Source organism: Populus trichocarpa, chromosome 9 (genome assembly GCF_000002775.5).
Source record: "Populus trichocarpa isolate Nisqually-1 chromosome 9, P.trichocarpa_v4.1, whole genome shotgun sequence".
Taxonomy (NCBI): Eukaryota; Viridiplantae; Streptophyta; class Magnoliopsida; order Malpighiales; family Salicaceae; genus Populus; species Populus trichocarpa.
This window is the reverse complement of record NC_037293.2, coordinates 5,270,224-5,400,776: the sequence shown is the minus strand read 5'-3', so window position 1 is coordinate 5,400,776 and position 130,553 is coordinate 5,270,224. Positions and strand designations below refer to the sequence as shown.

At 33.0% G+C, this 130,553-nt stretch overlaps 12 protein-coding genes and 2 pseudogenes across 22 annotated transcripts; 10 read left to right on the top strand and 4 right to left on the bottom strand.

The window, feature by feature from the left end:
* Positions 1–5,568: 5,568 nt before the first annotated feature.
* On the bottom strand, positions 5,569–8,084 carry LOC18102023 (sugar transport protein 14-like; annotated as a pseudogene).
* Positions 8,085–13,455: 5,371 nt separating this feature from the next.
* On the top strand, positions 13,456–14,484 carry LOC7482345 (heavy metal-associated isoprenylated plant protein 47). Its single transcript, XM_002313331.4, has 3 exons — positions 13,456–13,634; positions 13,738–13,816; positions 13,942–14,484. The coding sequence occupies exons 1-3, from the start codon at positions 13,629–13,631 to the stop codon at positions 14,199–14,201; spliced, it is 345 nt and encodes a 114-aa protein (XP_002313367.2). The 5' UTR covers positions 13,456–13,628; the 3' UTR covers positions 14,202–14,484.
* Positions 14,485–23,476: 8,992 nt separating this feature from the next.
* On the top strand, positions 23,477–28,045 carry LOC7467396 (phytochromobilin:ferredoxin oxidoreductase, chloroplastic). The gene is made up of 8 exons (XM_002313332.4): positions 23,477–23,822; positions 24,789–24,905; positions 25,401–25,495; positions 26,073–26,166; positions 26,275–26,406; positions 26,588–26,692; positions 27,477–27,527; positions 27,612–28,045. Exons 1-8 carry the CDS (start codon positions 23,544–23,546, stop codon positions 27,804–27,806), a joined length of 1,068 nt encoding a protein of 355 aa, XP_002313368.3. The 5' UTR covers positions 23,477–23,543; the 3' UTR covers positions 27,807–28,045.
* Positions 28,046–30,689: 2,644 nt separating this feature from the next.
* On the bottom strand, positions 30,690–33,717 carry LOC7454832 (signal recognition particle 54 kDa protein 2-like; annotated as a pseudogene).
* Positions 33,718–41,422: 7,705 nt separating this feature from the next.
* LOC7467397 (protein CHROMATIN REMODELING 5) lies at positions 41,423–58,138 on the top strand. 5 transcript variants are annotated; one of them, XM_024608964.2, is made up of 31 exons: positions 41,423–41,738; positions 42,598–43,423; positions 43,571–43,641; positions 43,983–44,420; positions 45,449–45,673; positions 45,826–45,909; positions 46,737–46,796; positions 46,922–47,025; positions 47,262–47,313; positions 47,432–47,495; positions 47,910–48,003; positions 48,097–48,184; positions 48,372–48,506; positions 49,684–49,875; positions 49,979–50,046; positions 50,648–50,741; positions 50,844–50,968; positions 51,060–51,123; positions 51,320–51,532; positions 52,096–52,338; positions 52,477–52,587; positions 52,776–52,862; positions 53,061–53,243; positions 53,740–53,820; positions 53,962–54,207; positions 55,117–55,272; positions 55,392–55,569; positions 55,659–55,840; positions 56,554–56,907; positions 56,991–57,084; positions 57,188–58,138. In XM_024608964.2, exons 2-31 carry the CDS (start codon positions 42,715–42,717, stop codon positions 57,658–57,660), a joined length of 5,268 nt encoding a protein of 1,755 aa, XP_024464732.1. In that variant the 5' UTR covers positions 41,423–41,738; positions 42,598–42,714; the 3' UTR covers positions 57,661–58,138. The 5 variants fall into 5 exon arrangements, with proteins under 5 accessions (XP_024464732.1, XP_024464733.1, XP_024464731.1 ...); XM_024608965.2 differs by having other exon boundaries at positions 41,423–41,836; positions 43,574–43,641; XM_024608963.2 differs by having other exon boundaries at positions 41,423–41,836.
* Positions 58,139–59,872: 1,734 nt separating this feature from the next.
* Positions 59,873–64,797, top strand: LOC7467398 (serine--glyoxylate aminotransferase). Its single transcript, XM_052455730.1, has 6 exons — positions 59,873–60,229; positions 61,595–61,807; positions 62,035–62,319; positions 63,154–63,520; positions 63,632–63,842; positions 64,473–64,797. The coding sequence occupies exons 2-6, from the start codon at positions 61,603–61,605 to the stop codon at positions 64,608–64,610; spliced, it is 1,206 nt and encodes a 401-aa protein (XP_052311690.1). The 5' UTR covers positions 59,873–60,229; positions 61,595–61,602; the 3' UTR covers positions 64,611–64,797.
* Positions 64,798–65,790: 993 nt separating this feature from the next.
* Positions 65,791–66,876, top strand: LOC7467399 (F-box protein At4g18380). Its single transcript, XM_002313336.3, has one exon. The coding sequence runs from the start codon at positions 65,791–65,793 to the stop codon at positions 66,874–66,876; it is 1,086 nt and encodes a 361-aa protein (XP_002313372.1).
* A 2,083-nt stretch (positions 66,877–68,959) lies between these two features.
* On the top strand, positions 68,960–75,252 carry LOC18102022 (exosome complex component RRP45B). Of its 5 annotated transcripts, none has more exons than XM_052455653.1 (11): positions 68,960–69,079; positions 69,296–69,455; positions 69,794–70,003; positions 70,376–70,471; positions 70,652–70,766; positions 71,960–72,040; positions 72,153–72,341; positions 72,530–72,822; positions 73,390–73,448; positions 74,122–74,371; positions 74,653–75,252. In XM_052455653.1, exons 2-10 carry the CDS (start codon positions 69,319–69,321, stop codon positions 74,334–74,336), a joined length of 1,395 nt encoding a protein of 464 aa, XP_052311613.1. In that variant the 5' UTR covers positions 68,960–69,079; positions 69,296–69,318; the 3' UTR covers positions 74,337–74,371; positions 74,653–75,252. The 5 variants fall into 5 exon arrangements, 4 of the variants coding, with proteins under 4 accessions (XP_052311613.1, XP_052311616.1, XP_052311615.1 ...); XR_008060061.1 differs by adding an exon at positions 74,455–74,556 and having other exon boundaries at positions 68,976–69,455; XM_052455655.1 differs by lacking the exon at positions 74,653–75,252 and having other exon boundaries at positions 68,975–69,455; positions 72,530–72,856; positions 74,122–74,173.
* A 2,095-nt stretch (positions 75,253–77,347) lies between these two features.
* LOC7481469 (probable magnesium transporter NIPA3) lies at positions 77,348–82,431 on the top strand. Of its 2 annotated transcripts, XM_002313337.4 has the most exons (9): positions 77,351–77,658; positions 77,746–77,802; positions 78,220–78,310; positions 78,421–78,581; positions 78,662–78,789; positions 79,287–79,424; positions 80,812–80,904; positions 81,281–81,401; positions 81,527–82,431. In XM_002313337.4, the coding sequence occupies exons 1-9, from the start codon at positions 77,529–77,531 to the stop codon at positions 81,655–81,657; spliced, it is 1,050 nt and encodes a 349-aa protein (XP_002313373.2). In that variant the 5' UTR covers positions 77,351–77,528; the 3' UTR covers positions 81,658–82,431. The 2 variants fall into 2 exon arrangements, 1 of the variants encoding a protein (XP_002313373.2); XR_002983606.2 differs by lacking the exons at positions 81,281–81,401; positions 81,527–82,431 and adding an exon at positions 80,465–80,601 and having other exon boundaries at positions 77,348–77,658.
* Positions 82,432–86,224: 3,793 nt separating this feature from the next.
* LOC7481471 (mitochondrial fission 1 protein A) lies at positions 86,225–88,320 on the top strand. The gene is made up of 5 exons (XM_002313339.4): positions 86,225–86,417; positions 87,208–87,346; positions 87,438–87,559; positions 87,851–87,914; positions 88,012–88,320. The coding sequence occupies exons 1-5, from the start codon at positions 86,325–86,327 to the stop codon at positions 88,095–88,097; spliced, it is 504 nt and encodes a 167-aa protein (XP_002313375.1). The 5' UTR covers positions 86,225–86,324; the 3' UTR covers positions 88,098–88,320.
* Positions 88,321–100,708: 12,388 nt separating this feature from the next.
* LOC7481472 (internal alternative NAD(P)H-ubiquinone oxidoreductase A2, mitochondrial) lies at positions 100,709–104,432 on the top strand. The gene is made up of 9 exons (XM_002313340.4): positions 100,709–101,306; positions 101,528–101,741; positions 101,851–102,011; positions 102,206–102,271; positions 102,520–102,683; positions 103,050–103,164; positions 103,593–103,772; positions 103,861–104,031; positions 104,111–104,432. The coding sequence occupies exons 1-8, from the start codon at positions 100,893–100,895 to the stop codon at positions 104,011–104,013; spliced, it is 1,467 nt and encodes a 488-aa protein (XP_002313376.2). The 5' UTR covers positions 100,709–100,892; the 3' UTR covers positions 104,014–104,031; positions 104,111–104,432.
* Positions 104,433–105,286: 854 nt separating this feature from the next.
* Positions 105,287–107,141, bottom strand: LOC7481473 (selT-like protein). The gene is made up of 4 exons (XM_002314059.4): positions 106,886–107,141; positions 106,723–106,793; positions 106,067–106,385; positions 105,287–105,615 (listed from the first exon to the last, which is right to left on the bottom strand). The coding sequence occupies exons 1-4, from the start codon at positions 107,066–107,068 to the stop codon at positions 105,511–105,513; spliced, it is 678 nt and encodes a 225-aa protein (XP_002314095.1). The 5' UTR covers positions 107,069–107,141; the 3' UTR covers positions 105,287–105,510.
* A 7,993-nt stretch (positions 107,142–115,134) lies between these two features.
* Positions 115,135–116,941, top strand: LOC7482346 (uncharacterized). The gene is made up of 2 exons (XM_002313341.4): positions 115,135–116,344; positions 116,487–116,941. Exons 1-2 carry the CDS (start codon positions 115,372–115,374, stop codon positions 116,843–116,845), a joined length of 1,332 nt encoding a protein of 443 aa, XP_002313377.3. The 5' UTR covers positions 115,135–115,371; the 3' UTR covers positions 116,846–116,941.
* A 3,876-nt stretch (positions 116,942–120,817) lies between these two features.
* Positions 120,818–124,161, bottom strand: LOC7481474 (zinc finger CCCH domain-containing protein 66). 2 transcript variants are annotated; one of them, XM_002314060.4, is made up of 2 exons: positions 123,890–124,161; positions 120,818–123,396 (listed from the first exon to the last, which is right to left on the bottom strand). In XM_002314060.4, exon 2 carries the CDS (start codon positions 123,351–123,353, stop codon positions 121,239–121,241), a length of 2,115 nt encoding a protein of 704 aa, XP_002314096.4. In that variant the 5' UTR covers positions 123,354–123,396; positions 123,890–124,161; the 3' UTR covers positions 120,818–121,238. The 2 variants fall into 2 exon arrangements, with proteins under 2 accessions (XP_002314096.4, XP_024464139.2); XM_024608371.2 differs by having other exon boundaries at positions 120,818–123,345.
* Positions 124,162–130,553: the final 6,392 nt, after the last annotated feature.

Below are 130,553 nucleotides of genomic sequence, written 5' to 3'. Positions count from 1 at the left end.
AAACCATTCACCGTGCAGTGTGGTTCAGTCATGGGGGCGACTTCCTCTTTTTTCCGCTGGTTTTGCTTTTCTTAATGGTGCGGCTTTCCATTGCTCTCATCGCGCCTTGGGTTGTTGGCGCTTCCTTTTGAGCCTTGGAGGGCTGGGTTTTTTTGGGTGTTGTGTGTTCAGCTTCTTGTGCACTGGCTGTGATGGGAAGTGGCAGCGGCTTGAGGTTGCAGGGCAGGCTTTGTGGTGGTGTTTCGTTTGGATATATGGTTGATTTTTGTATGGAACTCACATAAAATACATATATTTTTTATTGTCATAAAATATAATTTATACTTTAAATACATAACTTAAAAAAAAATCACCACACCATCCAACTAAATACTGACAATGGTACATATATTTTTTATTGTCATAAAATATAATTTATACTTTAAATACATAAACTAAAAAAAAAATACTGACAATGGTTGTGGGTGGGGTTATTTTATTTCGGTCGTGTCTGCTACCTCAGAGAAAACGACCCGGGATCATGATTATGCATTACATGCAATGCCCACTTGGCTGGGCCCTTCGCTCTTTAACATTGGAAGAGCTGCTGATTATTGGGTTTGATTGGACGTCTGCTTGATCTAGACTGCTGACTGGGGAATTCCAGTTCCAGGTCTCTTTTTTTGTGCTCACAAGCTGTTTGGTCGTTGACAAGTTTGTGATTTTCAGCACTCTTCAGGTTTGGTTAGTTTTTTTGCTAATTTTATTTGGCCTTTACTTGCCCTTTTATCATTTCAGGTTCTGTTTCATTGTTTTTTTTGTTATATCATGCTAGTGTTGTCCAAGGGCTTCCCATGCTTTCACATCCTCTCTTTTTTTTTGGCTTGGGTCGCGTAGGTAGGTTCATCTGCTTCTCCTTTTTACTCTCTTTCATGCCTCCCTCTTAGGTCTGGCTCATTGGTTTTTCTGTTCATTCTATTTCTCTGTCGTTGTTCCTGCTGGTGCTTCCTTTTGCCCATTTTTTGTTGCTTTCTTTTCGTTATCTTTTGTTTCCTTGTTCTTTTATGCTGGTTTCTTTGAGACCATCTTGCTGGTTTAACTTAAATGGATTTGATGGGATATATATATGCAGGTTTGTGTGGTCTTCATGCTGTGTCAGTACTGACGAACTGCTCTCCTTCTGGTTTGCTGTTCCTGTTTGTCTGATCTTTTGGTGCTCTGATCTCCTTATACGTTCGTCTTCTCCTCGTTGCCTGTTTGTCGGTTCTTATGAGTTCTTGGAACATCCTTTATCCGTGGGATTATGGGTGTTTATTGATTGCTGCATGCTTTGAGGACAGTGCGTCCTTATCAGGATTTCTACAGTGTGCTATTATTGAAGTTTGGTTTCTGTTGTGGATTGGTTCCCTTAGTTATCGTATGGTTATGCATTGATCGCACTTTCTTTTTGCATTTCTCCTGCACATCTTAGTTTTTTTGACGAGGCTATAAAACTTCTACCTTTCTCTCATGCATGAAACAGAAGCAAATAGAGGTCAAATCAAATACTTAAAAGGTCGCAGTTAGTTTCATCATTGGTTCGTCATTGATGATCGAGGTGCACGTTAGCCCATTAATATATGTGTGATATAGCGTTTAGGATTCTTTTGTGCGCTTGATCACATGAATCATGTTAAAAAATATTTTTAAAAAAATTTTATTTTTTAATATTATTAAAAAATTAAATTTCATAATTTATTTTAATTTATTTTATATAAAATTATTTTAATTTTATTATACATATTAAAAATTTAATAATAACAAAAATTCATCTAGATTAATTTAATAGTTTATCATTTCAACATTATTTTTTAAAAAAATATTGTTTCATAATATCTATTGTACAAATAAAGCATAAATCTGCCCGCATACATGCATACATACATATAAAACTTTCCTTAAAATAAGATGTTGGCACCTTTTGTTCGATCCCCAGCTTTAGCACCAATATTTTCTTCTTTTTTTTTCAAGTGGTAATTAATATGGCATTACCACGTCCAGCTGGTTCAACTCGATTGATATGTTTTTTTAGCAGTTTAATTTGATTCATTCTGGTTTTATTTTGGGGTCAATTGCATGCATAGACAATACAAACCCTTGAAGCTGCAGGTTCAAATAACAGTGTATTAATCCCATGATGAGTCCTAGGAAAACATTGAAAACACAGGAATGGACTGAATTATCGTTTTCTCTGCGCAGCTTTCATAAGTCTTGTGGCTATATTAAAAATAAAAACTAATTAAGGTAGTGAATTCAATGTTTATCCAAGGACCGTTTATTTGATTAAAGTAGTTTTTTTTAGAAAGTGAATTTTGAAAAAGTGAATTATTTTTCGATGTTTGGTAGTGTAATGAAAATAAGTTGGAAAATACTTTCCATTATTTGGTTATGTTATGGAAAATGAGCTGGAAAATAACTTATTAATGTTTTATTTTTAAAAAAATTTATTAAAATAATGAGGAACAAATTTTACAAATTAAAAGTTGAATAAGAATAAAATTAAAAAAATATATAATTTCATAAATTATCTCAAATAAAATAAATAATAATCAAAATAATAGAGATCAAATTTTTAAAAAAAAAATTGAAAGATGAAGAAATTAAAATAATAATAATTAACATTTCATAAATTATTTCAAATAAAATAAGTAACAATCAAAAAAACGAGAATCAAATTTGATAGATAAAAAAATTCAATTATAAAATAATAAGGGAAAAGCAAATAACAATTATAAAAATGAAGACCAAAATTAATATAAAAATTAAATTCTAAAGGATAAAATTGAAAAACAAATATTCAAAATAAAATATATATACCAATCAAAAGTTTGAGGATCAAATTTGATATAATCAGCAAATAATATGACATTTCTAAATTTTTCACAACTTTCAAAAAGAGTTTTTCGTCCAAAATAAAAGGAAAATTTTTTGTTGACCGGAAAATATTTTTCGTTGACTAACTTTTCTAAAGACAAACAAATATAAAAAAACCGTAAAAAGAGGGGGGAAATGACTCAGTAAGCCTGAGTGCATCTACAAAACCTGTAATCTATTCACGAGATTAGATAATAAATTAGAAAGTAAATTATATATATATATATATATATATATATATATATATATATATATATATATATATATATATATAAGTGGACTCTGCTATTGTAGTTGGTAGGTGCAGCGAGCCTAACTGATATGATCGATTTGTTCCAGGTTCCGGATTCTAGGAGGAGAACCGAGACACCTCACTCCACAGAAACCAGTCAATGTACCTTTGTAAACACTCTTTCTTTTTTCTTTTTCTTTTCTCAGGCAGAAAGTTGTCAAGTGATGCAATCCTAGAAAATGGGTATACATTGCAACGAACCAAACAGATTTAGCTATTTTCACATTTTGCAAATTGAAATCAGATGGAGCTTGAAAAGACAATGTGAGCCATGAGAAAGGGCGTACCTCGCAACCACTTCTCTCCGTGAAAAATGCAGGAAACTCATTGGTCTTATAAGCGGCAACACAAATGCCCTGAGTTTCCTGTTTATTTAAAACTGATATGAACAGCTGAAGTTGAATTGCTTCTGATGATAAATGGGGTAAAAAAAGATGATATCTACCAAATATTATAAGGTTCTGGGAATATCTAATACGGATTTTACTCCAGCAGATATCACTGCTACTGGAGTCCTGCCAAATTTGTAAGGTCGGAAGATATATCCATTGCTGCCAGGAAAACATGAGAAAAATTATATCAATTCTAGCAATCAAATACGGAAAGGTTCATGGGATTTATTCCTCGTTTCAGACCAGAAAAAAGTTCATTCATATGATCTGGAATGGGTTAGTGGTGGATGTGTGTTCCTGACATCATATGATCACAAGTGATGAACAAGTCAAAAGCTTTGGGTATTCCCACTAAATGATTCTGCTATCAATGCTTGGCTGACCACATCACTGGGCAGAAACATACGAAGTCAGGCAGAAACAGTAGGAGCAACATCCCCCCTGGTAGCCACCTAAAAGAAAAGCAAAAACAAGCATGTGAAGTCAGGTGCAACACTTCACGAGCAATCAAATATTACAGTGCTTGTTTAAGGATTACACATGTCAAACATATCAGGAGTGACAGAGTACATGCAAACAGGATTACCAAGTCATGAGACCTGCCTTTGAGGCGCTATTGAAATAATTTGCAGAATCACTATTGAACTATCACCCACTGGCCATTGAGGCACATGCTTTACATTCTGGTGAATAAGATACTATCAGGAAAGGAGACTGTGGTGTCTAGTGTTATAGCTAAACGATCGGCAGAATGGGCAATGGATGTCTTCTTAGTGTTCATTTGAGATGTGAAGAGTGCAGCTTGGAATTTAGTACATCTTTTTCCAACAATGATTTTGTCATAAAACTACATTCCTTGGTTTAAACAAACATGATACAGCAATGCTTTTATACGAGCTTAAGGATAATGCTGCTATTGGCTTATAATACGCATCAACACTATCTTGTTGGCTTATTTCTCTGGTGTTTTTTCTTGACCATTGCCCTCTGATATCCATTCTTTTTTCATCACACCAAAATGGATTTTTGGAAAAAGTCTGGCGCTTTAGTTTTCTCAAGCTGATCATGAAATAGATAGCATCAGAACTATTTCCTAATTAATCTTTTGGACCCAATTCTGTCAATCTTTCCATAACACGTTGAAAGTGGCTAATTCTTATGTTCTGTATGCCCTTGTTTGCATAATTGCATCCAACCTTTCTGATATTTCCTTCTCTTTCACATGTCTCTTCTTTTTATTGAATTGCTATTTGGATTCACAGGAGATAAGCTTGTTGGAGAGGTTAGCAGAATTGTAGCAGCCGAAGATTGCATTCAGGCATTGGACATTGAGTTTACCAAGGGTCAAATTTATGAAATCAACTCAGTTGAGATATGTTTGTATTGAAAATTGAATAACACTTTATCCTTACTATAAAACTACTAGTGCGCCAATAAATATGAGTTTACCAAGGGTAAAGGAAAGACTTGTTGAGAAATTGATGTCTTACTCCCCTGATTTCTATGGAACTATAGAAAATTAGCTTGGCAAAAATTTCAGTCCAAATTATTTTCCCATTTGGATGCCCAAAGAACTTGGCATAGCATTTTTTTATTTCTTTTTAACCATCAAAGACAGGCATCTGCACAAATCTTGTGAGCATAAAAGATTGCATCAACCTTGTTACATATGTTGATGAAAAGCTGGTGAATACTTTTTTACAACTGGGGAAATGTATAGTGTTTTTACAACGGTTATGGTCTTAGAAATAGGAATCCCTTATGGACACAACAGAACTTTTAGAGATCTCTTCTTCCTTTCTCAAATTCGTTTCTCTTTCATTCTTGTATTTTTCTATCTAATTTAAGGTGTGTTGTAACATCCCCACAGATTCCGGTTTATATGTGAATTTGATCATACGAAAATTTCATTCTTAAAATAACTTAATTCAAGAAAAGAAAATGAGTGGAAAACCTTTCCCAGAAATGCTTGGCTGAAAAATATTATTAGGACTTAATGCATATTTATCCATAGAAATGCCTAACCAGAGACGAGATTATCTACAGAATTGTAGTCTAGAGGAAAAAAATTAAACAATAAACTTGAAAAGGAGATGTTTTCCCCGATTTTGGAGATGTATTCTAAGTTGCTTGTCCCTTCTTTCCATCCAATTCATCATCATTGGTGCCATCTCCTACTATTTTCTTCCAGTACCAATGGTTTTGAAAGAGAAGGTATACCTCCTCTATTGGGACTTGCTTTGTTTCTGGCAGGAGAAAGAAGATGAAGCTGCCCATGAAGGCAACCATGGCACCAAATAACAAGAAAAACCCATAACGAAGATGGCAGAGAGACACGAGAAAGCATTGTGCTATCAATGCTGTGAAGATCATGTTGACACAGCCCACAATACTTTGTCCAGCTGACCTTGTCTCCAATGGAAAGAGCTCGCTTGGAACTAACCACCCTAGAGGACCCCAAGACCTTCCATAAGCAAAGCAACACAAGCAAATGATAACGACTAGGAACACGCTGAGTGCTTTCGAGAGAGCTTCTCCTTGTCCGAACTTCAGGGCAAGAGTTACTGCCAAAGCCACCTGCAGATTAAACAATTGAGTTAGTATTCAAGCCCTAGCGATATGCTAAAGATTTAAACGAGCCTGGCTTACCATGTAGCTGAACATTTCAAAACTAGCTTCAATAAAAAAAAGTTCTTCTGCCAAATTTGTCGACAAATGCGATTGACGTGAGCGCGCCAACAAAAAGTGCCCCACTAGTAATGATAGATGAATAAAGAGACGTTCCTGCCGCAAAACCCAAGCTTTGGAAGAAGACAGGAGCATAATAGAATTCATTCCAGTGAGCTGTTGAAACATTGGGATTTCCAGGGCCCCAATTATCAATTGGGGGCGATTCTTCCGTCTTAAGAGATTCCTGAAAGGGTTCTTTATGGCTTTTGCTTCGTTACTTGCATCAATAAGATCAGCAAACTCAGCATCAACATTCGTTGTACCTCTAACTTCCTCCAATATTTTTCTTCCTTCTTCTAACTTTCCTTGTTCTACAAGGCTGTTGGGCGTCTCAGGAAGGAGAATAGCACCTACACTCATTAAAACTGCAGGGATTACAGCTGAACCAAGAGATAACCTCCAACCCCATGGATGGATTTTTTCAGTTCCGTAATTTACAAGATTTGCTACTAGGATCCTCCAGCAGGTTGTTAGTTGAAACAACTTGTTATATTGTCAAAGAACCATCTCAACCCAATAGCTTAAACTGTTAGGTGAGGTCCCAGGATATGATTTATATTATTTTCTAACACACCCCCTCAAGTAAAAGTCCTTTGAGCTTGAAACTTGCACAGACTCACTTTATCTTGTTCTTAATTTTTATCAAATAAATGGGGATGGTGAGATTCGAACTCGTGACCGCTTGGTCATAAAGGCTCTGATACCATGTCAAAGAACCATCTCAAACCAATAGCTTAAGCTATTAGGTGAGGTCCCAGGATATAATTTATATTATTTTCTAATATATATCGCCCACGGGTTTTTGCAGGAGACATTTCTGACAGATTCAAGGGAACTGTCTGTACAATTAGGAAAAAAATGCTGTAAACAAATTAAGAGGTGTGCCTCAAAATACTTTTGGCTTAGGGATCATTGAGCATACCTGGTTGCTGAATCCAATGCCTACACCTAGAAGTAACCGTCCTATGATCAGCATTGCAATATTCATTGCACATGCATTGATAACAGCTCCAGAGAAGAAGCTTATTGATCCACATAGTATGCTTGCACTCCGGCCTTTACTTCCGGTCATGAAGGATGCTAAAAATGTGAAAACAAGGGCCCCAAAGTACAATGAAGACGTGAGTAGTGTAAGTATCTGGTTGTCATATTTGCAGTAATCCGTCTCGTGGAGATGACGCTGCTTCCTTTCATACACCTGGGAAGAATTTTTTTAAGAAATCATCCATGGAAGTCACTCCACCTGGAACCACCAATTTTCATGTTAAGTTTCATGATAATATATCATCTAGAAACAAGTGTAAAGTGAGTTTTTCTTGAAGATGAACCGATGTGCAATGCAAACATTCGATGTCAGCATATTAATTGCTTAAATTAACATGGATATGTATGCTTAAAACATATATATATATATATATATATATATATATATATATATATATATATGGATCACTTGACATAAGAAGCCAAAGATAAATACTCACCAGATACACCAAGATCATACCCAAAAAGGGATGAAATAAATAGTAGTTTTATACTCGTAGAGATGAGCCCCCTTTAGGGCTGCTCCATCTGCAAAAGCCCCCCCTGCTATCTCTGTCTCTCTATTGCTCTGTCTCCCCCTCTCTTCAAGTGTTTGCTATCAGCACATACAGTATATTGCATGAACCGGCAGGATTGTATGTATATATATATATTAGAAATTAAATCAAGGATGTCTGTTGTAAGTTAACCGAATGTCATACACTGAGGTGTTGTATAGTCAATATTCTACCCATATTCGAACTCAAATATAATTAATAAGATTTCTTTTGTTTAATTAAAAAAAAAGTTTTCTTTTGATTTTTACGTGTATAAAACAAGGACAAAAACTTCCATGAACTGTTGAGAGTTGACAACTTTTTTTATTTATTTATTTTTCATTGATATAAACACCTAATGATGTAATTAATTAAATATATCAATGAGGAGATTTTTTATACGACTTTGGAACAGATATGATAAAATTATTCCTAGATTATAGCAAAACATTAAAGATGAGATGGGTGAGAGTGAGTTGGAATAAGATCTGGTCACCAAAATACGAACTTTAAACCATTTGACCGAATCTTCCCGACTTGATGAACAGATTTTCCTCTTTAGATAAGGGATTCCGAATTGAAGAACAAATAGCTGTAAAAGGGCTCAAATAACAGCTAGTTAAACCTTGATCTCATACGAATGGCAGCAAGGAATAATTAAGCCCTCAGAAAGCAGGACGTCAAGCCAGGGCATAAAGGCTCGCCGTTCCTTGCCTCGGGTGAATTAACACTGTAGTGCTGAAAGAGAAGGGATTTCTGAAATCAGACAAATAAACAAGAAACTGCAGTATTATTAATAGTCATTCAAGAATCTAATAAGGAGTTGAGACGCCAAAATCCGGTGGATTCCTGAGAAGAAAACAAATAGCTAGTGGCTTCCTAATTAGATTTCCAAAAAGCGTAAACAGAAGAAATTGCATAACAGTTGGTTTATGTTTTGTTAGGATAATCATCTTGACCACCAGTACTCTTCATGCTCATGCAACTGATTCGATTACGTTGGAATTAATTTTGAAATCTAGAATAACGTAAATGTGAGCTTTTTTTTAATGTTTTCTATGATTTGAAATTATTCTAGTTTTGCCTCCTAGCAAATTATCCTGCAGATAATGTCATTTTTTTATTACAAATGATAGAATTTATTTAATAGTTGGGTACGGTTTCTACCTTAGAAAAGGATGATACTAATTATGTAATAATATTTATTTTATTATGTATACGTTATTTATTTATTGGGTGTTAGCCCGCATGCAGCTAGCGAGGTATTCGAACTAGTGTGTGTATTAATTTTCAACTTTTTTAGTATATATATTTTTAGAATTTATTTCTTTTAAATATCATTATATTTTTTTATTAAAAAAGATATTTATCTAAACGTTGAGAGTCCTTACATCTACTAAAAAAGATCTTTTACAAATATCAGCTATCAATCACTTTGATCTACCAGGTAGAATCTATCAATCACCTTAGTTAATGAAAAATGAATCAGATTGTTAAAACCGAAAAATTAATTGATTATTCAATACATAAGCTTTGCTTCTACGCTACTTTGATTTTTTGAGAGATCATTATTATGCGTTCATGATTTAATGCATTAATGAAAAAAAATTGTAATTTAAGTTCAAATTATGGACTTCCTCCCTCAAATTAGACACTATAAAAAGAGATATATTTTGATATACCCGATTATATATGTGTATCCTAATGGATCCATTACCTTTAAATAATTACCCCGTGCCTTCCTTATAGGTAGCTATAATAGCTCGAGCAGGATGGGAACAACATGGACCAAGTTTGACTAGATGGATACTCTACCCAAGAGAAGGGAATCTTTTCTCACAAATATATCCAATCACATTTGGAAGGAAAATTATTATTATTAACCATAAATAAAAAATGCACGGGGAATACTTTGTGCAAAATGCATTGTGGATCCTCTCACTTAGTACCGTGGATAGACTATTCACACAATCTTTCTTTTTCTTTTTTTTTTTAGTTTGACCTTTATTGAACCAAATTACAGGCCATTTTATTGGGGAAGAGTGATATCAAAAGATACAGAACCAAATTGAGAAACACGGAGGGAATGTGTAGCTTTAATAAAGTTTGGGCAAAATATTTATTATAGTCCTCATACTTTCTAAATTATAAATATTGGATCCCTTTAGTTTTCAAAATTTAAGGGCAAAATCAATTTTGATCTCAAACTTTATTTTTGTTATTTTTTCATTCCTGGTTTGAGAAAGGTAAGAGAAAGACGCTAGAATTCAACACTAGAGAGAGAAAGTTTCCATTGCACTGAATTTGGCCGCAAAAACGTTTGATATTAGTGTTAAATTTTTTTATTTGATGAGGGGAGTTCACAGTAGGTGTTTTTTACCTTGAAATTGCCTAAAAACATATTTGAGCTTGGTAAGATTTTTTGTTTTTGGTTGATTTCGAGTTTCGGGATGGTTTTTTGGTTTTTTTAAAGGCATGAATGGGTTTATCAAGTTGCCTAAGATGTTTTCTAGGTGTCTTTGGTAGACAATGAGTTGAAAAATCAGTTTTTAAGTCGAAGAAACTTATGCCCTGATTTTGTAGCCATGGTGGTGGCTGAAAACTAGGTAATATCAGACTACATGTCGTCTGACTTATTTTCTTTTAAAAAAAATTGAAGGACGACATGTTCTCCACATCATCAAGAATAAAAAAAAATAAGGGCCAAGAAAACGAGCCTCCTCTTCCAGGCGCGGGCCCTTATTGGATGGGCCAAGCGTGTTGTCCTGGTTTGTCAGACCCTGCAGTGCCTGACCTTTTCTGTTTTTTTTTTAAATTAATTAATGTCGTTTTATATGTATTTTTAAAAAAATAATTTTAAAATTTATATTTAAATTAATACTCCTCTCTTTTAATTTTTTTTATCTAGCCTCTTTTAAACAATGATTATTTTTTAATTATTTTATATGCATTTAATTTTTTAAGAGATTGTTCTAATTCATTTATTTTCTTATGTTTTGTATAAATGAAATTTATTTCAAAAAATTAAAAATATTTATTTTCAGATAATATTTTTAAGATGTGTAACCTTGCATAATATTTTTTTTGCTTTTTATTTTATTTAATCAATTGCATATGTCTCCATTTTTATTATCATTTAGTTAAATAAAAAATTATTTTTTTGTGAATAAAGTTGTTAAACTCAACCATGTCAAAGATTCAAGTTGCGAAGTTGAATATCTTGGTCTATGTCCGCCTCTTAATTTTTTTAATTTTCATCTTTATTTATTGTTAAAGACTTTTTATTAATTTATTAACACACATAATTCTTAATTTATTTTATTAGACGTATACATATTACTTTTTATTTTCACTTTTAATTTTTTATACAAAAAACACATTGGAAAAGCTTCCATATTCATTATTTTATATAAAAAAAAATTCAAATCACGGAGGAACATGGGTCAAATAGTTAGTAGTATAAACTAAAAGAGAAAGTGTTTTTATATGCTATGCATTGCCTCATAAATTTTTATTCATTTCAATAGTTTTTTTTCCTTGACTTTGTTTTTTCTTTTCTTTTCCAAATCTATATTTATTTTCCTAATTTTATACTTCAACATTTAGTTTATTGGAGATTGGATTTCATAATCTATTATGGTTTGCTCTTTTAATGGTTAACTTGATCTCATAACCTATATCATGAGTTTGTCGGGTTAACTTGATTGATTCGAGTTTTTTTTACTTAAAACCTTCAACATTGAGTTGATTGAGAATCAGACTTCATGAATTGTTTTTTATGAAGTTATTTCGGTATCATGATTCATGTTGCGGGTTTGACAAGTTAACTTTAATTTTTTATTTTATTTTTTTTAATTTAATCATTCGACATGAAGTTGATTATGAATTATGCTTCATGATTTATTTGATTTATCTTTTATAAGGTTATCCTGATTTTATGACTTGGGTCGTTTTATTGTATCCTGTTTTTAGATTGAATTTATTTATTTATTTTAACCTTTAACAATGAGTTTATTAAAAACTGGGTTTTATAATTTGTTTTTGATTTGCTTTCAATGAGGTTGTCACTATCTCATGTTCTTGGTCATAAGTTTAGTAGGTTAACCCGAGTTGACTCAAGTTTTTTTTTTTCCATGAGGTTATCCTGATCTCATGACCCGGGTAATAGATTTGACAGGTTAAACTCAAATCATTATTTTTCTACTTTTTTTTTTTTTCAATTTCATTCTTTAACATTGAGTTTTCAGGCAATTGAGTTTCTTAATTTGTTTTGATTTGTTTTATACAGAGTTATCATGGTCTCACAATACAGGTTACGGATTTAGCAGATGAACCTGGGTTTACCCAGATCAATTTAATATGTTTTCGTTTTAATAATTTTTTTAAAAAAATATCTAGAATATTTATGAATTATATAGTATTTTTATCAATTATTCAAGCGAGTTATTTTTAAACTTATTAAATTAATGAACCTTCACGCAGTTTTACTAGAAAAACGTCAACAATAACTAGATAATTTTTTTATATACTAAAAATAATAATTCATTTGACCCGTAATGCATGCATGACGATGATATATAATACAAAGACTAATAAGTCGTCTTTACAAGAAGAGGGGTTCGATGTACTAAATTGGCTAATTTGCCCCTTACCCGCTCCTGTTTCTTTTCAGAAAAAGTCACACGTACACAGCTTTTTATCAAATACAGTCAGTTACTCCTATATTCTTTTTATTCTTTTATCACACACAACAGGAAAGAGAGAGGTTGATGATGATAGCCACCTAATCTCGATGTAACTCTGCTCTGCTATTGCTGCACTGTGCCCTCCATTTTTCCAACTTTGCTGTTGATTTTTCAGCGTTCTCGTTTTCCCTGGCCCCTTTTAGGAGTAATTAAGTGTTATTAAAGACTAAAAATCGATTTGGTTTGCAGACTCTTTCCTCGGGATTGCTTGCAAGATGAACTGTGGATCCGTTTCTTCCTTTTCTTTATTCAACTAAAATAATTCGGCCGAGAGAAACGCGAACTATGACATGCCACAACTTGGTTTTGAAAATATTTACTGCCGAGATTAATTATAAGCAGGATTGTGTGTTTTACAAATTAAAAAAAAAAACCATCAACTTGTTTTTGCTCTCTAATTGCAAACACAAGCCTTGTATGGAGATTAGAAGGATTGCTTATTTTTGCGTTTAAAAATATTTTTTAAAAAAAGTTTAATTAATTTTCTTTATTTTAAATTAGATTTTTTAGTAATTTTAAAATAAAAATAATATTATTATTTTAATTTATTTTTAAATAAAAACACTTCAGCGGTCTTTCCTAATATCCCACACAAATCTAGCCAACTTGTCTTGTTTCTTTTCTTTTTTTTTTTATTTGGTGATTAAAATTAATTAGGTCTTGATCTGAGCTAGGTCATTGATAAGCAGGACCCCAAATTAACGAAATGCCGTGTGTTTACTTTGTCAACTGAAAGAATAGCGAATCGGAATCAGAGCTTCCTTGAGAACTTGCACAGAAATCTCCTCAAGCATACTCTCTAGCCCATGCACTCCTATATAAATAGCAAGAACTGCCTCCCAGATTTCCATCTTCAAACAACTTGAGCATTAATTTACTCCCTCCTCTGTTTCTTCAAAACCTCCCCAAAAGACCAAAACCATCACTTTTGGTGTCTCCTGGACTGTAAACAGCTCCTCATTCCCTACGTATCACCATCTTTCCAACAACCAAGACCATGAAGGTATGAATTTGCGATCAGAACCCAAGTATATTACTAGCTTGTTCGTAAATATATTATGTATATTACTTTCTTGTTAATGATTAATTATGCTAAATTATTGCAGCAAAAGATAGTGATCAAGGTGACGGGGAAGGGACCGAAGTCCCGCTCCAAAGCCTTGCAGATTGCAGTTGGGCTTTCAGGTGAACAAAACCTTCCATGCACACAAGTTTTAGAATCGGAATACCTAATAGAAACCATGCATTTGTGGGAAAATTCAGATGATCAATTTGTTGACGGGTTTATATATCCTTTTGTGATTCTGTAGGTGTTGAATCTGCTGGTTTAGGTGGGGAAGATAAGAGCCAGATAGAGGTGGTAGGCGATGGAGTTGATGCAGTACAACTTACAAATTTGCTGAGAAAGAAAGTAGGCTACGCAGAGTTAGCAAGTGTAGAAGCTGTGGGAGAAAAGAAAGAAGAGCCAGAAGTGCAGCCGGTTGATTGGCCCGTGTACGTTGGAGGCATGCCTCAGACCTATATCTATCCGATTCACCCCCATCAGGACCCTTCTTGCTCCATCATGTAATTACCAAACAGGCAAGCCAGAAGCAGGGAGAGAGAGATTGAAGCCGAGTCAGTTTATTTATCTTGTAGAACATGTCGGGCCGCTGCCGTTCCATGTCTGAAAGGGGGGAGATAGTAGGGAAATTGAGATTACATATGTACGTACCATGTGTAAACAAGCTTCTTTGCTTGTCTCAACTTCTCATTTTACAGGAGTGACAAATCTTGATATTGGGTGAACAAAAAACATGGTGATATTCAGTCGTTAATTATTCAACAATATCAACTTATGAATTTTAATCCAATTGTTGAACCATTTATTGCTTTCTGGGCACCACGGCGCATCTTCTCCTTTTCTTTTTGTATCAAAGGCACATCCTGTCCAGTGAAAAATTAACAAAAAAAAACTCTAAACAGTATGGAAAAATACTACGTGGATCGATACTGTACATAAGGGGTGTTTTAGAGTGTTTAAATAAATTGTTTTTTTAAAAAAAATATATTAAGATAATATTTTTTATTTTTTTAAAATTATTTTTAATATTAATATATCAAAACAATTAAAAAAAAATAATTTCAGATTTTAAAAAAAATCATAATTTGAAAAATCACGATTTATTCCGCAAAGACAAAAACTGCTCCCATAGGGCCATAACTCAGTTAACCGTGGAATTGCACAATACATCTAGTTGCCTCATCTTTCCAAGGTTGTGGGATGATTCTAGCCCTTAAATTTTGAATTTTTTTTATTAAAGTTTTTTTTATTTTATATTTCTAGATTATTTTGATTGATTAATATTAAAAATAATTTTTAAAAAATAAAAAAAATATTTTTTTAATATTTTTTTAAATAAAAAATACTTTAAATTATTATCGCTGTTATAATTACCAACCATTCACCGTGCAGTGTGGTTCAGTCATGGTGGCGACTTTATCTTTTTCTCGGCTGGGTTTGCTTTTCTTAACGGTGCGGCTTTCCATTGCTCTCATCGCGCCTTGGGTTGTTGGCGCTTCCTTTCGAGCCTTGGAGGGCTGGGTTTTTTGGGTGTTGTGTGTTCAGCTTCAACTTAACTAATCAAATTCTAAATTTGTTTTTTAAAAATCATGGATTTAAATTTTATAAGTTTTAATGTCATTAAAAATTTATATAATTATTAATTTTAAAATCAATAAAATTAATTAAAATCCATGTAACTTGACCAACAACAACGTTAACCTTAAAAAAACACAACTTAAAATGGCTGTGGGTGGGGTTATTTTATTTCGGTCGTGTCTGTTACCTTAGAGAAAACGACCCGGGATCATGATTATGCATTAAATGCAATGCCCACTTGGCCGCTCTTTAACATTGGAAGAGCTGCTGATTATTGGGTTTGATTGGACGTCTGCATGATCTAGACTGTTGACTGGGGAATTCCAGTTCCAGGCCTCTCATTTTTTTGCGCTCACAAGCTGTGTGGTTGTTGACAAGTTTGTGATTTTCAGTACTCTTCTGGTTTGGTTAGTTTTATTGTTCATTTTAGATGGACTTTACTTGCCCTTTTAAGTTTTTATCATTTCAGGTTCTGTTTCATTGTTTTTTTGTTATATCACGCTACTGTTGTCCTAGGGCTTCCCATGCTTTCACATCCTCTCTCTGTTTTTTTTTTTTGGCTTGGGTCGCGTAGGTAGGTTCATCTGCTTCTCCTTTTTACTCTCTTTCATGCCTCCGTCTTAGGTCTGGCTCATTGGTTTTTCTGTTCATTCTATTTCTCTGTCATTGTTCCTGATGGTGCTTCTTTTTGCCCATTTTTGTTGCTTTCTTTTCGTTATCTTTTGTTTCCTTGTTCTTTTATGCTGGGTTCTTTGAGACCATCTTGCTGGTTTAACTTAAATGGATTTGATGGGATATATATATATATATATATATATGCAGGTTTGTGTGGTCTTCATGCTGTGTCAGTACTGACGAACTGCTCTCCTTCTGGTTTGCTGTTCCTGTTTGTCTGATCTTTTGGTGCTCTGATCTCCTTATACGTTCGTCTTCTCCTCGTTGCCTGTTTGTCGGTTCTTATGAGTTCTTGGAACATCCTTTATCCGTGGGATTATGGGTGTTTATTGATTGCTGCATGCTTTGAGGACAGTGCATCCTTATCAGGATTTCTACAGTGTGCTATTTTTAGTTATAACCAGACCAGGTCAAGTTATGAATAATTTGATATTTTAATAAGTATAAAAATATTTAACGCGTGTGTTTGTCGGGTGATTCTGTACACTTCTAATGGCGCGTGCAGAGTTGTACAGTGTCAGAAATTGACAACCCATAACGGCATTAGAATTCCTAGAGCATCCTTTCAAATGAAATGGTGCGGCTAAGACCGTCTTTTCCTTTCTTTTCTTCTCAAAAAAGAAGCCGCTTGATAAAAAATAATCTACGATGCCTTCCTATTTTTTTAAGTTTCTAATTTAGTTCTCTTGTTTTTTATTATTGCATGTTTCTCATCCTGATTTCTTTTGAAAACTTTAAATTTATTTTTTATTTTAATTTTCATTTAAATGTTTTTTATTTTGTTTTTATTTCAGATTTAATCCCCTTTTATTTTTATTTCGTTTTGATACATTTGTAAGATTTATTTGAACTTTACAATTAAATCAAAGAATGTTATTTTCCCTTTGGCTATTGGAACTTTGTTGGAATATTATAGTATTTATATTGATCACTTGTTGCTGCCGTTGCTTAGCCAAGCCATGGTGAAACACGATGAAGTCGTGAAACTCTAAGGCTGGATGGAAATTGATCGAAGGTGAAGAAGGTGGTTGTATACCTGCAAAATAAGTACTCTTGATTATGTGGGGATCCTTCAATGAACAGGTACGTAAATGTAAAACAAAAAAACTTAAGATACGGGAGAGAACAAGGTGAAGGAAAAAAATTATTTTTTTTTGTTTTAAATTAATATTTTTTTATTTATTTTTAAATCATTTTAATGTGTTGGTGTTAAAAATAGTTTTTTAAAAATAAAAAAAAAATTAATATACTTTTAAATAAAAAACACTTTGAAAAACTGTAATTATAACGTCCTAATGCCTACCCTACACCGAGCTAAGGGAAAATAAATCTTAGCATTAAATAAAAATGTAAAGATATTATAAGTGCTTCAAAAAAACGTAACAAAAACTCACGATTATTTCATTGACTCGATGGAATAGAATAAAATGACAAAAAAAAATCATGATAAAAATAAAAATAAAAAGCATTTACGAAAGGAAAAGAGAAGAAGAAAGATACATTTCAAATATAATTAAGCATGGTAGGAAGAAAATCGTCAAAAAGGAGGGGATATGACTAAGTAAGCCTGAGTGCATCTATAAAAACCCGTAATCTATTCAGGTTAGATAACAAATTAGAAACCAAATTAAAAAATATATATATCAGTTTTAATTTTTAATAAATTTAATGTGGATGAATTAATTTTTTTTAAAAAAATCAATTAATAAAAATAAATAATCAATAAACGCAGATTAACTTACTTCAATCAAAATAATAATCAGATAAATAAAAGGCAAGTGAAAACAATTATGAAGCAAAATGCAAAAAAAAATTAATAAATGATGAAACCGAAAGAACTAACCCAAAAAAAAGTCTAGAGTGAACGCTTGTTAAACAAATAAATCGTTTGATGATTAAGATAAAGAGATTAATATAACCTCATAAAATTTAAATTCAAATAGTAAAATAAAAAAAACAATAATAAATAAATAAAAGATGAATATTATATGAATTAACTTTTTAAACTCATGATATTTATCATAAACTTGATGCAACTTAATTAAAAAAAAATTATGACTCTCGATTCTTAATAAATCCAAAGTAGAGGGGGAAATTAAAAACAAAACTCAATTTGACAAAAGGTTTCAAAATAAAAATAACAATATAAAAGAATAAGTGACAAATCTTAAACAAAAACAGAATAAGGATTATTTTCTAATGTCAGGGGCACTGTGAATCCTTTGCTACAATTTGATCCTTCTCCCACAGCCCTTCCTCTTCTGGATTATTTTCTTCTGGCTTTTTCCTCAGCCTGTGCTCTTGTCTAAAATGCTAACTTGCATTCTCGAGGTACATATCTATAAATAGCAGTGAGCAACGCACTTCAGAGCAACTTTTTCCATCAATGCCTTTTCCACCTGAGGGGATGTGTTCTACAAGTGCGAAAAAGATACTCATTTTTTGCTCCTGATACTGTACAGGAACAGTATCAGTGAGTTACTGACAGTGGCACTAATCTGAAATATCCACGGCGACTGTACGAGCACATTAATCCTGAAAAGGAAAAGAGCCTTCGGTGTTGAAATGTTTCGAAGGAAAGCTGCCTTCCCTCACAAAATAGATGAACAGTCCTTCAAGAGATTTACCTGTGTAGAAAGTTTGCAAGCAGACCACACCAAAACAAGCCTGCAGACAAGTGGATGTCAAAATCAATTCATGCAGAGGAAGATTTCAAGGATACACCTCAAACACGGCTCCCAATTCTCCCTGGTAAGGCAAGAAAAAAGACAGATGAGTTGTTTGGAAGGCTGATCGTGGTTATTTTTTAAAGTGTTTTTAATTTAGAAATATTTTAAAATAATATTTTTTATTTTTAAAAAATTATTTTTGATATCAATACACATTTGAAAACAAAAATATATATATATTAATTTAAAGTAAAAAAAAAATAAAAAACAAATTCATTTTTTAAAAAAAATACTTTTAAAATACAAAAACAAACATGTCTTTTAATAGTACAAACTCCGGTATAGCTCATAGTTATCAAACCCGAATAGGGAATTGACCCGGCCAAGGATCTGGGTCCCGGGTTACACGGGTTGACCCGGGTCAACCCGGAAAAATTAAAAAAAAATTGAAGTTTTAATATTTCATATGAAGAAAATTAAAAAACAATTCATGTGAGTGTAGGCTATACATGTTATAAATAATAAAGTTTAAAAGATTATTTTAAAAGGTTTTTTATCGCACATTGAAAATATATTATGTTAGTATGTTATCCTTTTAAGCTGAATCTTTTAAGTTAAAGCATTTAAACCAATAAGGTTTTTTATCCCATATTAAAAAAACATAATTTTTTTTTTTGTAATATATATTAAAAGACTTCAAATCCCACATTAAAAAAATAAAATATTCTTTTAGTGTTTATATAATAAACTTTGAAAAAGATTAATAACCAACTAAAAAATATATATATATAAAAAATATCTAGCTAGAAAAAAAGATATTTGCAAGGAAAAAAAAAACAATCCGGTCAAATAGATTTTGCCCGTCCTAGTCTTTTACCTAATCTATATTAATCCAACTATCGGGTCTCGAGTCTTGAGTTGTCCCGTGACGAGTCCAAATTTAATAAATATGGTATAGCTATTGTCTTGGGACTGTTTCGTATTTGACTTGGTGCCCTGCGACGTGCTATTGAATGATGCCTTTGATAACTACCATGAATGTTTTTTATTTTAAAAAATATTAAATTAATAAATATTTTTTACAATTTTAATATATTAAAAGTAAAAATAATCTAAAAAATATTTTAATATATTTTAAAATAAAAAGTATTTTTAAAAAATATTATTTTAATATATTATGTTTATAAATAGTTAAAGTAGTTAAATAATATTTGGTTAAATTTTATTGTTATTGACCAATAAGGACTTTAGCATGCTATAAATGTTTTAATAAATATATTTTATTTATATCAAGTAATTTATAGAACCAGAAAATGTGATGTCTACTATTTTTAAATAGAAAAATATGAAGGTCATCATTTCTTTAAAAAGTATTAATAAAAAACAAAATAAGCTCGGGTGTGGGCTAGAAGGCCCATGTGCTTGGGTTGTTTTGTTTTGACGCTCATGCCAAGCAACCTAGGTGCTTTTTTTTCTATTTTATGTTTTGTTTTTTTTAAAATGATAAAACAAATTATTGAACTGATTGATTTTATTATTTGTTATCGAGTTTAATGGGTTAATCCACAATATCTGGGCTACTATTTGTTTTTTTGTTTAATACCTTATTTGTCCATAATTGTTTTAAAAAAAATTCAATTTCATCTTTCATCATTGATGGTCTATTTTTTTTTATTTAACTAAAACCTAAAAAAATGCAATTTCACTATTTGCTATTAATAATCTACCTTTATTATCTCGGCTCCAGGTGCCTATTACCTTTTTTTTTACTTTTAGAAAATATATTATTTCATACCAAAAACATATCATGTGTTTTATTGTTATATTATTAAATAAAAAATAATATTTGGGATAAAAATTTATTGAATCTGATGATGTGCATGACTTGCATCACGAGTTTACTTCGTTTTTTTTAATTAAATACTATTTTTTTATCGATTTCATTCTTCAATATTGAGTTAATTCGGAATTGAATTTTTTATTTTATTTTTTTCAATATTATCCTTGTAAATTTCAAAGGTCAATCTATGTTATCCTAGATAGACCAAATATTTTTCCTTCTTTATATTAAATAAAAATATTACTTAGTTTAGAGTTAAAATTTATATTTTTTTAGAAACATGTCGCTACTATTTTTTTTAATGCTTTAATTTATTTATTTTTGCTCTAACTTGTGTATAGCGCCAGGCCTAGTAAATTATAAACAATCAATAAATTCAATGATCTAAATTTAACAATATATATATATATATATATATATATATATATATATATATATATATATATATATATTATTTTTAACATACATGCTAAAATCATGCCTATTTATTTATCAATTTAGAATATCTATTTTTATTATCTCAACTCTAGGTACCTATTACCTTTTTTTTTACCTTTAGAAAATATATTGTTTCATACCAAAAAAAATATCATGTGTTTTATTGTTATATTATTAAATAAAAAATAATATTTGGAATAAAAATTTACTGAATCTGATGATGTGCATGACTTGCAACATGAGTTTACTTGGTTTTTTAATTAAATATTATTTTTTTTATCGATTTTATTTTTTAATATTAAATTAATTTCAGTATTGAGTTTTTTATTTTATTTTTTTCAATATTATCCTTGTAAATTTCAAAGGTCAATCTATGTTATCCTAGATAGACCAAATATTTTTCCTTCTTTATACTAAATAAAAATATTACTTAATTTAGAGTTAAAATTTATACTTTTTTAGAAACATGTCACTAATATTTTTTTTTAATGCTTTAATTTTTTTTTTTTGCTCTAACTTGTGTACAGCGCCAGGCCTAGTAAATTATAAACAATCAATAAATTCAATGATCTAAATTTAACAATATATATATATATATATATATATATATATATATATATATATATATATATGTATGTATATTATTTTTAACATACATGCTAAAATCATGCCTATTTATTTATCGATTTAGAGTGAAAAAATTTAATCTATTTTTATTATCTCGGCTCCAGTATCTATTACCTTTTTTTTTAACTTTTAGAAAATATATTGTTTCATACCAAAAAAATATCATGTGTTTTATTCTTATATTATTAAATAAAAAATAATATTTGGGATAAAAATTTACTGAATCTGATGATGTGCATGACTTGCAACATGAGTTTACTTAGTTTTTTTTAATTAAATGTTATTTTTTTTATCGATTTTGTTCTTTAATATTGAGTTAATTTGATATTGAGTTTTTTATTTTATTTTTTTCAATATTATCCTTGTAAATTTCAAAGGTCAATCTATGTTATCCTAGATAGACCAAATATTTTTCCTTCTTTATATTAAATAAAAATATTACTTAATTTAGAGTTAAAATTTATCATTTTTTTTAAACACATCACACTAATATTTTTTTTTAATGCTTTAATTTTTTTTTTGCTCTAACTTGTGTATAGCGCCAGGCCTAGTAAATTATAAACAATCAATAAATTCAATGATCTAAATTTAACAAAATATATATATATATATATATTATTTTTAACATACATGCTAAAATCATGCCTATTTATTTATCGATTTAGAGTAAAAAATAATAATCTACCTTTATTATCTCGGCTCCAGATGCCTATTACCTTTTTTTTTTTACTTTTAAAAAATATATTGTTTCATACCAAAAAAATATCATATGTTTTATTGTTATATTATTAAATAAAAAATAATATTTGAAATAAAAATTTACTGAATCTGATGATGTGCATGACTTGCATCATGAGTTTACTTAGTTTTTTTTAATTAAATGTTATTTTTTTATCGATTTCGTTCTTCAATATTAAGTTAATTCGGTATCGAGTTTTTTATTTTATTTTTTTCAATATTACCCTTGTAAATTTCAAAGGTCAATCTATGTTATCCTAGACCAAATATTTTTCCTTCTTTATATTAAATAAAAATATTACTTAATTTAGAGTTAAAATTTATATTTTTTTAGAAACATGTCACTAATATATTTTTTTTAATGCTTTAATTTTTTTTTTTGCTCTAACTTGTGTACAGCGCCAGGCCTAGTAAATTATAAACAATCAATAAATTCAATGATCTAAATTTATATATATATATATATATATATATATATATATATATATATATATTATTTTTAACATACATGCTAAAATCATGCCTATTTATTTATCGATTTAGAGTAAAAAAAAATAATCTACCTTTATTATCTTGGCTCCAGGTATCTATTACCTTTTTTTTTCACTTTTAGAAAATATATTGTTAATTTCATACCAAAAAAATATCATGTGGGATAAAAATTTACTGAATCTGATGATGTACATGATTTGCATCATGAATTTACTTGGTTAACTCAAGTTTACTTAGTTTTTTTTAATTAAATATTATTTTTTTATCAATTTTGTTCTTTAATATTAAATTAATTCGGTATTGAGTTTTTTATTTTATTTTTTTCAATATTACCCTTGTAAATTTCAAAGGTCAATCTATGTTATCCTAGATAGACCAAATATTTTTCCTTCTTTATATTAAATAAAAATATTACTTAATTTAGAGTTAAAATTTATATTTTTTTAGAAACATGTCACTACTATTTTTTTTTAATGCTTTAATTTTTTTTTTGCTCTAACTTGTGTACAGCGCCAGGCCTAGTAAATTATAAACAATCAATAAATTCAATGATCTAAATTTAACAATATATATATATATATATTATTTTTAACATACATGCTAAAATCATGCCTATTTATTTATCGATTTAGAGTAAAAAACAAATTACAACAAGTAAGTGAAAGAAACGTCGATTTCGATGCCTAAAAAAAGGTGCAGAATAAATAAATGGAGTAAAAAGTACTTGCCAAGGACAACATGTGATGTTAGAATACAGTAAACAACAGAAACGAAGCACTTTTGTCGAAGAAAATGGTGAGCTCATGTGTTAAGAGTTTCAGTGAAAGCTTCACTTCAATGGACTTCTGTTCTTCTTTGCAAACTGCGCGCTTATCTTCTTCACTAATAAAACCTCAATTATTAACCAGCAGCTTAATCTTTAGTAGCATCACCACTAATTTCGCAAGCAAGAAGTGTAAACCTCATCGTGTCTTGAAAGTCTCTGCAGGTTCTTTTTCTTACCACAAGTTCATTCATTTTGCTCTCAACGAAACCAAACGACACGCCCTTTTGGTCCCTTCTCCTCTCCAGGTATTACTTCACTTTCTTGCTTGCTGTGTTTATGGATTCCATTGCCTGGAAGCAGAAATGGGTTGCCTTTTGAATTGAGCCCTTCTCCTCGGGTTTTTATTTTTAAATCCTCAGTTTTGGGTTTCAGAGGGTTGAAAATGAAGCTGGGTTTTGGCTTTTGAATTATATAAGAGCTTTTCGCAACTTTTTTGGTCTGTAACTTGGGAATTGAGGTGACTGATCCATAGAAATGTTTCTGTGATTTGTCATAGTTTGGGCCATTTGATCCTTCAAAGTCTATGTTAATCCTTTTTTATATGTATAATCTTCGTATCGTTCTTACGCCAGATGTGCGTTTTCGTCGTTTCGTTTGTTCGGTTTCCAAGGGCTTAGACACTCTTCTTCTTTTTTTTCTTTTTTTTTTCTTTTAAACTTAATTCCTCTTTTATTTTATGCATCGTCGAATTTTGTTTCAAAAACGTGAGTTAAACTTGAGCAAGGGATGGAGCGTCTTTCTTCAGCAACTTATAGCAGAGTGAATGCTTAATATCTAAGCCAAAAGATTCCGTTTTGATTTGCTTGCATATTTTGGCTATTGTACTCGATGTTGGTCGTTGTGCAAATATGGACTTTGATGGTTATAAAGTTGAAAATAGTTTCTCATTCGCTCTCCAATTTGCTATCAAGGTTTATACAGCATCAGGACACCAGTACAGACTCGATTACCCTAGAGTCAAGAACCCTTTGTTATTTCAGTGCTATGTTTCAGATGACTGTGCCTTCTTGCTTCTGCAGAAGGAAAAACAACATGTGGTTCTTCTGTTATTGATTGCTCATTGCAAACTGAATTTCAACAAAATAAAATAAAATAAATTCTTTGTGCTTCTATGAAACGAACTCTTTGGCAGCTGAAAAACAATCAATTATTTTAAATGTTATTTCATGATTACATACATGTATCACAAGAACAACTTTTTTTGAGTCTAGGAAAAATATAGTTCCATGACTGCGATGGACGGAACTACAGAGCTTCAAATGCTTTCATTCCAAGCTCCCAAAATCAGACTCCTACGTAGTTTGAGCATTGAAAATGAAGCGATGCAGGTACCATTCTCTAGCAAGCTTGTTGCTTTTATGTACTTTTGCACCCTCAAGTGTTAGAGGGAAAAACTCATGAGTGCATCACGTTAATTTGAGCTCTTTGTTGCGATTATACATTTTACAGCTAAGTTACTGACTGCCATTATTTGGACTTTGTTTGTGTCCATTTGTCTGCCAGCATAAGAAGTATCTCCTGTACTTGGCATTAATTATCCTTGGCATGTGTGTTATTATTATAGCTTAAGAAAATTATTGAGATTTTTTGGAATGCTACTCATATTCATTTAGCTTAATTTGTTCTTCACAAGGCTCATGGCAGCATGAGTGCAATATGCTCTTATCCTATTCATGTTAAATTCTTATCCTCCTGTGCAAAAGGTATCCAGCACGGTTATATGCACGTTGTCTAGCACCACAAAAATTCTTTGGCTTGATGGAGGCGTAGAACGTTTTTGTTTCCCTCCCTCTGTAATAACTGACCTCTGAAAATTTATGCAGATTTTAGATTTTGCTGTTTTTGCCAGACCTGAATTTGATGTACCCATATTTTGTGCCAACTTTTTCTCCACTGCCACCATAAACATCATTGTGTTGTAAGCTCCCTTCTCTTCCTTTCTCTGTGCTTTTCTAAACCCTGTTTTATTCTTTATATGGAAAATTATTTATGCTTCTGTTTGGATTTTTGTTTTCCTGTTCAGCTTCCTTTTTTCATTCTATTGCTTTGAATTTCTCTTGGAAATTTATATGCGCAAATCTGATGTGGAATAAGAAAAAGAAATGAAGCTCGTCAATGGGTGTTTGGGAGTGTAGTAGCGGTTGCTTTCCAAAGTGTTTTTCACTTGAAAGTACATCAAAATAATAATTTTTATTATTTTTTAAGAATTATTTTTGACATCAATATATCAAAATGATCTAAAAACACTAAAAAATATTAATTTAAAGCAATAAATAAATAAATAATTTTTTTCAAAAACGCTTTTGAAACGTAAAAACAAACAAAATAATTGTCGCTTTCTAGTTTGATTTGCATGCATGCCTTTTGTTGGTTTGTTTCAACCAGGAGCCATCTTTTGTCCTTTTTCTTGTGGCATCGAACTTAAGATTTTATTCCTGTAAGCTGGAATTAATTACTGACGTGCTAAGGTTTCTGGAACTTTTAACCCATTGTAGGGACCTCAACCCCTTGCACAATGTCATTGACCAAAGAGACTACAAGGAAAAGTACTTTAAGAGATTAATTCCTTTAGGCCTCAAGTATTGCAAGGTAACTTCAATGCCTCTTGTGGAACATTACACACAATGGTATTTGTTATTTGTTTCTTTATCCAGTCTAAAATTAATGGTATGGTGACTGAACACAGATTTCATGCAGCTTTTTCCTTGGGGAGGAAAGCTCACAAGCGAGTCCTTGAAGTTTTTCTCACCGATCGTGATATGGACCAAGTTTCCTCCAAGTCAGGATAGTTATGATGCTTTATATTCTGCTTTCACAGAGTACTACAAGGTTGCTTAACGGCTTTAGCTTCTGCTTTAAATTACATTTAAGCTAATATGCTAATGATGAGATATAAATTATAAACTGGAAACGGGATGGGAATCCACATGGATTTAGCAGTTCATGTGTCAAATAAAATGTAGAATTCCAATTTTAGCTGCTCAATTATCATTCTCCTCTTCTCTTTTAGGCATGGCTTGAACTGATTGACCAAGCACCAGAGGAGATAGATGCATCTCATATTACATTCAATCGTGAAGCGCAACATAAGTATCTAACGTGGAGAGAAGAAAAGGTGATTATTTAATGTCTTTTTCCCCTTTTGATCTCATCTTCATGTGGCCCATCATATCTGCCAGTCTCTTCTCATTGGCTGTAGGACTTAAAAAAGCTTAGATGCTTGGAAGTAATCATGGCATGTCTTCAGTTCTCTACTCTTCTTCATTTGAAAATGTTTCAAGTAAGATCTGTGACTGTAATTTGAGTGCCAAACAGCTGGGCAGTGATAAGCTTTTTTAAGCCCATGCATTTTAGCTTTATAGATTAGAAATGGTCATTTGAATACTAAAAAATAATAGGGTCGTAATTGAGCCAAATTGCCATCTCTAGGTTAACTGTATAAGAAATTTGGTTCCTTGAAGTAAAAGAAAGACAGAAAAATGCTTGCTTTCTATATTATTTTAATTAAGTTCGCAATTCATTTGGAATAAAATGAATAAAAAAAAGAAACAGATGCTTTCTGCCACAAAACGTTGTTCGAGCAACTAACATCTTGAAGAGGGATTTTAGCTTCAAGGCAGGATGAATTCCAATTGGTTACCCAGTTTTAGGAAAGAAAACGCCTGGAAAGAATCAACTTTGTACCTAGACTTGTTAGCATTAAGGCCCTATCCAAACCCATGCTCTTTCTCGGACTCTCAGAACTGACTAGGCATACTGGTACCTTCAGATAGATATATCATTTATGTAGTACTGTAATTCCATAATTACAGTATTTAAGCAGATAGATTCTTGGCACCGTTTCAAACTTCTCTCTTTTCTGGTCCAACATGTTTGGCTAATGCAAATTCTGGAAGCAGGATCCTGGCCATGGAATTCTTAAAAGGTTGATTGGAGAAAGGCTTGCAAAGGTATAATCACTCTCAACAAATCTTTCTTATGCATTGTTTGCCACCAAGTACTGATGCAATGCTCGCTTCACATCTATTCCGCAGGACTTGGTTAGAAACTTCCTCTTCAATGGACTTGATGAACTAGGCAGTAAAGGATTTTTGGATTACTTTCCAGAATATCGCCGCGAGGATGGGTCTATAAACGAGAAGCGCAGCATCATTGGAAAGTCTTTTGAAAAGCGTCCCTGGGATGCAAGAGGAGAATTCATCGGTGGTAATGGTGTTATACCGTCTTAACAATTATCCTTCTCTGGTTTTTCTCATCCCGTGTCTTTATGATTCACCAGTTCTCTAAATTTTGGAAATTTTGTTTCCTGAGAAGAATAGAAACCTCCCCTGTTATCATGTTTTGTACTCAAGATACTGTATTTGTGTATCTACGAAGTTTGCTGTTTTGTCAGAAATTTTGCATGATGTCTGTAATCTTCCTAAGAAAAATAGAAACATCGCTTGATATCATCATATTTTGTACTCAAGGTGCTGTGTTTGTGTATTTGATCATTTCTAACAGCAAAAATGTGTTGCTACTTGTCCTCTAGTCATCCGCGAGACTATGCCGGCATGTTCAGGTGTCTCACTTTGAGCCATAAACAAGGGCCAACACTTTTTGAAAACTGATTGCACGTAGACAAGACAAGGTCAGATTTTTTTACTCCAAGGGACTATAATGTTTGTTAAAAAGCAAAATAAAAAATAAAAAATGGGGCCGGATCATTAATTTAAATACATTCAATAAACTTAAATATTTTAATAATATGATTATAACAAAAAAAACCCAACAATAATCAAATAAATAAAATAAACAATGACTAATAAAAAAATGAATGTTTATTAATATTATAAAAAGATATCTTTTAAATATTCTCAAAAAATATCAACAATATTATTTGATAACAAAACAAAAATTAAATGAAAACGAGACAAATTTATAAAGAAAAAAAAAATTAAAGCTTAATTACCAGCAAATCAAATGTTGAATGATAAATTGAAAAAAAATCAATTTTAAAAAAGAACAAAAAAACCTAACTCTAATTAGCATGCTAGACTCGCAGTTTGCTTGTGAGGTCAGGATAACCCTGCATAAAAGAAGCTGAATAAAACAGTGGAGGTTAACTCTCAAAGCAAACTAAATAATGAAAAGCCAAACTAAAAAGAAAAAAAATCAAAAAACCTGAGTTGACTCGGGTTAACTCGACTAACTTGTGATCCAGGATATAAGATCAGGATAGATACATGGAAAAAATAAAAAAAATCAAAAAAGTTAAAGACCCAATAACTTAATGTCGAAAGATAAAATTAAAAAAAATCTAGAAAAAAAAAACTGAAATCAATTCGGGCTAATTTTCAAAACTCGTAATTTGATTCACGAGACCGATTACCCCATAAAAGGTAAACCTAAAAAAATCAAGAAGCAAAATTCTCAATTATCCAAAATTAAAAAACAAAATAAATAGCAATTAAAAGAATGGAGATCAAATCTGGTATAAAAAACAATGAAATGAAACAATGAGGGATAAAATTGAAAAATAAAATAAATTAAGAAAATAAAAAAATAAAAAAATAGCAATCAAATAATGTTGACCAAATTTAGTGTAAAAATTAAATGAAATCAAATAATATGGGACAAAATTGAAAATAAAAAAATTAAGAAAACGATCAAGATTAAAAAAATAAAAAATAACAATCAAAAGAATAAGGATCAAATGTGATAGATGAAAAAATCGAATGACGATAAAATTAAAAATAAAATCCAATATTATAAATTATTTAAAATAAAATAAACAATAATCAAAAAAACATTAATTTAATCTAAAGAAAAATAATTTGAAGGGCTACTTTAAAAAATTAGAGGACATGAGAATTGAGACGAAGAAAAAAAAAGAAAGGGGAAAGAAAAAGCCATCAACGCCAAATTAGAGGTTTGTCCCAACACGTGTCGCCCATGAATAGAGGGTCTCCAAAAAGATTCAAATGTCACCCTGGAAGTCGGTATTTAGCAATCGAGCAACGCCACACGCTCAACCACAAGTGAGTGATCATAACCCACGTGTTATTGCGTGTAATGCATGTGTCAATTATTTTTTTAATAATATTTATATGTATTAAAACATCAATTTGTCTCTCAATCTATTTAATTATATAAAAAACCTCATGGAAGCAAGTTTCATAACTTTTGTTTTTGTTTTTAAAAGTAATTTAGTAATTTTATTGTTTTAAAAAAAATGAAAAGACTGAAGAATTTTTGGGCTCTAGTTTAAAAATATTTACTTTTAAATATAATTAAATTATTTTAATGTGTTAAAAAATTAAAAATATCAATTTAACCCCGATTAATTTTGATAGTGTCAAACAAGCTTAGTGAAAAAACCATTTTTCCCCGTTCATTGATTTTTTCCATGGAGAACAAAAACATTACATTTTAGTAATCCGTAGTATAATTAGTCTTGATCAACAGTAAAACATTAGTGCATCTTATTTGTTTTTAATTTAATAATAACAGTTCTTGCATAAAGGGTTTTTTCACTGCCATTAAATGTTCAGATTCTCATGCGATCGTTATGGTACATTGACTAATTGAGGCCGAAAGGCATTGGATTTCCATGAAAATAAACATCTTAGGAACATTTGCAAGAAATTTTAAACATTGATGGTTAACTTTTCCGAGCTCAAATTATACTTTTTGAGCGTTGCCTGACAATAAAAAAAAAAAAAAAAAGAGTTGCAATCTAACCAATTTTTGGGTGGTTGCTAGCAGAGTCACTGAAAAAGTCTCAAGCAATCTGGAGGTAGATAGCGTCCACACCTAATACCTCTAGCATTGAAGAATTATAACTTGCAGGCATAGTGTTTTAAACTGCGGGGGTGATTTGCCATTTTTTGGATATTCACATAATGCAGTAAGGTGTCTCTTCTAAAACAAAAGACCACCAAAAAAAATTCAATCTTGATTTTGTAATAATAATTGCTTTTTAAAATGTTTTTTTTCTTGGAAAAGAAAATATTTTTTAAAAAAATATTTTTCTTTTTCTAAATACCGACTCTCCAGCCTTCTAGACACTGTTTCACATATATTGGAAGATAGCATTCGGCCCTTATTTACAGGCCATGAAAGATTACTAGTCAGTAGTCACCCCATTAGTCATTAAACTGACTAAGATCTAATAGCCTGCAGATTCGTGCAAAGATCCCAAGCAGATTTGGAGATGAAGTGACAAATGCAAAATTCTCGGTAACATATCTGTTAGAAAGGTCATCAAACAATGTAAAATAAATACACAAAACAGGTAAACTAAACTGGAAAAGAAGGTGCTACAGAACAACCTCTCTATATCAGCAGGAGAAAAAACAAAACCAAGTCAAATGCATTATCCTTCATGAATAAGTACCTGCAAAACTGTTAGAAGCATTGCTTGCATATGTAACACTCTGCCTTGCCATCCTCCTGACAGGCCAAGGTTATAGTCATGGGAATTCATTTCAACTTGCAGTTGGCAATCATGCATTTACTTGTCCCCGCCTCCAAACATGCCCGTCATGTCTTTTGCCGAACCCATTTGTTTCATTAAGTTTTGCAAGCCACCCATGCCACCATGCTGCTTCAGCATCTGTGGAGGGAGGACTTTGTTCATGTGCTGTGCATTCATATTTCTAGACAGGGAACTCATCTCACCCTTCTCTGGAATCTTAAGCCCCTTCATTTCGCTCCAGACCTTAGCAAGTCACTTGTGTACTCTTCCCACATTTCCATCACATCTCTAATTGGACGGCCAGCACCCCGTGCTATCCTCATCATTCGTGATTCATTCATGAGCTTTGGATTCAAGCTATCCAACTCTGCAACACATCAGCAACAAATAGTGATCAGCCAAAGTACCCAATATATATTCATTCAAGAAAATGTGTTATGCATATCCAAGATGTAAAGCAATGAGCTAAATGTGAAATGTGAATATATCAAATAGCACTTACTCACCGTCATTGGTCATTGAATCCTTCATGGTCATGTATCGCTTAATCTTCACCTGGCTTTCCTTTTCATGACCTTTTGGCATTAATTCAGCACTAAATCCAGGAAGCATTGAAAATACCTAAAAAAGGTGACCTGAACACTATTAAACTGAAAGTCACAACTCAATAGGGAAGGAGAAGAATGGTAAAGGGAGAATATATATAAAAAAATTCAGCCAAGATGTAAAGACTAATATCATACTCTCAAAATTTTATTACCAAGGACAGGGCAACAGTTTACTACCTTTCCCACTTTTTTTAATTAAACAGGTCACCAAATAAAGAATTCACGAAACTGAAAAATGTTAATTAGGAAGTATTGTAAGCTATCTTTGTCTACCATACTTTCCCACTTGTCTTCTCCTTGTCTACCATACTTTCCCACTTGTCTTCTCCTTGTCTACCGTACTTTTTCATTATCTTCTTCTCACTCTCGTATGCATCATTGTCCTCTTTGCAATTTCTCTCATTTTTCATCTCTTTCACTTGTTGAGGTATTCTTGTTAAACAAGATGTTAAAATAATCTGGGAACAAATTAATTGGACCTGTATCTAAACTAGGCAAACTAATAAGAATCACTATTGTCGCTGAATCTGGTTTCTTGTGTTAGATTCTCGTATCTAGCTGGGGTACAACTTCTATACTCTTGAAAGCCATATGTAACAGTACCAGCAGGTGTCAATGTGCATGAACCAATAAAACGCCTCGTACTTTTGTTATGTATCAAATGCCAACAGCTTCAGTTTCTAATTCAAATGAAAGGAAAAAAAGGTTTTGCTCTACTAATAAGCTGACTACAAAGTCTTGCATAATAATTATCAACTATCTGCATGCTGAAGCATGAAAAAGCTAAAAAAGGAAGACAGAAAAACTGGGGTGAGGAATTAACAACAAATCACAAAAACTCTCCTAAGATGATTTTCTCTAAGTAAGTGCGGTGGCCAAAAGTTATTCAACTGTCCATACACTAGCACACTTACTATCACAGTCACAAGGGAGTTCCGATATAAAAAGAAATTCCCTATACTCTCTTACGAAGATCCAACAAAACAGGATAGTTAGTAGAGAACCTGGCCAATGGGACCCATTTTTAGTAGATTCTGGAATTGCTATTACATAATCCTTAAGGTAAAGCTCCCATCTGACAGCTTTTGCAGAAGCTCGGGCTGTTGATCCATAGGAACAACCTCCTGAATTTTGTCCATGAATTCAGACCAGTCACCCATACCTAGCTGGAAGATCATAACAATGCAAACACTATGAGAATCAAAAACATCCACATAAATTTCAGAGGTCAGAACAACATCAAAACAAAGGCGAGAATACCTAGAAGGCGACAAACAAAAGGTTTAACATCAAAGACTTCAAACTCATCCATATGCTCTCCGGTACCAATAAAAAATGACAGGATTTTTCGTCGCTGCAACACTGTACATGGAATGTAAACCACAAATCAATATAAATGCTTAAAAAAAAGGAAGTTTTGGTACAGTAGAGCAACCTCTAGAATACTAACGCACTAAGCGTGCCACCGCCCTTTGCATGACCATCCATTTTGGTAACAATCACAGCTCCAACAGCAACAATTTGCTTAAAAGCTTGAGCTTGATCAAATGCAACTTGACCGACACTGCTATCCGTAACAAATATAACAAGTTCGGGTTTCTGGAAGACACAAAACGAAAAAGAATCAGATTTTACTGCAATAACAATCAACGATTAATAATAAAAACAACGAAGCATGCAAAACCAATAATAAAAGAATAACATACCGTTGCTTCAGAAACTTGACGGATTTCTTCAAAAAGTGCAGCTTCCTGTTTATGCTGTCCACTCGTACCAACAATTATAAGATCACAATTTTCCTTCTTAAATCTTTCCACACCAATTTTCACAGGATCTGATTCCATATAACTGTATCAACAACAACAAGTAAATAATTGATTGATGGAAAACCCATTATTTATTCTCCTCCGCTTAAAATCACTACCTTCCATAGAATGGGATTTTAGCTTTAGTTGCATTCTGCTTTAACTGATCAAACGCACCAGCTCTAAACGTATCAGCGCAAACCAGCACAGGTTTCCACCCAACGATTTGATTGATATTAGCATGTCGCGAACAAGTTTGAATTGAACATCAGATTGAAGAAGAGCGCGAGTGATCTCGTTTAAGCAATCGTTCAATGCTTTTTCGTCGATGATTGTTGCATTGCTCATTTGCTGGATTGCTCGGGATATGTTTCCTCCTAACTGTGCCAACACCATTTTTGCTTTCTTTTTCGAGTTCCAAGGATTCAATTTGATTTTTGATCGGGAGAGAGAGGGATTAACTTTTCGTCGATGATTGTTGCATTGCTCATTGTTGAGTATGTTTGGTTAGGTTGCTTTTGAGATAATTTCTTTTTTGTGTTGAAATGGTTGTAAATGATTTTTTTTTTATTTTTTAAAAATTATTTTTAATATTATTATATTAAAACAATTCAAAACATACAAATTATATTAAATTTTAATAAAAATAAATTTTAATAAAAAAAATAGTTTTTTTAAAAAAGCTATTTACAACGTGTTCCCAAATAGTTTTTGAGCATGTTTGGTAGTGTGATAATAATTGTTTTTCAAATAATTTTTCATATTAAAATATATATTAATAATATTTGTTTATTTTTTAAAAATTATTTTTATATTAACAAATCAAAATGATACAATATAAATTATATTAAATTTTAAAAAATAATTAAATTTTTTTTTGGCAACAGTCTGCGTTCCAAACGGTTTCATAAGTGATCTTGGGATTAGGATTTGTGTTTGATGAATTTTAGAGAACGAAAGGGTGTGAAAAGAGTTTCTATTTTATTAAAAGACAAATTTGTACAACAGTATAGCTATTACCTATATACCGTGTACACCACAGTGTTTTTCTATTTTTCTACTTATTACTTATAATTAAAAGTGAGCGGGGGTGAAAATTGTGGAGCTGTACTATTTATCACTCGTGTTTTCTCGTGGATTCATTGTTTATTTTTTTTATTATAAATTTAAGATAAATATATATATAAATAATAATATATAATTATACTGTTTCCACTCTCACGTGTTTACCATAAATGATATTATTCACTTATTTTAGGTTTATACATTAAAAAAAAATATTAAACTTAGTTGAGTTTACTTTAAATAAACTAAAACATGTGAGGTAAATTTTATGTAAACGCATTGTTCATCCCTCTCATATTTTATTGTGGATAACACTGATCATTATTTTTTAAAAAGGTTTTGATATAAATTTAAAGGGAAAATATGTGAAATGAACATTGTGCAGCCGTACTGTTCCGCCTCTCATGTTTTACTGTGAATAATATTGTTTACTTTTTTTTTAGATTTGCTATAAATTTAAAAGGAAAAAATATTAAATTCAATCGAGTTCATGGTCGAGGTTCATCCTATAAATTTTACCATGGACAACATTGTTCACTTTATTTTTATTTTGGAAAAAATATTTTTTTTTGTTTCTATTTTTAAAAATTAATCTTAATATTATTTTTATTTATATTTAAATTAATATCTTTTCTCTCTTTTATGTTATATATAAAGCCTATTTGAAATAATAATTATTTTTTGATTATGTATTTAATTTTTTAGGAGGTTTTTCTGATTAATCTATATTTTTTTAATCTTTTGTATAGATAAACTTTATTTTTTAAAATAAAAAAAATTTTCAAAAATTATTTTTAATATATGCAGCCTTGCATATTATTATTTTTTCTTTTATTTTATTCAATCAATTTAGTGTGTGTCTATTTTTATTATCATTTGATTGAATAAAAAAATTATTTTAATTAACAAATTTAGCAAACACAATCGTGTAAATTTCACGTATTGCAAAATTAAATATCTTAATCTACACATGTCTCTTGATTTTTCCCGTTTTTATTTTTAATCGTCATTTATGGTTTTTTTTTCACTTTTTAACACGCATAGTTTTTAATTTATTTAATTATATGTGTGTATATTTTTTTTTTTCACTTAGAAATTTTTTAAATGCAAAAAAATATTGAAAAGGTCTATATATAATTTTTTTGTTAAGAAAAAAAAAATTTAACCCCTGATGAAACACGGGTCAAATATTTAGTGGATATTATTATTTGGTGTGTGGGTTTTTTTTATCTCCTTTTCTTTTCTTGTTTTATTATTTGAATATGGTTAAGTTTCAATTTTTTATTTAAATATTTTTTTATAGTTAAATACATGAATATATAGGAATCGATGGATCCATAAATGATAACAACTGAGGGCAAAAATGTGGAGACATAATTTATTTTGTATAATTCCTTTTATAAAAATGAAAAGAAAATATAAAAGACAAGATTGAAAAAAAAAATATGATAAAAAAAAAAATATTACTCTAGATTTATGAGAGGTTGTATATTATGCAGCTATAGGAAAAAAGCTAAAGGAAAAAGCCACGTGGGGGAGAATACTTTAACCATGTACAGTGTAACCCCTCTCGCATTTCACATTAGACTCGCACGTTGATTTTTTTTAAATTTTGATTGTCATCTTTTTTATTTAGATGATAAAAAGGTCAATTGTTTCAGATTCGTAAACTGATGACAAAATTAAAAGAAAGGAGATCAAGTTGAGAAAATCATAAAAACTAGGTTGCAATTTTGGGATTGGAGCAAAAGGTATTTTTTAAATGATTAACTTTCAGTGCCTGATATTTAAAAAATCCAATATTATCTAAAACTTTATTATTATTATTTTTAATTATATGTTTGAGATAGGAGAAAAGGAGTGAATGCAATGAAAGAGAGAGAAAATCCAAGTTAACAACCGTCACAATAATAAAAAATTTTATTTTAATGTCTACAAGTTCAATTTGATAAAAAGAGTTTCTGTGTTATTTGTTTTTCTTACTATAAGATAATATATTTAAGCCTAAAAGTTTTTCTATTTATTTTGAAGTTGATTTTGTGTTATTGGCCTTTTTTTTTTTGTTATTCAAGGTCATTAATGGGTTTAGTAAGGTGTATAAGGTGTTTTTATAGGTATTTTTTAAATTTAATAAAAAAAATTAATGTTTTTTAATAAAACATGATTTAATTCTTGACTGGTTAACGAATAAGATTTCAAAAAAAATTTGATATCAGGAGGTATTATTTTTTTGTGCAGCACTGCTTTTTTTTTTAGTTCCATTCAATCATTTTTCCATGCGTGTCTTTTTTATTTTCATTTTCTTAAATAAAACATTGATTCCAGTAAATAAGGTTATTCAATACATTTAAATTTATGACCTATGTTTTGATATCATACAACTGCATCCATATTTATTTCTCAACTTTTCAATTTAGTATTTGGTTAAATATAATATAGTTTTTAATTGGTTTTCATGTAAAATAGTAACATTTGTTTTATAATAAGTAACCTTGCATAATATTTTTCTAATGATTTTATTCAATCGCTTTTATGTATTTATCTATTTCTATTATCGTATGACTAGCTAAAAAATTGATTTTAATAAAAAAATTATCAAACACGGACGGGTACATAACTTGTGTTGCGATATTAAGTATCTTAACTCATATTTATCTCTCTATTTTTCAGTTTAATATTTAATTATCATTAACAAGTATTTTCTTGTATTTATTGGCATAAATAATTTTTAATTTATCGAATTAAATGAATGAATAAGCTTTATGATTTACATTTATAATTTGTTTATATAAAACAACATTAAGAAAACCTATATATTTTATTTTTTATATTAAAAAATATTTATCCAACAAGTCGTATGTTTAGTTTCTTATAATTTGTGTGGTTATACCATCACGACTACATTTAATATCAAGTAAGGTGTTTGTGATTATAACTTGGTTTAATTGGATTGAATGATCATGAATATGATCATTTCGTAGGACTATGCTTGACATTATTAATTATTGCAATCAAGGTTGTTAAAATTATAAGTTTATTAGTAAAATCATATGATTTTATAAGTTGATTTGTATTTAGTATGCAAAATTTGATTAAAAACTCGAAAATTAGTAATATCGAACTCAATTCCAATAAACTCGGCAAAATAATGCAAACTCACAAATTTGCATCGATTTTAAGAGTTTTGAAGGAGTATAAATACTACTTCAATTAACTTTTCTTTCACCCAAATCTAACAAAAAAAAAAAAAACTTATCATTCTCTCCTCTCTCTTGAACCACCCGACATCAATCTCTCTCTCCCTCTTTTTGTTGTGTCTAGGATATAAAAAAAAAGTAGTAAAAGAAAAGTTTATAGGTTATTGTTGGTAACTTGGTGTGCAATTTTTTTTGTCTGTGTTTTTTTTTAATTGTGTTAATTATTTAACTGCTGGTGTACTTTCTAGATGTTCTTATAAATGCCAAATTTTATGTAGATCTTCTCAAAATCGGAGCATTCTATATGTTGAATCATCCATCAACTGGTATTGGTTTGTATTTTGTTGTTGTGGTATCTTACCTACTAATATATTTATGATATAAACTGACATTAAAACAGTTGTCAAGTTGTTCTTATGTTTTAGCCTATTTTCTCACTAAAGTTTCTAAAATTATGATTTAATCTTTAAATAAACGAATTATATCTAAATATTATGTTGTATTCCATTTTGTCATTCGCTGTTATTAAAGTTAAAATGATTGTATCACGTGCACGGTACACACATAATATATTTATTTTTTTAATGGAAATAATGTCCTTTAAATTAGGAAACCAATATATTTTGTGTAAGTGAAAGTGGTTAAATAATTTTTTTTGATGTTGATAAAATGGGTTATTTAATTTTAGTCAACCCTGTCATTTTTATTTTACTTTATAAGGGGTATTTGACACTTTGATTCCACTTCAAGCTATTTGCATGCTTATAATTGTTGCAAAAATTGAGAGGAAATTCAATGATGCCTGAAAATAAAACTTGAAAAATCAATAGACATGTATATATCAAGATATTTAATATTGAAAGACGAGACATTTACTCAACTGTGTTTGCTAAATTTGTTTATTAAAGTATTTTTTTATTGAAGAAAACGATAACAAAAATAGAGACACGTATTAAATTGATTGGAAAAAAATCAAACGATGTGTTGCCTGCTGAGATAGATGACACATCTTCTGATTTGCCCAATTTCCAGCCACTATAGTAGATAAAAAAATTGGGACTTAAGTTTTTTTTACCAAAAAACCCAAAGGTAAAAAACACCTAATATAAAAAACCCAAAGGTAAAAAACACCTAATATAAACTTTCATAATCAAATGAAACCATTTAACATAAATATCATCTGTTTTTGGTGGTCTAAATCGGTGTTAACAATACTTTTCTCTCTCTGTCGTTGGAATCTAGTGACCTCTCTCTCTCTTCTCTCAGCCAAGAACTAAAAAATAACAAAAAATAAACTTTTGTACCAAAATTAAATTGAAAAAATATTAAGGTACTGAAATTATATAATTTGCGTGATTTTTAAAGTCAAGGGACCAAAATGCTTCTTTTGTGAAATTTATGGCACGCCACCCATGTTTGATGTCTTTTTCATTTCGATCATTTTTTTTTCAACCCCATGATTTCATAACAATCAAAATCAATTATTCTTTAATTAGAACTAAATCAGCAAAAACAAGTTCGAGGACCATGTTGAAAAAAAAAAAATTTGCACAACCTATTCATAACAATGTGCAAGAGGATGAACAATAAAGCCTTGCATAATAAAAAAACACTTGCCTTTTAGACTTATGCTTAACATTTTGTTTGTAAAGAATGTCATATCATTAGCTTTTCTATAGAAGAGGAAAGTGTTCTGTCTTTTCAATATTAAAATGAAAATGACGTGAGTTATGACCATTTGCAAAATGTCATATCATAAAATGCTTTTGTAGACTGGTTGAAGAATTGATATTGGTGTAAACAAGATCTTTATTTCTTGTTTGTTGTTTTTGTTTGTTGTTGTAGGGGGTGTTCACAGTTTGGTTCAGTACAATATGAGCAAAAAAATCTAATCAAGTCAGGAAATGATATTTCCTGAGAATATGACTCGGACGGAACCAAAACCTGGTTTAGATCAAATTGGTTCGATTCGGTCAAATTTGTTTTTTTGGCATTAAAAATTAGGAGACCAAAAAGTGCCATAAGTTTTGTTATTCTTAATCCCTAATCTTAAAATCAAACCATAAAATCTCTTGTTTAGGCTTGGAAACATATGAAAAAAAAAACTGTCCCAACATTCCTACTAAACCACAACAATATTCATCAGTACTTTCAAATTACATATAAAAAATAGAAAATTAAGCAAAATATTTATATGGTATCCAAGTCAAAAAATCAAGTCCAAAGAAAATCAAGCAAAAAAAAGGAGATCAAGTCTAGACTTTTAAAGGACCTTTCTGTATTCAAGTAGTATTGAATGATGAAATTGAATACTAATAAAACTTTAACAAAAAAATCCAGGGGTAAAAATGACAAATCAAGCAAATAAATACCAAATTGGAGAAAACAATGTATGATAAATTGTAATTTAATGACTGAATTGAGAAAATAAAAAAACTTTTCTAAAAGAGTGAACGATGACAATGAGCAATAATAAACACAAGGACTGAAATTGAAAAATAAAAAGAAAAAAAAGAAAAACATGTACTTTAACAAGAGAGAGAAAAGTAGGAAGAAAAAAGAAGAACCGATCACTAGTGACAAATTGTCGGTTTATCACTAATACGCTCCACACTAGGAGGAAGAGCACGTGACGCCGCTTCTAGTGACACGACAGAAGGTCATCTTCGGACAAATAGTGGCGTCACACGAGTCGTCGAAAGAGTGCGGACGCCACCAACGGGTGAAAAAAACTTGCCAACATCTTTTTTTGAATTTAATATTAAAAATAAATGTTAAATTACTAAAATACCTCATATAACCTTGGAAATAACAAATAAATCAATGTGAAAAATACCAAAACTCCTCTATATGCAAAGAAGCTATTTTGTATTTTCTAAAGGCAAAGAAGTTTTTTACTTATTTTAAAATTTATGCAAAGTCAAAAAAACTTTTGGTTAGCAAGTTTAAATTTTGTTGACCTTAGGAGTAGAAAAATATTTTTACCTTATAAAATAATCTAAAAAGACAATAATATCTATGTTTAATTTTTTAATGACCAATGGGTCAACATAAAAGATCAAAATACCACTATATCCTAGCATTCTAACCTTTCCATTGAGGGGCACAAAGATAAATTTACTTAGTAATTCATAGTAAATTATGTTTATTGCTACAATGAATTCATCTAGTATTTTAGAAATTTGTTAAATAAAATAGTAAAGTTAATGTATTTAGTTTTATGAGAATTGAATTGTTATAGCTAAGGTACTGGAGCGTCTGTATTATAGTTTTTGTTTTGTTCTCACTTTTTATCACGGATTCTTTATATTTTTAATAAAAAAATATTTTCTATAATATTAAATATCAAGTTTAATAGTAACATTGATTCAATATCTACAAAATTAAATTTCTACATGTTTTTTTCAACCTTTCGTCATCCACGGACTGGAGGGCAAGAAAAACTCGGCAAGGGCATTTTCCTTCACTCAGCTCGACCCCCATTTTGCATTTTATTTTTTCAACCCTTGAAATTGAAAGCAGCGGACACCACTCCTGGGAACTCGTCTCACGCTAACCGTCCGATTAATCGCCAGGTGGGCTCATGCCATTGGCTCCAAAATACACAAAACTAAGAGAGATTTTTTTTTTTTAACTATAAACACGTTTTTTCTCCAAAATAAATAACAGCTCCAAAACCGAAATCAATTATTATTATTTTTTATTTCTGCTCTCCCCCCTCTCAAAAAAAAAAAAAAAAAACACAAGAAACAAATCTTTAACTTTCTCTCTCTAGAAAAAAAAACGAACACATTGTGGGTGTCTCTCTCTCCTTTTTCTCACGGACACCAATCGACGATCAATCCCAAAATCGATTCGTCGTCTTCCTTTCAATCGGGAACCGTTCTTAACCTCACCCTCCGCGTATCTTAGCAACAGCCGCCGCCCATACTAAAAAATCCATACCCGTTAACATTTAAACCGAAACATCCTTAACGACACCGTTTTTTTTTTTTTTCAAACTCATTGGTCGCCGGCGATTTGAAAGGTGCTCCGATATTATACTGCGCACCCTCTCCTGTTTTTTTTTAAGAGTATCTTGACCTAATTAGCTAGATAAATCAGTTTGGTTCTTCATTTACTGAGGTTAGCTTCTTGTTTAATAACAGGCTACAATTTTCGGCACGATTTTCTCTTTTCGATGCTTACTAACGTGAATTCAACGTTTCCGATTTCGAATTTAGGGTTTCTTGATCGTTTTAGGGTTTCTAAATTGAAGGTTTAAGTGTGTAGTCATTTGATTTTGCGGCTTCACTCATGGATCTATAGTTTGCTTTGTTTCACTTGTTTTCATCTTTTGTTTTGTTTGTTAGTGGGTTTAGTGATTATTTCGCTTCGGTTTCTGATTGTATTGAGCCTGCTCTGATAATTCTTTCATTTCTAGTATCATCTGAACTCTTAGGAACTTGTTTCTGATTGTCTTTAGTCTTTTTCCATTGGTTTTGGTTTAAGTAAGTGTTTTTTTTTCCGATTTTAGTTATAGTTTTTGAATACCATCAGTTGCCAGTTTAAATTGTGATCAGAATCTTCTTCAGTCCTAGTTAGTGAATGTATTGTGGAATGAACGAGGTTTTGTTATCAAGATTTGATTACTCAGATATCTGCTATCTGAAAAGAACCCGATAATCTTCACTTCATAAAGAAATTTCTTCTTTTACAATTTTGGGTTTTGTTTTTTACTAGTTAATACAGTGAAGAGTATGGGGTTAAAAGTTAAACTCTTCTTTTTGAAGACAATTTTTTTTTTCTCATAGTGTGTTTTTTGCTAACACCTTTGTGAAGCGCAATTTTAGTTTTTATTATTTGTATGTTGATTTTAATTAATTATTGGTTTCTATTGTTTCCAGGCCTTGAGGGAGACTGTAAGAGACAACAGAAAAGTTACCCGCAGCATTGTATTCACAGCAAGCATTTCAGATAGGGAAAGGCGGGAAATAATTACCTTTGAAATTCCATGTGAGAGGATGGCTTTTTGCAGGAACTATACAACTGAAGCAGTTTCACAGAGTGTCCTAGAAGGAAAAGTGCAAGGTCAGGGTACAGGTAGAATGTTAGGCAATGAGGATGTAGATGTGAATTCTAGTGAAAGAGAACTGGATATGAACATGGATGCGCAATATGAAAGCGAACCAGATGCTGCAGGTAAGTTGCAGAGTGATGTGGCTGCTGACAATTGTGCTGGTGTGAGTAATTCAGAGTTGCAACCTTCTGGAAGGAGAAATGTGGCTGGAAAATGGGGTTCCAGTTTTTGGAAGGACTGTCAACCCATGGCTACTCCTGGGGCATCCGATTCCAGGCAGGATTCCAAGTCAGAGGATAGAAATGCAGAAGGGTCAGAAGATAATGTATCAAATGGAAGGGATGGTAGATTAGAATCGGAAGATGAAGAGGGACAAAAAGAAGTAGGTAGGGGTGGGAAAGGCCATTCTGATGTCCCTGCAGATGAGATGTTGTCTGATGAATACTATGAGCAGGACGGGGAGGATCAAAGTGACTTGATGCGTTATAGGGGGTTTAGCAAACCCGTTGATTTGAGCTCTAGGTTGCAATCAAAGCCTGTACCAATCAAGAATAATGTGTCCAGGAGGAGGTCTAGAGGTTTACACAATAGTGAAGGTTATGATGATGACAATAATGATGGTGATGGTGATAATGAGGAAGAAGACGAAGATGGTAATTTCTTTGTTATTGTTGCATTTTCTGTTAGGTTTCAATACCATTTTCACTAAAACAAGTTATGAGATGCTTGGATATTATTTAGTAGTTGGTAATTTCTTTTACTGTTTAACATTGGAGCTGAAATTTTTGTGATATTGCTAGCAGAAGATGATCCTGATGATGCAGATTTTGACCCTGATTATGGCGCCTTGAGTGGTCACATGGGGGGCAAGGTTATTGTCGTTGCACTTTCATAGTTGTTATTTGAAGTATGGTTCATTGCCTTTGTATTTTGTACAGCACGTGGGTTTATCACTAGCCTTGTCAGGGCAATTTTCATGATGTTTTATTTCAATCTGCTGTTCTTAAGTCCAATTTATTGTTCTTTGATTCGTATTATCCTTACAATCTTCTGTTAGTTTATTGCCTTATTTTTATAATGTGGCACACTTACATTTTTGTGCATGCTGCAAGGCATGACTAGAAGAGCCTGTGGATTCAGATAATAAAGTTCATACCAATATTGCACACCTATTCCTTTTACCCTGATGAAGTGCTTTTTCACCAAAACCAGGATAAAGATGGGGAGAGTGAAGATTCAGATGAAGAAGTTAACAGTGATGATTGGGTTATCTCAGATGATGAAGATGATGATGATTCGTATTACACAAAAAAACCTAAGGGTAGGCAACAGGGTAAAGGTGGATGTAATACAAAATCTGCCAGAGAGCACACATCATTACGTGCTTCCGGTCGACAAAAGAGAGGGAAAACATCATTTGAAGAGGATGAGTATTCGGCAGAGGATTCTGACAGCGACAAAGATTTCAAGAACATGACTCAAAGAGGTGAGCATCTCCGCAAATCTAATGCTCGGTCCACTATGTCAACAAACATTGGTGGAAGAAACAATGAGGTTCGCACTTCAAGTAGGTCAGTTCGTAAGGTATCGTATGTTGAAAGTGATGAAAGCGAAGAGATTGGTGAAGGGAAAAAGAAGAATGCCCTAAAGGTGCAGTTTATCATACTATAATTTACGACGTTACAATGCTTCGTTTTTTTTTTACGTGGATGAAAAAATCTTATGATATAGTTGTTTTGGTTAGAAATATCATCTTATAGATTAGGGCTTGCATATATGAGTTTTTCTGCTTGTTTTGATCCATATATATACATATGTATATATGTTGTAAGTTTGCTTCTTATATTTCTTTTCATCAAGTTCTTAATTGAAGTTGCATGAGTTCTTGCAAGTTTTCCAGGAACTCCCTAGAAAGTGAAAGTAATTTTTTTTTAACTCAAAAAAACTTTGTTTTTACACGTGTGTTTGTTTGTTATTAGGCCTCTCTTTTTCCTGCCCTAGCCAGCAAGCTGGGTTTGCCGTGTCTGTGGACAAACTCTTAAAATAATGTATGCTCTCTAGGGGACATTTGCACTGGGAAATACTTGTAGAATCCATGTGTTTCTATGTTTAGCAAAATATTTTATTTTTAATTGTTTTGGCCAAAATCCTATCAATGAGGTTAAATTGGTCCTAGTGTTATAGTTTGAGGATTCTAGGGCCCTGCTTAGCATTGCGGTCCAACCATGCTTTTGAAAAAAAAATGATTTTTTTTTAGCTTGAAATTATTTCTATTGATGCTTTTAGATTGTTTTGATGCCAAAAGTGAATTTTAAAAAATAAAAATAACATTATTTTGATGCATTCTAAGCGAAAAACATTTTGAAAATCAACCTCTACCACACCCAGATAGGCCCTAGATAGGCCTGTCAAAAATTATTTTTTTGGGAAAGGTGAATGATGACCGGGAATCATTTGAACCAGAACTCCTGATCTTTTAGCTCTAGTTTTATATGTACTTGTTTCTACTTCGGATATTTCTTTATGTTATTTTTATTGTTTTGGCAATTGTGGTTGCACTTTGGATTTGAATATTAAAAATTTCACAGGCTTCAGTGCTTTAATGGATTCTCTCATTACGTCACCAAGTTTTGGTATGCTATTGTTATTCTTTCTTTTGTTTGCCTTCTCCAAAATAGGATGAAGTTGAAGAAGAAGATGGTGACTCCATTGAAAGGGTACTGTGGCATCAGCCAAGGGGCACGGCTGAAGATGCAATGAGGAACAATAGATCAACGGAGCCTGTTCTGTTAAGCTACCTGTTTGATTCTGTGCCTGATTGGAAAGAAATGGAGTTCTTGATAAAGTGGAAAGGCCAGTCACATATGCACTGCCAATGGAAATCATTTTCTGACTTACAAAATGTATAATTGCTATTATTTCTGTTTCTTATGCATGCAATTTAAGCTCTAATAATCAAATGCATTTTTTGGTTTAAGTTTAATTTATTCTGCTTTGAAAATTTTCCTCCCCCCCCTGGATCTGTTGTTTACATTGTCTGCTGTTGTGTCACCAGCTAAGTGGTTTTAAGAAGGTACTGAACTACACTAAAAAAGTGATGGAAGATGTGAGGTACAGGAGATCATTTACACGTGAGGAGGTAAACCTTTTGCTTTACAAGTTAAAAGGGTTTTGAAGTTTTCTTTTCTTAATAATATCAGAGAGGAGAAAGAGAGATGCTGGGATGTGCATGTTTTGATATGATATGAAAACACTCAATAATAATTTACATCTGTTGCCTGATCTGAATGTGAGATACCTGTAATTACGAGAAATGCACAGATTTATTTTTTTTCTATAACAATGAAATAGCTTCTGTGGCTCAGTAATTTCACATGCTGTTCTAGATCATTATTTATAAGGATCCAGACTGAATAGGTTATACGGTTGGCATTTAGTTGCCTTGTTTCCTGAAAATCAGGTGATCATTTTGTCAAGATGGCTTAGCAAGTCCAACACTGGTGTGATGATATTTGAGGGGCACTTATAACTGGAAGAAATATTTGATCCTTTTTTAACTTTTCTTACATTATGAATAAGCTGGTTAGTTCTTACAGGATGAAAAAAATACTGAATTCTAACCAAAATATACTGAATGGTAATTTATGTGCCTTTGTATTTTGTCTTTCATACATTTAAATTCAGAAAGAATTTACCCTTTACTTTAATTTTTGGATCTAAGTTTTTCGAATTGGTTTGCCGTTGCTGATGGTGCATTTTCTGTTTCTTAACTAGAAATTCTTGAATTTTTAATTTTGGGAAAACAGTATTTGCATTTTAATTCATGGAACTGTTCCTTCCATATTTTTATCAGAATTATTTTTCTGGTTTTACACATTTTACTTCAATACAAAAGAAACCTGCATGGCAAATTGGTTTTTTGGGATGGTTTAGTTTATCCTCAAATGTTTGGTTTTTATCTATCAGATTGAGGTCAATGACGTGAGCAAGGAAATGGATTTGGATCTAATCAAGCAAAATAGTCAGGTTTGTCTTGCAGCATTGTTTTATAAGTCTTTGACCAGTTCTTTTTTTTTTTTTTCCTCTTACACTATTCCACAAATCTTCTTGTCACTCTCCAATTCTTGCTAGTTGCTCATATGTTTTTGTAGGTGGAGAGAATTATTGCTGATCGAATTACTAAAGATAGCTCTGGTAATGTCGTGCCGGAGTATATTGTCAAGTGGCGAGGACTATCTTATGCTGAAGCAACCTGGTATTCTAAACTATACCAGTCTTGTGATTTTTTGGTGGTACTTCTGAAATTCTTTTGTACCTTTTGTTATTGATAATCACATCCTAGACGTGGTCTTATCTCCTGGCTTATGGGATTCAACAACATACATGTGAAATTAGCCTAGCCTCTAGATATCCACTGATGAAGTAGTGATGCATGCATAGGTGTTTGTGAGAGTTGCTCTGCTACTTAATAGTCAATGATGTGTGGTGCAGGGAAAAGGATGTAGATATTGCTTTTGCACAAGATGCTATTGACGAGTACAAGGTCTGGCACAAATAATTTGTGTTTTTGGTCAACATTTTTCTTAGAAAATTATGGCTTTGCATTTTGCAATTGACATGAATGAAGTAGCACTCATTTGTAGCTACCATTTCTTTTGCAGGCACGTGAGGCTGCAATTGCTGTACAGGGGAAAATGGTGGATCTACAGCGCAAGAAAGGAAAAGGTCTGTGACTTGGTGTGGCCAGTGTTTTTTGGGACTGTGTGTCAGTTGAAAAGTTGGATAATTACGACCTGCAAAATGAGTGGCATTGTAATTTAAAAAGATCAAGTTCTGCTCTGAAAACTGAGGATTGTTTTCGCTTTGCTGCTTTATGTTACTGCCCTACTAGCAAATTGTAGGCAGTTGTTTTTGTTCTAATAGTCAAATATCCTTTTGTTTTCTTTCAATTTCTAATTCCAATTTTTGCTAGCATAACTCTTCATTCAAATAAAAAAAAACTTATGCGGGCAATTCTCTGTAAAAGAAAAAAACTAGCTATAGTCTTTACTGCGCCAGAAATTCTCTGCATGATGTTTAGTGTGATATGGTGCAAATAAATTTAAATGCATGTGTGTTTTTTTTTTTCTTTTCTCTTAGCAAGTTTAAGGAAACTTGATGAACAGCCTGAATGGTTGAGAGGAGGAAAGCTTCGTGATTACCAGCTTGAGGGTTTGAATTTTCTAGTTAACAGGTATGATTATCTTTTGCTTGAAGGGAAAATTGTTGACTAACTTGAAACCTAATGTCATTGGTACATTTCCTAATTAGTCACTTGCATTCTTAGTTGGAGAAATGATACAAATGTCATTTTAGCTGATGAGATGGGTCTCGGAAAAACAGTTCAGTCAGTTTCCATGCTTGGTTTTTTGCAGGTAAAACCCTTTCTTTTCCTGAACAACCCAAGGAATTTGTTTAATTATTTTTTTATTCCTGTATTTTTTTTTCTAATTGTTTTATTCTTGGGATCCCTTCTAATTGCATTAAATAATTTTTTTTAAATATTTTTAGACCATGTTAACTGATCATGTTACGAAACTTTCAAATTTTCTCACTCTGCAGAATGCTCAGCAGATCTCCGGGCCATTTCTTGTTGTTGTACCCTTATCAACTTTGTCGAACTGGGCTAAAGAATTTAGAAAGTGGCTTCCTGATATGAATGTTATTGTATATGTTGGTACTCGTGCTAGTCGGGAGGTTTGTCATTTTTTCATGTCTTTGAGATTAATCTATTTATTTAATTCCTTCTTGATACCGGCATCTGGTCTTTAATTGTTTTGTGCAATTCAAATTAGATTCTCGGATCTTAAAATCATAATATTTGTCTAAGTTATAGTTATATTACTATCGATCATGTGAGATGCTGTCAATTATAACTGCAGGAAGGTGCAAAGATTGCACAAAGTACTGGTTTTATTGTTGTCAGTGCTGGTAAATTAAAAACTAGAAGAATTTGACCAAAGAGTTCTAGAAGTCATCAAAGTCTTAAAACCTGAAAGTTAGTTTAATTTCTTGGCTTCTTTTCGATGTCAAGCAGCAGGTCCTTTTAGGGTCAATTCTCTAGGGAATACTAGAAGAGATTGGAATATTTATCACTTTGATCTAGATTATCTATGCTTTTTTCTTAGATGAATGTCTTGTTCTCCAGCTCTGTACTGTACTTTTTTTTCTCTAGATACTTTCTTCTTTAAAAAAAATTGCTACTTATCAAGCAGTCCATACTCCATGTTATTAAAGCTCAGGCATCCAAAAAATCTTGATATGGGGAATGAGTGGGAAAGCTCAAAAGCCCTGATTTAGTTGGTGACAGCTGTGTATGCATGCCAGTAGCCTTTTTCTTATCCTTAAGAAGCTTTGGAGGCAGGCCTTACCTCAGTGCAAGACAGAAAAGAGGGGGGGGGGGGTTATTGAAGTTGTCTGTGAATAAAAGCGCTGTAATTAATGATGGCTGCTGTGCTTCATGATCTGGTTAATCAAACATTTTCTTTCATGACCTAGAAAAATCATGCATTATGGTGGCATTCTCCAGTACCCATTGTAGATTAGTTTTGGTTGTCTGTGAAACTCTTACTGTGATGAGATAGGGAGTTGGGATTCCTCTCCCTTGTTGCCTTCTGAGACAAGGTTTTTTGGCTACACTGGCATGGTTAAAAATCTAACCTGTTGTCTTAAAATAAGCCGAGTCTTTAAACAAATGGGATGGTAGGGAAAAAGGCCCAGATAGAAAAGGATTTTGGTTTTCACCCTGTCAATATTTGTAATGTTCTTTTAACTCATGTTGCAAGGTGTTACTTTCAATTGGAGGTTATCGTTTTTTTTTTGTTTCATTATAGCTTTTTTGTTGTGTTTATTCATGTTTGAGCCTTGGTTTCAGGTTTGTCAGCAATACGAATTTTACAATGATAAGAGAGTTGGCCAGCCTATAAAATTCAGTGCTCTGTTGACCACATATGAAGTTGTTCTGAAGGACAAGGCTGTTCTGTCCAAGATTAAGTGGAATTATTTAATGGTTGATGAAGCTCATAGGTTAAAGAACAGTGAAGCGCAGTTGTACACAACTCTTTTGGTAATGGCATTTTACAATTAATTTTGGTGCCAGTATTTTGTATGTATGCTGTGATTGGTTGATTTAGTTGTTATTTGGATAATTCATTCTCTTTTTCCTGCAGGAATTTAGCACCAAGAACAAATTGCTAATTACTGGCACTCCATTGCAGAACAGTGTGGAAGAGCTATGGTTTTTATTCATTTCCTCTAACTCACTGTTATTGTTCTTGCATTCAAACTTCAGGAATTATCCTGTGCCAAATTTGCCCCCCAGATATGATAACTATGAAGGCCTATAAAGTTTAGGAAACTGTTTATAGCATAGACTGTGTTTTTTAAATACAGTCCTTATCTTACCAACTCTTCAGATAAGAGCTGCTGGTGCAATCACATGTTCTGTTCGCTTGTTTTGGTATTTTCTTTCATTTAACTATTTGTTTTGGCACATTATTAAACATGTGTGAAATAAGCACCCTTTGTCTGGGGAAAACTGCTGATACTAGTTATGATATTTTTATGTTGGTCAAATCTATTTTTTGCACATATTTTGAAAATGGAATTCATTAGGAGGTCATTGGCATGTTGGTTCTGCTGATTGTTTATGATGGCTTGCAAGCCAGCATTACATGAGAGCTGTCTTCATTGCTCTGTTTTGTTCAAAGAAAGTTCATTGTTGATTTTTTCCCTTTTTTGTTTAATTTTTCCTCTCTAGTGTTTTCTCCCTCAGTTGCTGCAGACCTCTTTTGTTTGCCTGGTTTAATTGATTTTTGTTTTTTCTCAAAATGTGCCAGGGCTCTGCTTCATTTTCTTGATCCTGACAAGTTCAGGAGTAAGGATGATTTTGTTCACAATTATAAGAATCTTAGCTCATTTAATGAAAATGAGGTACATTACACTGTTGTATTTGCTTTTTCTTCACAGTTGGCACACACAAACACACACATTTTTCTACACTTAGTTAATTTAAGTTTCTATGGTTTTTTGTAGCTCGCTAATCTTCACATGGAATTGAGGCCTCACATTCTCAGAAGAGTTATCAAGGATGTGGAGAAATCCTTGCCTCCCAAAATAGAGCGCATTTTGAGGGTTGAAATGTCTCCTCTCCAGAAACAGTGAGCGATGTTTTCCATTTGTGATAAAGTGATGTTCTTCTGGATTATTTCTTGACAGCTTTTGTAATTTTTGATTTTTGCATATGTTTAGATACTATAAATGGATTTTGGAACGTAACTTCCATGACCTGAACAAAGGAGTTCGTGGCAATCAGGTTAGTGTCTGCGATGAAATCATGAATATTATTAGAACTTTAGGCTTGGAAAGTAATTCTAACAGCTATTGGTGACATCACTGAATTTTGAGTCAAACATTAGAGGCACTTTGTTTATGGATTAGAAGTGACTGAAGCTGCATGTTGTTTTTTACTGTGTTGAAAACTGATAATATTAGTTGTTTTATGTTTTCAGGTTTCACTTCTGAATATTGTGGTAGAGTTGAAGAAATGCTGCAACCACCCCTTCCTATTTGAAAGTGCGGATCATGGTTATGGCGGGGACATCAGTACCAATGATAGCAGTAAACTGGAGAGGATTATCTTAAGCAGTGGAAAGCTGGTTATTCTTGACAAACTACTCGTCAGATTGCACGAGACAAAACATCGTGTCCTTATTTTCTCCCAGGTTTGTTTCATTAGCTTTTTTGTTGTTATTCTCCTTGCATAGATATGCTTGCTGACTGTAAATTACTTAGGTATCCCTTCAAAGCTATAAATGATATTATGATCTCTTCAATTCTGGGTCAGCCTCGTACTGAAATGTAGATAAGCTGATTAACTGTAATGAGGGTAAATGATGGTTTGTAGTGTGCATTTTCTTGGTATTCATGATTTATTGCCTATGTAGTCAAATTTGGATTGGATATGGAAACTCATCATTTGTTTAGTGAATGTACGCAATTGATTAGGCATTTTCCAAGTACCAGGGCGGTTTCCTTGGGAACTGATGATGCTTAACTTCCTTGATGCATTTTCATTTCCACTTTCTAAAATTCCGTTATACCTCACAATTGAATCAAACACTGAGTACTAGCCTCAACTGACACCTTGCTGAATTTTTAGCAGGGTGCTGTGACCATTTGAAAAACTTGGTCTTGGATATATTATTTAAATTGACTTATTTTACCTTAAAAGGTATACAAGCATATTAAATGACAAATGAATTGTGGCATTGGTCAACTGCTGCAGATGGTCAGAATGTTGGATATAATAGCTCAATACATGTCACTCAGAGGGTTCCAATTTCAAAGGCTTGATGGTAGCACAAAGGCTGAGTTGCGTCAGCAGGCAATGGAACATTTCAATGCACCTGGTAGTGATGATTTCTGCTTCCTTCTTTCAACTCGGGCTGGCGGCTTAGGCATCAATCTTGCAACTGCTGACACAGTTATAATATTTGATTCAGACTGGAATCCTCAAAATGACCTACAGGTTATAAGCAGAATGAAAACTTGTTTCACTCAATGTTTTTTTAGTCTCTCTACTACCATCATGGATCTTCGTTTCGATCAATTGAATTATTTAGTTTAGAGGAAACAGATGTTGCTTAATTGTTTGATGATTTATCAGGCAATGAGCAGAGCTCATAGAATTGGGCAGCAAGAAGTTGTTAACATCTATAGATTTGTGACAAGCAAGAGCGTTGAGGAAGATATCCTAGAGAGAGCTAAGAAGAAGATGGTAGATTCTTGGAGTCGATTTCTATCAGTGCACTTCATTACTTTCATCCTAACAGTCATGTTCATTTGCATATAATAGTATCCACACATGATACTCACATCTAATATGTCGACTTTCTGTTATGTTGTATAATAGTATTTAACCCTATTAGTTAACATATCCTTTTTTGTCAAATTTGCTCTTTATAGGTTCTCGACCATTTGGTGATCCAAAAACTAAATGCAGAGGGTAGATTGGAAAAGAAAGAAACAAAAAAAGGGAGTTATTTTGATAAAGTAAGAACATAATCAAACCATAATTCATGTTTTTTGTTGGTACTGTTCTATGTTTCTAATCCTAAATATGGGTATTCAATTGTAGGCTGAATTCTTGTATGTATGATTATCGTGGCATTCTAACATTCTGTTAGTTGCTGTTCTATTGTCCCTTAGAACTATTGCACTTACACTTTTTTTCACCTTTCTTGATTGCAGAATGAGCTCTCAGCAATTTTAAGATTTGGGGCTGAGGAACTCTTTAAAGAGGACAGAAACGACGAAGAAAGCAAGAAAAGACTCCTAAGTATGGATATTGATGAAATTCTTGAAAGAGCAGAGAAAGTGGAGGAGAAGGAAGCTGGGGGAGAGCAAGGGAATGAATTGTTAGGTGCTTTTAAGGCAAGTAAATAATTCATTATTTTCTATGTTGGAATTCCACTGCTTATTTCTGTACCTTTTCTGTTTTGATTATATCCAGGTTCTGCTGCTACATTTACATTAGGGTAGTTTTGAAGGTCTAAAATCTTAAATGACTACGCCATTTTATGAGTTTATAAAATTGTGTTAAGGTTTGCAACACCGTATCAATTTTGAATTAAATTGTCTTAAAGTAAATAGTGTGTATTATTGGGTCTAATAACCAGGTGCTTGGGAAAAAGAAAATGATGGTTATAAGTTCGAGGAAGAAAGAAAATGCACAAAAGACAAATCTATCTTGACCCCATTTTACCTGCCAACTGAGAGTAAAATCAAGCACAAACTTTTTTCTTTTTTTTTTTTTGGGGGGGGGGGGGGGGCGCACACTTGTGGTTGGCATAGGGGGGATGTGTTGTCATACTTATTGATTCTTTCACAATTAAGTTTGCTGATTATTTTATTCTTGGATTATATCCAGGTTGCAAATTTTTGTTGTGCCGAAAATGATGGGAGTTTCTGGAGTCGTTGGATAAAACCAGATGCTGTAGCTGAAGCTGAGGTATGCATCTCTTTTGTTGAATTTGATTTAAGATTTTATAGATGACAGCTTGACATGTTTTTTGAATGACTAGTGATGTTCATTTCATTTCTTTTGTAATTATCATATTTTTATTTGTGTGATATTTGTTTTCTCCCTTAGGATGCTTTAGCTCCTCGTGCTGCAAGAAATACTAAGAGTTATGCAGAGGATAATCAACCTGGGAGAAGTAACAAACGGAAAAAGAAAGGTTCTGAGCCACCAGAACCACAGGAGAGAGTGCAGAAGCGTCGAAAATCAGATTATTCTGCCCCCTTAGCACCAATGATCGAGGGAGCATCCTCCCAAGTGAGAGAATGGTCTCATGGAAATCTGCCTAAGAGAGATGCTTTACGCTTTTCTCGTGTGGTATGCTTCAAATTTATCTTTCAATTTTCGAGATTGTTAGAAGTGAAAACAAATCCTTTTTAGACAGTCTAGAACTTTGTATATCTACATCTTTTCTCTTGTTGGAAATGTTGAGATAAAAAACACATGTTTTCAGATTCCTTAACTTCACGAGTTTTTTAATTTAATTCATATTATATAATCAGTGCATTCATCTTTTCTTAATGTGGGGATTGGTTCTTAACCTCCTCCTCGCTCCTATTCTGTGAATTTGTTGGTTGGATATTGTTTATATTTTCCTATTTTTCTTTCTTTACCTGCAAGACAAATTTAACTAATCAAAATCAGTTTTATTATGCATCTGTTCTGCCATTGTCATACACTCTTTTGCAAATTTTTACTTTACTGCGAGTAATCTAATTGAATGTAATAGCAATATCGTTAACCTGAAAATAGGATCTGAGAAACGTGGATTCTTTCAATTCCGTCAAATTTTGGAGAATCCAACACCAGCTGCTTGATGACAGCAGGAAATATTCTTATTCCTGATAAGACTCCACCACAATTCATTTTTAATTGATAGTTTAATGGGAACAAAAGTATTAATAAACAATTATTAGTTCAATGAAATTTTTATATTGGTACCTGGAAGGAAATATGAGCCCTGTAACTTCTTCCCCTTTTCTCACTACTTGGAAGATCTTTGATAACTTGTCCAATTTGTGCAATATGTGGAAGTGCCATGCTGATTAAACTGGTTAAATGTGAACTGGCCAAGCTTAGAGTGCTTCTGGCATTGTGGAAGTTTATAAGACAGCCTTTTTTCTTCCCTTTCTTTGTTTTCATTTTAATTAGAAGTTGTTTCTACTAGCCATGCTTGGCTAAAGTTTGGATTTTCTCTCTCTTTTTTTTTTTTTTTTTTTGAATTAGGTGATTAAGTTTGGGAACTTGAACCAAATAGACTTGATAGCTGAGGAGGTTGGTGGAACAGTTGCAGCAGCTCCACCTGATGCACAGATAGAGCTTTTTGATGCTTTGGTTGATGGTTGTAGAGAAGCAGTTGAAGTTGGAAATCTGGACCCAAAGGTTTGGTTATTCTTGCTATGCGTACTTTTTGTAGTTGCTGCATCGCATAAAATGTGTTTGTGGTCGAATACCATAATTACCATTTCTGATTCAACAATTTCAAATGGGATTTTCTTTAGGGTCCTTTGTTGGATTTTTTTGGTGTCCCTGTGAAGGCAAATGATCTATTGAGCCGTGTGCAAGAACTTCAGCTACTAGCAAAGCGAATTAGTCGTTATGAAAATCCCATAGCACAGTTTCGAGTGTTGATGTACCTGAAGCCTTCAAACTGGTCCAAGGGTTGTGGCTGGAATCAGAGTATGCATTTCCTATCTTTTGTATTATTATCTTAAGAGGTTAATAATCGACTTGTTTCCTTTAGCTGATTGATTATGGTATTTCCTTAGTTGATGATGCAAGATTGCTTCTGGGAATACACTACCATGGATTCGGCAATTGGGAGAAGATACGGTTAGATGAAAGGCTTGGCCTTTCGAAGAAGATTGCCCCAGCAGAACTCCAGCATCATGAGACCTTTTTACCACGTGCTCCAAATTTGAAGGATCGTGCTAATGCACTTCTGGAGATGGTAAGCTATCATTTGGAAAGCAGGAAATGCCAAAACTGGAAAACAGGGCTTTCTTTATGCTGTCATCCAGTCTCTTGCTGTAACCTTTGCAAAGCTTTGTCTCCATTATGCATGTATGCTATGTTTATATTGTTAAACTCCAGCTACCATTTAAACTATTGCCACAACAGACACGAGTATATTAATTAAGTTAGCTTCCTAGTTTAACAGCCAAAATTGTGCAATCTTAAGTCTTGATATTTTCAGCTTCCCTTGCAAATTTTTGTTTCCCATTTTAGTTGTGTGCTATGTGTATCGTTAAACTCCATGTTACCATTTAAACAATTGTCACAGAAGACACAAGTATATTAATTTAACAAGCTTCCCAGTTTGACTGTCAAAATTGTGCAAGATTAAAACTTGAAGTTTCATCATCTGTTGCCTATGATATTCTTGTATCAGATGGCAGTAATTCCGTAAGTGCTTGCGTGGTTTTTAATTGTTCGTTACTGTTCTGTCGCATATCTAATTTGCATTGAAGTGAGGTGGGTTTTATGTACTGTTAATGAGCACTTCTTTTTTCAATCAGGAACTTGCATGCTTGCCTTTTTTTAATTGTTCGTTATAGTTCTGTCGCATATCTAATTTGGACGTGTGGTGAATTTGGTGTATTGATAATTTGCATTGAAGTGAGGTGGATTTTATGTGATGATAACTAGCACCTTTTCAATCAGGAACTTGCAGCTATTGGTGGAAAGAAAGCAAATGCTAAAGGGGGTCGGAAGGCCTCCATGAAGGGGAGAGAGAATCTTCTGAACATCTCTGTTTCGCGGGACAGGGTCAAGAAAGCAAAGCCTGGGTCTGTAATCGTTAGTGTACAAACGAGCAAGAATAGGCCTCAGAGACCACAGAGAGTTGAACAGTTAGTAAAAGAGGAGGGTGAGATGTCAGACAATGAGGAATTATGTGAGCAGTTTAAGGAAGTAAAATGGATGGAATGGTGTGAAGAAGTCATGTTTGATGAAATTAAAACCCTGAAACGTCTTAACAAGTTGCAGACTACCAGCGCTGACCTTCCAAAGGAAAAAGTACAGCATCTTTTATTCTGATAGGCCATTGTGTAGTGATATTTTTTGGATACTAGAAGTTTATGTTCAACCTTTTCTTGCAGGTGCTTTTGAAAATTCGGAACTATTTACAGCTTATTGGACGGAGAATAGACCAGATTGTCTTAGAATACGAGGAAGAGCGTTATAAACAGGATAGTATGTGTTTCTCCATCCTATACATGTTCAAGTTGTTTCCCCTTTTTTATTTACTTTTGGTGTTCCCTGCTGCTTCTTTTCATTTAAATCAATGTTTTCCCAGGGATGACAATGCGATTATGGAATTATGTTTCTACTTTTTCAAATTTATCTGGCGAGAAACTTCGTCAGATTTATTCGAAACTTAAACAGGAGCAGGAGGAAGATGCAAGTGCTGGACCCTCTCATGCCAATGGTGCTGCATATGGTTCTCTTGACAAAGACAGCGATCCCAACAATTTTCCTCCCCTTTCTAGGAATTTTGAGCGGCAAATTGGATATAAAAATGAAAGTGCCTATGCAATGTCAGAACCAATAAACAAAGGTCATGATGCTGGGAAATTTGAAGCGTGGAAACGACGCAGAAGAGCTGAAGCTGATATTCAACCCCCCTTACAAAGACCACCGGGCACCCGCTTATCCAACCCTAACTCGTTGGGAATTCTTGGGGCAGGACCACCTGATAATAGGCCTTTTTTTGAGAGACCTTACCGAGTGCGGCAAACTGGTTTTACTCCAAAACAAAATTTTACATAAGGTATAAAGTAGTCTTAGTGCTCGAGGGAAGGAGAGCAACTGATTAAAGGCATAAGCCCCATGGCTTTCCCATGGTCCATCACTGCTTCAGTCATTAGCTATACTGTGGAATTCTTTTCAACATCAGAGTAATAAGGTGCCAATTCCTACTTAGTTTCTTTCTGGCAGATCTGAAATATCCGTTGGATGGGGAATTTGCATAAATGTACAAAAGGTGCCTGGGGGGATGGCCAAAATTAATTAACATGAGAAGGATGGATGTGGTCTTGTTGCAATTTTTTGTTCAAGGAAATGAGTTGGGTAATTGGTTTTACGTATATAGTGGAGTTAGTGAAAGAAATATTAGAATTTCATTCAATTTAAAATATACATAAATGAGCGGAACATATTACATGTATTATGCCTTGAGAGAAGTGTACATTATCAGTTTTGAATAATTTTGATTCCCTTTTACCAATACAGTTTCAGTTTTTCATTATTCTGAACCTTATTGTTCCTGTCGAGACACTAATAAAACTTGTCAATATGTTATTAGTAGTTGTGTTCTGTCCTTGGCGCACGATGATAAGCTGCTTAGCTTCTGGACATGGCATGTATTATAGTTACCTGTTTCTACACTGATTCAGCTCTACTCTAATTGTTACTGTAGGTGGTGGTGTTACGGTGATGTCTGATTTATTGTTTTATCTGCTTTCTGCTATTTGATGTGGTGAGCTATTTCTTAATCAGCATGAATTACCAAGGACGTATATGTGCCCTCACTTTGGTAATGCAGAAAAATGAATTTGCTTTAGCTATGGATCAATTGTCAAACTGAAAGCTGTTGTTTTCACCTCACATTTACGTTTTGCTTGTGAAGTTCTGTGTATTGATGCTATTGTGTATATGCATTTCTATCAACTTGGCTAATTTTAATAGGATGGAATGCTTTGTAATTAGAAATCGGGAATGCTGACATTGTGCATCTAAAGATATACACTTAGGTATATGAGGATTGTGACAGGAAGCGCTCTGTCCTTACATGCCATTGATGCTACTTGTGCAAAAAGGGTTTCAGATGCCTTTAGGTTTTGAGTTTTCTCATGTCCCTGTATATTATCCCCTAGCCTGGGTCTCTATTTTTTGGATGTGTGTTGTATGTCCTGTGCAATGGCCTCGTATATCATGCCGATTGACTTTTTAATTGAATGTGTGGATGCTAGGTTTTTCCCAAAGCTCCATGAATCTCCCATCAAAAGGGAGAAGTGTAGGAGGCTGATAACATGCTTCCTGCTAGAGCAGGCTGTTTTTGTTTTTTGGTTAGCTGCGATTTGACATTAATCCCGGTAGCTTGTCAAAGAAGAGCCCTCATGTTTGGAGGACAGTTGTAGTTATTAGTACTGATGATCACGAAGAGTCTATAAAATTTCTGGGCATGTCTTTTTATTTTTTGGCACTTCGAATAACATAATCCTGCCTTTTGTGGTTAGAAATTTGTACAAGACGAGAGGCCAAAATAATACCCAACATGTTACATCGCTCATGGTAGACGTCAAAAAATTAAAGAAATAATTATATATAAAAAAGGTAAGCAATGCTTTTGTTTGTTTTTTCATTTTAAAAATATTTTTAAAAAATTTTATTTTATTTTTTTAATATTTTTAAATTATTTTGATGAACTGATATTAAAAATAATTTAAAAAAATAAAAAATATATATTTTTAATATATTTATAAATAAAAATCACATTAACAAATCATCACAGCTACAATTTCAAACATCCTTTTGTACCCACATGAAAATATCAAGCAAAACAGGAGATAGAAACAAAAATGATGAGAAGGAAGTAAAGAGACAAGATTAAAAGGGGCTGTGTGGCCTTGATTCCCACAAGTGAAGCGTGGTTGATAGCACTTTATCACTTTATCTCTCACATTGCTTTCTCGACCTCATACTACCTGCTTCCAAAAACTATGCATGTCGTGCCAAAACAAGGGAGGTATTCTTCTTCTTCTTCTTCTCTTATTTTATTTTTGAAAAGAAGAAGAAGAGAGATGGATAATCCATTAATTTTGTTCAGTCCCTGATGTCTTACAATTTGTTTTGTGTCCACCAATTAAAGAAATATGTTTCCCTCATGCCCTTGCCATAATAACACAACAAAGACTACACCTATTTCTGAACGTTTAATTCCAACTTTTTACTTCACTTGACCAAATACCTTGAGAGCTAGAATTGAAAGATAGCAAAATACAAGGACAAAGATGCAAATAAAGAAAAAGAAAAACCCTCAACAAGAACATGGTAGCAGTCGTTAGTGGAAATCAGATGCAGGCCAAAAATGTTGGCCATGGCAGTCATTCTTAGCCGCAGGATTCCAATAGGTTCACTCTTATCTGCCACGCAAGTGAAAGGAGGACCCCACTTGGGACATTGATTGGCTCTCCCGCCCTCTTATTAAACTGAATTCTCCTCTTTAGCTTCTTTTTCACTACAGCCTATAGGCACTCATCCCCTAACACTGCCAAAGAACCAGGAAAAAGAAAAGGAGAGGCAGAGAAACACTTTTGATCAAAACTCACCACAACAGGTAATTTATACCTGACAACTCTTTCTCCTGTTACTCCCATCTTTTTTCTTTTTTTTGTGTGTGTGTGTACTTGTAGTATATCTATCTATATATCTTAGTTCATCTTCTGCTCTTATCAGAGGTGTGGTCTTGTTTTGATGGTTTGTTAGACACTGACACGACCACACAAATACTGAAATACACCGACCTTGTTACTGCTTTCCATCTTGTTTTGGTTCTTCTACTTTAAGGAGTTGAAAAGGGTTGATTTACCAGGATTAATACACTGGCATGAGTTTCATAATTTCTTATAAGATGTGATGGCATGAATACATTGATATCAACTGTTTCTGGTTTCCTTGATCATTACGTGCGCAGCATGCTTTACTTTCCTATATACAAACTTCTTTTTTACCAGGGAGAAAAGGCAAGGTGTTGATGTCCTTTCTATACATTATTATAAATGTATTATTCACTCCTTATAGAACTATATTTGAAGAAGTTTTTAATTTTGTATTTGAAGCAGAGAAACTAAGGGTAGACAAAACATATAATTAAGGCCATATTATCTTTTAGATTTTATGTAGTGTCAGTTTTTAATTAATGATAGAAAATAAGCAACTGATCAAAATTCACGATGATGTCCCAAGGAGATAGCTGAGTGGTTTAAACTTTAAGATTTTACTCGGGTGTCTTAAGTTTAAATCATAGGATGAATGGTGGAGATTTAGGCAATTAGAAGACAGTTCCTGTATTAAGACCTAAGTACATGCCGTCAAATGAACCCTATACAACAAGGTTGACTAGGGCTGAGGGGACTATTGATGTCCAATAATTCTTGGAAAAAGCTTGAGTTTTGTTGTTTTTTTTATAAGAAAAGGAAAGGAAGATAAAACAAAAAAGAAAGGAAAGGAAAAGTAGTTGTAAATCCTGAGAGTGAAGGGCAGAATTACAGCTTTCAATAAACTAACACAGATTCTTCCAATAAGCTATATATAGCTTCCAGCCTTCCTACATTTTTCTTTCTTTCATACCAAAGCACTTGCAACTGCAATTTATGTTTTTGGTTCTTTTTCATTCCAAAATCTAATTGTATGTGGTATTTTGTATTGGGTTATGCCTATTTTGAATACAACAGCACTGCATGAATTGTCCAAATGAAACTATGTAAAATGAAATTCAGCTTGATTTCTTAACTTTGTGTGCTGGCACAAAAATTCCTAGGAAGTGTAGTTGGACGTATAATGTTTTCCTGATTTAAGAATTTAGTAAAGTACATAAACCTACATGAATTGTTCCGAAGAGGGTTGTGAACACTGATTTCTGCACTGTGATTTTCTAGCTAAGGTGTTTTGATGAATATAGTTTGTTTGTGGTATTCTGCAGGGGGGAAGATGGACTACTTTTATGGACCAGGAAGGAATCATCTGTTTGTTCCAGGGCCGGTTAACATCCCAGAACCAGTCATTCGGGCAATGAATAGGAACAACGAGGATTACCGTTCACCAGCAGTTCCAGCCATGACAAAAACTCTTCTTGAGGATGTGAAGAAGATTTTCAAGACTACCTCAGGAATTCCATTTCTCATCCCAACCACAGGTACTACTGCAGCAGTCATCTGACCTGGTCTTAAATTCTAAAATGTTTGTAATTCATCTGGAGCACAAATCCAAATACAGTGAAATGCTTTAGACTTCTTGAATGCCATTATGTCGTAAGAATTTTGGAAGTGCTTGCTAACTTATGCCATCTTATTGGAGACATTTATTTTTGTATATTTCAGTTAATAGTAGTTTGTGTTAGTTGACGTTGCTATTTTGGTTCAGGCACTGGTGCATGGGAGAGTGCACTTACCAACACATTGTCTCCTGGAGATCGAACTGTGTCTTTCTTGATAGGCCAATTCAGTTTGCTCTGGATTGATCAGCAACAACGCCTTGGTTTCAATGTTGATGTTGTAGAAAGTGACTGGGGTCAAGGTGCCAACCTTGACATCCTGGCCTCAAAACTTGCGGAAGATACTGCACACACCATTAAGGCTGTTTGCATTGTTCACAATGAGACAGCAACTGGAGTTACCAACAACTTGGCTAAAGTTAGAAAAATACTTGGTAAGTGTATATGCTAGTGCTTGTCAGTGGCAAACCTTAGCAGCAATAATAAAGTGCCTATGTATGCTAATAGTCCTTAATCGGTTATATTACTTGCTTAGATGTTTCTCCAAAGAAAATCAAGGATCTTTTCCAGCATAAACTAGTTAAAATATGTATTGACTTCAGCATATGATCCTATTACAGTCGTTGACCTTTTATGTTTGTCTAACTTCTGGAACATGAAAGCTAGGCCTGCATCAGTTGCCTGGGGACCGACTGAGGCACCTATATACAGAGAAAGATCCCTAACTACTCGAGAGTTTTGGTTGAAACTCGAAAGCGGTGTCCGCTGATCTCCAAGCTTGATGTTGGTTCCCTGAAGGTTATTCGCTGTGCAAAATAGTACCTCTTACAGAGGGTTGATTCTAAGACATATTTGCACATCTGCTCCAGTACTGATGTAGTGCTTCTTTTACCTATCCCTAATAAATGCTTTAATAGAAGCTTTCCATAGCATTTATAAATCAATGGAGTTTAAAATGCTTGAGTGAAGCATACTGCAGTGTACTTTGTGGTGGATTTTTTAGGGTGGGAGTGGGAATTATGCAGTGCAAATTACGTGGAAAATATAGCCTTCCTCGCCCATTTATTGGAAACGATCAGTTCTAAGCTTCTAATTTTTTGGATTGTTAGATTAGCTTATATGCTTTATTTGACAAACAACATAGAGCTGGTTCAGCATTCAGCTTTTGTCTGTTTCTGTGACTTTGGATATTATAATTCAGTTCTTTCATCGTTTAATTTTAATCTTGATCACGTATGATGGATCTCGTGTTTTTCAATGATTCTCAGATGACTACAGCCATCCAGCTCTCTTCCTTGTTGATGGAGTGTCCTCCATTTGTGCCCTTGATTTCCGTATGGATGAATGGGGAGTAGATGTGGCTTTAACTGGCTCTCAAAAGGCTCTTTCTCTTCCTACCGGGATGGGTATTGTGTGTGCAAGCCCTAAAGCTATCGAGGCATCTAAAACTGCAAAGTCGGTTAGAGTCTTCTTTGACTGGAAGGACTATTTGAAGTTCTACAACCTTGGAACATTTTGGCCATACACTCCTTCCATCCAATTGTTGTATGGACTTAGAGCAGCACTGGATCTCCTTTTTGCGGAAGGGCTTGAGAATGTGTTTGAAAGGCATGCTCGTCTGGGAAAAGCAACAAGGTTACTCCCTTTTCTTTTATGTTTTCCTTTTAATTATTTCAGAAAGTTATCTCAATCATTGAATTGTCTGACAGATGCACAATTCATGACTCCTTGAATTTTAAAATGTAGGCTTGCTGTGGAGGCATGGGGCTTGAAGAACTGTACTCAAAAGGAGGAATGGTTCAGTGACACAGTGACTGCTGTAGTTGTTCCCCCGTACATTGATAGTGCAGAAATTGTTAGGAGGGGATGGAAAAGATACAACTTAAGCTTAGGTTTGGGCCTTAACAAAGTAGCTGGCAAGGTTTTCAGAATAGGGCATCTCGGCAACCTGAACGAGGTAACCTTCATTTCTCAAATCCTTTGACATGTGCATGTAGTGATTCATTAAACATCATTCAGAAACACCATCTTAAGAATAAATCCAAGAAGGATACTTGAGTACATGAAGACATGAAGACACTGCTGACAGTAGCACACAAATAATCCACAAGAGTGTATATTAAATTAAAAACAGTCCTCCAAATTGCATTAAAGAATCATGAAACAATTTGCCTGTGTGAATGTATTCGTTAGTCATGCATCGAGGAGAAAAATAATAAAATTAACGGTAAGAAGTCATTACAATTTGTTACCTATCAGCATTTTGACCTGGTAATTGTGGGCAGAGAGACTGCTTTGGAATGTCTGCGGACTCGTATTCTTGAGTCATAATGTCTAAGGACCCAAACCGAGGATTTGAAAATCCTTCTACTGTCTAAACTTCAAAGGATAACTCTTAAACTCTGATCACAATATAATGGATTATCTAGCTGTAGTTTCCAGCAAAAATGTTCAACTACTGCAACTTTAAGCTTTTATAACTATGACAAGGTGATGGAGAAATTGAGTCTTAATTACCAGTCATGCTAGCTTCTTTGTGCTAAGACAGTCATAACTCTGCCAAATGGGTCCTGATTTCTTTTCTCAGCTGCAATTGCTGGGCTGCCTTGCTGGAGTGGAGATGATACTCAAGGATGTGGGTTACCCGGTAAAGTTGGGAAGTGGAGTAGCAGCTGCTTGTGCTTATCTGCAGAATAATACCCCTCTGATCGCTTCCAGGGTTTGATTGAAATACCATCAATGTAATTATTCTTTTTCTGTCATTCGCTTCCAGAAACACTGAAATAATGTTTTCCTTCCAGTGCTCGTACTATTTTGAGGCTCCCGAGGTCTCGTTATGTAAATCTTTGCCTTTTACAAGATCATGTATTTGAAACACCTTCAAATCCAGTCTAGTTTTCATTTTTGTAGCACATTTAACATCAATGTCTTATCTGATAATTCATCAACAAGACAGGTGATTTCTAATGCAGATAAGAATTAGATAAGTTCTCGTCGGAATTAAATTGTTCCGTGTATTGTGGTTATAAGAGCTATCACTGGATACCAAAGCATATGTAATGCTAGGCCTTGTAATGCTAGCATTACTTGAAGTTTCATGGATGCTGATTGCTGAAGATGCTGCTTGGAGAAAAACTTATCTCACATGTCTATAGTTTCTTGATTGAGGCTGGTCTGCCAGTTTTCATTCTTCGCAGTCCCACTCGTATTTGCTCTGGTATGTGCTCCTCGTATAACTCTCAATTCTCGTGGCATCAGATATACCTCATCGACCAAATCTTCGTCTGATATTTGGATTGATGAGAGTTCTGGTAAGGTCTTGTTTCCAAGAGACTTTCTGGTTCCCGAATTTCCAACATTGGCTTTTGGAATGGATAGCATTTAACAGGTGACGCCCACTTTTTGATTGGCTTTCTCCATCTAAGCCGTAAATACCTGAATTTTACTGGAATCAGATTCAGTTACAGCATGCTTAGAATTCTCTTAATTTAGAGGTTTTCGTATAACATAATGTTTGAAACCAAATATTATTTCACTAATTAGCACACGAACACACGGTACTCCTGTTCCAAGCAAGCATATGACATGATTTCTGCCTCTTTTCTCTGGCTATGGCCGGGAATAAATGTGTCATATCTCCTTTGGACAGTGGCCAAGTTCCATTTGTGAATTGGGAATTTTTTTTATCAAGCTCTAGATCCAAACAACAAATTGAAACCCCAATTCAGTTATTTTATTCTTGGTCAACTCTCGTAGCGTAAGCTGCTATAAAATGAAAGGCCAGTCCAAACCATCTTGGTTTTTTAACGTTATCTTTTATAAAGTCAGAAACTGGGGCTTACTCGGAAACATGTTCAAACCTTTGGTCAAAAAAGGACTTCCACTTCTCGAATCAATCTGTTTAAATGTCCTATCATTCTCCTCACTTCAACACCTCGGAAAAGTTCCCTAATACCGACCCCATGAGTTCCATGGAGGAAGATTGCTTTGATCGCCTTCCTGATGCTCTTCTCCTCGTTATCTTCAACAAAGTAGGTGATGCTAAATCTCTCACTCGATGCATCTCAGTCTCCAAGCGCTTCGCTTCGCTTGTCTTCGAAGCCGACACAGTATTTCTTTCCATACCTCCTCGCAAACACAACCCAAAAGCAGACAACAGATCATTAAGAAGAAATCTTTTCAAGATTCTTATTAGTACGTTGATAGCCAAACCACTCCATTTCTTTCATCGTTTCATTGCTGACAGGTCAGATACAGACCGGAAAACTGTTTCTTTTTATTCACCTAAAGAAGTCTTGAAGCACTTCCAACAAGCTAAAACTATGCACATGGAGCTTCCTTCTGATGGTGGCATGACAGGATTGGAGGGAAATGATTCATTGATAAAATGGAAAGCCAGGTTTGGTAGCGAGATAAAGAATTTTGTTATTCTTAGTGCTACATCTTTTCAGAAGAGAATGCAACCTTTATCATCAGACGAATTTTCTGAAAACAACGGAGAAGTCTTAACTGATGGTCAAATGAAGTTACAAATTGTACAGACAATTTATTGCCTGCTTGCTGCTTCAGCAAGGCATTATTTGATGAAGCAGGTTTTGGAAGAACATCACGCACTTGAAAATATCATAGCAAGTGATGTATGCAAGCAAGGGAGGGTTTGTATGGGAAAAGATGAGGTCGCCGAGATAAGAAATTCAATGAAATCAATGGTGGCAAGTACAGATTCATCTTTGGAGAGGACCCGAGTGCCTGATTTGAGCATGAAGTTGTGGTATGTGCCCGTGCTCGAGTTGCCAGAAAATGGGTACATAATGAGAGGAGCCACACTAGCTGTGCTTAGGCCGAATGATGATGGGCAGATTGGAAATGGCAGCAAGTCTGATTTGTTTGGTTTTGATGGGGAAGAATGTGAAAAGAAGGCATTTAATGAAGCTGTGAGAGAGATGGTGAAGATGAAGAAGAGCTATCTAATGACAGTGGATTCCTTTTGATTTGTGAAACACAATTTTCTGTTCATTTTGACATGATTCTTGTGTTTGAAATGTCTGAATCACAATTTTCTTTGGTTTGACGAGTTAATTATTAGCACACGCGAGCGTGATTCTATAAAACAACACTTAAATCTTTACAGTATTAAATTAAAAATTTGAGCTGGTAATGGCCAATTCTATCCCTTTTTATTGAGTCAATTACAGAAAATACCCTTTATTTTGTATGAAAACCTTCACTGATTTTAAAATACCTTAACTACCCTCATTTCTAAGGCCATAGCCAGACACGATATTTGAGGTAATGTTTTTCCTCTCCATTTACTGTTTTTAAGGTGATGCCAGAATCAGCACCTGTAGTCAACTCTTGGCAGTCGAATTATTATTTTTTTTAAAAAAAAATAATGTGTTATGGGGTTAAATAAGATAAAAAAAAATAATATAAAAAATTCGTTAAGTTAGTCTAAGATATCATGTTAAATTAGTGACCTAAATCATAATATTTAAATAATTTAATATAAAAATAAAAAGAATTTCCTTTCTTAAAAAAATGTGACTCGGGTCATTAAATACAAGGTATCTGATCTGAAAAAAAAATCATGAAGTTTAATTTTCAATTAATCAAATGTTGAAAGATAAAATTAAGAAAATAATTTTAATTATACAAAAATAATTTTTAAAATAGCAATTAAAAGAATAAAGATCAAAATTAAAATATAAAATAAATTTTATATTTTATTAATGGGTGAAATAAAAACAAATTAGTAAAAGGACAATTTGAAAAGAATGATGATCAAAATTGACATAAAAAATAAAAATAATGTTGTAATTAAATGGTGAAATGAAAAATAATAATAACTTTTACAAAAGATCAAAGAAAAAAAATTAAAATCAAAACTACAAAAATTAAATTGAAAAACATAATACTGTCAATTTGATTTGAATGGTGAAATTAAAAACTACTAAAATTTTTATAAAAGAGCCAATGATAAAAATTAGAAATTGTAAGAACGAGAAAGATACTGGAGAATATAATATTTGATAAATTGAAATTAAATAATGAAATTGAAAACAAATAAAACCTTTATAAAAAGGTCAATACCAAAAACTAAAAGTCAAAAAAATAAGAATTGAAGTTGAAATCTCGACAACCAAGAGGTCAAGTTATAATTTGTTTTTAGAGGAGAAAGAGAGGAAGGAAAAAAAGAAGGCCATTAGCACCGGATATGAACCACTAACGAAGACACATGTCGCACCAATAACAATAAGACACAACAACGCTTTCAATAACATGATGGAAAGGTATTTTGAACGTTGGGAGATGGTGGGGCTGGTGACTTCCACGCACCCCTAGGTGTTATACACACGCTCCCATCTTTTTATTTTGTCTAGCCAAATATAGAATTGCTCTTGAGTTAGTTTTGTAATTATAAAAAATTACTGTGAAAAGTTGAAAACACCCTTTGATCTTAAGCTTAATTTTCAAAGGGTATTTTTGTATTTTCACTATACATTTGAATCATTCATCATTTTTTATATTTATACAAACATCAAAGTGCCCCCGAGACTTCAATTATAATAGCCAAATATTTATTATTTTTATAAAAATATTTTAGTCGTTTTATTATGTAAATAAAATGAGAAAACTATATATTTATTTTTATTTTATTTAATAATAATAAATGAGTATCGTGAAAAGACCTTAATGCCCTTATAGATCTATTTTAAGTTTTTTTTTATTATGGAGGGAAAAAAATTACTTATATTATTCCGGTGAAAGATTACAATACTCTCTCAAGAGATTTTAATTCTTTTTTATATTAATTAAAACTAAGTATTTTAAGGAATAATCTTTAAAACGACATCCTCGTTTCAATCCAATGGAGTAATAAATCATTTTAATGTTAACCCCAAAATTTAACTACAAAAGAAATTTAATGTACCTAATAATTTTATCTTTTTTTTATGATCACAAGTGATCCGTTGATTGAATGGAACCAATATGAGCTGATAATCGGGTCAGTTTGTGCGAGCACCGAAACAGAGAAGGCCCAATGGACCATAAGCCTAGCCCCGCCTATTTGTAACTCGAGAGGACAGCAGACTCGAAAAAACGTTAGGGTTTTAGGGTGGTCGAAATTCAGCAAACTCCGAGCTCCAACTCTACGGAGCCCTTCGCTCTCTCAAGTAACAAAACAAACACCAAGTAACTTGTAGCAATTACTCTTTATATTTTTTCAGCTTCAAATTTTTGTTCTTTATTTGCAAAACCCATTTCTCTTAACTCTATAATAATTATTGATCTCCCATTTCCTTAGTTTCGTTAGTTTTTTGTCTGCAAACTGTTTGTTCTAGTGCTTGAGAGAAGCTAAAGCCTTTTCTTCCCTTTTTTTTCCACCTTTTGGGTTTAACTTGAAAGTAGAATTTGAGAAAGCATAGAATACAATGGATGGAAGATTAGCGAATACATGGAGATTAACATTGAACGAGAAGAAATTCATAGAGACTGCCTTGGCTTCAAACCTTAGAATTGATGGTCGTAATCCTCTTGAGTATCGCAAAATTACCATCAAGTTTGGAAGGCGAGTTGTTTTTTAGTACCTTTTCTTGTATTTCTTTTGTTTTCCAGTTATGTTTCATCTTTCAAGCTCTCCTTTTTGGTTTTACACATTTTACCGTATTGTTATACCTGTTTTTTGCTATATAAAAGTTGATGTACTTTTGGTTTAAATGATGCATAGGAGTTGCAAGAGGAAAAGAATAACGGGGTTCCTTTGATGAGTTGTTATTGTGTCATAATTGCTAGTGTCTTGCCATTGTTTGGTTTTGTTTTTGAAGATTGGAGAGTTTATGGTTGATTGTTAATGTATATTGGGATTGGGGTTGATTGAATGGTATTTTGGTCATGGTAAATTTGCAGAGAAGATGGATCATCAGAGGTGCAGCTAGGACAGACTCATGTAATGGGTTTTGTGACAGGTCAATTAGTTCAGCCTTATCAAGACCGACAGAATGAAGGGACACTTTCTATTTTTACCGAGTTCTCTCCGATGGCTGATCCTTCATTCGAACCAGGCCGCCCTGGGGAATCTGCAGTGGAGTTGGGCCGTATAGTTGATCGTGGTCTAAGGTGATTAGTGTCTTTACTTATATCTTTTTAGCATAATCTCTTATGTTTACTGGCTCGATGTTTTTCTTTGCTGTTCAGTTTTAGCATGGAATGTTTCCCTAAGAATACTGTATTTGTACAAACATGTGTGTATATGCGTGTTCACATGAATGTTCACAATCATATGTGAATATGACATTAATGATGCCAAATTGTTTTGGATGGAGTAAATTTGGTTTTTCTTTTTTACACTTTTTTTCTCCCTTGAGGGATACCATGTCAGGGCCTTCTTAGAAAGTGTCAGCACTGCATATGAAACCTATGCTAGTCCTTCAAAAGAATACAGATTTATAATATAGTTCAACTTTGATTAAATATTAAGTGACCTTTCAGGGAGAGCAGGGCTGTGGATACAGAATCGCTTTGTGTTCTTGCCGGGAAGTTAGTGTGGGCCATTCGTATTGACCTTCATATCTTAGACAATGGGGGGTAAGCTATGTTAATTTTGTTGTTTAGTTTTCTGCCTTTTATGTATGTTCTTAAGCTAATTATTTTAAGTAGAAATTTCTCTCATTAAGATCTCCTGCATATTTTTTTCTTTATTTCTTCTTTTACTAATGGTAAATAGTTATTATGTGACTAATACTCACTCATCTATTCTGCAAACAGAAATCTTGTTGATGCTGCCAATATTGCTGCCTTAGCCTCTCTCTTAACGTTTAGAAGACCAGAATGCACTTTAGGAGGTGAAGATGGTCAAGAAGTGATAGTACATCCACCAGAGGTTGGCTAATTAATGCTTTTAATTATTTACTTGTAATGGAAGCTTGGATATCAACCAAGGAAGCATTTTCTTAGTTCTGTGTTTTTACCTTTAAGAACCAACTTGGCTTGTAAAATGTACCCTTATTGGAGTCGTACTTTATATCAATTGATACCTCAAACAATCAGAAAATAGAAGTATTGAACTTATTTTGTTTATCATGTCACACTTGAGACCTTTTCAAGTTGACTATCCTTCTTTGTCTAGCCATCATTCTGGTTGCTGTTATACACAACTCAGATGATCAGTGCTTTCCAATCTCATATGCATTCTATAAGTCTGACAGTAGCGGTGAAAATTACTCATGTATCAGATTAATTGGATAACTGTGGTATGGGAGTGGAGAATGGTTTCATCATAATGTACGGGATAGAGTTTGTAAAGAATTTTTGCCTCTTTATATAAGTTCATTTGACTAATTGTACACCTAATAATTCAACTTGTTTAACTCATTGTGTTCCATGCAAGGTAATGTGGTATTAGGCCTTAACAAAATGATAATCCTAGAAACTGTGGTTCATGATGCCATGCTGGACCAAAATTATTCCCTTAAAGTTGCTTAATGTCCATGAAGTTTCCTAAAATTTGAACTTGGAAGTAGAAATTTAGATTGAATTGTGTCTTGTTTAGAATAAGGGTAAAACAGGGTGTGCTTGCCAGAACTGTTTTCACCATCATCGTGCATTACAGCTGTGTGTATTTACTTCATAGAAATAACGATATCATCGGCTTATTAGAAGTAGTTGAAAGCTTTCATCACTGGTGTTAAGAGCAATTGTTTGTGTGGAAGTTGTGCCCAGGCATTGTATTTTAAATAGACTGTTTACCTTCAGAATAAGATCCTAACACAACACTCTTTAATAAGGTCTCTGGAAAGTCACAGACAGAGGAAAACTTTATAACTTCAGAAGTAGCCATATTCCATGATCTACATCTTGAATTTGTCCACATAAAAAAAATGGACCAGTTACTTTGAACTGGAGATTCAGAGGTCCTTGTTAGAAACCTTGCCTGTTTCTTCTCCCAGTAAATGTTATAGGCTGTGATGATATTGTTGTGGCAGTTACATGTCAGACTTTTTGATGTTTTATCAACTTTAGCCAATTGCATTTTTCATATTGTTAAGCTGATTGTTATCCATTGCATTGTGACAGGAAAGAGAGCCGCTTCCTTTGATAGTCCACCATCTCCCTATAGCAATAACTTTTGCATTTTTCGGTGGTGAGGGCAAAATGGTGGGCAGATTTATACTACAATTCTTTTTTTGTGTCCACTCCCGATGCATATTGATGTTGAGCTTGAAAAGCTCATCACCCAGTTCTTTTAATCTGAACTTGTGCTATGTAGGTTGTTGATCCTACCCAAAGTGAGGAGGCTGTTATGGGTGGAAGAATGACTGTAACGGTTAATGCGAATGGTGACATTTGTGCAATTCAGAAACCTGGAGGGGAGGGTGTGCCACAGAGTGCTATTATGCATTGTTTGCAACTTGCTTCTTTGAGTGCTGAATCCATAACAAAGAAGATAAAAAATGCAGTGAGTTTCTTCTCTAGAATTGTTTTTGAATGTTGAGGTGCCATTTCTTTTCCAATGCCAAATATGCATGCTCTTTTAATGCAATCTATTATTTTCCTTTACCTTTGTCAGTTTGCTGCTTCTAGAAACACGTGGCCATGGGATTGTCTTTTGCTCCAAAACTAATTTTATTGTGTGAATTGATTTAGGTTGAAGCATACAACACAGAGAGAGCATTACGCAAGATCAAGCGCCACCCTACTTCTGGTGCTGGCAATGTTAGTGTAGCTGCTCTTGATGTAACAGAGCAAAATAAAACCATTGAGCAGGTGGAAGGTAGTGAGTTGTCAAGGCATCATATGGAGAGATTAAAGTTGGTACCTGATGAAACCTGCAGTGGTAGAGGTAATGACAATGATGGTGATATCAAACCATCTAAACTAGGTGGAACAGGTCGAGGACAGGGCAATGCTATGAATTTTCTTGGGGGTCCATCAAGCTGGTATGGTGCTAGCACTCTCCAATGTTTTTTTGAAGTGCTAACTTGCTCTTCCAAAAGAAGATTTTGCATCCATCGTTAAAATCATAATCATGAGCTTAGTTCGTTGAAGATAGAAGAAAGTTTTCTGAATCATGAATGAGCTTAGTTCGTTGAAGATAGAAGAAAGTTTTCTGAATCATGAATTTGATTACCTGAGAATGATCTCTTGACCCTAAAGCAATTTAATAACATTAGTTTCCAGACCATTTCTCTGCTATATACTTTAATATTAGTTTATTGCTCTTTGTGATGGATTCAAGTCTGTATGATTATGACTAATGCAAAGAGAGAGTGAGAGCTGTGGAACTGGCATCTAATTAAATATCTCATAAGCTGGTTAGTTATTAACTCACCTGGATTTGCGGTAATTAGAAATTCTATAGAATTATAATAGGCCTCTCTTCTTGTTCTTGTGCTTTGGAAACTCTAATCTATTTGGTTTAAGAAATTTTCAACTTGATTCTTTTCCTATTTTTTGCGTGATTACTTTTAAAAAGTGATGCAAATCTTTTTTTTTCCTCTCCTCAGGGATCCTTATTTGAAGGTCGTTGATCCTGATTCCCTGAAAGCCTCTCTAGCCTCACGTGGTATGCAACTTGTACATTTTTCTTAAAAGTACAAGAAATTACCTTTGCTTCTCTCCTGCTTGTAAATAATTTCACTCATTTTGCACCTGCGAGGTTCTTAGTTCACTCGATAAGTAATACTGTATAAACTCTGAAGCAAAACTCCCCCCATCAAAGAGAATTAACGCAGACTTCAAACTGTTCTTTTTTTATGGGAGGCAACTCTTAAATAAATTTCACAGAGAAACAAATCTTATTTTTTCTTCAAAAGGTACAGAATAGGTAGTTGGAGCTTCATGAGTAAGTTGACAAAGAGGCTGCAGATCTCCTGCTATGCTGTTGTTCCATGGCAAGAAAGTTAACCTTCTTTATTCTGACTGGTAGCATTTTATGTGAATTAATAATATATTATGCCTGGGCATTTGTGGGAGAGTAGAGTAGCAGTAGTATTCCATAAAACAGGGTGCAGTTATCATAGATTGATTTAATACATCTTATGGTGGCCACAGACCTTCTGTCTGTATACAAGGTGCTTTAATCATCATTTTGGTGAAATAATGGATAATGAACCCATATATGCATTCTGAATGTGTATATTTCTTCGAAAGGGCAACCTGATAGACTTTTTTCAAGTATTTTTTGTGCCAATGCAACATACCTTATTTGTGATTTGTGTCGTGTGTGAAATATGCAGGAGTATCAACACGGCACGTGAAACAAAAAGGAAGCGAGGAAAATAGTCCCAAAACTGATCCAGAGAAACCAACCGAAGATATTAAACAAGCAACTTTAGCTACAGATACATCTGGAACTGCACTGCAAACAAATGGAGAGAAAACATTGAAGGATGCTGTGAAGCCCAAGAACAAGAGGAGAAAGAGAGCTTCTCCCAGCATGAAAGGAAGTTAGATGAAATTCTGAGCAGAAAAACATCTACCTTGCAGGTATGCCAGTGAAGTCTTTGGGGAACATGATCCATTTGCTTATCGTTTTAATGAACTCCTTTTGGTTTCATTTGTCATGGAAGCTCCATGTCACCGCCCTGTATAGCACTCAAATAGAGAGAGGCCTGCCTTCTTTCTTTTCTTACACCATCTCAAATGAGTGGAATATCAGTGCTATATCGTGTGTAGGTTTCTCCTGACAAATTGGGTCCATTCTGTCATTTAATGAAGTCGATTATCACCTTGAAATTTTCATGGTACTGATTGTCGATCCTTTTCAGATCTTTGACACATGCTTCCTTCAAGTCCCCCTTTATTACAATGAAGGGTAACTGGTGTTGGAAAATTCAACTTCATATTCAACAGTGAAAGAAAAGAATGAACCAGCAGTGGCCAGGATATACTGAAGTGGAGACCAGAAAGAGACTACTCTGAACTCTCTTAATGATTGTCTCTTGCTAATGGATTTACACGTGTTGGCTGCATGGTTTGTCACCCACTTTGCTTGTGCTGCTTAAAGTTGCCCTTTATCTGCCCCTCCTTTTGGAAGTTTAGATAGGTTAAACTTTTTAGAGATGCTATTTTCATGGCAGTGGTGCTTTGCTTTGACGCCATATGCTGTTTCTTACGATGTTCGAGGAGATAGTTAGTGAGAGGGAATGAATTCAAATTGTAATTCTCCTCTTCAGAGAAGTGTGTTTTTTTGATCAGTCAAGTCTTTGCTGTCGATTGGTTAGTATCACTCTATTAGGAGTTGGCATTTTCTTTGTTTCAAGCAACACAAGAATAGGAAACGAAGCATCTATTCAACCATGCCTGGTGCAAAATCTGATATCAGGATTATGCAAGTCTCACTGCTATATATTTATCATTTCATTTCATTTCCTTGCGCATTTTGTTCTCGTGTGATTGATTAATTCTTTTCAAAATGCATTGCATGCTAATAATCTCTTACGTCACTGCTGTTATTTTTCTTAATTCCATGCACCGATGCATGGGGAAATGCTCTGCTGTTTCATGCAGATGAGACTCCCGGCTTCAGGACAAGCCGACGCACCCAACCTACATCCAAAGATAATTTGTTTTCCACCACAAATTGCAGGGATTGGTATTTATATCAATTCAAGGCACTCCTATTGTGTGCACTTGTTTGATTATCGTCTTTACACACACCACACTTGTTAGACGGGGTGTTTGAGGGTGTGGTAGTAGTTTAAAAGTATTTTTTTTATTAGGAAATGTATTAAAATAATATATATTTTTTAAAAAATAATTATTTTTTATACTAGTATATTAAAATAATTTGAAAATATTTAATTTTAAATAATTTTTTAAAAAAATATTGATTTCAATCGTGTTTTTAAATACTCTCAAAATCTCAAATTAGATAAGTATATCGTTGCTTCTTTAAGATAAAAGTCATTGCAAATACAGAATTTTAATTGTATGTTTAATTTCTTGTAAACTTGTCAGCATCTTTTATTTAGCAATGCTCCTGTAATGTCTTGGGTAGTTTGATTATTTTGATAGGCAATTATCTATAATATAAGCAAATCTTTTATCATATGGTAATAATTATGCTAATTGATTCAAGTTGTTTTATTTGTATTATTTTTATTGTATTTAAACAGGGACAGTAATAAATCAGATATTCGTAAATAATGCTTATTGATTCGAATTTTAAGGGATGTGCATTAAAATATTAACAATTAAAATTATTTCATTATTAGCTCAAAGTGTATTTTATATTGCACTTATTTCAATCCACACATGTATATTTGGCTGACGTGTTTGGGAGTGTGATTGCGGTTACTTTTTAAAGTTTTTTTTCACTTGTAAATATATTAAAATAATGTTTTTTTTATTTTAAAAAAAAATATTTTTAACATCAGCACATCAAAATGATTTAAAAATATAAAAAAATATTAATTTAAAGCAAAACAAATAAAAAAATTTCAAATTATTTCAAAAGCGCTTTTGAAACGCAAAAACAAACAATACCAAAATAAATTAAAAAAAAACAAGTTATCATTATAGAAAAATATACTCTATATTCTCGATGCATGTTAAATTTAAAGAAATATTGTAAATTTTTATTACATGATTTCATCATTTTATTAGTGAAGGGTTTGGTGGAAAAAAACAATAAGGGTGTAAATGATGATTAATTCAATTATTGTATTATAGTAGACTTTTAAATAATTTAAGCGGCTTTGACAAGGATTGATTTGACATGGACTTCTCGTCAACAAATATTTAATGTACCTCTTAAATAATTGAAGCTTACAATACAGACTTTTAATTATTCTAAACAAAAACAATAAAATAAAACAAATATATTATAAGAATTTTTTTTCAAGGTTTTTAGCTATTTGTTTTTATAGTTCTCTCTCTCCTCGAAGCTTCATCGATGTTTATTTATTTTTTATTTTAATATTAATACAGGGCATAAGATACCTATCTCATTTTATATAATCTTTACATCTGGCATGTTTTGATTGACAAACAACAAGTCCTTTGCATATGTGGCATGTCCACATGTCCACATGTCAAGATCCGGCTTTTATTTTTATTTTTATTTTTATATTTAATAGTTTGTTGATTCAACATTTGTTTTTATTATTACTTAGGCATGTTTTAATTTTAAAATTTTTGTTAGTGAGTTTTTCATTAAATTTATTTAATGTAATAACAAAGGGTTAAAGGGTTTGTCTCTTTAAAAATAAAAGATATGTAATTAAAATTTAATGGTAATATAAGAGATTAAATTTAGATCTAATATTAGAGATGTCATGTTACTTATATTCATAAATATGTTTTTAAATACAAAGCCATAAAATTAGTAATATAAGCTCATCTCGTAAATATTTGTAAATTTATAAAAAATCTAACTTTAAATTTTAATAAATAAATAAATAAATTAAATTTATAATTTATAAAATATTATAAATTAAAATGTAATCATGAATCCGAACTTAATTAGATACGACATATCAAAATTCTTAGCAAACAAAAAAAACAGAGCAGCATATTCCATTAACAAAAACTGGTAACGATACGAGGAAAGGCAACGCAATCAATGATTGATTGGCGGATGAAGAGAAGAAAACGAGCATCAGCTTAAAAAACAAAGAAGAGAGAGAGATTCAGCCTTCAAATGGGTTTCTCCGAAGACAATCTAAAAGGGTTCATTCTGGCTTTGATGTCAAGTCTATTTATTGGTGCCAGTTTCATTATAAAAAAGAAAGGCCTTAGAAGAGCTGCAGCAGCTTCTGGTGTCAGGGCTGGTAAAAAACCTTTTCTTTTTTCGGTTTTTTGAAATGAGATTTTGGTTTTGTGAAATGGGTCTGGTTTGGATTGTGGGATTTTTGTAGGTATTGGTGGGTTCTCATATCTCTTAGAGCCACTATGGTGGTTGGGCATGATCACGAGTAAGTTGTCCTTTTTCTATGTCAATGATTCTTCTTTTGGTTTTGGGAAAATTTGATATATTTCTTGTGTCAGAATTTCCATTTGCTCTATTCTATGTAAATGAATGGATGTTTTACTTTTGTTATTTATAAGTTGGTTGTATCTTGTGATTCTTTTGATTTAATTGTGAAATTTAATGATTCATATTGTCTTTGAATTAAGGTTCTTACATTGGTCAGCTTAATGTTAATAAGATTTTTTCTTTCAGTTGATATCTTTTTTCGTTTGGTAACTTAAGGAATTGATTAAGTTTTCTTGTTCTAGTCAAATTGAGGAGTGGTAGTTGGTTAGAGTACGCGAATTATGATTAGTAATGACCATCTGATTATTCACTGATTGTTTGTAGAATATCTCTTGTTGTCTGGTTTCTCATATAGTGATTATTGGAGAGGTTGCAAACTTTGTTGCGTACGCATTTGCTCCAGCAGTTCTCGTTACCCCTCTTGGTGCATTGAGTATCATTGTCAGGTATATCTCTTATTAAGTTCGTATTGCATGCTAAATTTTTGGAATTTTTATATTAAATCTCTTCTTAACCACATTTCTTGTGTTTTAATTTCTTTTTTCATGGTGTGTAGCGCTGTGTTGGCGCAGTTTATCTTGAATGAGAAGCTGCACCAGCTAGGGATCTTGGGTTGTGTGATGTGCATTGCTGGTTCTGTTGTAATCGTAATCCATGCACCACAGGAGCACCCTATAACGTCTGTTCAGGAGATATGTAGTATGGCAACTCAACCAGGTTAGTTTGCACCTTCACATGCGCATCTTTCTTTTATTGAAATGGTTCTTTTTTATATACCATTTTACCATCTGCTGCAGCTTTTTTGCTTTACGTGGCCTCAGTGATTGTGTTGGTTTTCATTCTGATCTTCCATTTTGCTCCACAATGCGGGCACTCGAATGTGTTAGTGTTCACCGGCATCTGTTCATTGATGGGTTCACTTTCGGTAAATCATCTGAACCAGCAACGTTACTTTGATTTTTAATTGTAAGACCAAAGTTATGAATGTAGATACAATTTTTTTTTTTTTCATTCAATCAGTTTTAAAAGATAAAATAACTTAATAAAAAACCATTCTGTATTGATGGAGATGAAGTTTCATGCATTTTGAAGTTAAAAAGTTCTACAATCCTTCAATGGTTGCGAAAATTCACTTTTTCAATGACTAAAATTTTAATTATGTGCAGTGAACTTTCCTGTGGTAATTGTTAACCAGATCTCTCAAGAGAAGTGACTGATAAAAATGTTATCTATGCTTTTCTTGGCCAACATAAGGTGGAAAGTATTTCCCTTAGTGATGTTGCATGTTTATGTAATGGAGCTTGGGGCAATTCAATTGCTTTACTATTTCTCCTCTTCTACTGGGATGGAAGAAATGAGTAAACCCCTCTTCCTTTTGTCATTTTTTATTTTCATAATATGTTTTGTCTTCATCATGTGCAGGTGATGAGTGTTAAGGCCCTTGGAACTGCACTTAAATTAACATTTGAAGGAAACAACCAATTGCTCTACCCAGAGACATGGTTCTTTGTGTTTATTGTGGCCACATGTGTCATCACGCAAATGAATTATCTAAACAAGGTTAGAAATGTAGAAATATTGCTTTTTGTTTATACGAATAAGCTCAACGTGCTTATATTTCCAAAAGTTTGCTTCTGCATAAATCATGTTCCCTCTTTCTTGCACTGTTCTCCTTTTCTCCTTGATCTTCTATGTTCTGTATTGCTTACTTTTTGGTGTCTTTTCTCCATGTTCTGCATTGCTTGCTTTTCTGATATTGTGCTTAAATCCCTCCAGAAGGTTAAGCTGGCATGTGCGATGAATTCGACTTGCTGTTGGACATATGGCATGACCCAGTGCACATTTTGACTTCATTTTACTTGGCAGCAAGTTACTGTCTAGAATATTTGACATTCTTCCAATTCTACACGTATAATTTAGTGAATTAGAGAAAAGTTCTCTGTCACAAGTGCAGTTTCATTTTTACACCTTTTCCTTCTAAAAAGTTAAAATGGAATTTAGATTGCTGCCATCAACATGCCCATTAAAATTTATGCAAATCCCTATACTGTCTATTATAAAAATGCTACCAATTCTATTCTTTCACTGTTCTATCATGATTTTCTCTTGTTTTGGTGATTGGTGATGAATTGACAAAGGTGAGACTTGAACTCTGAATCTCACTCCTCTTGCTTGTGAGAGTGCCATCGAACTACAAGCCCATTTGTTACATTCCATTTTCTCTCCTGATTCTCACTCTATTATGTCTTTCTCCAAAGTTATCCTAATCCAATCTATTTCAGCCTTATCTCCAAGTGGAATGCACAAGATTGTGGGCTAATCCGACCTCCTTTACCTTTATTTTCAACCAGGATACATGATAAGGTCAAATATAGCTGATTGGTAGTCATAGTTTCACTAACATTTCACAAACAGAAATGAGATTGGGGGGGGGGGGGGGGGGGGGGGACAACCAAAAATAGATTTTGCGTTTTAGGATTGCTAGAAAATGAGTTGTCAAGCCGAACCATGCATTTGATATGATGTTGGGTGACCTGATATTAAATGCAATAAGTAATCAAGTTATAAAAAAGTTCTGAAATTGATCAAGTGTTTTGCAGGAAACTGAATAATTTTGTCTCAAGAGGGTGTCGCTATCAACATCCCATTGACCTAGAAAACACTGCTTAGGTGAAGTACTAGATAACGCCTTAGGCCATAGCTATTAAGGCACCTTCTGTGTATAGTTCTTTCAGAGGTATGGTGGTTGGGAAGGAATGATGCTACTGAAGCCAGAAAAAGAAACTATCAAATTGTTTTTTTTCCCAAAATTGCAACTTTTCTTTTTATTTTTACGTTCATTTGTGCTGCATATATTTTTTGGTTTCTTAGAACCTAAAGATGGTTAAAATGTATCTTGTATCTATAATTCTTATTTGCTGAAAAACTGCAACCTTTGGTGTTTCAGGCGCTTGATACATTCAATACTGCAGTTGTATCCCCCATTTATTATGTCATGTTCACGTCACTTACGATTCTTGCCAGTGTAATCATGTTCAAGGTACTGCTACTCTCTTGTAGAAGCTTACATTGTGTAATTGCATGTATTTCATTGCTTTGTGCATTTTTTGCTTGATGCTCTTTTCATTTTAATTGGATTTCACTGGAAGAACAATAATGTAGCTTTAGCTTGTTGAGGCATGGATTTGTAAGTTGATGCAAGATAGGATAAACAAAATGTCTTGATTGCATTCTAACATGTGATTTTTTATGCCTCACTCACTATGACAAGCCTAGTCATCAGGATGAGGATGCTGTCACTAGGCTTAGTTTGAGAACCATTTCATTTTCCTCCTCCAGACCCTTATTTCAAACAGTAAAGTGTTTCGTTTTTTATCCTGATTTGACTATCTATTGGTAAAAATACATTACAACAGGATTGGGATGGCCAGAGTGTGGGAAACATTATATCAGAAATATGTGGCTTCATTGTTGTTCTCTCAGGGACCATCCTACTACACACAACCAAAGACTTCGAAAGAAGTTCATCCTTTAGAGGTGCTTTGTTCAGACTCTTTCTCTTTGATTCCCACTAAATCAGTGTAATCAATCTTGAATTATGAGTAATATTATTTAGTATATTTTACTAATTTCATGTGGCTATGGATGTTCAAATAAATCAGGCAGCTATGCATCTTTATCCCCTGCATTATCTGCCCGACTCTGCAGTGGAAATGGAGAATTTATGAAGCATGACGAGGAAAACCAGTTGCCTGCTGAAGCCGTTTGCTTACAGAGACAAGAAATGCACTAGATTTGCTCCACGAAAAAATCTCTTATGCTTCATGTTATTTCATATGATGCATGATCCATATCTCGAGTTCTTTGGCAGCATTGCTGTGAGATGGTTTTGTTACCGCGGAGTTTGTGGTTACATCCAAACAGAAAGCGAACAAATTTACTTTGAGTAGGTTGTTTTGTGGCCCTCAGAAATCCTTGAGAATTCATCTTTTTCATTTTTTTTCCTGCAAAGTTACGGAAGAAATCATTCGATAGCCTTGGAGTAGTACGTCTTCATTCTCATGTGTGATCTACAAGTGCATTACACTTGGATGTGAGATGAGGAAACACTGAATCGGAGTGTTCTACACATTCATTTGTTGGGTTATGGAATGGTCGTTGATGCGTAATTTGTTGATACTTGTACAGCGTGTTTGAGATTGCTGGTGTAAAGGGTGGCTCATTCAACTTCTTTAGTTGTCAAAGGCAGTGCAAAGAGAGTGATCAGAAGACCCAGAAACCTCTTTCTGTGAAGAAAGGTTTAAAGGGAGTCTATGCCCTGCAATTGATTTATTGGAAACTTGAGCTCTGAGGTAGTTCCTTTTGTTATTTTACCTTGTCCCATAGGTTTCATTCTTTGAGAACAGGCAGAATAAGATATTCTTGTAGTATAATATCTGTTCATCAATTACTTGTAGGCTTGTAGATTGATTGATTGATTTTTTCAGAGAATTGAGCAAAGAGTGAGATGTGTATCCTTCACATTTCAGCAAGGCAAGAATTTGTGAAAACGAAATGTTGAACGTGATTCCATTGGCCCACGGTGTTTTTTATTTTTAACTTCAATTCCAGTATGCTGATGCAGACACGCATAGAGAAAAGGAAACATAATCAATTAATCTGATTCTTGCATCGATGAAATTTGCTCCATTTTGGATAATGGATCCTTACTAATTATTATTAGGAAACTAGTTTGTCTTTCCTCTCTTCTTCTCTCTTCTTTCGTATACTTTTTAATTGTTGGAACTAAGTGAATTAAATTGTTCAAAAAAAACAAATTAAGTTCATGTAAGAAAAAAAAATTGTTTCAAAGATTAAGGGAATTAGTTTAACACTTGATCTGCTGTGGGAGTGATTAATTTTTTTATTAATATAAAAAAAATTAAATTAAATGGAGATTAACTCGATATGATCCGATTGATTTGTCAAGTCTAAATGTAACTTAGACAACTAGTAAGAATATAATTTGATTTAAAAAATTTCAAGGTGACATTATTTTTTTAATATTAAGATGGTAGCCTATTGGATCAACTCGGATGAAATTGGATTAACTTATCAAATTCACAACCTGAGAAATTACACTATGTTAACTGCATAAAAAACAAATTAAAATAAATTATAAAACACAATTCTTAATAACTCAATATTAAATGATGAAATTGAAAAAAATAAATTAAAAAATAACAAAAAAAAGCTACCCAAAATTAACTGGAGTTAACTTGTCAATTCAACAACTTGAGTCATAAAACTAGAATAACTCCTTGAAAAGTCATTTAAAACAAGTTATAAAATTATATTATCAATCAATCCAATGTTAAAGTATGAAAATAAAAAAAAAAGACACAAAAAATAACCAAAGTCAACCTAAGTTAACCCGTCAAATTCATGATCCGAGTCATGAAACTGGGATAACCTCATAAAAATCAAACTGAAAAAACAACTCGAATAAACCATGGTTATCTTGTTAAATTTGCAACCCAAGTCATAAAACTAAGATAACCTCATATAAAGAAAATTGAAACAAATTATGAAACACAATTCTCAATCAACTTATTGTTGAAGGATGAAATTGAAAAAAATAATTCAATATAACAAAAGGACATAATAAAATGACTTGAGTAAACTTGGGTTAAACCGCAAAACTCGTGATTCGAGTCATGAGACCAAGATAACCTAACAGAAAGTAAAATAAAACAAATCATGAAGCTTAAATCATAATCAATCTAATATTGAAGTATATTAAAAAAAAAACGATTAAAAAATAAAAAAATCAAGTCAACAAGGTTAACCTGTTTTACCTACCGCATGAAGTCATAAGACTAGAATAACCATATAGAAAACAAATTATAATAAATTATGAAGTTCAATCTATAATAAAATAAATTTTAAAAAATAAAAAAGTATTATTGAATAAATAATGTTTGTGATATGTGGTTGACCTACAAGTTTAATTACTCCCAACGGGTCACACTCTAATTTATTTTATGTGAGAAACTCAAATCTAACATAATTTATTTTAAAATATTATAATGAAACAATGAATTTCATATATTTTTTTCAAATTTATTATTTTTTTAATTAGGTGATGTTTGAATTTCTTAAATGAGGGTGTTTTCATCGGTTTGCATGAAATTATCTAATAAAAAGATAGATTGGTTAATTTTTAATAAATTAGGTGATGATTGAATTTCTTGAATGAGGGTATTTTCATCTGTTTGTATGAAATTATTTATTAAAAAGATAGAATAAGAACATATTGAAAGTAATTAGACTTATAGGAATAGATTGAAGACTCTTGGCCGAAAACGTAGGGATAGGTTGAGCTAATTCCCTGAAAAATTATTCCACTAACCAATGATTTCATTTTTGTGTGCAATTAACCATTAGTTTAATTAAAAAAAAACTTATTAGTTAAATAACCATCTTAATCTAAAAAAATAAACAATTTATATCTGCATATAATAATAAAATGATAGCAATTCACAAAAAATATCATGGTAATTTTTTTTTTTATTAACGTGGATGTTCGGGTCAGCTTGTGCACACCTCAACTAATCTCACGGGCCCTGAAGTTAACAAACATATAAGTCTTCAGTGACCCTAAAGTTTGTGGGACTCAAACCGGTGACCTGTAAGGAGCAAATTTAGAGTTTGACCAGTTGAGATCCACCTCTCAAGGAGGATTGTAAATTTTATTTTTTTTATTATACGCGGACAAATCATGTGCAATGGATATTTGACACATAAAAATTTTAAAGTGAGAGAGGCCTCTTATTTTATGTTTTAATATATATAAAATAAAACTTTAATGAAGCTTTGGAGAGAGAAAAAAAAAACAAAAAAAAAACTTTAGATCAAGATTTCCTATAATATATCTGTTTTTTAATGTTTTCATTTAAATTAACTAAGAATTCATATTATAAGCTCTGATTTAAGATGCATATTGAATATTTCTGTTAAGAAGCGAAACTAGAAAAAAGACAAGGAAATTGTATACATGCTTAATCAATTCTTATCATATAAAAATTATAATAATATAATAGTAGAATTATGTGTCGTTTGCATCCTTTTTTTTTAATTAAACCATTTACTAGCAAAATGATGAAATCATGTAATACAATTTAAAAATATTTTAAAAAATTGAATATGTATAAAAATATAGAATATATTACATGCTAAATGATGTAACTCATTAAGTTGTGAGAAAATATATAAATAGACAACTTTGTATTTGTAATGGTTTTGAATTTAATGATAAGTAAAATTAATTATGAAATAAATCACAGTTAATTTACTCAGGAATCTATTAATATTAACTACAAATTAAAAAAAAAAGACGACAATTGAATACCTACCTTTAATAATTGAGTTGGGATTTTATTAAAAATCTAAATCTAAAAATGAGTATTTATTTCTCAACTCCATATTTTACTATTTTTTTTTTATTTATTTCATACGGGATATATTTAGTAAGAGATTATAATAATTTATTCTCTCTTAATAAAAGAAAAAAAGAGACGACAATTGAATACCTACCTTTAATAATTGAGTTGGGATTTTATTAAAAATCTAAATCTAAAAATGAGTATTTATTTCTCAACTCCATATTTTACTATTTTATTTATTTATCTCATGCGGGATATATTTAGTAATAGATTATAATAATTTTTTATCTCTCAATAAAAGAAAAAAATAGTAGATGTGGAAATCCATAGCATCATCAATCCATAGATACGGTAGTGATCCTGAGTCAAATCCTTTTTGAATAGTTTCTGTGATTTTTAATTTCTAAATGACTCCTCTTTTATTTATTTATTTAATTAAAAAAAACTCAATTTCTTTAATAATTATCACCGTGGTCTATAATATGGAAAGATAACATGTTAGCATATCAACGCCAGATGGCCTGCTTGATCAATAAATCAACCTCACAATTAATAAGTTAATATGTCAATATATTTGTTTACACGACAAACAATATATTACTTTATAACTTAATAATATAGAGTACGTAAAGTTAAACTAATTAAATATCTCTCTCTGTATATATTGCAAAAAAATCTATAATCATTAAAGTGGTAAAAAATTAAATAATTTGCCTCTTTATATTTTTTTATTTAATTAATATTATATATTATAAATTAAATTATAATTGTAGTTGTTTTTAGAGTATTTTTTTATTTAAAAATATATTGAAATATTTTTATATATCATAAACTTATGATTTATTTTAAAATAATTTAAAATAAATAAATAAAATTTAATTTTTTAAAAAAATATTTTTAAAACGCAAGCATATCCCTCTTTTCTTCCTCAGGACACAGCACAGGCGCACAGCACATTGCACTTTTCACTTTCGTATTATAACTTGTTATCATAGTTAGGAGAAGCGTAGCAAAAATAGAGAGAGAGAGAGAGAGAATGGAAGCAAAGTTAGGGAAGGCGTTCGAGTCCATCACCAACTTCTTCACCGGCGCTGACCAGATCCCCTGGTGCGATCGCGACATCGTCGCTGTATGTCATTCCTCTTTTTTTTTTTCCTTTTCCTCTCAATAAGTATCTTTGCAATATTGGGTTTTATCTTTTGGGTAGCAATTCATATTTTATTTTTTTAAATAACACTTTTTAGCAGCTACTTACTTAGATTTGGGAATTTTTAAGTTTCATGATTTATTAGAGTTTAGCTATGGTTGCAGAACAGCTATAGATTGGTTGATTATTACCCGTGCTGACCCATCGAGGTTTATTAAGTAGCAGTACTGTAATGTCTTGAAAAGGAATCATTTAAACCTAGTAATGATTCTCTTCTTATGTACACTTTATCTGTGACTGTTTTGGGTTTCCTTTTTTCGAGGTCGATTTTCTTCCTTCAACCTCTCAAGTTTCTAGATGATCTCAAAATTATAAAAGATTAAAAGATGCATGGAGTTTTCAATGTTTTAACTTGATCCATTCTTCATTTCGTGGCTTTATGAGGAAAAAAGGAGGAAAAAAAAGATAACTACTAATGTGGGATAAATAAGAAAGATTTACAAACACAAACATCTGCGTGTTGCTAGCAATGTATGGCCAGTCATGTATGGAAACCGCTTCTACTCCTTGCATGGTTTTAGCCTTTGGATTCCGGAGGCGATTGTTTTGTAACTGCTATTTAGTTTTTGTCAAAAGTTAATGATATATCAGGGCTTTGGGCATGGTATTCTTTTTGCTCCAGACTTTTGTAACATTCATATGACATGTCATTCTTGATTGTATTATTGTTTGTTGTTCTCTTTTCTTATTCTTTTCACTGATGCATCCATAGGGATGTGAGCAAGAGGTTCATGAAGCTGAAAAAGGTCCTTCTGATGAGTTTAAGAATGAATGCATCATGCGTTTGTCGTGGGCTCTTGTTCACTCAAGACAGACAGAAGATGTACATAGAGGCATAGCTATGCTTGAGTGTAAGCAAAAATACAAAACCATCTCTCTTTCTCTCTCTACACACGCACACATCCATGGTTTTCCCTCTGTTACTAATACTCACTTTTGCAGCTTCACTGGGCAGCACTACCAGCCCTTTGAAACTGAGAGAGAAGCTTTATCTTCTAGCTGTGGGTTATTATAGAAGTGGTGACTATTCAAGAAGTAGGGAGCTGGTGGAAGACTGTTTGAAGGTTTAGTATCCACATTTCTTATTCGTTGTTTCTTTTGAATTATTGTGGAAAGATTTTTCCTTCTACGTAATGTTGTTTCCTCATAATTCATAACCTCATTCAAGTATTATGAATGTATTGCCTTGTCATAGTGCATTTTGTAGATATGGTTCATCTAAAATGATGTTCTGCCCTGAAGCTGCATGGTCATTGAGAAGCCAAATGTGTGATTTAAGGTCATATGTTGTATGCTATTCTATCTTAGTTTCTTATGCTTTGTGACTGAATCGCAAGGGCATGATCATTTTATAGATTGAGCCCGAATGGAGACAGGCACAATCCCTCAAGAAAGCAATTGAAGACCGGATCAAGAAAGGTAACAATTAATGTTGGTGATACTGCTTGTATTATTCATGTGAACTGAATGGATGGAGCTTCTGAATTATTGTCCTTTATTTTTGGTTTGTTTGTAGATGGTGTGATAGGCATAGGAATTGCTGCTACTGCTGTTGGACTGGTTGCTGGTGGGATTGCTGCAGCATTTGCACGTAGGAATTGATGCGACCTTTGATAATCACAGATATGCACGAGGAATACACTCGATGACGTACTAGGTGCAGAAACCAAAACTAAATTGTGGTTTAATACATGCTTACTTGTTCCTTTCGTTACATGAAAGAACTTAAGAGGTTGGTTTTTTTATAACACAATTTTCTTGTAAGATAGTTACCATCAACGTGTATACTTTCGGATTTATCTGAGAATTGCTCCCTCCTTCTTCATTTTTACGGTTGTCTTTGGTCATCAGTCCTACTCTTTCCAAGAGACATGGATGTGTTCATAACTTGCATTAACTTAGAGGCAGCTTTTGTGGTTGTGGTTTGAAAAAAATAAATTTTAAAAAAGTATGATTAGCTGTGATTGTTTGGATTTAGATACGTGTTTAATAAAAATTATGGTTGAAGTTTATATGTAATAAAAAACATGTATAAAATATTTGATAGTTGTGTTTGGGAGTGTGGTTGCGATTGCGGTTGCTTTTTAAAATGTTTTTTACTTGGAAAAGAATTAAAATAATATTTTTTTATTTTAAAAAAATTATTTTTGATATCAGCGCATCAAAATAATCTGAAAACATAAAAAAATATTAATTTGAAGTAAAGAAAAAAATAAATTTTTTTTTTTAAAAGCGCTTTTGAAACTCAAAAACAAACAGGGTTACGAATTTTTATGAAATTTAGTTAAAAAAACATGTAAAAATTGTTGTATAAAAGTTGCATTTCAAACTCATTTTTTTAGTGAGTTCCGTAATATAAAACAGTTATCAAATATCTTTCTGTGTTTGTTTCACTGTGACGAATGAGCCAGCGAAAAAACAAACGAGCCTTATTCTGCTTGTAGTTCAACTGTAGCTATCAAAAATCATTTTGCCAGGGTAATGTCAGCTCCTTCTGCCCTGGAAATGCAGCAGCATGCTGGAACCTAATTCAAAAGAAGCATGAAGGTGACTAGTTGCTGTCGGAGAGGCCGTGCAGGTGGGGTATGTAATGTTACAGGCGTTACCAATCTCAGTCACAATGCAACAAGCTCAGGGCAGCCGTTCATGTCTTCTCGAGCCCCTGAGTACATCAATTTGTGCACTGTCAAAACCTCGAGAAGCAGAGTTCGTGCTGGATTACCAAAAATTATTTAATAGACAATAAAAATAAAATAAAAAACTGAAATTTCCCTATGATTTTTTAAGCTGTCGGCAGATTGTCAGTCTTTGCGCGATTAGTACAACTCTTGATTGCTTCATCAAATTCAATAATTAATGCTTGTAATTTGTTGTTCTTTTTTAATGGTCTCAAGGCCAGGGAAATTCTTGAGGCCTCCTTCCGAACACCGAAAGCAATTCTACTCTCCAGTTTGACTAAAACAGACTATCCACACGAGAATTTTACGTTATGAAAGATAAGCACATCCTATATCTATCTATCATGTGAAACCTCACAAGAAAAATGCTACAACAGGAAAGACAGGAATTCTTTCGATGAGTTCTATGCCCACAGGAAACGGATATACTAAGGCAGTGACTGGAGAATCTGTGGACCTGTAACCATCACTGGAGGCGAACTGCCCGTTAATTTGTACTTTTGTGGCAATTCTATTTTTAACGTTACCATTCCAGAAGCCAGAAAATGACACGAACCATCGTGAAAGATATACAGTTGCGTTGTTCTCACCACTGCCCAGAAGTACTGTCTATATCCAGTATTCATCTCAGACTCCATTTCGTTCTTAGAAATTTGTATTTAACTAACACGTCATAAAGCTTTATGAGCTTGGAACAACGTACGTAGGATTGAAGGGGAAAAATCTTTCTTTTCTTCAATACATTATTTACATGAATAAGAAGATATATATAACAGATTGTATAACCATAACGAAAATTTCCAATTATGGCTATAAATTTATGGGCTTAATTAGCTAATGAATATATTGTTGATTTTCCTCCTATAATCTCGCGGAAAACAACTCATGCCAACACTTCCCCTCAAGTTGGTGCATATATATCTCGGATACCCAACTTGCCAAGTGAGTTGTAGAAACTTTTGCTACATACAACTTTTGTAAGTATGTCTACCAACTGGTCTTCGAATTTAACAAACGGAAATCGAATTATCATGGCCTCAAGATTTTGTTTGATGAAGTGTCGGTATACTTCCACATGTTTGGTCCGATCATGCTGGACTGGATTGTGAGAAATATCAATTGCAACTTTGTTATCACAAAATAGGTTCATTTCTCCCTTAAGAGCAAGGCCAATTTCAGTTAATAGTCTTCGAAGCCAGAGAAGTTAACAAAGGCCTTTAGTCATCCCACGAAACTCAGCTTCAGCACTTGATATTGCTACCACCTTTTGCTTCTTACTTCTCCAGGTAACTAGGTTTCCTCCAACCAATGTGAAATAGCCTGAAGTCGATTTTCTATCAGAGATATTTCCTGCACAGTCAGCATATGTGTAACCTTCCACTCGTAAGTGATTGTTTCTTGTAAACATAAGTCCTTTTTCAGGAGAGAACTTTAGGTATCTGAGAATCCAAATCACTGCATTCATATGATCTTCACTCGGACAGTGCATGAATTGGCTTACCACACTCACTGCATAAACGATGTTCGGCCGTGTATAAGAGAGATAAATCAATTTTCCTACCATTCTCTGATACCTTCCTTTATCTGTTGGCACTTGATCTGGGTATTCTCCTAGTTTGTGGTTTTGAATTATTGGTGTATCTGCAGGCTTACAATCCAGTAATCCTACTTCTGATAATAAATCCAGGATATATTTTTGCTGGGAAAGGAATATGCCATGTTTTGACCTAGTAACTTCAATTCCCAGAAAATATTTAAGTCCTTTTAGATTTTTCATCTCAAATTCTATGGCCAATTGCTCTTGAAGTCTTGTTATTTCCTCTAAGTCATCTCCTATAATAATCATATCGTCTACATAAACTATCAAAGTTGTTACCTTACCCCGGTGATGTTTTAAGAATAGAACATGATCCGAGTTGCTTTGTTAGAAGCCATATTTCCTCATTGCCAAGTTCAAGCGCCCAAACCATGCTCTAGGAGACTGCTTCAAGCCGTATAAAGTTCTTTGTAGTTTGCACACGATCTTAGCTTCAGAGTTTGCCATATATCCTAGAGGGACATCCATGTAGATTTCTTCTTCAAGATCTCCATGTAAAAATGCGTTTTTAACATCAAACTGGTGTAATGGCCAATCAAGATTTGATGCGAGAGATAGTAGAACTCTAACAGTACTCAACTTGGCCACATGTGATAATGTTTCTTGATAGTCTATGCCATAGGTTTGCGTATAGCCCTTTGCCATTAGCCTTGCTTTGTACCTTTCAACTGACCCATCAACTTTGTACTTGATGGAGAATACCCATTTACACTCCACTGTTTTTTGACCTTCTGGTAGGGAAACAAGAGTCCACGTTTTATTTTTTAGTAAAGCTTCCATTTCCTCCTTCATTGCTTGGATCCACCTGGAGTCATCCAAAGCTTCGTCAACACTAGTGGGCATATGATGTGAGGAGAGTTCATTTACAAAGTTCTTGAGAGGTTCGGACAGTTTCTTTATCGAAACATAATTGGCAATTGGATATCTTGATCTTTGATCCTCTAGTTCTGGAGAATATCTATTCGGTGGTTTTCCTCGATTTTTCCTGAAAGGTAACTCATAACCAACAAGGGTATCCATATCATCAGGAATGTGAGGTGGGATAGGAGAGCTTACCTCAATGATATTCTTAGGAGATGGGTCATTGGATACTGAAGAGTGGGAGTGAGGGGTACTATTACTGCTTCTGGAGATGTCAACATTGTTACTTCAGCTTCCGAAGATGTCAACTCTGGATTAGATTCCTGATTGATAATAGGTTGAGCTTCCGGAGATGTCAACTCTGGATTAGATTCCTAATTGATAATAGGCTGAGTCATATTCGGTGTCGTATCAGTGTCTTAAACCAATCAAATGTCAACCAATTCATTTCTTCTACTTGTGTCTCCCCTTGAAGAGAAGAATTGGATGCAGCAGGAGAGTAGAAAGTGTCAGATTCAAGAACTTGACATCCATAGTCACATATGTGTGCCTAGTAACTGGGTCGTAGCATCGGTACCCTTTTGGTGTGTAGAGTATCCCAGAAGAAGACAACGAATGGCACAAGGATCAAGTTTCATGCGTTGATTCTTGTGGAGGTGAACAAACGCAACACAACAAAAGATGCGTGGCAGAAGCATCAATACTATGGGTAATGACACATAGGTTGACAAGGCCTTTAGCGGAGTCTTGAACCCAAGAACTTTAGAAGGCATGCGATTAATGAGATGGACAGTCGTGGCAACAACATCACCCAAGTACCAGTTAGGTACGTGAGCTCCAAGTAACAGAGCTCGAGCAGTTTCAAGAATATGATGATTCTTGCGCTCTACAATACCATTTTTTTGTGGAGTCTAGGGGCATGAGGTCTCATGAATTAGTCCATAGTGGTGGAAATAATCATGAAACTATTGATTCACATACTCGCCACCATTGTCTAATCGAAGCGTTTGGAGCTTAGCTGCGAACTGAGTTTGAATCATTGTATGAAATGATTTAAATACATGAAAAACCTCCTTTTTATGTTTCAACAGATAAATCTAAGTCATCCGAGTACAGTCATCAACAAATATCACAAACCAGCAAAAACCAGACATAGTAGATTTTGGGGAAGGACCCCATACGTCAGAGTGAATCAAAGCAAAAGGAATATCACTCTTATTCATACTCAATGGATAAGTAACTCGATGACTTTTAGCTAAAATACATGTCTCACATTTAATATCCAAATTCGACAAACCCGAAAATAAATTAGGAAACACATGTTACAAGTAACCAAACAACAGGTGGCCTAACCGACGGTGCCATAGCAAAATTTATTCCACTTTGAGGTCGCTTGAATGATGCATGTGATGTGCTTGGCCAATACTGACGTCTTCCATATAATAGAGCCCCCCCTCTCAGTACCACCCCCAATGATCTCCTTGGTGAGAATATCCTGAATAAGACAAAACATAAGGTAAATGAGCACAACACAATTCAAGGCTTTAGTAATCTGACTCACGGACAATAGCTAGTGAGATAAAGAAGGCACAAGTAATGTATGAGACAATGATAGGGCTGGTGATATCATTACTGTTCCAGCCCCTGTTACTGAAGAAATGTCTCCATTAGCATTTGCAATGCTAGTTCGTCGTGGAGGGGACTGCTGAGAGAAATCAGTGACATCAAAAGTCATGTGGTTTGTTGCTCCGAAATCAAGTATCCAGTCATTGCAGCTAGCCTCCTTATTAGAACCAAGTAGAGCATTACTTGAGTGTGGGTCTGCTGCAGCCATTGCAGCTTGTCCAATGTTATCACCACTGGTCTTAGCAGCTTGAATAAGGGACAGATATGGTTCTGTTATAGCCACTGTAGCCTGTCCTATGTTACCACCATTTCCATCACGGCACTTCCGAGCCTGGAGTTCGTGCCACCAATCGGGATACCCATGAAGCTTGAAACAGGTCTCATGAGTATGCTTTGCCCCCCCATAGTGAGAGCATTTAGTGCCATCAGAGGTGGCTCGAGATTTAGAGTTGGAACCAGATTTGCCACCATGAAAAGAGAGAGAATGTGAGCTGTGTTTGAGACTCTTGGACGCCAGGCCTGCTCCGGGTAGATCATCAACGCCTGTAATCATCACTGTTTAATGAAGAGCTTCCCTTCTAACGTGTGCATAGGCTTGCTCCACTGTTGGGAATGGCTTTATCTGCAGAACATCACACCTGATATGGTCTAAAAGGTCATCAAGACCATCCAAGAATGCATATACTCGATCTTCTTATATAAGAGAATTGTAATGTTGAATATCTGTTGGGCATTCCATTGGGTTTGGACGACGAAAGTCGATTTTGCGCCAGAGACCTTGAAGTTCGTTATAGAATTTTTCCAGCGAACCGCCGGCTTGTTTAAGGCGTGTCACACGTCGTTTTAGGTCATACACCTGAGAGGTGTCACTACCATCAAAGTATGTAGTAGCAATTGCATCCCATACCAATTTGGTTGAAGGGAAGCGGATGAAATTACTCATAAGAGAGGGATGCATGGAATTTATCAGCCACCCTTTAACAATTGCGTTGTCAGTACATCATCGTCGAAAAGCAGAATCTATCTGAAGAGGTTGAGATAGATCGCCATCTATATATCCCAGTTTGTTCTTGCCCGAGAAATACATCTCGACCACCTGTGACCGAAGTGCATAGTTAGTGCCATCCAACTTGATGTCGATTGGTGCAGTAGCACCATCAGAAGTCTGGGTTGGGGCTGAAGTTTTGCTCAAAACTTCAGTCATTCTCGTAGTCAATTCGGCTAGGATGGAGGAAGATAGAGATTCCTCAGTTTGGGGTTCAGTATCAGCCATGAAGGAAGACAAAGTTGATTAAGAATTTAACAGAAGGATCGGTATGCTTTGATACCATGACAGAATGGAGAAAAATCTTTCTTTTCTTCAATACATTAGTTACATGAATAAGAGGATATATATAACAGATTGTAATCATAACGTAAATTTCCAATTATGGCTATACATTTATAGGCTTAATTAGCTAATGAATATATTGCTGATTTTCCTCCTATAATCTCGCAGATGACAACTCATGCCAACATAACGTACGTAGGATTGAAGGGGATTCTTGGCTTCTTGCACCGAGTACTTTCCTACAAATAGTGTTCTCTTGATTAAGAATTTGACATAAGTATCGGTATGCTCTGATACCATGACAGAATGGAGAAAAATCTTTTTTTTCTTCAATACATTAGTTACATGAATAAGAGGATATATATAACAGATTGTAACGTAAATTTTCAATTATGGCTATACATTTATGGGCTTAATTAGCTAATGAATATATTGCTGATTTTCCTCCTATAATCTCGTGGAGGACAACTCATGCCAACACAACGTACGTAGGATTGAAGGGGATTCTTGGCTTCTTGCACCGAGTTTTTTCCTACAAATAGTGTTCTCTTGTCTTCGACAGATCTTGTCAACAATAGTTTCAGCTTTCAGACAGAAGCAGGGATCATGAGGTTTGGAATTTGCCACTTCGCTTACGTGTTCTTTGCCCTAATGATGATGATGAGCATTTCTCCAAACACCATTCGACTCTCAGGTAATTCAATAAAAACAATTGCCCTTTGAATCATTGAAGATGAAATGAGAATACATAAGATTGATATGTGGTTTCGCAGGTGGGAACGAAAATAAGTTGGCTGTGGCTAGAAGGCTAGTAAAGGTGGGAATCAATGATTATGAAGAGCCAGGGGCAAGCGTTAAGCATCGTCCTGCACCCCCTGGTGATGAGTTTGGTGATAAAGCTCAAGATCATCAATAAAAACATTTTCCCTTTTTTTTGCTTTGTGATGGAGCTAATGGCTGGATATCAAAATATTATGAATAAAACTCATTTTCTTAGAGAAGTTTTTGTATTTCCAAATTGGAAAAAAAAAAAAGCTGATTCATTGCATAATGCCATGAAAGGATCCAGAATGCTGCTTGCCCATGAACCCCACAGCCCCACTGCAATCGTGTTTTTAGTTATATCTAATAGAGGTTTAAATTTGAGATTTTTTTGAAGAAGAGAGAGCACTAATATGAATTAAATTATAATATATTGCCTTGTTTCCTCTCTCTAGTTTACTGGTGATTATATTTTGAAACATAACCCGTCAATGTCCATATTCTCTTATCGTGAGAGGCCTCCAAATCCAGCTATCATCCTAGTCAGCAAACTCTCAAGTCTCAAACCTAAACACTCTTCTTTTCAACAAGAAATTACTGCCATTATGGTTCCGAAAACACACAGAATGGTTCGACTCGATCGTCTCTTGCCTGCTCACCTTCTCTACGATTTGCTTTGCTCGGAACCTTGGTCCTCGTTCTATGTTCAGAGAATGGAGATGCATTGTCCGCAGTAAATCCGAGAACATCTTTAACAACGGGTGTTAAGGATATTCAAGATCATGGACTTCATGCCCGTGTGAAGTATAAAGAGATGGTATGGAAGACAGTTTTGACCGTAGATTATCTTGGCCCAAGCACACATGATCAACCTCCACCTTCTCACCCCTTGAATAATGTTCGGACGTGTTTGGGAACATGGTTTGGACAATGATTATGATGGCCCGAGGACGCATGATCAACCTCCACCTTCTCTCCCATTATAGATGATCTAGGGATAGGAATTATTTGAGAATTTGTCACTGAATTTGATCAATGCCTTGATGGTTATTACTTGTATCAATTTCCATGCATAAGCATTGCTAGCTCTTGTGTATGATAATGAAGTCGCACGTATATCAAATTTACTTTTTCCAAATACTAAATAAATTACTTTTACCAATTACTAATGGCATGGATGGCTAATTTTTTTATTTTTGTACAAATGATAAAGCAAAAAATCTAGCAAGGAACAAAAGGATGCCTCGGCACCAAGGAAAGGCTAGAGTTCATAAGGGGGGAAATACTTTCTCTATTGTAATTAAATTATATTTTTTTAAAAAAAAAAAACCTAAATCCCATGGCAAAATTACTATGGAGTCCCTCACGATATATTGCACTGTTCATTAAAATAATACGATGAGATTTTTCTTTTTTTTATCCTTTAAGCTTATTTTATTTTGTTTTCCAGTTTTATTTTATTTTATCTTTTAAAATTAAACTGATTAAATGAAATTTTCATCTCATAATTTATTTTAATTAGCTTACTATAAGGTTATTAAAGAGTTCAAAAAAAATTATAACATTAAATTAATATTTTATATGGCAAGCTAGAATTCAATTTTGTTAATTAAAAAAATCATATTTTTAAGGATCAAATTTGACAATAAAAGAAACATGCAACTCTTTTTTGAAAAAAATGTCTTAAATATTTTTTACATTTGTTTTGGTTTTTTTAGTTTGACATTTGTACATTTTAGTCAAAAACTTCATTTTCTTTATATATCAATCCCTGAGTTTAGGAGAGATGAGCTAGAAAATAACAGAGGATAGAGAAAAAACTCATTGACAAGATTTCATTAATAAAAAAAAAGTAAATTTTAGTATCAAAGTGTTTCTCTTAATAAGGGGTGTATCATTGAGGTGCTTTTGATCTTTAATGTTACTAAAAAAGGTATATTAGAGCTCTAGAGGTTTTTTATTTTATGTTTAATTTTATATTTTTAAACCTATTTTGGTGTTTTTTTTAGTTGAGAAATTAGTGTAATAAGATTATAAAATGAGTTACAAGTTGGGTTTTTTTATTAAAAAACTCAACCTGTTTTTTTTTATCACCTCTCTCATGACTGAGAATTAGGTCAACAAATAAAGCAACATTTGCTTCTTAAAAAAAAAATGTTCTCAAGCATGTGGGCCTAGCATAGAAAGCTCACGTGTCAAGGTTTATTTTTAATGAGTTAGGTGTATTGGGTCACCCAGGCCCCACGTCTAGCCCATTTTATATTTTGTTTTTTTTATTTTAAAATTAATTAAATTAAAATATATTACATATGTTATCTTAATAAATTAATTAATTAAAAATTTAGATATTGTTTTATTAAATACCTTTTAATTTTAACTTTATTTCTAAATAAGAGTATGTTGGTATTTTAATAATATTAGAAAGTTTTTTTTTTTCAGCCTAACATCATCACTTTAAAAGAAAAACTCATTTGGCTACTTTCCTGCAGGAGCCTTTTTTTGTCTTATTGTTAAATAAAAAAAAATGAATTTATTAAACTAAATTAGGTTCATGAATCTCGTTGTGAGTTTGGTATGTTAGCATGGATTGATACAAAATGCCTTCTTCTTAACTTTTTTAAAAAATAAAACAATTTGTCTTGAATTTTATTCTTAAGTCAAACTAGGTTTTTATCATAGTTTTAAAACCATGCTCCCCAGCGGGTCGACCTGGAGCTGGAACCGGGTCAGGTTTAAGGAAAAATAGAGGAAGTCAAAACTCAGGGTAACTCGGCGACCCAGCAAGACCTGATCAAAAACTCGGTTGCAACCCATTGACTTTTTTTTTTGTACTAAAACGACATTTTGATTTTTTAAAAGAATCAAAATTGACCCGGTGACCCGGTCAAAACCCGGAACCCGAGCATTGGACCGGGTCAACCACCGGGCCGGGTTTAAAAATTATGGTTTTTACCTTAGTCCAGCTCACTTGGATCAACTTCCACACGACTTAATTTGAAAAATGACCAGGCAAGGAGACAACTTGAAAGGTTTTAAGGCTTATTTATTAGACTAAGTCCAATGATATTATTAAAGAGTTCTTTATGGAAATGAACTAACATTATATTATTTTTATGGTTTTTAATATAATTGAATTAAAATTATTATGATGTATTTTTAATTGAAACTTTCTTTTGAAATAATTATAGAATCTTGTCTAAAAAATAAATAATTCAAACTTGTTGCTCCTATTTTTAACTAATAAACGCATCGAATTTTGAATTGAAAATTAATATTTTTCTTACTAATATAAGGCACGTTAGCGACGCTTGCGCATTCTTTTTTTCAAAGAAAAAAAAAACTTGTGCTTCGACCCATAACGTAGTGCAGGCAAGTAGTTAGTTACTAAATATACTAAATGACATGAGGTCAGCTTCATTGTTCGTAATAGTGAATTTATTTTATTGTAGATGAATTTATTTGATAAAATGCACATAATAAAGGAACATCTAACGATTTTTAGCTATAAAGTAGTTTTTTCTGCTCGATGACACGAGCCTATTCTAAGAAGCCTATTTTTATTCAAATTTGCAGTTATTAAAATAAATATTCTGGAGTAAAAAAATCATAATTTTGAAACTCAGCCCGGCCCTGTAGGTCAACCCTGGACCCAGCCGACCCGGGGTGGAACCGGGCCAGATTTAAGAAAAAATAGAGGAAGTCAAAACCTGAGGTGACTTGGCTAACCTAGCGACCAGGCAAGACCCGGTCAAAAATCCGGTTGCAACCCGTTGACTTTTATTTTTTTGTTTTTACTAAAACGACGTCGTTTTGATTTAAAAAAATCAGAATTGACCGGGAGACCCTGAAACCTGGGCCTTGGGCCGGGTCGACCACCGGACCGGGTTTAAAAACTCTGAAAAGAAATATAGTCATTTTGTTTTTTTATCCATGCATTTTTCTTTATTTTGAAGAAAAATTATTTTTTTTATTAACAATAAATAATCATAAAAATCTAAATGGTTTAAATTCAATAGAAAAAATGTGTTTCTTTAGTCAAAACTTCACTTTGTTATTCATTCATTTCTTTTTTATTTTGATGAAAGCAAGCACAATTTCTCAAATAAAAATTTATTAATCAATTAAAAATACAAAAAATAATGTTTCGCTTATTTTTAAGCAGCTGTATAAAAAATTAAAAGAATAATTGATTTGAAAAAACTATATAAAAAAATAAAAAATAGATAATTTATTCTCACTTAATATTCATTAGCAATGTTTTAAAAAAATCTATATATTAGGTTCATATATAATTATTTTTAATATAATCATAAAAACTCTTAACTTTAATAGGAAAACATGGTATGATCGAAAGATTTTTCAGATATAATAATTTTATTTAAAGAGAATTTTGTTATAGATAAAAAATGAAACAATTAAATAAAGAAAGAGAAAAAAGGCCATGCCGGTGCTTTTTAAACTTAGGATAATTTTTTTAAATAAATGAGACAACATGTCATTTACCCGGTAGATGAAGTGTCGCACGCTGCAACAAATTTTGACAGGATTCAAGTAATTTGAATCTAAAAGTCAAATTTTTTTTTTTTTTAATTTTAAAACACCTTAAAAATATCATAAAAACTCAAAGGAATCCATTTAAATCCCAAACATCTTCTAACTTATTAAAAAAAAAAAAACTCGGAATCCAATAAATATAAGATCCACTCTACTTTTTCTGCCATGATTAAAGGAAAGATTACTTTTATTGAACTCTTATTCCAAGAAGATCGTAGTGGCACCAAGTATGATTCTTTTATGATCATTGACTTAAACTTTTCTCTTTTTTGTTTTTTTTACAAGTATATTAGAGTGTGTTTGTGGTTGTTTTTTAAAGTATTTTTTATATCGAAATGTATTAAAATAATATTTTTTTAATTTTAAAAAATTATTTTTAAAATCAGCACATTAAATCAATTCAAAACATATAAAAAAATTAAATTTTTATGGAACGCGATTTGCACCGCGTTCTCAAACGGTGGTTTCAACATAATGAAAGTGACTATGACTGAAACGTAAATATAAAAAATTACATAGATCAAAATGTAAAAATTGCAAAAGTAAGGGATTATATTGTGAAAAAAATATAAAATTAAGGAATCGTACTTAAATCTTATAATGTTGAGATACCATAGCAATTTATAGTGTAAATATGAGTAGCTCTGCAGTTAAAAAAAAAAAACAATGGAACATATTCTCCTTTTAATTTATTTTATAATATTTATAATTGAAATTGTAATTGAAAGGTGAGTGGCTCTGTAATAAAAGACTCGGTGAAATTAATTTCTCACAGTTTGTGATAAAATTAAGCACCCAACCAGCCACATCCACATGTTTGTGGCGGAGCACGTGCATGCCTCCATCATTCTTCAGCACAGCCAGTCAAACTACAACAGACGGACACCGACACAGATCTCCTGAATTTTGGGCACAGAAAACCTGAACCAAAACAAACTCAGTTGTTCTCTGAAGCAAAGCAATCAAACAGTACTAAACAATCCAAATCCATGTCTCTCTTTAGAAATCTAATTCAACTCTCTACTTCCAAATCCAAACCTCTCTTACAAAACCCAAATTTCCTCTTCACTTCACTCTCCCACTTCACCACCGACACGCCGACGAGGTATGCCGGCCTGGAACCTACCAAGGGGGACGAGAAGCCCAGAGTGGTGGTGCTGGGCTCGGGTTGGGCGGGATGTAGGCTAATGAAAGGAATTGACACTGATTTGTACGATGTCGTATGCGTGTCGCCGAGAAACCACATGGTTTTCACCCCTCTGTTAGCTTCCACGTGTGTTGGGACTTTGGAGTTTAGGTCCGTGGCGGAACCCATTGGTCGGATCCAACCTGCCATATCGAAAGCACCTGGGTCTTACTTTTTTCTTGCGAATTGTACTAGCCTTGATACAGAGAAACATATGGTAATGTGGTGTGACTTGCACTTTTTGTGTTTGCTAAAATAGAGACCTTTTTGGGTTACCTTTTCTTTTTAGAGAAAGTTATTTAGCTTATTGTTTTTGGAGAGGGTATACAAAGTGACTTCTTTGCATACTTTTTAGTACTGGTAAATTCAATTAATTGTACCTTGTTACTTGATTTTCCAATTTAAAATGGTACATAATTTGGTTTGTATTTATTGAAGGTGCATTGTGAGACTGTTACGGATGGATTGGACACAGTGGATCCATGGAGGTTTAAAATTTCGTATGATAAGTTAATAATTGCATTGGGAGCAGAAGCATTGACCTTTGGAATTCATGGCGTGAAAGAGCATGCAATTTTTCTTAGAGAGGTTCGCCATGCTCAGGAAATCCGCAGGAAGCTACTACTCAACTTGATGCTGTCTGATATGCCTGGTATGCAACTGCTTTTCTGTTTTTGTTTTAACATTTTTTTGGGAAATAAATTTATATGTCAAGTGTGTTTGTTTAATATGAATTTTTTTTTTTTTTGGTGCCGGGACAGGTCTCTCAGAAGAAGAGAAGAGCAGATTGTTACATTGTGTTGTTGTAGGAGGTGGTCCCACGGGAGTAGAATTCAGTGGTGAACTCAGCGATTTTATCTTGAAAGATGTTCGTCAAACATACTCGCATGTGAAAGATTACATACATGTTACTTTGATTGAGGTCTGCTTGTTATGAATTTTAAGCTGTTAGTTGTGTTTATGTAGAATTTTATTTTTATCATTTTCAAGTCATTAGTGCTTATACTGTGCATTAAAAATAATTCATTATTGCTATTGGGATTTTCATTTGCTAATTTACATCTCGGATTCGCCAAAGATTATGATGGGATTAAGCAAATTATTTCTTATTCACAGGCAAATGAGATCTTGTCTTCCTTTGATGATAGCCTCCGTCGCTATGCTACCAAGCAGTTGACAAAGGTTAGAAATGTTTTGACTGTTGCAAAATAAAAAATGTAGGCTGCCCTATCTTATTTGCATCATTTAGTCTCTTAACGTGAGAGGATTGCCCATGATGCTGATCTTTCTTAGCTATATGTTAATGAAAGGCATCAATTCCAGCTTTTATAAAGGATTTGGAACTTCTCTTTTATCTGTGTTATAATTGACTGTTGGAACCAGTTGGCATTCCAATTATTTAGGAATTGTTCTTTTCCTGTTTTTCGCAGTCAGGAGTTCATCTTGTCCGTGGGATTGTCAAGGATGTGAAACCGCAGAAGCTAATTCTAACCGATGGCACAGAGGTTCCATATGGTCTGTTGGTGTGGTCTACAGGTGTTGGCCCCTCATCATTTGTAAAATCTCTGGAACTTTCCAAGTCTCCTGGTGGACGGTAACTCACTCGTTCTCTATGACAAGTTTCTGGTTGATATAAATTTAGAAGCATAGCTGGTATAATCTCTTTGTAAAAGAGGCCAACTTTTTGGTATCATTGTTCTGGAAGTGCACGGGAAAGATTGTGATTCCTCAAGTTGACAGTTCGATGATTTATATGGTGGTTCTAACCATAGCTCTCCTTTTGCCTTCTATTTTTATCCCTATGTTTCTGATTTGGTCTTCCTTTCAAAAAGCTGCACAGCTGCACTGATATTATTTTTGGACATCCCATGTGGTTCCAAACATGTCTCCCTTCCCTTCTATTCTTCAAGTATGTTTAACTGGGTTTTGCTTTTGTCTAATGCTTCTGATACGTTTACAGGATTGGTATTGATGAGTGGCTGCGAGTTCCTTCAGTGCCAGATGTGTTTGCAATTGGTGACTGCAGTGGGTTTCTTGAAAGTACTGGCAAACCAGTTCTTCCCGCGTTGGCTCAGGTGAGAACTAAGAACAACATAAGCTACCTTTAATTTCGTGTAGGCTCCCAAGTCAAGAATTTCAAGCTAAAATTTACTAATGCGGGTATTATAATAAATTCGCAGAATAAGTAGGAAAATTTTAAAAGACTTCCCGTCAATTTAGCTCAATAAGGAGATTATTTGAGTTTTCAAATCTGTCCCTCTTCATTTCTGAAGCCTCCCCTCTCGACAAGAAATAGGTCTTGTATGATTGCAGGAAGTAAATTAATTAGATCTCTGTAACTAAGCTATTTGTATGCTTCCAGGTGTCAGCTTTCTTTTCATAATCATTTGTGCAATTGTGTGTGTTATCAAGTCTTCTCCTGACTCCTTGCTGGTGTTTCTTCATTTATGAAAAATTGATTCTGTTTCTTTGATATGTTTCTCTGTTGAGTTTTCTTCAACAGGTGGCAGAGCGTCAAGGAAAATATCTTGCAAAACTATTGAATAAAATTGGTAAAGATGGTGGAGGGCGCAGAACCAGTGGTGAAGAAGTAGAATTAGGGGATCCATTTGTTTACAGGCATCTGGGAAGCATGGCAACTATCGGTCGCTACAAGGCGCTTGTGGATCTTAGACAGAGCAAAGTGAGAGCATTCATTCACTTTCAAGCCGCCTTGGTTGAGCTATTATAAGATGGAGTCGGTTGACTCACTTGTGGGATGTTTTCTGCAGGAGGCAAAAGGATTAGCTCTGAAAGGATTTGCGAGTTGGTTTATATGGCGTTCTGCATATCTGACACGTGTTATAAGCTGGAGGAATAGGTTCTATGTGGCTATTAACTGGGCTACAACATTTGTCTTTGGCCGTGATATAAGCAGAATATAGCGCTGAAGAGAGGCACAGGTTTTAATCTCTGGAGCTTGTTTTTATGCATTATTTTTATATCAATTTTTTTTTTCACATCCTGAAGGTTGGATGCCAGGTTGCAGGCATGCCATCAGACTGCAGTTTTTCAGGTTCTTGAGAAACCTCCATTCATTTGGAAGGAAGGGATTGAATAATTCAAGGATACCATGGTCAGGCCTCACAGCATAAAATGTGTTCACGTCAGATTTTTTCTTATCCTCGTAGTAGCCTCATATTTGATTCCTTCTCCCTGAATCTGCTAGTAACTTTGAGGGCTGCTCTCTCCGGATCGGATTTGTATAGGTTTTTTATAAGGATATGTTGAAGTGTTTTTTGTACATTCATTTCACAGCTTTAAAGAATTTGACTTTGTTCCAATAAAAGATGAATGAAATTAACTTGCTCTCTACAAGTAGATAGCAGACCTTTGCAGGGTAATTTCCTGCATTTGATAGAATATGCAAACGAATCCCGGAACTCCGAGAAATGTCATGCTGCTCTGACTGTAGGTCTAGAAGAAGTGTAATTCTGAGACGTCTGTCAAAATTTGGTGGTGGCCTGTCCACCAGCATCATGCCAGTGAGTTTTTTTTTTTTAAGCTACAAATTGGCTCCAGAATATCAAAGAGAAGAGGAAAAAAGAATCAAGCTTGTTACAAATAGCCTACTACAGCATGCTCTACCTGAAACCATGTTCTTGCTGTTTGGAGAAAAACAAAGTAAGCACGAGCAATGCTCTCTATTTTTCTAGAAAACTGGAATTTTTAATTTAAATGCAGTATTTTTTTTTTTCATCTAGATCTAGAAAACTGAAAATTTGGTTTTTCAATTTTTATAAATTTAAAAAACATATTTTTCGATATTCTCTATCATTTTTCTAAGTAATTTTTCCACTATTTTCTCAATAAAAATATATCTTCAACAATATAAAATTCTTTATATATACAAACACTAAGAAAAAAATTAAATTTTTTATATTTTCATATTTAATTATTGTCATGATTTTCTTATTTTAAACCTTTTAAAAACACCTTTTTAATATTAACAACATAACTTTTTACAATAATTTTTAATTTGAATAAAATAAGTTAATACTTTACAATTAAATCATCACAAACTATTATAAAATAAATTTTTGATTTTCTAATAAAAAAAATAGTTATAATCTTAATACATTTAAGTTTTTTACTTTTATGAAAAAATCCATGAGCATGTTTTTTAATTTTCTACTAGAAAAGGAAAATACCCTCAACTTCTCAATTTTAGTTTCATGCATTTTGAAAGTAACATAACCGGGTTAGCTGATTTGCCTGCCAATAGCAATTCAAGGCATTAACATGGTTTATATTCTTTGAAAGATAGATACAGTTCATATTTGCATGCATCATAGCCTGCCTTCCAAACAGTATACCATCAGGCGTACAGCCACCATAACCACTTGTTTCAAATTCAGCCCCCCCACACAGGTGGCAGAGAACTAGGGCAGCATATCAGAAATGCCAGAATTAGCCAACCTTCTGCCAACAAGATCTTTTAGTTCAATCTCTCCTGGAAATCTCTCCTCCCTCAATTTGGAGAAAACCTGCAATTCACAAGAGAGAAAATAAGATTAAGAAGGGGAACTTAAATCTATTTCTCTTAACAAAATTGAAATCAAGGTTCAAATTTATCAAGCAACTAAATAAAACAGTTGAACAAAGATTCTCAAATGCTCAGCACAACTGTAAATTTAAATACCGACTCCAACTGGCATCGGTGGCTCTGGGAAATTAATGGGATCTACTTGGTTATAAATGTATCTGGTTACATGGTATAGAGTCTAGACCATCCAACCCATGTTTCAATTGTAAACATTGATTAGCAGAGCACACACGATCCTATTAGTGAGAAGAGTAGCCAGTGCATACAATCTCTCTTACATTACCAGATCCTCAAAATGAACTAGCAGATCCTTTCAGATACTCCACTGGCAAAAAATAAATGCATTTGAGCCAACAAAAATTCAATTCATGCTCAAGTGATAGGCCACTAACCAATTCATCATTGCAATAAACTTCAAACGCCCCAGAGGATTGCAGGAAGGACCGCAATGCATTGCCTAGAAGCCAAGTGGATGCAATGGTCCCAAATTTATTGGCACGTAGAGAATAATACCAAGGAGGTGGAGTCATGAGTCCCAGCATCGGAAAAATCTGTTCACCACCCAACACAATTCCCATTACTCCTATTTGAAAAACCGGTACTAATTTGGCTGCCACCCGCTTCGGCAGGGATGGGGGATAATTTACAAGTACAACATCAATTCCTGGAAACTGCGTTTCCAACATCTTTTTCATTGTTACCGCATTCCCTCTGCAGAGAGCAACACAGAATAGTAATCCGAGCATCAATAGCAGCTCAAACCAAATCAATCCCATCAAAACCCAAACCTAAATTACACCTAATGAGATTACAAGAGCATATGCAGAGTTCACCAAATTTCGACATGAATCACCAATAACCACTAACAAAAACCATGAAAATCAAGGGTTCTTTTCAGATTCTCACGTGACAGGGAAAAACCCATTCAGCTGGTCATATTACTTTATCAATTGATCAAATTACAAATGGGATTTTGTAATCACGTAAACATTAAAAAAAACCCGTAAGAATTTTAGACTACGAGGGGGAATCAAGGAATCAAAGATACCTGTAAGAGCAGGAAGCGCAAAAGTCAATTCTGACAGTGCTGCCAAGACCAATCCCTCCAACAACTGGCTTCTGCAATAGAGACACACACCTCGGAAAATTAATCAGTATTTTAATTATTTTGAGAGTTAACTAAGGATAAAAACGTTAACGTGATACTTCACCTGCGTTGGAGATCCTAGGGTTTCATGGGCACCCACTGGTGGTTGTTTGTGATGGTGGTGGGGGTGAGGGTGGTGGTGGTGATGGGGAGGGGGTTTAGGAGGTGGGGGAGTGAAGAGGTGGATAAGGTCAGTGCATAAGAGAAATAGAGGTAATCCTACCAGCAAAATCTGTGCTCGATCCATAGCAATTTGCTGTCAGAGGGAAGAGTCTGTGACTCTGTGTGCGCGTTTGAAAAGTAAGCAAGAGCCAAGAAGAGAGTTTGGAACGACTAGAAAACGCACGTTCGCTGATGCGGAAGTGCCTTTTCAGCCATTGGATCTCCTTTTAGTTGATCCAATGGTGGATCTTTGTCCCGTCTTTTTTTCAGTGTGGAAAAAAATATATATTTTTAGTTTTTATCGTCGTATATTTTATTTTTCATATACTTCTGTTAGTTATGACAGCTCTCTCTCTCTCTCTCTCTTTTTAATGTTCTTGTAGCTATAAAGTATTTTAACATGATATAAAAAAAAAAAAACCAAGGTTTATATATATATATTATGTAATTTGTTGGTAGATTATTATCATACCAAGTAATTTTAATTTTTTATAAAGTTAGATTTATTAATGGATGATTGGATCTTATAAACTTTATGTTGTAAGAGTATATTAGTAGAATTGTTTAAATTCTTTATGGATTCCATGCATAAATCACATATAATAAAGATATATTATTTAATTTTATTAAAAAAATACAAATATCATATTCTCAGCAATTGCATTCCCAACAATCGCATTTTAAAATGACATCTAAGAATCCAAGTATCAAAAATTCCTATTTATTTCAAGCACCATTAAATTTCTTTTGAAATTATGGTGCACCAAAATTCTTGTTTCATTGTCTTTAATCCAGATGGATACTTTGCATGCATTCTTGTTCCATTTATTTTTTACTTTTCTCAATAAAAGTGGTGTTTAATAGTGATGTAATAATTATTTTTTAAAATATTTTGTACTTGAAAATACAATTAAATAATATTTTATTATTTTTAAAAAAAATTAATTTATGACATTAGTACATTAAATCTGTTCATAAACACAAAAAAATGAATTTAAAACAAAAAAAAATAATTTTGGCAAAAGCATGTCTAACCGCATAACCAAACAAACTCTTATACATGTATTTTATTTTTGTTTGTATTATCATTTACCACATTTTTTTCTTAGTTTTTTCAATATTTTGTTAACACTTTAACCCACTAAATTCAAATTTTAGACTTTAATTCTTAGTAATTTTGGAGGAAAATATTATTGTATTAAATAAATAATGATATTTTTAAAAGTAAGATAGATCTAGTTATTTAGTTAAAAATATAAAACTCAATCGAAATGATTGTTTTCTTTTTTAATTTTTAATTTATTGAACTTTACAGTCACTTAAGTTCGTTTCTTTGTTCCAATCAAATATATGACATTTAATCGAGATAAAAAAAATATTTTTGATTGAAAAATAAACTATCATGTAGTTGAAAAATTTATTGTTCTAACCAAATTAATTAATATCACATGATTTCAAATAGATGCATTTATCTTAAAATAATTTTTTTTCCTGTTTTAACCAAATAAATAAATTTGTTTTAATATTTTTATATATAAATATTATATTATTTTGCAGGGCCAGTTTTTCTCAAATAAGCCTCAAATTTTAAGTTAGGCTTCAAAGTCAACTCCCACATCATCAGAAAACAAAAAATAAATAAAATGATGATGTGTGTGTGTGTGTGTGTGTGTGTACTTCCTTGCTGCAATGAAAACAATTGGTATACCAAGATGAATAAATTAATATTCCTCTACTCAATTGGAAAAAAAAAAAAGGGGTAAAAAGCTTTTATAGGAACACCGCAGTTATCCCAAAATTTTACTCGGTTTTGCAGGCCTGAGGCCCATTGAAAAACTTGAAAGTCGGGCTCATGAAAATCCAGGTCTCCCGTAGCGATATACACACAAGACATCTCGAGGCTGAGATTTGAAATTTCTAGATGAATAGGCCCAAATAATTTCAAATCAAGTATCTCTCTGTCTTCCTCTTCTTCTTTCGTGGGAAAAGGACTATATCCTTCTTCATTAATATCTTCATTATCACAGCTTAACGTTTTAATTTTTGCTTACCTGTGCTCTAAGAAACATGGAAGTGCCCACATCAATTTGGCTGATGAATTTCAAATTTTAAAGGTGGGAATGGGAGATGGGTTTTTCTCATGTGAAGGACGCATGCATGGATGCCTATCAGCTTGCCTGACTGAGCTATTTTTGAGATCTGTAATGGTAAAAGCAGTGGAGTTTAGCAGGATTATTGTGTTATTAGGTCATTTTATTTCTAACAACCTCAGATCAGATCTTAATCACATGATGCGTAACATAATCTCATAAGCCTGTCACCCTCATCATTCCCTTTTCCTTGCAGCAACAACAGGAAACAAAAACAGGGACATGCCATGCCAGGCACCCTCTAACATTTTGTGCGGATGTTGCAGGCAATTTTCGAGGTGGTGCCCAGCTACCGACATCAATAATTACGAGTAATCTTACATTACAAATTACAAATTCAATGATTTCTCATGTTATCGATAAAGTATAGTATACACAGGTGAGGTGAGTGTACAGCGACGATTGATTGCTTTGAATTGTAAACCAAAAGGTGGATGGAAACAGAGGGCAGAGATGGTCGGCAGGGAGGCTTGCAGGACCCTTTCTCTCTCTGTTTCCTTTAATGAGTTTTGACTGATGAAGGAAGGCTGCAATACCCAAAAGGAATTCCCTCTGGGTGCGTTCCCTGGCTTCCTGGACATAGCAACCAGACAATGTCTTTCATAATTCAATCTTATCCGTCTCTCTCTTACGCAGACATGGCGCACGTACAGAGTAATAGTATAATACCATATAACTCAAAGCCTCTCTCTTTTTTTCGCTACCACAAGACAAGAGAGACCTGAACGCGCTTATACGGACACTTTTTCATTCATCACGCGCATTAACCAAGTAATTTTTTTTACTCGGTTCGAGTGCAATTCTAGTAAGGACTAGGCACGGCCCACGCTACGAATATGTAATTTTTTTTTTAATAATGATAATATTTAGTTGAAGTAAACATGTTTTCAAAAAAATAAAAATAATTAGTGATTTAAGTTATAACACTGAATTAATAAGTTAATTTTATTTTAATGAAACAATAAAAAAATGATATTAACCAAACAATTTATAAAAAAAAACATGATATTTAAAAAAAAAAACAATAAGGGCATGGAATTGGATAAAAAAATATAGTAAAAAATTGGATTGAGTTAACAAACACTGAAGAATATAACGAGAAAAAAAATAATTGCACAAAATGATAATTAAAATAATAAGGGTGAAAATCAAAATAAAAAATAAATTAGAGAGCAACTAAATTTTTTCAATAAAAGGGTTAAATTGAAAAAAAAAACAACTAAAAAAAGATAGGGAAAATTAAAAAATATAACACAAACATAAACTTGGTTTAAAATACGAGGTTAAAAACCAACAAAACTTTTATAAAAGACATAAAGAAAAAAATAAGAACCAAATACAAAAAACATGTGAAAAATTGAAATACTAAGTCGAAAAGAAATAACACCTATACAAAGGGCTAAAAGATGAGAAAAGGAAATTAAAAGAAAAAATGACACAAAGTTTTGCATGGAAGGTTAAATTGAAGATAAAAATAACTCCGACAAAAAAAAATAAAGGATCAAATTGAAAACAATAATATAAAATAAACTTGGATTGAAGGGTAAAATTAAAAAAAAAACTTGTATCAAAGGGTCGAGTAAAAAAATCAAAAGAATAAGGGTCAAATTGAAAAGTATAGTATATTACAAAATGGAATTGAATGACTAAATTGAAAGGAAGATAACTCTTATTAAAAAGTCAATGAAAAAAATTAAAAAAAAATAATAATAACCAAATCACAAATACCAAAAAACAAAGAAGACCAATCAATAATTTTTGTGGTAGGAGAAAGAAAAGAATAAGAAAAAAATAAGAAATATTCATCGGCGACAAATCACTCACTCGTTGATGATACATGCCCTATTAGCTAAAAGAAGACACGACAACGTATTTAATTACATAATGAATGGTCAGGTTTAACTACAAGGATGTGTTGTGAATCTATGATGCCTAAAGTGTGTAAATATTTTCCACGCGCCATGTTTTTTTGAATTCTAATATTGTTTTATTATGGTAAAATACAATAATGCTCTTGATAAAACAAATAAATAATAAAATAACCAATGTGAAAATACACATATATCCCTTATTCAAAAGCTTTGATTGTTTTAGCTTAAAAGATTTTTTAGCAATTTAACTACAATCTAAAATATAAAAAATTAGCACTCGTCTTGGATCAAAGGCATGTAATTTTTTTTTATCTTTAATAGCATTTTAGTATTTTTAATGTTCAAGTAAAACAAAACGATCCTAATATCCTTATATGGAAGGCCATTTACTACTTGAATGAGAGATAAATTAATAATTTTATTGTTATAGTTCATGATGAAATGTATTTAGAACTATAGTGAAAACACTCGTAAAACTCCTTTTCTATTTAGTATATTTGTTACGTGTTTGATATAGTGGAAAAAAGTAATTTTACGAAAGATTAGAAAGGAAAGAAGTTGCTATAGAAAATATATTTTTTTGGTTATTATTATTTTTAAAATTAAAAGTCCCAGAATCAACTTCATTTTTTTAATGATATTTTACACCAATTTATCTATAGAAATTTTATTGAAATTTATTGAGTGGAGAGAGTATTTGACATGTGAAGCAATGAGAGAAGTGACCGAAGCTTGAAGATTTTGACACGTGGCTAAGATAAGGATGAAGAATGAGACATTGGAAGGTGACAAGGAACTAAACGTGATGTGACAGAAATAAAGAGGAAAGAAATGTGGCTCCCTTATAATTATAATTGAATTTATATCCATTGTAATAGGTTTATTTTGGAAATGTTATTGTTTTAAAAATATATTTTACTTAAAAATATATTTTTAATATATTTTTTTATTTTAAAATTAACATGTCAAAATAATCTAAAAATAAAAATTAAAAAATTAATTTTTTTAAAAATATTTTTAAAACACAAAAATAACATTACTACGTATGTTTAGGCTGAGTTAGATGAGGGGTTTGATTTTTGCTAGCAGCTATAGAATCTTTTCATCCTAACAAACAACTCATCGTCTGTATATGTTTTTTTTTTAAATAAAAAAATAGGCGGGTGATATATCCAAGCCCATATGTTTGGGCTTTATTAAAACAGATATTTAAGTTTTTTTATTATTATTATTTTAATTTTATCTTTTAAATATGAAGTTTTTATTTAATTTTATCTTTTAAATATGAAGTTTTTATTTAATTTTATTTTTTAATAATTTTATTTTTTATTGGATCTTTTGGTTTTTCATTTTAATTCCATCATTTAATATGAATTTTTTTTATATAATTTTCTCATTTAGTATTGAATTGATTTAGTATTGAATTGATAGCATATCATGTTTTGTATTTTTTTTTTATTATATAATAAAGAAAAATAATTCAATTCAATAGAGTTCATAATTCAGGTCATGAATTTTATGAGTTGATCAGAGTTAACCTGACCTATCTCCTTTTTATCATTGATTTTTTTCTTTGAACATGCCCAATAGGATTATATTGGAGCAATTTCCATACAATTTAATTTAAAACTCATACTAAGTAAATAGTCAATTCATGAGTTTTCAAGTTTGAATCATTATAATAACAATACTGATTTTTTTTTAACAAATAGGATATTTTTTTTTATTTCAAAAACATTGAATCTAACCCATAACAAAAAATGCAAGCTAGTGTATTAACTAACTAAATAATTTTTCAAATGTCATGTCAATTATATTTTCCTCCTCACGAAATGATTAACAGTTATAGAATTTTATTAGTTATTATTTTTCAAAGAAATGAAAAAAAATATTTCACCAGGAAGAGTGTTTTAGAATTTTATATTAATTTCAAATCTATATCTGACAACACTTTGTATCAATACATTAAATTTTGTTATAGATTAAAGTATAGTTTGAATAAAAGCTAAATTTGAATAACAGCCATACCTCTTTTTCTTGATTAATCTTTATTTTGAATATTTTTATTATGTCTCTAGATTTCTAAGAATGTCGTGTATTTTGATAATTAAAAAAATTCATATGCATGTGTTTATAGTCTTATATCTACTTCGTGTCTAGATAAAAATATAACTCTATAAAAATTCATATGCATGTGTTTAGTAACGGCCGAAAACTTAATTCATTGTGCATGGATCCTAGCAATTTCTGCGTTGAAAATATAGGTTCATTAAAAGCAGCACAATGCTGCTTTCAGTGTGGAGAGCTTCATTGTTCACGTGAACAGTGGTGCATGTTTTCATTATTTCGGCCGGACCGGGTCCGGTCCAAAACCTAATGCATTGAACCGGGTTCGACTCAGTAAAAAAAATTATTTTTTATTTTTAATTGTGTTTTATTGATGACATAACATTTGCAGAATTTGATCGCAATCCCAATTTTGTTCTTAATTATGTTTTACCTGATGTTGTTGCGCGCTTAAAAAACCAAGAAAATTGTAGTTCTTGTCGGATGCATATCATACGTGATGGAATTGTAGATAGTGTAATTGAACAATAAAAAATATTTTATATAGAGTATTATTTATTTCATGATGTAATAACAATAGTTAAATGTACAATAGTTAAATTAAAAACCATCAATATATATATATATATATATATATATATATATATATATATATATATATATATATTAGTTGTTTTATAACCTCAATTTGAAAAATAATTTTTTAATCAAATACATTAAATTATTTTTTGTTCAACCTCAAATTTAACCACAGTTTTAACCAAACATATATAAATATCAACCAACCTTAACTAAAAATAATTTTTTTCAAATCATAACTATAAAAGCTACCGTAATATCAAATATATTAATTTTTGTTGCGATTGTTTTTATCTATCTAATTTATATGCATTAAAATACTAACGTATGTTATCAACTACAGGAAGAAAAAAAAGAAGCGATCAAACACTTCGAAGCCAGGCCAGATAGAGTTGATAGAAAGATTTAAGGTTTACCTTCCAAACACAAAGTCTCCCATGACTTTTAACTTTTTTGTTAAAATAAATTTAGTTTATTTTATATTAAAAACATTTTTTTTTGTTTTTGTAAGAATACATATGTAGTCTTACAAAACACGTACTGAAACCTGTCAGTTGGTTATTGTTACCAATCAGATGCGAAGTGGTAGTAGTATGTATTATTACCCTGTAGTTGTACTGATACAGACCAAGTACCTGCAACAGCAGCGAAAGCCAACAAAATGAACAAATTGACTTGTCAATGCGCGTGGAAACATAATTTCTGAGTGTTTCTGAATCAATTCTCCATCCATCAACTATTGCATATTTTTTTGAAAAATGACATTTTTTTTGGAAAGAATTTTGATTGAATAACAAATAATTCAAAATTTCATGAAAATTTAATGGTTCAAATATAAAATTCAAGATTTAATGATTAAAAAAAAAAAGGTAATATGATAGAAAAGAGAAATCAAAGGAAAAAATTAAAAGAAAAAATTGGTAATAGAGGACATATTTTTGATATTATTAAAAAAATTTCAACGAGATGATTTTAATTAAACATTGTATGATTATTAAACAAGGGAGTGATTAAAATGAAAAAAACTCCTAATAAAATATGATTATGTTTGATGGTCTTTTAAAGTGTATTTATAATTATCTCGTCAAGATTTTTCTAACTGTATTGAATATATCAAAAATAAAGCTTTAATGTGTTCATGATGACCTATTAGTTTTTAGTCATTAGATCCTGAATCTCATTTATAACTTTTGAATCTTCATAAAAAAAATTAGATTGATTTTTATAATTATTAATTAATTTAAATAAAAAATAACTTTTAAAATAATTGTTATTCTCAATAGAGATAGGTTATATACAATAGCGGTAGTTTTTAATTGCTATTACCACTGTGATAGTGTTTAAATTTGGTTGTTTTTTAAATATTTTTTTAATTTATGTTATTTTTTCAAATTTTATTTAACCGTTTTAGAATTACAAAAGACCCCAAATTGTTCACGTTCAAATCTAAAGCCCGCCTCCTGTCCCTGTCCCTGGCCCTGTCCCTGTCCCTGCTTTCCTTCTCTTCGTTTCCATGTTTCTTTCTTTTCTCTATCTAAAAAAGAAATATATTCAAACCTCTCCTTTTCTTTTCAACTCCTCCCTTTTTCTTTGTTAAACTCCAGTTTTCCTTTTGGCAAAGTTGAAATCCCACAAACCCCATAACCAACTCTCACTCTTAAACACTACTTCAAAATATACTTGGTTTCTTGATTTTAACTACTACCTTTTTTCGGGGGAAGATGAAACTGTTACCGTCTCCTTCTATCTCATCTTCCTCCACTTCTTCTTTTGATCCAAATATGTGCACTTCAAAAAGTGCCACTGCTAGTTGCCTTACAGGTCTTCTACGTCGAATTCTGTGCTCTCGCAGCCTCCCTACACACCCATCTGACCAAATCACTGAAACAAGTTCAATACTTTGTGATGGTAGACACCAAGAACTCATCAAGTCAAATGAGAAACTTGAGACCACTGCCGCTACTCCTGGTGTTGTGGCTAGGCTAATGGGATTGGAGTCTTTCCCAGAAACTAGTTCAGTTGATATGAGAATCAGTGCTAACTCGATATCAAGAAGTCGGTCGATGAATTCTGTGGAGTTTAGAGGTGAAAGCGATCAAATGCAAGGGCAGCATAGAAGGGTTAACAGTACATTGTCGTTTCGGGAGATGCCAACTTTTCTTGAGGTAGAAAATAAGGAATACTTTGTTCTTAGCTTTGAGAATATTGGAAGTGAAAGCAAGAAAGTTAGATCTAAAGAGAGGAAATGTGAAGTGGGTTCTGGAGAATTGAAGGAGAAAAGAAGAGAAAAATGTAAAAGGAAGGAAAACAGAAGAGAGAAAGCAGTGGAATCGGAGAAGAGAGAAAGTGAAGAGAAAATCAACAAGATGGTTTTGAAAGTTTTAAAGGAGTCAGAGTTGAGTAACAGACTATTAGAAGATCATAAGCCTGCTCAAGAAGTTGGCAATGGTGGCAAAATTGAGGATTCACCCGCTCACATGAGTCTAAAGGGCAGTGAAATAGTTTCCTTAGAAAATAAATGGTTGTATCATAAGGAAGTCTCTGGCATTGGAGCAGAATTAAGGAGGAGAAACAAGAAAACAAAAGGACGTGCATTCAAAAATGAGGAAGCAGAGTTCAGCTCACAGGATTCCAGCCCTGTTTCTGTTCTTGATTTTGATCAATTCATCGTTGATCCAGACGTTACTAAATCAGGTGTCATTCTCCTCAGTTCAGCTCAAATTTTAACACCTTTAGGCACTATTAGTAGCTGGTTTCATTTTCCTTTCTTCTTTTCATATCAAGAGTTGTGTGTATTGTGTTCTAAAAATGTTGCTTCTTTTTGTTTATGTAACAGAGGAAGATACAAAGTCAGGGGAGTCTAATTCGAGGAGGAAATTATCCCCCCAACTTGAGAATCAAAATCACAAACACTTGTCACAACGCAGCGATGGTAACTTGATCTTCGACAACCGAAATTCCAATAAAACTGAAGAACCTTGTCCAGGGTCAAGGAAGAAAGTTTGCCATAATCATGACTACTTAAACATGTGGGATGAAGTTTGCAAGCTGACAGAAACTCAAGTGGTCGAGACAAATTTGAATGCATACAAAAATATGTGTAAATTCGAAGAAGATTTTGAAGAAATCAGTGCAGATTTTGGGTTGCAAATCTTGGATCAGTTGTTAAAGGAGCTTGTAGATCAACTTGCTTGACTCTTGCCATGAAAAAAAATTCAACTAGTAAGATTATACTTTTTGTAAATTATATTATCACAAGAAACTCAGAATCTAATCTCTACCTTTCGAGTCTCTCAGCAGCAGAATTTAAATTCAAACTCCCCAAAGATGTTGGACTACTTTGATACTAGTAAATAATTTGTTACAGGAAAAGAGTTGTCTTTTTTTCTTTTTGTCTGCTGGTCTTTGTTTGAACAATTTTTTTATGTTTTAAAATTTGAATTTTTTTATCTTTCAAATTAAATTTTTTTAGGGTTTTTAATTATTATTTTGTATTGATATCAAAAATAAATTTTAAAAAATAAAAAAATATATTATTTTAATATATTTTTAAATAAAAATTACATTAAAAAACAGTCTAAACTAAAATATCAAAATGCCCTTTAGCTCGTGTGGGCAGCCAGCCGAGCGTAAAGCATCATGTTCCTGCAAATTAAGGACAACGGACAAATTGTCCCCAACAATCATCCAATTTTGAATATTAGGTCACCGGACTAAGCATTTTCTTATTTAGATCCCTCAAGTATCAAACGTTACTCAATTAACCCTCACTTTTGATACACTTTAGGAAAAACATTTAAACCATAGCATGTTGTTTTTGTCACAAATTTCAGTTTAAACATTATAAAATACTCATTTTTTAGTTTTAATTGGTATGAAATTATAGTTTCATATTTTAAAGTGTTAGTGATATGAAATGTTTATTTTAATTGGTATACAAAATTATTCATTAATATTTGTTATTCATTTTATTTTATTTTATTTTATTTTAGAATGATGTGAGTCCTTGGAAGGAGAGAACTTTTATGGGTTAATGATAAATATTGTCCTCGTATTCCAAGCAAGTGTTAATTGGATCTCGATACTAAATTAATTTGTTCAATACTCTCGACAAAATCTCAAAGTTTTTTTTTTAATTTCAATAAATGATTTCTGTAATAAAAATTAGAAAGAAAATACTAATAGAGCTCAATATTAACTGTTTTTTAACTGTTTTTCCATCTATTAAGTCATTTCTTCAATTATTATAATTAAAATAATTTTAAAATATAATACTAGTGTTTAATTAAAAAAAATACTAATAGAACTCAATATTTAACTATGCATCAAGACATATGTTATTGTAAATTGTAGCAATTAAATGAGTGTTTTGTCAATTATCAAACAGAGTCATTTAACTAGTTAATGGAAGCAAAACAGTTTTTCTTTTCATAGAATCTATATGCCATTATAATATTAAACATGGACAAAACGGTCTTTTATATTTTAGATGAATAGTAAAATGATTTAAATATTTTTAAAAAGCAAAAAAAATAAAATTAGATTCAAGGGCTTTTCGGTCCTTTATCATTAGGTTGCACTGTGAAATAACTATGTTATTATTTAAAGTAAAAAAAATTAAAACTAGCATTCAAGGGCATTCTAGTATTTTCATCATTTTTTTTTAGTTATAGCAAATTTGAATGAGGATAATTTAGTTTATTAATAATTATAAATATAATAAAATATAGAGGTGATTGGCGTGTGCTACACCTCCCTTCGATCAAACACCACTGCGAACAATAATGTTTGAAGTGTCACTTCGTTCTCTTCACAATGGTTAATGCGTGTCTGAAGAGATGGGTCTCCAGTAAATTTGTTTTCTTTTCCTTTCTTTTTTTTTGTCTCTCCTTACATTGAATTTCATCATGACCCCTGTAAAAAGTAAGTATGTCCTCTGAAATTGTATTTGTTTTAATTTTGTTTATAATTATTTTATTTTTATATTGGATTTTATTCTTATTTTATTCTTATTTTTTTTATTTATTTTGTTTTTCAATTTTATTTTTAAACATTTTATTTCATTTAATTTTTCTATTCAATTTGATCCTTATTCTTTTTATTGTTATTTTCATGCTTTTTATTCTTTTATTGATTTGTTTTTTTTTCAATGTAGTCCCTTGTTATTTTTCTTTCATTTAGTTTTTATACCAAATTTGATCTTTGTTTTGATTTTTTTTTTCATGATTATGAATTTTACTTCGTGATTTTTTCATGTTTGCCTTCTATAAGGTGATCCCGGTCTCATAACCCGAGTCACGTATTTTGAGGATTAACTCGATTAACTTTAGTCTTTTTTAGATCTTTTTTTTTTATTTTTTTAATTTATCATTCGACGTTGGGTTACTGGGCCTTGAGCTTCATGATTTTTTTTTATTTTTTTATAAGGTTATCTCTATCTCAAATCTCGGGCATCGGGTTAGTCGAGTTAACCTGGGTTAACTCATGTTTTTTTTTATGTTTGTTTTTTAAATTGATTTTTTTAGTTTCATCATTTAGTTTGCTTAAAAGTTAACCTCTATTATTTTATTTAATTTTTTTTGTGCAGAGTTATCTATGTTTCACGATCATCTTGCAGATTTGGCATGCTGAGTCAAGTCAATTTGTTTTTTTCTTTTTAGAAATTAATTTTTTTAATTCATCCTTCAATGTTTGCTCTGCTAGTAATTAAATTTTATATTTTTTTTATTTTTATTTTTATTAGGCTATTTCATTCTCATTTAATTTTGACCTAACCTGTAATATAGGACGAAACACCTATCAAATAGAAACTATAAATGAAAATTCACATCTTAATTTTATTTTATTTTGTAAATCTCACCTTAAAATATTCATGTATTGATTTGGTTGAAGATTTCAATTCCTTTTTTTAATGTTATAGATTAATTTTAGACCATGGGAGTAAAGTGGGCACAGTATAATGTGGGGTCCAGCCAAGATTTTTAATTTTTTTTTCCTGGAATCCAAATAACAATCTGATGATAATTGAGGGATAAATCAAATTTTGGACAGAGTGCGAAGACCGCCGGTCCTAGGTAGGCTGTACTGTTGTAGAGGCACAGCATGCCCAGTTGCTACCCGATTTAATTTGATGCTTTCTACTGCCTAATTAAGATTCCGAGATTTGGCTTTTCTTTTTTCTTTACTCAAAAGAATCCAAAACGATGACTTGGATTACAAGCTAATGATGTGTTTTTTAAGACTTTGCATGCACGTTGTCACCCCCCGAAGCTTATCTCTCTGTCTTCACCTGTTCTATTAGTTTTTAGCCGAGCAATATCTTAATTGCAATCAATGCTAAATCCACTTGACTAGGTCCATTCCAAGCAATTTTTATTTTTTTTCTCTTGAGAAACAATGCATGGTGAAGTCATGCCTTACCCCAGCAGCAAACAAGGAAGAATGTTTTGTCTCTCGAATTAAAATATATCAAATCCCAATAAAATAAGTTAAGCAAGTAAATTATTCTCATGAGGCGAGCAATTTAGGCAGCGTCACTAGAGGGAGATGTAGGTTTCAGTGTGCAGCAGTAGGATTTTGGCTTCTTGCGCGAGCAGGATATGAAATGAAGAGGTAGGCTTGGAGCACCAAAGCATCCTCTCTTCTTTTTCTCTCTTCTAGTGCACCACTACTTTAAAAAGTGTTTTGAAGATACAAAGCGAGTAATGATAACTAGACTGCCTTTTCATCAGTGCTCAACAATCTCCCCAACTTGAGAATTATGGAATCAATGAATCCCATCTTTTCCATGCCGAAAGTGAAATGCAGTACTCAAAAAAGAGTGATAGGTGGGACAACATTGACAAAAGATGAAAGAATGAAGAAAGAAATGGCATCACTACTGGGAGCTAGCATCATCCGTAGATACAGTCCTGGATTTTAACGTCCGTTTTCGTTCTTTTCAACCTCTAGTTTGATGTAGAGTCGTTGGCTACCAGCATCTAGTTTCTTCTCCTGCAATAGGGCCATAGATAGAGACCTCCAATACAACTTGGGAGAATAAGGCTTCTCGTCTACTGAACAGTGAGGTTGATTCATGGCACATCAAGGATAAGAAGAGCTCATTAACATATCAGAACAGAGACAAGATGAGATGCAGGCGGATACAACAAGCAGAAAGATAAAGGATCCATTGAATTCTGATACATGTTTTATTAAGTAATTACTGTAACAGTTTTTAGTACATATGATGTATACAACCCACCAAGAGCTAAAATGAAATCAGGCCATGGGTAATAAAATGAAATCCCGAGGCCACCGCCTCTACTCCCCCCCCACCAGCACAAGATGATGCTTCCCACTTCTATATGCGAGTGAAAAAGAATCTATTGTTTCTTACGAATATAAGAAATCCATGAGCAGAAACATTTAGTCATGCCCGGATATCTTTGTTCTCTTCCTCGGTTTTAATTTCTATTTTTTTCCTTTTGTCCTTTCTCCAGTTTCTTACTCGTAGATGTGATCAAAACTAATAAAAATTCAAAAAATGGCAAAATAAATAAGTAGTTAAATGACGAATTATGGGCCAAATTGGGGCTGATATTTGCTTCTAAGCCACCAATGGCTTCTGCTCCATGTACAGCTGCTCCACCCAAGCTGGGAGGGTCTCTGAACCTCCAATGTTAAGATGACATTGCTGCTGCTGCTCCTCAAAACCCAATGGCCCAGATTTTGCAGGAGTATCCTTCACCAGGGACTGTACCCATGAAACATCCGGCTCATCAACAGTTGCTGGCACTGAGGCACCAGCTGTAGCAAAACTGCTGCCATTGCTTCGAAAACCAAAAGAAGCGGACTTCCGGAGCTTATTGAGCTCTTCTCCCTGGATACCCCAATCTAATTTTCCATCAGGAGAGCCCCAGTCAGAAAGGTTAGAAGGCATTACGTTTGCTGAAGATGATGGTGAAGAAAACCCAGTATGACGATTCACAGCACTTCGTTCCACAAAGCTCTGGCTACGCTTTGCAAAGGCAGCAGATCTTGAACTCAAAGCTGCTGCTGCTGCCCCTCCAGAATGATCAACTCCAAAAGATGGTGATCTTCTCACAGGAGATGATGAGAAGCTGGTGGGATAGCTGGACCGAAGCTGCTGGTTGATGTTCTGGCGCATCTGCATCCCTGTTGGAGGCTGCAATTGAGCTACTGCAGCATCCAGTGAGAGTCCCTGCATCTGAGGCAAAATTGAAGGATCAAGGGATCCAAAAATATCTTCAAGGTTAGTTGGCCTCACTCCTCCAAGCCTATTCAACTCCCCAGTTCGATCACCAGAGGCAGCAAAAGCTGAGGCAGTGGACAGACCATTGTTCCAGCTGGAGGGAGATGACAGACCAGAAATCTCATCCATAAACTGCTGCCTTCGACGGTGACTTTCAAGCCCAAGCAATTCCATGTCTAAATCCATATCTCGAGCACACAAAGCAGATTTCAACCTGCTACCAGGAAGCTGCAATGCAGGGGGCACCACATTAGAATGGTTTGTCCATCCACCGATAGGTGAAGAGGAACCGGAGGGAGTTGGTGGGCTTGATGTGGATGGTATCAAGACAGATGGAGAACCAAGGGAAAGTGGGCTTATAGAACTCATGTCCAAATTTGAACAATTTGCTGAGTAGGATCTAGGAGAAGGCACTGCCGAACCTGTAGAGGCATACAGGGGGCGAAGCTCTTCAGGCTTGTGAGCAAAGAAACACACCCTCCTAGCGCAACCTGTCTCATCTTTACAAAGACGAGTTCTATACTGGGCAGGATGAAGCCAGCACTCAAATATACCATGTGCATATTCACAGGCATCACCCTGCCTGCAAGACCCCTTTCGAAACTCAGGACATGGAACACAGCTATAGTGGTATTTCCTGGGGTCACGACGCCTAGCATTCTCTCCAGGGTGCACAAATGGGCACTCTGTCCAGTCATGAGAGTAAGCCCTTGAGCAAGGCTTGACCTTAAATGTATACATTCTAAACTCGTCAGTCCCATATATCCCATTCTTAATATCAGGAAGTGTCAGATCAATAGGATACTCTTTCTTCTCGTGCCCATCTTTTGAAACCCTTGGCGTTGAAATTTCTTGCTGTTCCAGCCCATCCATCTCGTTTACAATTTGATAAGCCAAAACACATGATTCTTCACCACTACTGCCACCCTTTAACATGATCTCCAGGGTCTTTCTCGTTGAATTAGAACCAGACTCAACAACAGGGGCAATCAAGTCACCAGGGTGATTTCCATTGGCATCAACGGAATTAGGATCAGCAGAGGCATCAAGCAAGAGCCTGACAACCTCATGTGCAGAAGAAGAGCCACCGGCAGCAGCACAGTGAAGCGCTGTGGCCCCATCAGAACCATAACCTCTGTTGACATCTACATGACCTGTTTCCAAGATATAATTCAACACATCTTTGCTTCCGTACAAGGCAGCAATTATGAGGGGTGTCCTCTCCTCAAACCCCATCTTTTTCGAGCCAATTCTCCTTCCATACCACAAACCTGGCTCATCAATATCATGTCCCTCCACTTCAATTGCTCTCTTAAACCCGGTCAAATCATTCGAGGCAGACAACTCGAGCAAAAGAGAGAAATCACAGCAAACCCCATCTTGCTTTTGAAATTCATTCTCCATGTTGAAACCAGTATGTGTTGGTTTCCTCTTTGAACCACTGCACATCGAAAAGTCTCTCTCTTTAGAGCCTCCACAAAGTCTCTCTTTTCTACACAATTGTAAACAAATAAAGCCTTCAAAAACATTTACAAGCACAGGTTTTTAGGTTGTTTTCCATTACACACAAGGAGAGGGAGAGAGACAACAAGTGACAGAAAATTTCGGTAAGGAATAAATTCCACCAAATTATAAACAAAACATCCATTAAAAAACATTTCTGAAATTTTTGAGCCATCAAATAAAAACAGTATCAATCATGAAAGAAAAATTTCAAGAAGCGGAAAAAAAAAACAGAGAGAAATTAGTTAAAATCCAAACAAAAACAACAGCACCATCTAACACACCCTCCTTCCTGGTTTCTAATAATAGAAAACAATTCAAAAATTGTTTCTAGCATAATTTCAATAAATATCAAACTAAACACCCCCACAACTCGAATCCCACTCTTTACCTACATTTTCTAACAAACCTAGTATTGTCAAAACCCACCAAGGCAAACAAAACCCATCATCAAATCCTAACAAACATGATAAAATACATACCTTGGCTTCAAATGTAAGAATATGAGAGCTTGAAAGTAAGAACTGAACTAAACCCTGAGCTGCTTTGTTCTGGGTTTTTTTTTTCAAGTTAATTAACCTCTCTCCTTTTATTAAACTTCACAAAGCCAAAAAAACCTCAATAAAGAAGGAAAGAGAGACCTTTTGGCTTCTCTCTTTTAATGGGGCTTTTGTTAAGGTCAAAAGGTCTGAGTCTTTGAAACCACCGTCTGCTTCTTCTATGGCTCCTCCTATACTTTTTTACTTCTACTTTTTTTCATTTATTTTTTATGTTTCCCTCTAAGGAAAATGAAATGCAGATGCAGATGCAGATGCAAATGCAAATGCAGATGCAGATGCAAATTCAAATTCAAATGCAGATGCAGATGAAATTTTATGTGTGAGTGGAGGGTAGGGGCCACGAGGTTCTTAATATCTAACCGTATCGATTGTTAGGTTGCCACGTGTTGAGAACCCGATAGAAACTGCCTTCACCCAAAGGTGACCGTATCGAGATTCCGGATTGTCACGCTTTACGCGTTTTTGGCCTCTTTTGGATGACGTGGACGTACCTGCACCGTCGACATGGTTTTTAATCCTATTCGTTGCTTAATTATACTAAACTCACTACCTGTGATGTAAGGTTATAAAACAAGATAGTTGTATTGGTGAAAACGAGCTGTTAATTTGAGCCGGATATTGTTTTTTTAAGTGTAAGGCAAATGCGCCACTGAGGAATGAATTCTTGAAGGTATCGACGTACGTACGGTGGTTTTTTTACAATGTGATACAAATAATTTTTTAAATTGTTTTTTTAATAATATTTTATTATTTTTTTAAATATTATTATATTAAAATAAAAAAATATTCATTTAAAGTTTTTTTTTAAAAAATAAAAATTTTAAAAAAATCCAATCGCTCTCCTATGGTACATGTAAAAAGCGCTTCGATGTTTTCTAGAAAACTCTGTCGTCTGTTTCAAAATGTAACTTTGAGTCAACATAACCATTTAGGTGGTGGCTCAATGATAAGAACTTGGAATCAAGAGATTTGCTTCTTCTGTGGTCTTAGGTTCGAGCCCTGTAGTTGCTCATATGATGGTCACTAGAAGCTTACATGGTCATTAACTTTAAAGCCCGTAGGATTAGTCGAGGTGCGCGCAAATAACGTGTGGCAAAGAGATGGAAATAATTGGGCTTCTAGATAATTTTTCATCTTTCAGAGGAGTGACATAGAAGGCCTAAACAAGTTGAATTTTATTTTTATAAATATCCCTTTAAACATTTGATAATTTAAATTTTTTTATTTTATAAATTTATAAATAAGTTTTATCACATGCACGAAAGTATGTGTCAATATTTATATTTTTAAAATATTTCCTAATAATGTAATTATATTAAAAGCTTGTTTGCTTCATTTCATTAAATCAATGTGAAAAAATAAATTGCTCAAAATAAATAATAACTTATTTTATATAATTACGTAATTTTTAAAAATTAAAAAAGTGAATGAATCAGAGTTAATTACTTTTTTATAAATTAAATAAAATTAATTAAGCAAAGAGTGATCTCTATTGAAAAAATATAAGAATAGAGTTTTTTACTAAATAAGTGAGTTTTTTAACATTGAGAAAGAAAATTAAAATATCATTTTGAAAACTTAATAGGGTAATTAAAACATATATATAATATAGAGAATTAAAAATTGGTCATGTTCTGAGATAGATTATATTTAATAATAAAGGAGTGAAGACTAGATAATAACAAAAAAATATGCATTTATGATGAATTATCATCTCTTATTTTTAACTATATTAGATTTTAACTTTGTATTGGTTCGGAAATTTTATTTGACATAACATTGGTTTAATTAGTTATTTTATTATTTTAAATATTTAGATGAATAATTTAATATATTATCTTCTTAAAAATGAATTATCTTTTTAGCAGTAATTACAAATCTTTTCTTAACATAATTTTGATTTTGACGAGTGGAGATATTATTATTTCAAGTTAGTTAAAAAAATAATTTTATTAAAAATTAAAATGAAAATAATTATATTTTGTGGATGGATTATACACCTGATATAAACCGTTACACTTATCATATTTGTGTACATTTAATTTTTAACTGGATAACTCTATTTTTCATATCATGTATGATATATCTTGTGGACTTCTTTTGGATTCCAAAAGTAAATAGGAAAAACCTGTTAATGTACATTAATGTGTTATATCAATTATAAATCATACCCTTCTATAAAATAAAATTAAATATAATATAGAGGGGAATATTTGTTTTCACATAAAACATTTTACAAATAAAAATTATCAATAAAATGTATAACATGAAAAGAAAATTTACAATGTTTATTAAATAATGATTTGAAAATTATAATGGTAATTATAGTGATTTTTTTTTTGGTAACCCGGGGTGTCCAGGCCAGCTTACGCGCACCACAACTAATTCTCGGACCCACTGAACACCCTGCAAGCCCAGTAGACAGGTAAGATACTGCGGGGGTGACAACTCAGGTGACAAAGACAAAAATACCTTACCTCTGCCGCTGGGCCACAAGTGATAATTACTGTGATGGAATAATGATGATTGCGTCAGGGTAGCGACAATGTGATGGTGGTAATAAAATTATGATCATGATGGTTGAAATAGTTATACTAGAGTATTATTATTCATAAAATATATTACGGGAGTTGATGAGTTAAAATTATATTTTAATAAATTTTTTGTAAGATATTTTATAAAAAAAAAACATTGAAAAATATTTTATAGTAAAATATCCAAGGCAAAACAACATCTCTTCATTTTATTCTTATTGTTAGCGATTTCATAAAAATTAACAGTCATGTGCTTGACAAGTGATAGTTTCAATATTAATCCATCAAAGACTCTTATCCTGGATAAAATTTAAGCTTCTAGTCGATCATGGCTTCCTAAACCAGGTTGATTTTATATTATTGATCGATTTTAGTTTTTTTTTCATGTTTGGCCGTGAACAATCGCTATTTTTACTTAATCAACACACATGTATTTATTTTTATTATAAACTCTTGCTAAATATATAGTATATATTCCAACAATGCACATATACCCGTGTGATTTGAGAAATTCATCAACATAATCTTTACGATTTGAAAGCATGCAACACATGGAACTCTGGCTCCTGTGTTCGTCCTCCATGATTCAACTGTGCAATCAAAATCTGTCTCGGCAACCATCTAGGTGGTGGGCCAATAATAAAAACTTGGGATTAAGAGGTTTGCTCCCTCTGTAGTCTCAGGTTCGAGCCCTGTGGTTGCTCATATGATGGCCACTGGAGGCTTACATGGTCGTTAACTTCAGGGCCCGTGGGATTAGTCGAGGTGCGCGCAAGCTGGCCCGGACACCCACATTAAACTAAAAAAAAAATTCTGTCTTGGTAGGGGTTGTGAGACTCCTGGCACGGCATGACATGGGAGTGCCATTTTCAATCAACATTTCCTCTTGATCTTATTAACAAGTCAAAGAATCCACAAACACTGTTAAGAAAAGAGATCCACCATCATCATGACAACAATAACCACATGGATATGGAGAAAAAAAATTAAAATCTTTAAACGAACTCGACAAATTACACACAGCTGACAAGTACCATTAATTCACTATCAACTTTATACTAATAACATGTCTGGTGTGATGTAATGAATAGTGATTACAAGTTTTTTTAAAAAAAAACATATGATTTTTTTTAAAATTTTTAAATTTTTTATATTAGCACATCAAAATTATAAAACAATTTATTAAATTAATGGTCTTTTAAACTACATGTAATTTTATAATATATATCAATACAATTTTAAATACAAAAATAAACAATGTTAACATGTAAAAATACCATGTTTAGCTTTGTAACTACGTGTTGCCTGCAAAAGAAGAAGAAGAAAACATCAGTTTTTAAAATAGAAAAAAAAACAAAGTAATCTCAGATGAACCTCCTAAACTTAATCTAGTCTGAAAAACCTATAACTTATTAGATCATGGATCCGAGTTCAATTAAAAAACTTAAATATCATTCAATTTAATTTTGAATGGTGGAATTATTGAAAAAACTATTAATAAAAAAACTTGCAAAAGAAAATAAGCAGAAAAAAATGAGCTTAAAATCTGATAGGAAAAGGCCAAATAAAGATGATTTGAAAAAAACACCAAAATTAACCCAAAAAAATTAAGACTAAATTTGATATCGAGGGATGAAATTGAAACAAAAAATAGCAATTTAAAAAATCAAGACTAAATCCGATATAAAAATCAAATGAAATTAAATATTTAGAGATGAAATTGTAAAAAATTAATCCATTAAGAAAATGATTTAAAAATAGCAACTAAAAGAAACATGACTAAATTTGACACAATAATTTTATGGGGATGAAATTGTAAAAAATCAAATCAATCAATAAAATAATTCAAAACAAAATAAATAACAATTCAAATAATGAACACCAAATTTTAAAACAAATTAAAAAAATCAAATGACTAGGGATGAAATGAAAAATAAAATCCATTTAGAAACAACCAATGTAAATAAAAAAAATGCAAACAAGAGAAGAGGGACTGGATTGAAAGAAAAAATCAATTGAAGGGCTGATTTGATTTTTTGCATGGCATGCACACAAATCCAGGAAGAAAGAGAAGGAAAAAAAAGAAAAAAAAGTCATTTTCGGCCAAACCACTATACACGCGTCATCCATATAGGTAAAGGATTACAAGACGAATACTAGAGTCAGCCGCACGCGCTGCTGGAAATTGGCAGAGCAGCTGACAGGTGTTTTGAACACACCAACAACTTTTTAATTTTTTTAATTGCACAAAACCAAAAATACTCCAAAGACCAATCAACAATCACAATCAAACCACGAGGAAATTACTACAAAGCTCCTGAATTCATGGCTAAAAAATTAGAATGGCATAGGTAATGTTGTAATTTCATTGTTCGGCCAAACATTAAAATACAAAAACATCCTTGTGCACAAAGCTTTGAATTATTTTATTTCAAGGTTATATTTATTATTTTACCGTGTATTTAGAAGTAGAATTACTCAAATAACCCTATTCAATTCCCAAAAAAAAATAATATTCACATCATGTGAAAAGATTTTCCTACTCGTGAAGCAAAAGTAAATAAGAAAACGATCAGGGATAATATAATAACTATACTATTGAAATAAATAATAAACTGTTTCTTAAAGCACAAATATCAGCATCATCTATAGTTTTAATTAAAAAAATTTGGTTAGAAATGGATTGTTGTATTTCAACCCAAAAAAGAAGGGATTAGTCATTAGCCGCATGACAAAAACCGACGCGATATTTCCTCACAATTGGATAATGTCTCTACTTTAATGCCAACTTTTTTTCTGTGAATTTCCTCGTAAATAGTAGCCTCCTCCTATGCTATGCTATGCTAGCTAGTAGCTAGGATGCCCTCCCTTTCTCTTAATGCCCCATCCTCATCCATGTACGATTCGACGACATCTTTGAATGTTCAAGTAAGGAAACGGCTGAGTGGATTTTTTAAAATAATATTTTTTATTTTTTATATTAATACATAAAAATAATTTAAAAATAAAAAAAATAGTTAAAAAACAAGATGGACAACCACAAAGAAAAAGGCGTGGACATGAAATCCCAATTTGACTATGATTAGTTGAATATGTCAAGGTTGGTGAAAAATCCATGGCGTGCTTCAAAAAACGACCCCACAAGAACATAAACGACATCGAAGATTGCATGAGAGATATGGTGATCAGGACCCCAAGTGGGCCAGAAAGAGCTTTGATCATGTCGTTTTCACTTGTGGAATGGAAAAGTTGCTTTTATGTGTATTAGTCAGAACACGTATTTATTCATCACCCTATCCGGCTATACGATGGTCATTTGAATAGGAGCATGGCTGCAAGGACTAGCAGGGAGACTTCTTTTTTTTTTTTGGTCTTTGAACAGCAATAATAATGTATGTTTTGAGATTGTGTTTTTTTTTTAAAGTTTTTTTTATATAAAAATATAAATTTTTTTATTTTATTTTAATTTATTTTTAACATCAGCACATCAAAACAATTTAAAAAATTAAAAAAAATTAATTCAAAGCAAAATAAATTTCAAATTTTAACAAGAAACATGTTTGAAACTTCCTTCCCATCGGTGCCTAATTCTACATGTATACATTTCAAATAACTAGTGCTTAATTTAGTGTGGGTAAAATACATTTCTTGTTGTGATAAAACATCACAAAAAACTACATCAACCACCATTGTTTCTAAATTATAATTTATTTTGTTCATTGTTGCTCCTTTTAGCTTTACAAGTTGCAAATGGGATCTTGCTCTTTTTTTTTTTTTAGTTTAACGTGGGTGTTCGGGCCAGTTTGTGTGTACCTCGACTAATCCCACGGGTCCTGAAATTAACGACTATGTAAGTCTACAGTGGTCATCATATGAGCAACTACAGGGCTCGAACCTGAAACCACATAGGAAGCAAATCTCTTGATTCCAAGCTCTTTCTACTAGACCACCACTTAGATGGTTGGATCTTGCTCTCTTCTTTCATATAAGAGTGATGGGTATCTATAAACACTCATGAACTTTGTTGATAGCCAACAAGAACGGAGAAAAGA

Coding starts and splice junctions, on each gene's coding strand:
- LOC7467399 (XM_002313336.3), top strand. CDS start 65,791: ATGTCCTATCATTCTCCTCACTTCAACACCTCGGAAAAGTTCCCTAAT.
- LOC7482345 (XM_002313331.4), top strand. Junction 13,817..13,941: donor GATTGCAGTTGGGCTTTCAG/GTGAACAAAACC, acceptor GTGATTCTGTAG/GTGTTGAATCTGCTGGTTTA.
- LOC7467398 (XM_052455730.1), top strand. CDS start 61,603: ATGGACTACTTTTATGGACCAGGAAGGAATCATCTGTTTGTTCCAGGG. Junction 61,808..62,034: donor ATTTCTCATCCCAACCACAG/GTACTACTGCAG, acceptor ATTTTGGTTCAG/GCACTGGTGCATGGGAGAGT. Junction 63,521..63,631: donor CGTCTGGGAAAAGCAACAAG/GTTACTCCCTTT, acceptor TTTAAAATGTAG/GCTTGCTGTGGAGGCATGGG.
- LOC7481474 (XM_002314060.4), bottom strand. CDS start 123,353: ATGTGCAGTGGTTCAAAGAGGAAACCAACACATACTGGTTTCAACATG.
- LOC7481472 (XM_002313340.4), top strand. CDS start 100,893: ATGTCTCTCTTTAGAAATCTAATTCAACTCTCTACTTCCAAATCCAAA. Junction 101,307..101,527: donor TTGATACAGAGAAACATATG/GTAATGTGGTGT, acceptor TATTTATTGAAG/GTGCATTGTGAGACTGTTAC. Junction 102,012..102,205: donor TACATGTTACTTTGATTGAG/GTCTGCTTGTTA, acceptor TCTTATTCACAG/GCAAATGAGATCTTGTCTTC.
- LOC7467397 (XM_024608964.2), top strand. CDS start 42,715: ATGGCTTTTTGCAGGAACTATACAACTGAAGCAGTTTCACAGAGTGTC. Junction 52,863..53,060: donor AAGGGAGTTATTTTGATAAA/GTAAGAACATAA, acceptor TCTTGATTGCAG/AATGAGCTCTCAGCAATTTT. Junction 55,273..55,391: donor TTGGAAATCTGGACCCAAAG/GTTTGGTTATTC, acceptor GATTTTCTTTAG/GGTCCTTTGTTGGATTTTTT.
- LOC7467396 (XM_002313332.4), top strand. CDS start 23,544: ATGGTGAGCTCATGTGTTAAGAGTTTCAGTGAAAGCTTCACTTCAATG. Junction 26,167..26,274: donor TAGGCCTCAAGTATTGCAAG/GTAACTTCAATG, acceptor GATTTCATGCAG/CTTTTTCCTTGGGGAGGAAA. Junction 26,407..26,587: donor CTTTCACAGAGTACTACAAG/GTTGCTTAACGG, acceptor CTTCTCTTTTAG/GCATGGCTTGAACTGATTGA.
- LOC18102022 (XM_052455653.1), top strand. CDS start 69,319: ATGGATGGAAGATTAGCGAATACATGGAGATTAACATTGAACGAGAAG. Junction 72,041..72,152: donor TCGGTGGTGAGGGCAAAATG/GTGGGCAGATTT, acceptor TGTGCTATGTAG/GTTGTTGATCCTACCCAAAG. Junction 72,342..72,529: donor CAAAGAAGATAAAAAATGCA/GTGAGTTTCTTC, acceptor GAATTGATTTAG/GTTGAAGCATACAACACAGA.
- LOC7481473 (XM_002314059.4), bottom strand. CDS start 107,068: ATGGATCGAGCACAGATTTTGCTGGTAGGATTACCTCTATTTCTCTTA. Junction 106,386..106,722: donor TGCGCTTCCTGCTCTTACAG/GTATCTTTGATT, acceptor TGCTCTCTGCAG/AGGGAATGCGGTAACAATGA. Junction 105,616..106,066: donor TTTATTGCAATGATGAATTG/GTTAGTGGCCTA, acceptor TGTGAATTGCAG/GTTTTCTCCAAATTGAGGGA.
- LOC7482346 (XM_002313341.4), top strand. CDS start 115,372: ATGAAACTGTTACCGTCTCCTTCTATCTCATCTTCCTCCACTTCTTCT. Junction 116,345..116,486: donor TCCAGACGTTACTAAATCAG/GTGTCATTCTCC, acceptor TTTATGTAACAG/AGGAAGATACAAAGTCAGGG.
- LOC7481471 (XM_002313339.4), top strand. CDS start 86,325: ATGGAAGCAAAGTTAGGGAAGGCGTTCGAGTCCATCACCAACTTCTTC. Junction 87,347..87,437: donor AGGCATAGCTATGCTTGAGT/GTAAGCAAAAAT, acceptor TCACTTTTGCAG/CTTCACTGGGCAGCACTACC. Junction 87,915..88,011: donor TGAAGACCGGATCAAGAAAG/GTAACAATTAAT, acceptor GTTTGTTTGTAG/ATGGTGTGATAGGCATAGGA.
- LOC7481469 (XM_002313337.4), top strand. CDS start 77,529: ATGGGTTTCTCCGAAGACAATCTAAAAGGGTTCATTCTGGCTTTGATG. Junction 77,659..77,745: donor AGCTTCTGGTGTCAGGGCTG/GTAAAAAACCTT, acceptor GGATTTTTGTAG/GTATTGGTGGGTTCTCATAT. Junction 80,905..81,280: donor CCAGTGTAATCATGTTCAAG/GTACTGCTACTC, acceptor ACATTACAACAG/GATTGGGATGGCCAGAGTGT.